The sequence below is a fragment of the Lichenostomus cassidix genome, chromosome 5, assembly GCF_008360975.1.
Source record: "Lichenostomus cassidix isolate B80296 chromosome 5, HeHo_3.0, whole genome shotgun sequence".
NCBI lineage: Eukaryota > Metazoa > Chordata > Aves > Passeriformes > Meliphagidae > Lichenostomus > Lichenostomus cassidix.
Window position 1 is genome coordinate 50628403 of NC_139486.1, and position 109118 is coordinate 50737520.

The 109118-nt window shown below is 38.0% G+C and overlaps 1 long non-coding RNA gene across 5 annotated transcripts; it reads right to left on the reverse strand.

Moving 5' to 3' along the window:
- Positions 1-1214: 1214 nt before the first annotated feature.
- LOC146436615 (uncharacterized) lies at positions 1215-60967 on the reverse strand. Of its 5 annotated transcripts, none has more exons than XR_014852921.1 (10): positions 60833-60967; positions 60555-60703; positions 45822-45904; positions 43855-43984; positions 42085-42170; positions 38680-38770; positions 36892-36976; positions 4806-4909; positions 3776-3925; positions 1215-1481 (listed from the first exon to the last, which is right to left on the reverse strand). It is a non-coding gene; the product is annotated as an uncharacterized LOC146436615 (long non-coding RNA). The 5 variants fall into 5 exon arrangements; XR_014852919.1 differs by having other exon boundaries at positions 60555-60746; XR_014852923.1 differs by lacking the exon at positions 60555-60703.
- Positions 60968-109118: the final 48151 nt, after the last annotated feature.

The window sequence follows — 109118 nt, forward strand, 5'->3', positions numbered from 1 at the left end:
TCCCCTAATAACATTTCAAATTACTGAACAGTGTTTGGAAAAAAATCATACCTACTATTCAGAAACCTGTGCTGCAATCAGCTACACGAGATATACAGCATTCTGTAATTAGTGCACACCTTTCAGACTTGGCTAATTACCTCTTATGAATTAAAAATGTTCCTCCCTCCCCCGCCACTATACTTGAGAGGGGAAAAAAAAAGGGAAGAAAAGATAAGATAAGCTATATACTTCTAAGGTAACTGAAAATTCAGTAAGATAATGTCACTGATGTGGTTATTTCCAGGTGAACATCAGGTTATTCAACCCAGGTGAATTTAATGACTCTGGACAGGTCGTGCAATGAATTTTCCTATAAATCACTTATAATTGCAAACATAAAAATTAAAAACCAGTCTGAAGAGAGAGATAACACAGTATAAATGATGGAAAGCAGTAACCTACAGATAGTGGTGCTGCTGTTTTAATTGAGGCCATTCTGATGTGAAGCTTTCGAACCTCATGGGGACAGCACTAGGATGAGGAGTCCAGGTTCTCTAACCTGCAAGAGCTTTTAAATGACTACACATGGTTAACAAATATGTTTTTAATATGGTGACATAAAAACTTCAGAGTTTAACCTCTCTTATAGAATGTTCTATGTCTCAGAATGACCAAGCTCACCTTGTCTTTCCACACTTTCTCCCCAGTATCCAATATCAGCTGGCTGTTACTGCCGTGCTGAGCCATGGATTAGAAGATTTGCTTGCACTAGGTACCCAAATCAGTATTTTGAATGACACAGAGCACTTCAGATTCCAAATTCCCTGGGTGGCATCCACCATTTTTTACATCTCTGAGTGTTGCTCATATCAACACCACCATGACCTAGTCATAAACAACCTGGATCAGTGGGAGACTTGTTCCCCAGCTTATAGCAGTGCTGAAGTCTCCAGTTCAGTGATGGAGAGAGCGAGCCCACCAGCTCTGCCTGCCCATGCCATGCTTTGGAGCACAAGAGCTTACCTCATTTGTAGGTGTTAAAACACAAAAGCTGGCACAACACCTCCAGCCCTGCCCTGCAGCTCCACAGTGCTCCTGGAAGCTGTCACTGCACAACCCACACAGGGCCGGGATGACAAACAGGAAAAAGACAAAGGGCACTGCTATTACTTGGAATAACAATTGAAAAATACAGCTGTTCTCAAAATACAGCTGCTCTCACTGGAAAAGGTAGGGTGATAGGGTCTGTTCTCGTCCCTTTACCTGCGAAGGGCCTGAAGCAAAGAGCTGCACATGCAGCAAAAGGAGTCCAAATATCCTCTGACCTAGTGTAAATATGTTTCATCACCTTCTAGCAGGGAACCCAGTCTTATTCATGGATGTCATCTAATGAATCAATCCTGCCCTTTTAAAAATGTCTGCTTTAATTTATCACCTCTTTAGAGTTTTAAAAGATTTTCATGCCTTTTATTTTAGACCAAAGCTTTAAGGAAGGTTACCTGCAGCAGAAAAGAGACATTGAAAACCATATGACAGATTTTCAGAATTTGAGATGACTTGAACTTAAATCTAGGAGCCAAACTCATCTGCTTTGTCCTGTGTAAAGTTTTGAGCCAAGATTAAATCCAGGCTTTTACTGGTCATAATTTAGATAACACTGAAAATTTCAAACATTATCCATTTTTATCAGATTTTGGCTCCAGATGAAAGAAACCTTGCAGGTACAATCATACAGCCAAATGACTAACTGCCACCCTTTGTGCCTGTTAATTATTTCTGGCCACAGTATTCTGTGGATAATGGAGCATGGACACATGATGGCTTTTCTTTTTCTTTTTTTTTCCCCTTCCCCCTCTTCCCCCCGCCCCCTTTATTTTTTTTCAAATTTGGCTTCTGGATCAACATTTTGAGAAATCAACATTTGTTTTGTTAGAAGTAAAGGGATAATCAGTCTGGAAGACCTTGGGTTGTTTTGTATAGGTATTCAATATTTGCTGCTCCCAAAGACTTTTAGTTAGAAATGGGAGAGCAACCACAATTATGAAATCAGGCCCAAACTGCTTCAAAATTAATCACTTCAAAAATCCAGAAACCATTAAACAAATATAGACATGATGTTGGGGGGAGGGAGGGTGAGGGAAGGAGTTTCATCCCTGGGAAAAAACCCCACAAACTCCTTGTCCCAAGCCATTATATTTTATGTTATTTTTAACTTCTTCCTACTTGCCATGGGACAGAGGTATTGAAATCTCTCCATGGTATCACATTAATATAAAATCATTCTGCTTTTTTTCTCATGTGATAGTGAAGTGTAGTCACGTTAGCACATTTCATTGTAAGTTAGTAAAAACAAACGTTAATATGACCTGATACTAATCCACCATGACAGAAAATTCCTAATACGATAAAACTTTCATATCATATTAGTAGAAAAAAGTCAGTTCCTGCCTGTTCCAGGTCACTTTCAATGTTGCCTTTGAGCATAAAGTAATGACAAGCATTTGTCTATCTGCAAAAAGGGTCCCTAGCTCTGTTCAATGGAAAATAAAATTATATTCAAATGTGCCTTCTTTTCTTTTTCTCTGTGTGACTTAGCCCATTGCAGCAGAGCCCTCAAATACATGATCTGAATTAGCCTTCATTTCTAGGCTTGAATTCTGAGATGCTCAGAGCAATCTCTCTTTAAAAGGCTGTTTCCTGATATTGAAATTACAACAGCTGCAAAGGTAAATATTCACTCCAGCTTGGCTCCTCTACTTGTTTTCATGACCAGTCTATGGCAGGAAATAATCAACAATGGGCAGCATGGTCAGTGAGTCCCTCAGAGCCAGGCAGACAAATACATTTTTTTCTCTGCAAGAACTCGGTAGAGGTCTGGATGAAGCAGAGCCAAGTCACAGCTGGCTCCAGAGCAGCTTTCCATGGGGCAGATCCTGGAGGCTTTGTAGGCCAACCTCCATACCTGTTACCCCAGCTGGTTTGAATGCTGCCATCAGGTCTTCAACTTGCCTGTAATTTATTACAAAAGCTTAAACTCTGATCGCCCATGTTTGTCATCTCTGGGATACCTTTGCTTGTTTGAACCAGGATTTAATGACCAATCATCCTTTCTGTAGTACCAGAGTTGTAAATCCAATCTGTCTAAGTAAGATGATAGGTACCAACTAAATAAGATTTCACACATAAAGCAGAAAGTGCTTCTCAGGACTTGGGCATTTCCCAGAAACTGATGCATGACTTGAAAGAAACACCACCAAGTTATTACAAAGCTTTGCAAAATCTCTGATTGAGCTGAGTCTAAGTCATAATTAAATCCATTTTCTTTGTCCCTGGTGAGCCAAGTGAGTAGCACTTGGGTCATTCTGTCACCTAATGTAAACGCAGGAGGATCTCAATTTAAATCCAGATCTCTATAGCAATTTCCAAAAACCTAAGGTCTGTTTTTCTTGCTGTAGTCACTTTTCCAGTGCACTCTGATTACCCTGGACTGTAAAAACAACTGTATCACCAGGTAATCTCTAGAGCTGCAAATTCTGAGATTCCTTGCATAGGTTTCACAATTCACACGTTAAAGTTAGCATTACAGAGATTTAAATTTTTCAACACAAAGGTTAATTTTATCAACTGAAACACACTCAAACAACAACAAAATCATCTACTCAGTTTTCTTCCAGAAAATGAGAGGAACAATGGGTTCAATTTAAGCTGCAGTGGAACAGTACTGAAGACAGGTCACACAAGGGATCAGGATGTTCTACAGAACATCTCGCAAGTCAAACAGTGTAATACTTACTTCAGTTTGTTCTTCAGCTCTGATTATTAGATACAATTCTGTGTTGAAGATGCTAAAAAAAGCTCCAAAACCTTTGAGTAACTTGACTGTTCAGCTTTAGAAGGAAAAAAGAGAAGAAAACTGTTGTTCTGGTGGGGAATGGCCAGGTCACTATAACTAAAAAAAAAAAAAAAGTAATTTTCAGTTATATTGTTGCCTGTGAAACATTACAAGTGCAAAATGTAATTATCTTAATGCTATTTTTGATATCATATCATCAAATTACGCTGAGTCCCTACTGTGACACTTATATCAGGGTAAGAATTATCCTGTTGTGAGTGTCGATCCCAGGGGAAAATGAGGCAGCACAAATGGCTGTGATTCTTGAGCAATTAGCTGCTCCAAGGCTGCAGATACTCTTATTTAAAAGATACTCATGGAATGTTTAACCTGTAAACATCTTGAACATTTACCTCCTATTTGTTTTTTCAGTAATTAAGCCTCCAGGGGATCATCCTATGTAAAAAGCATTTCTTGCTTATTTTGCCACCCATTTTTCTTTTTAATCATGAGAAAATCCCTTTCTGCTATTAAGATACACACCGTGAAATTTGGAATTGTTTGTAATAACGACGTCTTTCCATTAGTACTAATACCCTAATGCCACAGGAGAACCATGTAATGTGCTGAAGGATTATATAACTTCACGTTGAGCAAAACTAAATTACAAGTTTCAATCACCTTTGGGAGTAATTTTTTCAGTTTTCAAAGTTCTGTAAGAATTACTGAGGGAAGAAAGAAATATTGATCATTGCAACTAATTTCAGATCTTAAGCATTCACTCTGAAGCCAGAGGCACTGGCCTGAAAGAGCCAGAAGTACAGAGCACTGCGTTAGGCAAAGGCTCCCTTAACACATTCTGCTGTGGCCATCGAAAGTATGCCCAGCTCTTCAAGGAAACTTGATACACACAGCAAGAGGAAAAGGATGTAATATTAGTGCAATAGTACCATTTCAGCATCAAATTATTCAGTAATCTCTATAGCCTCACTTCAAATTTTGAAGTTCATGAGGTTATATTCTGCAATCAAAATTCTGGAGGAATGTAAGCCTGGAAGTGTTCTGTTAATCAGCACAAGCAAAAGCCAGCCAGACCTGTAACAAAAAGTAAAACCACATAAAAATACAATTTACAATCAAAAGCATTTTCACCTCTAAGCACAAAAGGAAAAATTAACACATTCTCAAAAGAATCCAAAAATCTCTCTTTTAGGCATAGGCAATAACTTTTTTGTTACATTAATTTACAAACAAAATACAACTCCATAAAAACATCAACTTATAATTAGGTGCTTTAAAAAAAAAAACAAATCAGCCCTTCTCCTTGTAAAAAAAAAAAAAAATCAGGTTAATGACTTTTAAAATATCAGCTCAACATCTTCAAACTTCTGATACAATTCTGCAAACAGCCATACTTTCAAATTAAACAAAATAACAAGTATTATAATACTTCCATCATTTTAATGTACCACTGAAACAAACTGAAAGTATATGCTTTGGGATGTGTGGAAATTAATGATTTGTTAAATGCTTTATGTGCTACATGCAAGACTCACAATATTACCCTTATACATGCCAGGTTATTCTACCATCTTTTATTGTGATTTCCTTCCTTCACTTACAGTTGCCACACAACTAGACTTTTTCCTGTTTAATAAGCACTGATTTTTCTTATATAATTAACTCCTTAGCAAATGTTATGTTCTGTTTGAAAATAGCAACCAAAAGATTTTCTTTACAGTAGTTTAAAAGCATTGAAATACGTTGGCAAATGTAATAAGCTCTGTTCCACCTGTTGAGAATTTTAAATCCAGGCTTTGGGCTGCTGTTTTTAACTACTTTTGTGTCACTACAGCTGCCACAGAGCTCCGTGCTGCTCGTGTGAAGCACACCATGGAAGGACAAGGCTGCCTTGTAACATATAGATGAATACTGTACATACATACAAAACCCACTTGTTTTTTTCTCCTGGCAGGAAAAGGCTGTTGTTAAATAAAAAATACTTGAAAACAGCAGATATACAAAACAATGCACAATTCTGACATCTGTTGAAACATTTGTGCATTCATTCCTACACTTGCTAATGGCATCAAACTCTCATGGGTCCTATATAATACAACAAAGAGTTATGAAGAAGAACAGATTTTTCTTGATACCAAGACCACCATATAAACAGGTAGCTTTCACTGCACTATATTTTTCCACTCAGTGTATTAAAGGCTTCATATTAATTCTTTCATATGAATTCTGGCATCACTGGCAATAAAAATATAGGTTCAAATGCTCATTTAGCGATCAGTGGAGTTAACTTAGCCTACACTGGCAGAGGAAACAGGATGATTAAGTGAAAAATTACTCATTATAATGCAAGCCTTTGAAACAGTGCATACCTGCAAATATCAATAATACTGCCAGTTGCATTTAGCATACCAAGATTTGTGCAAGGCCATGTTTAAACTGCACTCAAAGTGAAAAGATAATAGTGTTTGAGAATTATCCAAACATTAACAAAAAATATGGAAAACTATCACAAATAGGCATGAGATACCTACATCTTGCAGTTTAAATTGTCTGAAAAGATCTGCAGTGAAGACACACATCTCAACTTTCTCGAATTAGAAAGAAAACAGATCTGTTGCTCATGCATTTTCTATATTGCCCAGATTGACAATGACTTCCTTGTATGGAACAAGGAGCAGTCAAGAAATATAAAGCAGTCAGCCTATTCTGGTCACTAAGACAATGTTGCTCACACTTAATCTCTGTTAATGAGATTGGTGACAGGCAAATTCACAATTCTGAAAATAAATTACCTAAACATCCATTAAATTAAGATTCCATTATTCCAGAAACCTATAAAGCAAAAATGTTTAGGATGCAGCGACAAACAACTGGATTTTAACTGTCAAGATTTTAGAGGGCAATGTCTTAATTTCCTCAAAATTAGTACTAAGTGCTACATGGATTTTTTTTTCCTGGTCTTTCTCTTGCTGCTTGATATTTCTTTTCTAGGTATCATCTCATTATCTTCCATTACACTCTTCTGATATAGAATCTCTATTTTTAGATGAGACCAAAATTAAAACGAGAAAGTGCATTTCATGTGAATTGTCTGCCTAACAATCACCAATATAAATGCAACTAAGCAGTAGAAGGAAAAAATGCTCACACCAGAACTGGTCTCATCTTTAATATTTGCTGGGAAAGACGATAGAGTTTAAAAAGCAAGGACATACAGGAGAGACCCACACACATTACTCTGGCACTCAGATCTCTTATTCTCATTTTCTAACCCCTGAAAATGATGAAGACATTATTATTTACAGGAAGTATTTTGGTGCAGTCACTCCCCCAGATCAGCCAAACTTTCTCTTTGAAGAAATCAGTATGATCAAATAGAGGGGTTTTTTTTTCCCTTTTGGGAACTACCCCATAAATCCAAGTGTAACCACAATAATTAGTTGTAATGAACCTTGTGTGCTAGGGGGACATTCAAATAAAAATGGGACAAATCTTGTAAGAAACAGAATCCTTTCGAATATCTCATGATACCCTTTTTATGATACAGTCTACTTCAAAATGAGATAAGTAAGTAATGCTTCTAAAAGTATCATTACAATTTCATCACTAAGATACAGATTAAAAGAAAACAAAATGCTTTGCAGCAGGCTGCAAAAGAACTAAAATAAAACTTAAAGCCTCCCTGACTAAATAATGCTTCCTTTGTACTTAACATGCATTCCTAACAAACACAGAGAAGAAAAAGCACTCATGCAAAATACTGAAATGACCTTAAAAACAGCTTTATGATAGATAAAAAGAGAAAAAGATGTCATATAAAGCAACTGCAGTTGAGGGTAATTTAGAAAGGAGGAATATATTTCTATACAAAGTTGAGTATAAATATTTATCAGATGCATAGATGGTCTAAAGATATTAAGAAAAATAATGAAAAATTACCATTTCATTGTCATATAGTTCTTGCAAATACATGCTGGGATAATGCTTCAACTATAATAAAACTGCTCATTATCTGGAGATGCAGTAACAGGAGAACAAACATCATTTATATCACTGAGAACAATTCTGTGGAGGCAGCGAAGGACTACAGGAACAGATTCCTTTTTGATATTTGATGTTTATGTAGTTTGATTGAATTGGAATGATTAAAATCATTTCATTAGAAGCTGTACATGGAACTTCTTTGCAAAAGAATTGTTTATCTATTTGTTCAAATTCACAATACCCAGACTGGTAGTAGTACAGAATCATTTTTGGGGCAGAGGAAAAGAAAATCAGGAGAGGATAGTTGTGTTTCTCTGCAGCTGACCACAACATATTTGATTTAGTATTTGTCACATGAGCAGAATATTGGATGTACTGCTCAGGATGCAGTGCTCTCCAGCTCTCACCACTAATCCTAAAGGGATTCCTCTATTTCCACTACTCCATAGGTACACACTGTGTGCTGTAGCTCCCATCTATAAGCCACACTCCAGGTTACTAATGGCAGTCTAATGCTAAAACAATACAAGTCTAATTTTTCCAAAAGACAATGAGTGTAATTTCTTAAGTAACGTGGATTTTTTTCCCCTGCAAATAAGACTTAAAATAAAGATGTGCATGATAGTAAAAAACCTGCTTAATAACAGTTTCTTCTCTTTAAAGGCTTATAGAGATTCTCTATTCTCCATAGTCATCTTACATTATCCTGGGAAAGCATTCTTTTCTCTAAGTAATAAGGATAAGAGCAGCAATGTGAAGCAATTTACTCGAGAAGGGCTGGTAGCTGGTCTGAATCAAAAGCTCAGAATTCCTGGATGCCATTGCTGCACTTCTCTCCATAATCTGGTGCTGCCTTTGCTGTAATAATCTCCCAGCAGCGTTTGTATTAATTATTTGGAAGCTGAAGCATCCAAAGAGCTCAGCCAGGCCTGCTACAGCAGTTAATATGCACACACAGAAAGAGAGTATCAATATCAAGAATATCTTACACAACAAAAGAGCCCTTTTAAAATTAAAAATAAACAAAAAACAACAAAGGGAAGGAAAAGGCAATAATCTAAAGTGCAAAATGAACAGTGCATGAAAAGGCTAACTGTTATTTCCACCCTGTGATAAAATTCACAGCACTTAAATGCTGGGTTTACTACAGTAATACAAAATTACTTTAGGAAACTTTGCTAATTTAAGTTCTTCCTATTTTTTTTGTGCAATACAAAGTAATTTTAACTTTTTTATATACAAAGCTATAGGATTAAAAATAGTTGTATATTCTGTTTTGTATCAAATATTTTTCTGGTTTTGTAAAAATAGAATTTCTCTTGTTTCCTGGCAGTGCCTTTCTTTTTATTTTGTTTTCAAGAGATACCAGTAGAAGAACTTAACTTTTATAATATTTATTTTTATATATATATCCATATTAATTTGCAAGATTACTGTTTATAGTCTTCACATTTTTTTCAGATCTATCAGCATTATTTTCATTTAGGACCATCAAAATAGTTTGCTTTTGGACTCCCACAGATTCACACTGTCAATTAAAGATTGATCAACACTATGTAATACAGGTCGTGCTGGTTTTGGTTGGGGTAGGGTTAATTTTCTTCAGAGTAACTACTGTGGGCTACATTTTGGATTTGTGCTGAAAACAGGGATGTTTTCAGCGCTGCTTACACAGAGTCAAGGCTTTTTCTGCTCTTCACCCCACCAGCATGGAGGCTGGGGGTGCACAAGGACATGGGAGGGGACAGAGCCAGGACAGCTGACCCCAACTGACCTCAGGGATATCCCAGACCATCTGGTGTCATGCTCAGCATATAAAGCTGGGGGAAGGAAAAGGTGGGATGGTTAGAGTGATGGAGTCTTCCCAAGTTACACTATGTGTGATGGAGCCCTGCGCTCCTGGCGATGGCTGGGCACCTGCCTGCCTATGGGAAGTGAAAAAATAATTCCTTGTTCCTCTTGATTTTGCTTATTAAATGGGCTTTATCACAATCCCTGAATTTTCTCTTCTGTTGCTCTTCTGGTTTTGTCCTGCATTTTACCTTGAGGGAATGAGTGAGTGGTTGGCATGAGCTTGGTTGCTTGCTGTGCTTCACATATAAACATTTTTTATATCTGTATATAAAAATATATTTTTAGATACTATACAAAAATACAAATATATAAAAAGTATATATAATTTTTTATAGATAACATAGTAACATTATCTACTATCAGCAGAACTGCAGGTAGCATCTGTAAGCATTCACATGAAGGGAATGAAGAAACATGAAGATCCTCCATTACAGGATTGTACACAGGGAAAATTGCTAACTGACTTTGTTCACTGAACCCAAAATTAGACATGGAAAGCTAACAGGAGTATAGCGTATAACAGGTTGATTTTTAAGATTTTTGTATTTTTCTGTCAGACAAAAAAAACCCAAAAAACAAACCCAACAAACGAAACAAAAACATTCCTACCTGGAAAAATCCCATACTTCTGCCTCAACAACTATGGAGAGTTGCCCAAAAATAAAGTCTGGTATTTCGGGGTGTTGTAGATTTGCATATGCAACAAAACAAGCTTGTGAGTGAGAAGAAAAATACTTCATCTAAGAGGTCTTGCTGTCATCAGTTGCATGGATCTGAAAGAATTCACATATAATATTAAGGCCTCAGCCAGATCCAAGCATTCAAATCTAATTCAAGATTCATCTCTTGGTGTCTTCATATCACACACCTTGCTTGGCCAGAACTGGGGGAGGAAAGGGGCACACAAAAATCTCCAAGTCTGCCTCTGACACACACTCAGGACCAACTTTCTCAGCCATGTAGCTCAGCCCAGAACTGACAGATACTCTGACCCGAGTTGAGCAGAGTTCACTGAGCACGATTCTGCCTGGCACTGTCCGTTGTCAGGCTTCATTCTGCTTTCACCCCTTTCTGGGACATTTAAGAGTTGCAGGGAATTCCCCTCGGCAACAGCTGGGGAGAAGCTCTTCCTCCCAACACCCTGAGGAATGAGGGCCAAATTGGCTGCGTTTCACAGCTGAAAAAAGAAACAGCCCTTGGAGCAGATGGCAGGCAGCAAAGAGTGGTGTTGGAAACAATCTTTTAAGGCAATTTAATCCAAAAATCACAATTCCATACAGCTTTTAAGTGAGATCCTAGCTACCTGAAAAACCCTTAATGTCCTAGCAAAGAATTTTCTGATCCTTAAGCAAAATAGTGGCAAATAAGTATGTGACATCTAGAATTATTAAAAGCAAAGGTGTATCAATACAGATTAATGCCACCAGCAAAGACACAACAGAGACAGCCCCACACCACCAATGCATTTGTGCCCTCTATATGGGTATTGAAGGCAGCACCAGACTGATCTTTAGCAGAAATATAAAACTTGCAGCAAACAGTGTTCATTGAGATTGCTCTGAGAGAATATATTTTGCTGTAGGACTGAAAAGATCACATCCTCCTTGCTGGCCATAGCCCACTAGACTACAACATTCTGTGCCAAACAGCATATATCATGATATAACTATAAAAATAGATACTAAACTGATTAGTTTTGCACCATGATAAACTGGTTTATTCTGAGATTAAAATTTAAGAGTATAAACAAATGGTATTCAAAGACTGTATTGCCCAGTTTTACTCAACTTTGCTCATGCTGCTATCTGCTAGATATCATCATCATCAGGGTGCCCCTCTGCCCATTCTGCCACTTAAAATCACCCAAAAAGTACAACATCAAAAAGATTATGTTTCCTTTAAGCTGACCTTTAAAACTGAAGTTTACAATGCCCTGGTAAGAACTTAACATCTTAATTTACATAATTTCCTTCTAAATTACAAGTCATGTTTTATCAGAACAGAATGAGCCAGAGGACATGAGCAAGCTATGAGCCAGGAGCAAAACACTCAAACCTCAATGGGCCTAAAAGTTCTCACAGACAGGTTATACAATACAGGAAAACAAGAAAAAAAATTAAAAAATCATCTGCTATTGAGTTACACATGCCCTCTTACCCTTGGGGGTTACCAATCATCTTCCGCTCTTTCTCAACACTTTAAATGATTACCCTGATAAGGTGGAAAATAAAATTAACAAGTGTTGAATTGCTAGGATTGTTCATAACGTCTGGAATGATATGGCAGAACAACTTCTTGAATTAAGAAAGGTTGTTTCCTTCACTTGCTGTGTGGAAGAACAAATGAACTGAAAGTTGTTGAGTCCACTTCTAGCCCCAGCAGCATCACAGAAAATTAACATCAATCCAGAAGGAACAGAATGATGACAACTGGATTCAAAGTGCTCTGGCTGGAGGAAAGTTTCCCTCAGCATGTGTTAACACCCAGCATCCATCAAATATATTATTGTTCCTTGACAAATGTGTGAAAAGACAGAGTGGGGCCCCAGAATAGTCCAAATCTGGAAAGCACCTCATGAATTAAAACAAGGTTGTAGACTTGGTTGAAATAGTAGTAGTTAAAGACCTGTATGTGAGCATTAGGATGTATTTTCAAGGCCAGATGCTAGATTTCAGTGACTTAAAAGTATATCTCTGAGAGAAAGCCCTTTCAAAATTCTCAGGCAGAAAATACATGGCTACTGTCATATCCTCCGTGGGGCTGATTATTCTCATTTAGAACACCTTTGTACAGAAACAAAATAGAAATGAGAATATGCTTCGCACCCTTCCCAAAACACATTACATGTTGTGCTAGGAAAAAAGATTTTTTTCTCAGTATGAACTAGCCCATGATTAAAATAGACACAGCTATTACATTTTTTACATGTTTGATTCCTGAAGCAGACAAGGTCCTGCTATCACATCATGCATGCTTGATGAAACATATATACATGTCTTCTTAGCAAAGAAAGAGGCAGATTTGCTGGGCAAATCCAAGCCAGCTGCTCTAGAGCAAGCTCTGCAAATCAGGTTTCTACATTATATCTTAACTAAATCTGCATGTGATACTCCAGCTCTCTTTTGGACAGCCCTTTATCCACTTAGACACAAAAATTCAAAGAAGGAGATAAAAAAATGAAAAATGTTTAGACTTAATCCTCCATTTCCTTTTAAACACCATGATTCAATAAAAGAATTTAATACCAAAAAATCCCCCAAACTTTTATACTATCTCCACAGGCTAGAGTGCTCATCAGGGTATTATTAGGTAATTTTTCTCTGAAACCACCTCACCCCTATAAAGTGTTAGGCTCTCACACCCTGAGTAACTGCAGGCAGGAAGCAGCATGTGACACCTCATGTCCATGCTGAGCCATGTTGGCTGCTGTCAGCCAAAGGCACCACAGCAGCCACAGATAGCCCTGCAAGAACTGTCCTTCAGCATGGGAAAACAGCAAAGGCACAGCTCTGCAGCCACTGAGCCTTCCAAGGATTATTTAGGTGGCATCTCCAAAATCCTCAAGCTCTTCTGGCAAATGGCTATCAGTTGCAATCAAACTCATTTACATTACAAAGCTGCTCTCAAGGGATTACTGAAATCCCCCTGATTTCACTTATTTAATTTGGTAAGCAGATTGTGTTGCTGCAAAGTAGATTTGCAGATATGTGGATGAACTGTCACTGTGTGCAAAACACAATACTGAATATAGGCTCACAGAACAAGTGAATTTTTGTAGCTGGGCTGGTGCTGTCAAAGAGATTCACAAAGGACAAAAGTGCTGCAAATTTTGATCTCATGGTTTGGTTATGGTGGGCAGAGTTGCAGAGCACCAAACCCTTAAGCACATAAATAAAGTATCTGTGTAGTTCATCTGTGCCAGTGCCATAGTCCTGATTTCAAGGGACACTACAGTAAGGGGAAAAAAGAAAATCATATTGTATATTAATATTCATGCTTACTTATTAGGTACTTGCATCATTTGCACAGCTCCCCTGTTGGATAACATCCCTACTGCAGATACAATCCCATCTGAAGATATTTAAGAAATAAAAACACTTAGCTGGTCCACTGTGTTAGATCTTTCCTGCAGTCAGTCTAACCTCATCCAGAATTGCAAAGCACGTTTATCAGCCCTCTGAGCGCTCCTGTGAAAGCTTTCCATGTAAAAATGTCATTTGCCTTTTGTGGCGACAGCTATAAATGTGAACTATGAGTCTGAACAGGAAGTAGCATTTGATAGCACAGCTAGACCTCCTCCTCTCCTGTCACCAGCCAGCACAAATGTGAGCTGCATTAGCGGAGAGGACTGTTCTGCAGAAGGGTTCACAAGGCAAGAAGTCATCTCTCAGCTTTCACCACAGAGGATGCAATTGTAGTAGCCCTGCCTCTGACTCATCTGCCCAGCAGTAGATCCAACAGACCCGGCTGGCACAGATGGAGAAACACAAAATACATTTAAAACACACTAGGAAGCAGTTTACTGCAGAAAGGTAGAAATATGCCACAACAGAGACAGTACTTGTCAGCTGTGGCCTTGCAAAGGCAGGCTTTGACATCCTCTCAAACACAGTGCTCCTTCACAGCTCTACACAGAAAATGAGAGAATTGAGGAAATCACATATTTAACCTGTAACTCAGACAAGAATAACTCACTCTGCTCATCTTATGAAATCCAAAATTAGAAAATTTCACTTACATACACCAAGGTGCACAGAATGTACAATATCAACTCTGTTTTAGAAAGGTAAGCAGAAGAACATGACAAATTAATCATTAATTACTACAAAGGCATGTAATAGGATTTCATGCCCTTTTTAATGTTTATAAAATACAGATATATATGGGTTCTTATTATACAGCCAAGATGAATTTTGAAAGCAAGTATACCTCACCAACACAAGCAACAAGGCTCTCCACCTTCAGGACAATCTCCTGGTAACATTATTTTATTTAGTCTGATACTTCTTTGAGCCTCTTACCATCATTCCTCTTCCCTCATGCAGCATTTCTAGTTTCTGAAGAATGTAGAAACATTTTCTAGGTAAGGAAGGCCAGTACGAAGACAATAATTTTTATCCTTTGTTCTGGCAATGGGCATCTGACAGTGTGGCAACTTTTTACTAGCCTCCCTGTAATAATAACAGGGCAACGTGTAGTTCTCTGTTGTTTAAACACAATGTGCAAGCAGTTAAGCCAGGCACAGAGAAGGTTTTCAGCTTGAACTTTTCACATGTATTATAGAAAATGAGATCCCAGCAGTGGCAAACTCAGCGGGAAGGGCTGCATGGCCTCACCGCACCCATCAGTGCCACCCAGGAGTGGGGTCACTCGGCTGTCCTGTGCCACCCCTGCCACACCTGCAGCCACTGGCTAGGATGTCCAGGGCTTCACCCACCACCAGCACAACCACATTAAACCTTTCCACATTCCAATGCCTTCTTTCTCCTGCATAGATTATTCATGAAAAGCACATTACCAAAGCTTGACTTTTTCCAAGGCTGTGAAGTACCTGCAATCATAACTCGAGTTACAAGCTGTGCTGGTCATGCCAGGGCACCACATAGCCCTCACTTTCAAGGCTGAAGTAAACAGCTTGAGGAAGAAGAAAGAGCTTTGAGGATTGTGTCATACGAGCATTAATATAATGCTCACATCAGCAGCACTGTGGCTTTTTAATTTAAAGCATGTATTCCTTTGAGAATTACCATTATCTCATTTTTTTGCACTCTACCTATTATACAATTCTTTTCGGAGATCTTAACGTGACTGCCATGGCTTCTGAAAAGCAGCAATCGCAACCCCCAGCCACCACCAGCCCTTTAAAAGGGCCCAGAGGGGAAAGCCAGCGCATCAATTGTTACAGCTTTCAACGCTTTTTTTTTTTTTTTTTAAGGAAGAGTTAAGTGTTATTTTATATATTTTTTTCATGCATAATTTCAGTTATTTCTCAGTAAACATATATCCCTGGGCTCTGGCATTTCATCGCGGAAGTTTAATTGGAAGGGGGTAGGGGGGAGTGGTGCAAAAATCGGGGAGGGCAGTGTGGGAAGGTGTGGGGGCGTGGGGAGGTGGGAAAGGCTGGGAAAGGGGTGGGAAAGGTGTGGGAAATGCGTGGGAATCGGGGGGTCGCACTGACCGCGTTCCCTCCCCGCGCCCTCAGGGCCGCTCGAGCGCAGCGCCACGGCGCCCCCTGGCGGCGTCCCCGGCCGCGCGGTGCGGTGCGGTGCGGTGCGGTGCGGTGCGGTGCGGTGCGGTGCGGTGCGGTGCGGTGCGGTGCGGTGCGGTGCGGTGCGGTGCGGAGGAGGCGCAGGGAAGGAGGGATTGCGGAGGGGGGGAAGCTCCGGCCTCGCTTGATGACTACACAATGAGTAGTGATATATTTTAATTTAAACACCATAAACCTATTGAGTGCTTAATTAACTTTAACCGTCTTCAGTGGAATGAAGCCAATTTGAGGGGGTCAAAAGGAGTTGTTTCAATATCAAACACTTTTACATAGTCAATCCATTCATTCGGCCTACAGCTACTGATTAACACACAAAATTAACATGTTAGTAAAAATTCATATTCAGGTCTCTGGGGAAATTAAGATGCACATGCACAGAGCATGATTAGCACAACTATTGTTTTCCCCCAACAATATAATTTAATGGGTTTTCAGAATTACAGAAAGAGAGACTGGGTGCTGGTTTGAATTGATTATTTACCACAAAGCTTTGAAATATAGAGAAGACGGAAAACATCCTGAGCCAAGAGGGCAGTGACAGAGAAAAACAGGAGCAGAGCAAGCCCCTGCTGCAGAAGGGTAAGGTTGGAGCAAGGGAGCAGGCAAGAGTCAGGCTCTCCCACATCCCACAGAACCCCATCAGCCTCTCCAAAGACACTTCCCTCTGCCCTCGCTTACTGACGCCTTCCTCTCCTCCTTCCCTCCTTCCCTTTCATGTCCCGATGTTATTTTTCCATTGTGTCATTTGTTTTAGTAAGAGAACAAACAGCTCAAAGCTTCTTCCTATGCCTCAAAATATTGTACTTGCCAATTACTTCACAGAAATAAGAGGATTAGGAAGGCTGCCAAACAGGCAAAGCAAAAGTGAATAAAAGAAACAATATTAAAAAATTTACAACTGGCAATCCAAATAAAAGTGGCTGCCTGGAGGACCTGGCTTAAGTAATAATTAAGAAAGTGAGAAACCCTCAGTGACTTCAGTAGTTTTTGGATCAGGCTCTCACACATGCGTGTTCCCCCCACATGTTGTCCCACACATCCTACAGGGCAAATCACAGAGAGGCACTAGAAGAGTTACCAGTCACACAGGTACACACAGAGGTGCATGACAGGAAGCCTGAAAGTCAACAGCAAAGCAGGAAGGAAGAGAGAAGCAAATGTCTGATTTCTTGCATCACTAAACTATCCATAGACTTCTTGTGCTCACCAGGTTAAAAAAAACTCCACGTAATATCTTATGGGATTCAGATCAACCATTTAGTGTAAAAACAGACTCCTTCTACCTCTTATCTGAATAGTGTGACCAAGGTCTACACAAAAATAAATTAACCGTCAAACTAAAAAAGATCTTGTGAGTGGCAAATAGTCCCATGTCTTCCTAGATTTAATGTATTGTTTTATGAAGGAAAGACAGAGAGACAGGGAATTCTCTCATCCTAAATGAAAGTGACCATACCTGCAACTGGTTAGAGATCTCACTACTACACTACATCTACTGTGTTTGAGCTATCAGACCTCAACTCCCACAGCAGAGTCTGTACAGTCTAGGGTGCAAGAGAAGCTACAGTGCCTGTGGATACCAGCAACATCCACAGTCGTGGGAAGAGTCTGGAGCTGGAATTAGTGAGCTGTCATGACATAACCAGGACAGAACAGGTGCCCAAAAAAACTGTGCAATCTCCATACACATCCATTTTTCTCAAAACTCAACTGCACAGAGCCAGGTGGAACCTGATGCAACTTTTACATTAGTTGAGCCTTCAGCAAGAGATTGGATTACGTGACTGCCATAGATCCCTTCCCATCTGCAGTACTGTACTGCAGTGTTGTATTTCATACATCAAGCATCCAGTAGGGTGGTTCCTGACGTGCAGAACTCAGGAGCCATACTTCATACAGCACTAGGATATTATGGAGCAATGGCACCTAAATGTGGTACAACCAGCAGCACTTCAATCCCAGCTTGTGGTGAGCCTGGAGTTCAGGAAAAGCCAAGAGTACTGTTCTATACAAGCTAGGAACATGTCCCTAAACACAACATAATTAAATACTGTCCCACTGCCACGGTCCACAAAGATGACAAATTCAGGACTACGAGGAACCTGGAATCTCTAAATCCTTATGCAACGTCTGTTGGAATTAGAATCCTAAATGCCAGAGCAAGAACACAGGTGTCTGCTTGACTGGTATTGCAAAGGTGTTTTGCAGAGGCAAAACAAAACCTAATACAAATAAGCATACAATTACTTGTGTCAGAATTTTCAACTTAACAAGACTTACATCTCTGCTTCCACCATTTCAGCATCTGGGCACAAAATCTTGTGAGCCTTGGTGTCTTTGTAAAGGTCAGATTTAAACACCTGGCAGAACTGAATTAATGGGATTATTAACACTACATTTGAATCTATATTTAAATGATTGTTTCTGGGACAAGGACTAATGAGAACAATGGCATAACCCCACTCATATTTTCATGTGATTTCCATCCTGCATCTGACATTGGAGAAATTGTATATGTAGAAAATTTTAAAGACCAAATAAATTGAAAAGCATCTGGAGTCTGTAGATCAGAAAACAGCATTAAAGCAAAATGCTGTGGGATAGTAGAGAAGGAGAAGATGGGGACAACTGGCTGAATGTCTCATGAGAACACAGGTTAGGAAACTAATGTCTGGCTCATCACCAGCTGATTTTTCCAAGAACTACAGCAAAGTGCCTAAAGTGGAAAGTTGGTAGTGATCTTGGACTCAGCCCTTAGTAAAACACTGAAAGAACTGCGAGAGAATAAGCACAGTTCAAAGGTGATCACAGTTAAGGTTCGCCTCCCTTCAGAATGTGAAATGTAATATTAATCCACGTAATGCTTCAAGGAAGGGAAATTATTCCTTTGTTGCAAAGATGGAAGTCAGAAATAGCTCAAAATGGGAAACTCCAAAGAAGTAAAAACGTAATTAAAGTGGTGGTAATAAAAACAAATGTGAAGAATGAGAAAGCAAGATATAAACTTAGGATTGCAATGTTTCGGAAAAAATAAGAGGAATCTGCAGGATAGCCAAAGCAAGAGAAGCAAGGAGGATGACTAAGTTTCAAGAGACTTCTCACTGCTTAAGCTGTTTAACCAGCAATACATATATAGAAAAGGACAATCAAGAAGAGACTATGGAGACACAAAAATATTTCTCTTAAATGGCTTTAGCCCAAAAAGAATCTTGTTATTTCACAGATAGCGGGGGCATGGTTTGCCCAAAAACCTATTCACATACAGTAAAATTCACTCCAGAATCATAGATCTCTAAGAAAAGAATTCATTATTTTCAGTGAATTTTCATTAAAAATTAGGATTAGACCAGGCTGACAAAGATTTCCAAGAGAAGCAGAAAATGTAGTCATTAAAGGAAATTTTGACTGAATATGGGTATACTTTTAAAAGGAATGGGAAAGGCCAAAGGATGATCATACTTAAAACCAGCTTAACAGACAGGTGTTATGGATTGGCCTGGAAATTGTGCATCACAGTCCATTTCACTGGATCTGTCTAAGTCTACAAGACAGACATCTAGATGTGTTCTGTCGATTGAGCAGGGCAAAGCAGCAGAGAGAAGAAGCTGAAAGTCTGACTCTGGCTGAGTCTTTACACCACTATCAAGCCAAATAGTTAGAAACACATCAGCTGTTCTCCCAGTGCAGTGTGAAGCTAAACAAGTACATCATCTGGAAAGAGGAGTGAAAGCCTCCTGTTCTACTCATAGGAATTGTCAAAATTGCCAAACTAAGCACACATGGTTATCATTTAGGCAGTATTGGAAAGTCTTTTGATCAAAGTGCCATCAAAGATTTGCTGATGAAATAATCTAAATTGACTCTCAACATGTCAAGGATGGGTGTTGAGAGCAGGGAGTACTAAGTTACAGTCAAAACTAAAGCACTTGTCAGGCCATGCCCGGAACTCTGTGTTGAGTTTTGGTCCGCACTATATAAAAAGGTTGTGGATGGCCTGGAAAAGGCCATAAAGACAGGGAAGCCTGCCATACGAGGAAAGGCTAGGAGAACTGGGTTTGTTCAGCCTTGAAAAAAAAAAAAAAGGCATAGAGGAGACCTTATCACCATATTTGGTATTGAAGGGTGTCTACTAAGAAGGTGGAGACTCTGTTCCTACAAAGACTTGAGGGGTAAGTGGCACAAGTAATCCTAGGGAATTCCAATTCGACACAAGAGGAAAATTTTTCACAATCAGAATATTCAGCCATTGGAAAAATCTCCCCAGGGAAGTGATGGATTCCACAACTGTGGGCACTTCTAAAGTTCAGCTGAACAGAGTTCTGTGCCATCTTGTCTAGACTGTACTTTTGCCAAGAAAGGTTGGACCAAATGATCCCTGAGGTCACCTTCCAACCTGAAGGCCTCATTAAGGCTCAGTAAACAGTCCAGGAAAAGGTCCCATGGGAAGAAGCAAAGTACTTGCTCCAAAATGATTTGTATATTTAGTTTCAAGTAGTTGGAAAAAATGTGGGCACATAATGTTTCATAGATGATAGAGGTCTGTATGTTCAAAATGGTATAACTCTGGAAAACCTCAGAGTTTCTCTGTGTATTTTCACAAAGGGCAGTTCAAAACAAAATGGCATTCAAATTTCAGGAAAAACAGGGCCAGAACATCCAGTAAATAAACTGCTTAGCATTGTAACAGTAGATACCAAAAAGTCTGAAAACTAATTTCCATGGCTCATTTTCCATGGCTAAATGTATGGATAACATCTTCCCTCTGTAGAAGCACTGTAAATAAAAAGCAACCATATGACCAAGAAGTACCAGTGCACACAGCCTTCCAGGAAAGAAAGAAATAAACCACTGCTGTTACATCAATTACCCTTTTTACTCTCTAGCTTTCACTGCTTCAAATCAAAGGATCCCACGAAATTTTAAGGATGGAGATACCTCTTTCATGGACAGAAATTAGGAAAAATAGGATAATTATCAGCAAAATTCTATCAATAGCGGGAGATAGCACACATGCCACAAGAGAGTTTTCCACTGGCCTTTCTCATAACTAATGAGACAAAAGTCTAAGGAGAAATCACAGTGTAACAGCAAAACACACTGGAGTCTAACACATAAGATGTAACAGAACTTCCTGTACGTAAAATTTGCATTTAAAAAATGAAAAATTGATTCAAAAATCTGCCTAGAAAACATTAACACATAGCAGAAAAACAAAAAATACTTTGTATCAAGTACATAGAAGCAAAAAACCCATTTTTCAATAATGATAGAGCAACAGACCCATTCTGAGAAGCATCTCAGAAAGAAATTCAGAAAAAATATATTTCTTTCATTTACATAAGACTACTTCCTAGCAAAAAATTAAATTATAAATAATGCTGAAGTAGCCTTATCAAATATTTAGTTAAAGCACATAATTATATTTCATCCCTATAATTTGCTTTTGTCACAACAGAATAAACCGTAAGTAGGTGATTCACAGATAAATTCCATGCAAAGGCCAAAATGTATAGTTCCCATCTAAGAATATGTGAGCAGATATGCTTTCAATAGTATAAATTATTTAGTCTAGCACAGTCTGAGTAACACAAGTAGTAGACAAAGTTTGTAAACTCTGTGGGCAGATCTTCAAGCTCATACGATACTCTTTACTGGATATTCACCAATACATGAAATACATGTGAATTTAGGCAATATAACTCTCCACAAGTATGCAAGAAATTCTGAAGCATTTTTTGCTAACCGGTAAAAAATATGTTATAAAAACCCCACCAAATTTATTTCGGATTTATGCTGTCTGGCAGTTGCTTAACTTTAAATAAATAAATGGTGAGAGAAAAAAAAACCCCAAACAACCCCAGAGAAACTAAGTGCATTAACGACTTGCATCAGTAATTCAACTTGAAATGCACAAACTCACTTGACATCTTCAACTGCTGTATATGTTTTCCATCAAAACTACAGGTAGTGACCAGGGGCCTCTGACAGGACATAAGGATACACACATTTTACATGGATTTACAGCAATATCTTCTAGAAAACTACATTGCTTTGGAGGGTCAACAAAAGCACTCTTTTATTTTATGTATGTGATGAAAATAGCACTTGATACACCTGACATTTTCCATGAACTTTTTGTATTATACAAGTGATGGTCCCAGCTCCACATAAAAGTAGAAGAGCAAAAGCATTTCCTATTATGATCTTTTCAAGCAGAATAAGTGAAGAGTTATGGCAAGTTCATACCACTTCTAAGATGTTTAACACAAGTATCATAATTGTTACTTAATGGGTCAGGAAACAAAGACAGACTTGTCTCAGTGGTGTTGTCTGTTCTCTATAGATCACACTTATTTTCTTTTCATATTTAGGAAATGTAATTATGTCTAATTCAAATTACAAGAGACAATAATTACACAAAGCCATTTTTTTCTGTATAGTTAATCCTCTGAATATTTTATTTGCCAAGGCATACAATTTTCCAAAAAGAAAACATTAACTTATGTCGCCCATATGGAATTTATTTAATTATATGATAATCCAACATGGTTCCCTGCAATTTATTATGTTAATTAGTTAGATTATGTGTGAAACATTTTGTAATGAGCCCATTCCTTTTCTTTATATGTATTTAAAAAAAAAAAAATCTTTCTAATGAACCATTTTTCTGCATTTATAAAAGATAACTGGGCTTCACAATTTAAACGATGTGTTACAATTTTTATCAGCATAGACTTACTACAGATTTTGAGAACCACAAACCATATTTTGTTAGACTGCAATTTCCTTACCATATCTAAGCACAATAATTGGAGAATATTGTGTATTTGATATTATAACTGAATCCTATACTACTTCGGCAGTAAGTGCAGTATTATTGATTGCAAATTGATGAGGGAAAAAAAGAAAAAGAAAAAAAGGAAAAGACCTCCAATAATTCTTCAACCAGGAGGGCAGAAGAGGATTAAAAGAAAGCCTTTAATAGTTAGCATGTGCAAATCTCTTTTGGAAATGAGCCAACAAACTAGATCAACATGGATTTTTGCAAGAAAGCAAGTTACTGTTTGTTTCGTACAAGTTAACTACAAGTTACTACTACTATGTGAGCAGAGAAACAGATCATTAAATATAAAAGCTCTCCCATGACAACTTCTTGAGAAAATGTTTTCTAACAGTCCTGAGGTACTGTCTCACTTGAAATTTCATTTTATACATGCAGTTTCCCTTTGTTTCCAAAAATGAGGAATGCACTCCACTTCCTTGCCTGAGTTTTCAGTAGCTAAAGGTAACACCTTTAGGTTTGTGCCTGCACAGTCTTATGTGTCAAGACTGCAAACATTTCCAGAACCATGCTAGAACTTCTCATACATTCTGCATTTAGATGGGAATTTGTGTCTGATTCTTTAACCTCCAAATATACTCTGCAGGTAGTGTACCTGACAGAGTACTGTGAGATAAAACCCTGAAGAGAAGAGAAGAAAGCTGGTTGATCTTCAAGGATCACCTCTTCCAAGCTCAGGAGCAATGCATCCCAACAAGGTGGATAAAATTAAATGGGGCCAAGTACAAGGTCCTGCACCTGGGTTAGGGCAAACCCAAGCAGAAACACAGGCTGGGTCTTGGGGCTATTTCTTGACTGAAGAAAAATCCTGACCTGGAGGTCATGATAGGATTCACCTTTTACAGTACAGCTGTCATTAGTCTATAGGTGGTAGAGGACAGAAATAAAGTTTAAAAAGCCATCTGCTCAATGGCGATGCTCAACACAAAAAAAAAAAAAATCAAGACGAATCAGCCTCTCTCTTTAAATCCTTAATGGTTTTTCCTATGTGCCATCTGAAAATGTATTAATGCTGTGGAATCACTGATGTTGGCCCAAATGTCACATTTAAGTCAGTTTTCAATTATTATCTTACCATTTATATTCATTTTCTCTAAATGGCGCACTGGTAGAGCACAATAAATAATTCTGCTGTGGTCACATACATTTCAAAGACTTGACAGGTCAGACAGCTGCAGAAGCCCTGTATGTTTTTCAGATGACCTAAATTTTTTTGATCAACATATACTGATGTAATAATAATCAATGGAGGCAGAGGAGAAGGGTGTATTCCACGCGAACGATGCTTGTGTGGATTTCCTTCAACTGTTATTTCAAGTCACATTTGTTTCCATGTATCCATATTCTTAAAATGCTTTTATACTTTGTGTTACATCTGTTGAGTTGATTGTTGTTAGCAAACAAAGAAAGTTCAGAACTCCAGTATTTATCTCTAGAAGAATAGTGGAAATATGCTATATGTCAAAGTAAACGCTGTGCAGCTGGTAACAGACATAGCATCTCAAGCAAATGCCATGAATTTTGGCAGCACTTGACAATTTGCTGGCAGTAGGATCACCACACCTAACAGCAAATCATTAAAAATTACCAATAAAACCCTCAGAACCAAAAAACATCCAGGAGAAATTGCAGTATTTCATAATATATATGCAAAATCCAATATAATTTCTCTCCAGGCCTGCAAGCAACTGATTCCTTAATATTGCATTTTGTATGTCTCCATACTGAGACAGTACAAACCCAGAAAGGTATTCTTTCCAAGGCTGGTTATTTAGATGTGTTCTTGGGTTATGAACTATTGGAAACATTTAAAAAAAAACAAAAACAACACAGATGATTTAAAATACTTACAATCTTTCACTTTAAAATTACTCACATGCTGGCTTCTGAAAGACTGCTCTGTGAAGGAACTCTCCAGTATATGTTCATTTAGCATATGTCCTTTAAGAAAATTGTCACAATAAATTTCCTAGACTAAGAAGGTATGTAGTAGTCCAACCATATTTTTTTCCAAACAATTTTCAGGAAATTTTACAGAATAAACATCCTAAATGTTCCTGTATCACAAGAAGTTTGTATTTCATTATCCCTTGGATCTCACTGGGGCACTCACCAGCAAGAGGAAGGATGAGTGTTCAAATTGTCACCATCACTTTCTCAGAGGTCTCCCACAAGGATGCTCCCTAGCAGCTGAGGTCACACCTGAGAGCACCATGGACTAAGAGTTTAGTTCTCAGTACACATTCTTAGAATATATTTAAAGGCTCTCTGACAGCGAGCCTTTAAAGCACCTTATCTTACTTTAATGCCCATTAGGGAAGAATTAAGTAGGACTAATACACTCACTATGAAGTTTACATGAATAGTTCAAGAATGCCTACACTATTTTCCAATTATTTTTTCAGACAGCAAAGTAGTGACCAAATATAGATAATATAAAACATATTCAGTTCCCACCACTAAATATCACAACTTGTACCTCACAACTTCCTTCAACATTTTCTCATGACCTAGCAATCAACACTTCTCTGTGACATATACTTTAGTTCCTATTCCCCCCATCAACACAGTGTGCACAATCAGAGCAGGGAATTAATCTGTATCACACTATGACTGGCAGGAGTTGAAACATTCCAGATCAGTTCTGTATAATCCTTGACAAATCTTTCCTGAAAAAAACCCAAATTCTCTGTGCACAAAGTCATGGGGCTCCTCAATTCTTTGCTCCAGGCCTTTCAATACTGCAATAGTTTTAATTTAAATGATTGGGGATGAACAAATATTCTTTCCACGTGTATTGTACACTTCAACACACAACTGACAGTTTTAAAAACTCACGCATTAAAATAATTGTCTAGCTATGTATTTAAACAATTAAGTAATTATTAATTCAGTAAATGCCATAATAGGCTTTTGGAAAGTACAAAAGAATCCTTTCCCACGACATACATCGATATGATATTTGTCTAACTAGGTGATCTGCTTATTATTCACCAATTTAATTCTTTCTTGAATTATGTAGCAACAAAATGCACAAAGGAAAAAAGTTACCCTCTGTAATTATTTGACAGGATAAGTTTCAAAATCCTGACATGCCAAACTAACTAAAAGCACCTTAGTGCCACCAGAGGACCTCCCAACTCACTTGGCACCATAGGGTTAATCTCACTCATTTAATATTCTACCTCAAACAAGAATAATTGTAGCAAGAACCAAGGTCTTAGGGTAGCTTTAGTATGACCATGCTACTTCTTCAGAACAACAGTAAAAAAGCCATGCAAATGGAGATGAATGGAGCACAAGCCACCGAGGTAATTAAAAATGTATTTTCCATCTCCTAGTAATTGAATTGTGTACAAGCTGCAAGTTAATGAGGTCATCTACCCTCGAGCACTGACAGGAAAGCAGGAATAATTATCTTTCAATTTTTTCTTATGTAGCAATTAATTTTAACCATTCGCCTACACCCCACTCCCACTTCCCTCATTCCAGTCAGTCAAAGTCACGGCTAAGCCGAATTGACAAGCAATTGATATGGTGGCGGCACGGAGCTGCCGAGGCGGGCAAGGTAATCAAGGGGCTGCAGCTGTTGAGGGCTAAGCGCTTCCAGGTGAATGTCACCTGAGATTTTGCATTCTGCCACTCGGAGGATTTGGGACACACAGTAGTGCCTGACAGCGCATCTGGTGCCAGGTGGGCAGGGAGGGGACATCGCTGATTCGGGAAAGGAACAGAAGGATGGACAAGGATTGATGAATGGACAAGACTAGAAACAAAACTGTCTTTTTTGGTGTTGGTTTTGTTTCTGGGTTGTTTTTTTTTTTTTTTAGGGCTCATCTACTTTCATTGAGTATTGCAAACTACGGCTGTATTAAAAAAAAAAAAAAGTGTAATAATGCCTTGGCTTTTAATTCATAAACTCAACCAATTAGACTCAAACCCTTATGATGCCTCCTGTAACTATCTGACATGGACTTTCAGCAACTCCACACTTAAAAGGAACAAAATCTGTGCCAAATGAAATCTGAGAGAGCAGGTCATGAAGAGGAGTTTGGCACTTTGACCTGTGGACCAAGGCCCTGCAAGTTCTGTGCAGATGTCCACATTTATAATTAGGCTGGCAGTCTCTGTGATCCTCCCTTTGACCTGAACCATCTTTCAACAGCTACGAGCAGTTCTGTTCACAAAAAAAAGCAGGCAACACCACCTATGTAATAAATGGATTTAATTTCACTGAAATTATCAAGATCAAAGGAAGGAGGCCTAAGTGTTTGTTTATTAATACAACTCCTACCTTTCCTCCTTCAGTAAAGACTACAAATGTTTTTAGCACATTGCATGCTAGATGGAGTGTACAAGGATGGCAATCTGAGCCCATACCGCAATGACAACTTGTCCCTGTATGTCAGTGCACATCACCTTATCCCAGCTGCACTCAAGTTAAATTTCTTCTGCAATTACTAATTTTTGGCTAGCAGTTTCAGAAAGAAACCCTTTCTCACTAATTCTAACTCAGATATCTGATGTTTGTGAATTATGACAATGATTGAGTCTTACTCACCTGGCTGAGCAGAGCAGCAAACCTTCCTGACAAGTGAAAGTTCTTTGCATTTGCAAGATGTATTAAAATGTCTTTCTTACATGCACTACTACAACTGGAGAGAAACCCCATAAAAATGGTAGAAATTATTCTGTGTCAGCAGTTGGTGTAAAGAGGGAAGAAATCTTGGACTTTTGCTGCAGACTCCAAGTCCAGAGTCCTTCTGCCTTCTCCTAATACACTTACGAGCCAATTCAAGGGGTTGTTCTGAAGTTGACTACTAATTTCAGAAGTTTCCAAGAAATGTATTTCCTTTTAGATATATTTCCTTTTAATGATAATTATCAAAGTAAAGGTCAGTAGAGAAGGTGCTAGAAGTCAGTCCCTAGTGTTTTACCTCATTAGAAATGCAAATAATGGTTATTGTTTGGGTGAAAGTAGGCAACACCTGGAAAAGCGGTACACATAAAGGTCACCTCAGCTTCAGTATAAAATTAGCATCAGGAATGAAATCAAAGGCAAGCAAATGCCAGCATGTACACACTGGAGGGAAAAGGAGTCGTCACTTTCTTTTGAGCACATAAAGAATATAACTACACATGACAGTGCAGTAATACAGTAATAGCAGTAATTTCTATACATTTATTTTATCATCTAACTTTATATGTACTTTGCAGCAGTCTTCTACTCTTCTTTCTATTGATGCTGCTTTTTGCAATCTGAAAGCTGTCGAGGTAAATATAAATAGATGGGTAAGTGAAAAATAAGTTTGTTTCTCCCAAAATGAACATAAATTTTTGCTTTTAGCAGAAGGATTCATGATCTCAATTTCTCATGTCATAGGAAGATGCCTGATGCAACTCTGTAGTATATGCACAGAGCAACCCTTTCACAAATGTCAACAAAAGGGTTCTTACCAGAAAAATTAATGCCTTTTGCATTTTCCTTCCCGAGCAGCACCCAAGAGACTAGAAATTAAATCGGTATCTACTCTGAGAAATCACAAATGAAAACAAGGGCACTGGTTCACATGTAGTCAACCAGAAATGAATATTCTTGCGTAATGGCAAAACAAAACCCAAAACTTTTGCTCACAATTTAAACAATCAAAAAAACAACCAAATTCAGGACAAAACAAAAATTCAACTTCCTCTCCAAAGCCCCAGTAGTTTAACTAAGAGAAGGTAAGTGCAAACCAGGGACAGTTGTGAATGCTGGTGACAAGTCCAAAAGAACAGCCATCAGTTACAGTGCTACAGAGGAAAGCACATCCGTAAAGCTACTGTCCATCACTCATAATTAAATTCATTTGAAAACACTACACACACAGACATGATGGAAAGACATGAATTGTACTACAAAGACAAAATCATTCTCAGTGGTTAGTTAAGTGTTGTCAGTCAATCCTAACCATTTCACAGCCAGATCTCTCTCTGTAATGGCATATTAAACTTGGCAGACTTGATGGGGCGTAATAAACTTCATGTAGTTACCACTCCTCCCATTTTTCCAAAGCTAGGGCATGTTCATCCCTTTAGGTTTACTCCAGAAAGCCCAGATAAAACAAGAAGATCAGTTTCCATGTCCTCTGGAGGTTCTGCTCTCATTAGAAGGGAAAGTTCAACTACATGTGCACAGAGTGAGGAAGTTGCTTGATCCTCTCTCCTGCCTCTGAAGCACAGAAGGAAAGAGGAATGAAGCACTTACTCAAGCAGTCCCAGGGATAGAAGAAAGACAAGGCTTCAACAGGTCAACATCACGTGGCTTCTCTTTTGAACACAGAAAATGTTTGCTGGGCTAGATAAGTGGTCCATCCTGGGAAGCATCCTGTCTCACACAAAGGAGCCACCATTTTCTGTGGTTTGTTTTCCTTGCATCTCCCAGCATCCAGAACTCTTGTCTTGGCATATTTCTAAGGCACAACCCTGTTTAATCCTCTCAGTATCTGTTTACAAACTTGTTGTCCATCAATTTGACTACTCCCTCTGAACCTGCAGATACTGTATCTCTGCAACTTTCTGTGGCAATTGATTTTAGAGTTTTACTACCCACTGTGTTAATACTTTCTCTGCATGCTTGTCTTCTGATTTAAAATTCTCATATTATGCCAACAAAGTGTCTCTTTCCCTCATCTGCTTCTGTCACAAACAGAGTAGAAACAAAAGGCAATTACTCCTGAAGCTCAGTATAAATCGCCGAAGGATTTCAAAAAGAGAGGGTGAAGAAAGAAAAAAAAAAAGAATAGTTCTTGTCATCAGAAGCAAACATCTTGCCCTAACAGTAAAAAAGTTTTAGCTGAAGCCTGGATGATACTATTTCCTTATATTCAGGGATTTTAAATATCCCAGATTTACCATAGACTTATTTACCACTGATGATAAACTAACTTGAGTTATATGACATGGAAATAAAATTGCATATTAAAAAAAAAAAAAGAAAGGTGGAAAAAAACCTGTTTAGAATAGGCTTTAATGAATAGAAGGTAAATTGTGATGATACAAAAATGGCCATTTTTCAGGGCTTTTTTAATACTTAGCATTGCCAAATTTTCTTCCGCTCATTAATACCAGATGTATTATTTGTGTTCCATATATATAAATGTTATATGCCCACATTAAGATGTTTTGGGAACATTTCCCTTTTCTGCTACAATGACATCTTGCAACACACTTCTACATGGATTTTATATGTCTAATTTCTGTAAATACAAGTCTTCAGATTTGGATTAATCCCCTTTTCTACCACTCCTGCAATGTAGATCTGGTGAAGATGGACATATGAAGAGCTAGCCACAGAATTGTCACCCTTTAACTACAAAAGCAAAAGCCTTCCTTGAATCAAACCATGATTAGCTGCTACTTGGGTTAACCTTGAAAAAGGGAAACAACCCTTCCTTAACATATATCAAAGTGCAAAACAGTGTTACCTGGCTGCCAATGATCGGGAGAATTCATGCAGCAAATGCAACTCAAAAAAGCAGGTTAAACATTTTCTCTTTAAAAATCAGAAGCCTAAAACTTAGATACCATTCTGAAATAAACCACAGCCAGAATACGAAGCAAGAAACTACATAAAACACTTTAGTCTAGAAAAGCATATGGAGTAATGTGATTGGTTTCTATACAATCAAAAGCTCACAGGACACTAATCGAAATCACTGCTTGGATGCTGAAGTATAAAGGATTTCATGTTCCCACCACACTGCAGCAAGAGACATTGCCACAGACACATGGGAATAATTACACCTTGATACAATTTTCCTTAAACACAATCTGTTATTTACAAAAATGATCTCCACACAAAAGCCAATACGATTTAATCCTATAGCAAGTCTAAAGGCATGAACGCAAGCCACTCTAAACACTAACATAAGACAAATCCAAATTTCAATTTTGCTTAAATTTGATAACTGAAGTGCCACTTTGAAAGGTGGAACTTCTCATACACCCATCCCAGGCTCTTTTTAAGTACGACTAATTCTGATCCAGCACAAGTTTTGCAGTCTGAACTGAGAAAATTGCTCACCATCCCTATTTGTCTACATCACATTCCTTACAAGATAGTCTTCCAATTTTGAGAACGCTAAAAGAAGCAACCTGAAAGAACCTTTCAATCCATTACCTTCTCTTAAGGGTATATTTAAGAGCCCCAGCCCTGCATAGAAATGTGCATCCCTAAACTGACAGTTTGCAAAAGAATATGGTCCCAAGCTAGAGGCATGTCCAACCTAAGCTTTAAAATTCAACTTTGAGTTTTCCATTTACAGTATTTAATTTCTGATAATTGTAGGTAAAAACTTTTAACTTGAGACAGTCAAATCACAGAATTGTCAGGGTTGGAAGCGACCTCTGGAGATCATCTGGTCCAACTCCCTGCCAAGGCAGGGTCACCTCAATTGGGTTACACAGGTAGGTTCTGAATGTCTCCAGAGAAGGAAACTCCATGAATTTATGGCCATTGCTCCTCATCCTGTCACTAAGCACCACTGAAAAGAGTCTGGCACCATTCTTTAGTATCACACCTTTGAGATATTTACATGTATTGATGAGATCCCCTCCGTTTTCTTTTTGAGATTAAACAGGCCCAGCTCCCACAGTTTGCTCATAAGAGAGATGCTCCAGACCCCTCATCGCCTTTATGGCCTCTGCTGCACCCTCTGCAGCAGCTCCTTGTCTTCCTTGAACTGTGGAGACCAGAACTGAGCACAACACTCCACATGTAGCCTCACCAGGGCTGGGCAGAGGGGGATGGATCACCCCTCTCACCTGCTGGACACGCTGTTCCCAATGCCCCCCAGGATCCCATTGCCCCTGCACACTGCAAGGATGCACTGCTGGCTCATGGTCAGCCTGTCATCCACCAAAACTCCCAGCTCCTTCTCAGCAGAGCTGCTCTCCAGCAGGTGAGCCCCCAGCCTGTCCTGCTGCTTGGAGCAATTCCTCCCCAGGCGCAGAACCCTACATCTGCCATTGCTGAACCTCATCAGGTTTCTCTCTGCCCAGCTCTTCAACCTATAAATAAATCCAGCACAAACATTTTCTTTTGAAGAGTTCCAGACATATCAACACAGTTGATAGATTAATACATCCCCTAGAAGTGCTTAGAGAACATAACTTCTTTTTTTTTAATGCTAAAATAGCTTATTACATAAACTTATGCACTCATGAAACATTTTAGGTTGCACCATTAAATACTTCTGTTTTTCTAAAAATCTCACCTACCCAACTGTTGCTTATCAATCATCCTTTTAATTACTGTACTCTGTTACTTGACCTGCCTTGACCACACTGTGATAAATTGTGCTCAGGTGTACTGCACACCCAGTTCCAGGCACTATTTTCCTCACCCTCTCCAAAGGGTCACATAAGGCATCTACATGAAATAGATTTCCACAGGAAACTTCACACAAATAGGGAAATAATTGATTACTCCTTTGGGAAAAAAAAAAGAAAAAAAAAGAAAAAAAAAAAAGAAAAAAAAGAAAAAAAAAAAAAGACAAAAAAAGGCTGAGATCTTAAAAGAACTTCGACCCTTCCAGTAAACAGGATATCAACTTACCACACAAGCTTGCCCGTATTAAGGGTCCATGGCAGTCCACACAGTGGCTCTGGGAGATCCAGGCATAAATAAAAATACATGAGGTATAAATCATAGCATTAACGCTGCCTCCAGGACAGGGGATCCATTTCAATGATCATAATGACATTTACTGAAGGTCCTTGGCAATCCTGGTGGTTCTCTCCAGCTGTTTAACTATCAAATCAAGGTTATTCCATGGGATCTTACCAAGCCTCACAGAAAAGGTTGCTGACTGTGCTAGCCCATGAAATTAATTTTTTAAGAAAACCCCAATTGATAGTCTTTGCTGTCAGTACTATTTTAATTTCAAAAGCGCCATCATTTGAAGGTATTTCCATTCACCAGCTGGCTCAATATTAATTTCTGATTCCCCCTCTCCTAATCACACAAGAAAATTAGAGGATAGGTAGAAGGAAATAAAGCAAAAATGAAATATTTCAATGGGTGTTCAGGGAGCAATCTACAAAAACAGCATGAATTTCTACTCAAAGCAATGGGGAAATTCTGCTACCTCCAGACACCATGATTAAAAGACTGCATATTAGTTCCAGCTAAGTCAATTTTCTTAAATTGAAACTCCAATGTAACAAAGTCTCATTAAAATTTTTTTGTGAAGTGCCATTGTTCCTACCTATCTAGAGTTTTAAATAGAACTCACAGAGGGTCAGTTACAGGAGGCTTAATATTCCCTCCAAGATTCTACACAAGTTACTGTCTCTTGGCATCAAGACTGATTTACTTGAAATTTTTTTTTTACTCTTTTCAATGAAAATGTTCTTCCTTCATTCCTACCTCATAACTGAAATACTTTATTCCTTAGGTATTGTCTGAGAGAAGAAAAGTGCTTTTAATTTTTAATGTGTAAGTGCAGATTACTGACTTTAAAAAACAGAACTTGTATCATCTGTTGAGATATATAGCTCATTATAAATTATTGCTTGCAATTCTGATCAGCAGAAATTATATATTTCATATTTTGATTCTGTTCACATTCAAATAAGGCATTTAACAATCAAATTTAATTGAACAAAATTCTAGGATGCTTTTTTCTTTTAAAGAAACATTTTTCTGTGATACTTGGAGTATTCAGATGGCTTGCTGCTTTTCCAAAGCATGACTCTATTGTATGACTGTTAAAAGGTAAACCCTGAACAACACATAATATACTTGAATTAGATGTTACAATTCTCTCCCAAAGAGAAATAAAAACCTCAGGGAAATGCTACTGGGCCAGTACTGTCTCACAGCACATTTTACACTATTGGCTGATAATATAAGAGAAGAAAATAGAACTTAAAATTATCATCTTCCTTCATAGAAAATTATATTTTTTATTTTAAATGTTTTATGTCAAATAACTTGAAGCCCTTTTCAGAAAAAATGTGTAATATTTTCAATGCCCAGTCTGCATTTGTGAAGGACTGTACTTGAGCAAAGTAGTGCTGCCTGTATCACAGCATAAAATAAGCCCAGTAGAGACAGACTGCAAGAAGATGAAAGTAGCAAGACATCCCTGCTTTTTCTCTGTTTCCTAGGACCTGTGTTTCTTTCATGCCAATGTTTTAAAATAGTCATTTAACATTTACACCTGAATTAATTCCTGCCATAAACACATCCCCCCCTTAATACATCTAGCTAGTTTTGGGATGTTAGCAACTCGCAGTATCTATGTCATTAAGAACATTAGGATATTAAGTGAGAAATTATTAATTATTCTTTCAAGTAGAGTTTCTGAAGTAAAATAATGAAAATATACAAATCTAGATTAAGCAGGTCTTGGCAGATCTTCTGTCCTTTCAAAACAGTTGTCTGTCTTTACACAGTAGCACCCCTTGGTTCTTTAAAATGGTTAGTCAGTAAACAGCTCTGAAATTCTGACTGAGAAAGTCAACCAGCAGAGACAAGCAGTTGGTTTGCTTTCTCTCTGCACTTTTTAATCCCTCTGAGGGAATTTCCACTGTCAGTGAAAATCACAACTCATCACAGTAGTGGCTTTTCTTACAGAAACACACACTCACAATGTGCTGGTCAACGACCCACTGAGTCTGCCAGGAGACTCCAACACAAGTTAAAACAGAATGTTTTTTTCAGTCCTAGACTAAGTAAAAATTAAACATGCAGCTTTTTCAGCTTACTTCTAACAACTGACCTTCTCGAGCCAGTGAAGCAACTCTGCAAGTTCAAGATCAGCTAAACCCTCACCTTCCTCCAGCAGTGATGACTGCAGGTGATTGCAAATGTATCTAGAAAAGAATGACCCTGTGACAAAGTTTGCTGGCTGAGGTGTTGGAGCAGCCTACCTGCATTCCTATGGCTCTCATCTTGCTCTCTACAACAACAAAATTCACTATGTGCTAAGAAAGATCCCAATCACCTCTCCATAATTCACGATCTCTGCTACACTGTGCCTTCTCTGACAGGCAACCTTACACTTTTTCACCTAGAAGGCTTGCACTGTGAATTAAAAGGTGACTTTCTTCCTCCCAGTAAAATAGAAAAGGAAATCAAAACTAATCTTCCCCTAGGTCCTTCCCTTCCCCCCCAGTTTATGTGGCACAGACCAGCCTGCAATAATCAAACCAGAGCCATTTAGTGTATAGTCTAGTCTTGCTGTGACTAATAGGATGATTGGTTGTATAGCTTCTTTATGGTTGTTCATTATATCACCCTTACATAAAGTAATTTAATTTCAGTGGGATAATTAGGGTATTTCTAATCTAACTGATAGTCTGAATGAAATGAGATTCTCAGAGGGAGATTTGTGTACCAGGAGATTGGTGACCTCCGGCCCCAATTTTCACACAATGTATTAAGCTGACAGCCTTACTTCCAAGCCCTGCTGCACTGGCTCCTCACCACTTGTGCAGATGTATGTGCTACAGACAGCAACCCTGAATGAGGCTCTTCCACTCAAAATCCCAATATTAAGGGAAACTAGAATTTTTAATTTGAATTGCAGAAAGATAATCCAGGCTATCATTCACTTGTTGAAAATACAGCACTGTTATTTATCTGTCATGCAAAGTATGCATCTAAATTCTTGATTTTAGACTCTGCCTCACAGGGCAACATCAAACAGTTAATGTTGCTTAGTGTCACTTGAGTCACTTGATCAACACCTATAATTTTCTAAAAAATCTTCCCCTGTATGTTTTCTGGAAACATATGCAAAAGTTGAAGAAAGTAGCTTCTAGCAAATTGAATCAATGGCATATTGTATTTATGAACCAAAACCCTAAGTTTCTCTTCCTTTTGCTGAGTCAGATAACCTGGCTACTTAACAGACAAGATGCTCCATTTCTTCACTGACACTTACACACCAGCTTGTTTCTTTCCATCTCTCTGTTCTCTGAAAACTGACATTCCTTTCCCACATCAGTACAGCACCATCCTGACTCAGACCAATCCAATTCTCTGAATGCAACAAAAGCCTTTTTCCTTCAGCTAAGTGTGGACTGAATCCTGCTGCTGTAACCAAACCCTTCCTCATCATACCTGCAGTGTTGTCCCTGCGGTTGCACATTCCTCTGTTGATCCTTGGCTTTGCAAAGGATGATACCCTTGAACACCAAAAGCCTTCACCCACAGACCTTTGAAATTATTTCCCTGTGATTAGTAAACCTCTTCAACCTCAACAGTTTAGCCGTTAATCCTAAGAGCTAATAGAAGTAGAGAAGGCCTTACAAACTGAGGAAAACAGCCTGCTCTGTCACGTAATTTGGTTGTAGTGTTCCAATATTTGATTTAAAGACAGCAAATAAGTTACATGAGCTTTCAGGATTCTTTGTTCCAGGCTGACATAAACAGTTCAAGTAAGAGACTGAAAACACCACTGAAAATCTCTTTTCCAGACACAGTAACATCCTGTATACAGTGAAGTCACAGTTCACAATACCTTCAAAAGCGTCACAATTTCACCTACAGCTCTATAGTTACACACAAATAATCAATACACACTGCCAAATATATATACTGATCTAATATATATTTTGTGTATATATGTACACCCATTTAGTATGTGTGTGCATGTATGCACAGAAATACATTCTTTTTTTTTCTATTTCAGCACAATAACGCATAATTTAATGAAAATGAAACCTCGACATTTATACTTGAGCACAGATGAAAATATATGATCTATAGAATTTATATCTCAACACTTAAATCAATGGAGTCCACACAGGGGTAATTATTTTCAAGGAATTATTCTGCAATTAGCACCTTTTAAAGAGACCTATGTAATTTTAAAATATCAAAACCCAATGAACTGCTACAAATTATAGCTACCTCTGTGTACATCCATATTTTAAACCCATTGGTGGTGGAGATAAATGTAGCATAAGATCCCACCTCAAGCTTTATTTCACTCAGTCTCTAACATTATCGTTTTTCAGTAATGGCAATTTGTATTTTGTATTTTTCACCAAGCCTTGCACTTGCAGCTTTGTCAGAGCATTTCCTTGGGAATTTGCAGTGGGAAAGTCACTGACCTGAAATATGGTACTGGCTCTCTTGCAGAAGTCTTGGTCTTGTCAGGGCCTGTTTAAGAGACTTCTGAGTTCATGGCTCCTTGACCTTATAAAATAAAAAAGCCATTATAATGTAATGAGCCAATATAGAGCTGTTATACTAGAAGTAAAGAATTATATACTAGAGATGATAAATGAAAGTTTTCTACTTTTTTGCATATCACCAGCTTAATTTTATATACATTTTCAAGAAAAGATAATGTCAGTCAAAAGTATGTCACTGTTGAGCAGCTAGCAGAGTAATGAAAGCACCAGTTCTCAGTGGTAAGAAGGAATGACCTTTATTGTTTTGATTTCATCACATATATAGAGTTCTCAAAAGTCACCCAGATTGGTCAGTCAGAAGCCTTCCCCCAGGCCTGATTGGCCAGGCCTGCACTGCCCAAGTTCTGGAACACTGTTCCAACAACATCTAAACTCTATCTTTATTTACAAAACACAAGAAGAGTTCCCGTGGGAAAAACCTGTGCTAGCCACAAAAGTAGTTTTAAAATAATATATTTTTTATAGCATCTTCCTCCAGTGACTGCCTTAAAACCTCCCAAATAATTATTCTTGGTCAAAAGAAATGAAAACAAATTAACTCCTTAAAACATTTGCAAATAATCTTACATCAAATGATTGCCCAAAATATAGAATACTTTCTAAAGTAAATCAATTTTACTGAAGGCATACTAAGCATAAAAGCTTAGAAGAGAAAAGTGAAAGCAATACATTATTATCATATTGTTGTATTTAAGAAAATTGACAGTGGATAGTACTGGATTCTGCTCCATTTCTACATCTGCCATCAAGTCAAGACAACTCTGTATTCATCTGTACTTTGGATGAGTCTTCACTAATAAAGTATCACTGACTCTCCTTTACAATGTACTCTGACATATCAGATGAAGTGTTATAGACACATTTCTACTTTAAGGATTTGATTTTCAAAAAACTCAACTGTTAAGGAGTATATTTAATTTAAACATTGAATGCTAATTTACACAACCTGGAAATCATATTTATAGTCAGCTGTGAACTTAATAATTTGCATGATTAAATGGGCTCACCATTCTACACAAACAGAAACAACTGCCCTGAAGTCCTAGCAACAAGTTCCTCTCCTCCAGCCAAGAGCCTTTCAGCACAACTCTGCTGCCTCAGTTTGCTTCTGTTCTGAACTCTTTCAACCCTGTCAGAACTTAATTTCTTATGCTTTTAAGAGAAAATCAAGACTAAGCAACTCTGTGGTAACCTGAAGATCAGTTATTTCTCTAGAAAGATAAGAGATAAGTAAGAGAGCACCTAGCTCCAGTTCATTTTTATTCACTTAGCCTCCTGCTGGACTGAACAATGTTTTATGTACAAATCAAGCTGGACCTACAAGGATAATCTGATTTAGAACAAGGAAAACACAGTTAAATCAAGAGTAGAAAATTATATATTTTTGTGGAACTACTAAATTGTGTCCCGATATCAAACTGAGAAAGAGCACACAAAAAATATCTCCCCTCCCCTTTAGAAAAAAATAATAATAAAATAATCTTTATTTTTAGAACAGTTAATAGAGTGACAAATTGCTATGGTATAGTACAGAAAGTGTCAAGGAAAGAGAAGACACATCTACTTTCACATATTTCAACAATATTCAAACCATGCCAACATTAACAATGATGCACTTCAATCACAAAAAGCCTTACTAAAGCTCCATTTTCAAAAGCTACAACTACTATGAAGACATTATTATAAAATTGCTTTATTTCTCACCTATAATATTTCTGCCACCAAATAAAATACTTCAGAAAAAAAAAATCCAGACTGTTTCAGGAAAAGTCTTGAAGAAGCATCACTATCCACACTGTTTGGAGGTGGGAGACAAACAGAAGGCAAAGGGGGGGAAAAAAAAAGCAACAAACTTTTAGGTAAAAATCACTCTTACTCAAGTTTTACTAATCAAGTAAACTACAGATTTTTTTAGTTTAACATTCTAGCCTTTTTTCCTCCCTGAATTTTATTTAGATGCAGGGTTTGTGTCTTGTCCTTAAACACTAAAAAATATTAAAATAGTCTTTAAAATTACTTCAGCATGGCCACAAATGAAGTCTCTAAAGAGAACTGCAAATCACACAATTCTGGGTGCAATTTGTTCAAGGTTTAAAATACTCAAGATTCTCTGGGAAGAGGTTATCAATATTGATATGTTATATAAAACCCATTAACTACCATAACAAACTTTGCCACCACATTTCAGCACAACCCGTGTAACTAAAGTAATTCTCCAACATTGCAATGAAAGTAAAAGTTTAGAAAAGACAAATATACAGTCCGCTAGGAAATTCATACATTGTTCACACTTTGTGCTTTATAGTAGTCTTGGTATTTTTTCCTGGGAACAGTAATTGTTTAGCTTGTTTCTTCCATTGTCTCCAGTGATTACTGGAATCACATTTCTAGGGTAAACAAGGTGAAAAAAACCCTCTTTCCCTTTGTCCCATTTTCTGTCAGGAAGGTTTGAAGCAAAGTAGGCCTCCCAATAAGTTTTCTAATCCAGATAAGCAGGGCTAAGATATCTGACAGCTGTTTCACGCTCTTCATCATCATCTGAAACAATCAGTACGCATTAGAGAGTACTTTTCCCTTTACAAAGGTGATAATTAGATAACAAGCTGAGATTAAAGTAATTACAGTTAGACAGCTGGCAAGGCAGCACAGTCATGTTGAAATATTGTTGATACTTCAGCATCTGGTTCTAATAACAGCACAGGCTAAAAGATTTTACATTAATTACAGAACATAATTTAATATAAACATATTTAATTACAATTGATGAGCGATAAACTGTTCAAGAATGACTTAACCCCTTACACATGTCAAAATGATTGGAACTTCATATATATCTCTCTACTTTAAGAGCAAGCTACAGTCAGTATGAAAGGTTAGGAATCTCCAATTTTAGGAAAGCTGTAACTGGAAAGGTGAATTATTGATACATTTTAAAAATCTAATTGAAAAATAAGTTAAAACTGACAGCATACTACAGAATTCAAGACTGGGTCCATTTAGGCAGAATTGCAGCTAAGCCCAAAATTGCCATTTCAAAAATTCCATAGCAATTGCCACCCAAGCCTGAGGCATCTACAGCTCCCTGCTGCCAGTATAGTTTTCCCAAGGATGCCCTCAATCTCTCTGATCTTATCAATGCTAGGCAGCACAGAGCCTCTGCTCCTTCCTAAAATGCTTTGGATCCAGCTGCAAGGGCCTTACATCTAAAAGTGTAAGGGTTGCCAGCACCCTCCCGTGTATTCTAAAAAGTCATTGGATGAGACACCAAACAGTTCTAGTAGTGTTGACCCTGGAAGGCAGTGACCCTAATCATTAACTTTCTCCATCACACTCACTCTTGTACTCCTCTCTGATCTGGTCAGCATTGAGGTTTCCTGCGTGTATCTTGACAAAACTCTTTGGGGCTGGCAAAGTCCCAAAAAGATCACTACAGCTTAAAAAATGACAGCAGTGGCAAAGGGTAGAAAGAAGACAAGATAATACCTCTGACTAATAGGAAGGAAGTGAAGACTATTTCTTAAGCTATTAGAGAGCATCAAAAGACCACCAGGATGATGAAGAGCCTCGAGAAAAAGCTGTATGAGGAATGGGTGAAGTCACTTGGTCTGTGCAGCCTGGAGCAGAAGAGACTGAACAGAGACCTCACTGCAGTTACAACTTCCTGGTGAGGGGAAGGGGAGGGGCAGTCACCAAACTGCCCTCTCGTGACCAGGGACAGGACCAGAGGAAATGGCATGAAGCTGAGGCAGGGGAGGTTTAGGTTGGATATCAGGAAAAAGTTTTTCACCCAGAGGGTGGTTGGGCACTGGAACAGCTCCCCAGGGCAGTGGGCACAGCACTAGCCTGACAGAGTTCAAGAAGCATTCGGACAAAGCTCTCAGGCACATGGTGTAACTCTTGGGGTGCCTTGTGCAGGGCCAGGAGTTGGACATGGTGATCCTGATGGGTCTCTTCTAACAGCATATTCTGTGATTCTACAATCATAGTCTGGCCATCAAGTTTATTAAAGCTTATTGCCTTTGGGCTCCTGCCTGACACTCCCCTGAGTCAGAGAACTCTTTGTGCCTTAGTTACGTCTCTTTTTGCGGGAATATTTTCATGTTTGCATCCAAAAAAGCCAAAGATTTGACCTAAATGACACCAACCTATTTAAAAATAAAAATCTTCTGATATCTGGGACTTACTCATTTAAAAGGATTAAAATAAAACCTTGCAGACAAGAGAGGCTGGGTGTGCTGTGATCCTGAAGATGGCACACAATATGAGTAATAAAAATGATAAATGTGCACTAACCATGTTGCATAACCCATTAAGGTGCTTATTAGGCCAAACATGTATCAGCATTGGTTTTCATGAAGAAATAAAACCATAAAGGTGAAATTAAAATGAACTTAAAAGACAAGGTATGTTCGTTCTCTAATATAATTTGGCACTTTTTTCTGAAAATTTTCCTTTTTTCCCTCCTCCATCTTCAAACAGGCAAGAAAGAAATCAGCCTGCTGCTTTAGGACGGAAATAGAAAAAGTAGACCTAGAGCAAAGCTAGCAAACATACATAATTCTCTTTCCCAGGCCAACCATCATTACAGTTATACACAGAACAAAGAATATTTTTACAGCACACGTTTACCTAGCACTGGCCCTGGACATGTGTAGTGCACAGCCCACAGAGTGATGAGGCAGTTCTAGTTAGCACAGACCTTGCAGAATGTTCAGCCAGCTGTAATATTCCTGTTGAGACTGTAAAATCACCTTTTTATGAGTCTGTGCCTCCAGTTACCACTCAAAATAAAACAGGCATCTAGTACATCACAAAATTATGTACAGCACTACTGAAATATGAACAAGCAAATAAAAGCAGCAGAGATCCTGTGAGGTGGTATATTATAAAAAACCCCAAACCTCAAAAAACCACATTGAAATATTACACTGGAGAGAATGCCAGGGAGTATTCTTGGAGGTTTTAGTCCCTTGATTAAAATAATTGTATGTCTCTTACAGATATTAGATCAGCAAAGGTAATTCACATCTTTTGGAAATTGATGAGCACCTTCCATTTTTATTTAAAAGCTGCTATACAAATCATGTTAAGCCCTTTATTTCAACTAACCTCAGATAATGATAATGGATTTCTTCAAAATAATGAATGTTGATCTCTTTGCTCCAAACTTTTTAAGCAACATATATTATACCTCCCTGAAGTAAAGATATATAGAAAAACTGTATCATTTATCTGTGCTGTAAAACAAACAGAAACCTTTGACGAGGTGCTGAAAATAACAAGCCCTTTGGAAAAATTAATCTAAGAACTCAGTAGGCTTTGATAGAATTAATTCAAAAGAAATCATGAAGAGCTAATTTTCTCCATACCTCTTCCCTTATTTTCTAATCACTGTTTTTACTCTTGTGGACAAATGAGTCATTCCACAGATATATCCAAATGAAGGACAGTGAGTGGTACCTGCTTGAATTTCCGTAGTCAAAAAATAGTTATTTGCTTATTTTCCATTTTCGTTATTCTCTTATGAATCTAACAGTCTTACAATTTTTAACAATTTTAATCAGTCCAACAGATTTTTCCTATCACAAACACTGTTTTCCTATGTTTCTTACAAAAAACCTCTTCATTTTTATCCTTGTCTGGGATTCAGCACCATCAGTGATGTCAACAGAACTGTGTCAGTAACTTGTTATCACATGAACACAGTGCATTAAATAATTTTCTTTGCAAGGCTTTCTTTCAGCCCTACAAAGAAAAGCTTTGAAAAATTTTAAACATTTTAAGCTTTCATGAGGTAAAATTAATCCCAAGTAAACTAGAGTCACATTTCCGTTGGTGGAAAGCAATTTAGTTGAGGACAAATATTTAAGTGATTACTTTATTGTCTCTTCAAGGCTTCAATTTTTAGAACTTTAAACCCAACGTGTCAAAAGTGATTTCTAGATAACACTTCTACAGAAAGATTAAATGTGTGGTCTGAACAAACTGACAACTTCGATTTGAATAAAGATCAAGATTTTGGATCAAGATTCAAGATTTGAACAAATCTTGATGAATTGATTTTGCTTACCCTCAGATTCTTGTCATGTGAATTTCAACATTGTGTTAAACCGGGAAGGTCAAAACTACCCAATGATGCTGTTGGAGTTACAGCTTCTCCAACTGTGTACTTATTCTTCTGAACTACAGACAGTCAAAAGCAAAACCAAATTCTACCTTAGACACAGAGGAAACAGAATGTATGTTGCTGGTACACAGCAAGGACTTGACTTCATTACTCTGTGCAAATGCATCAGCCATTCCCCAACAAGTGATAATTTGTTTGTAGCTTGGAGTTAGCTTCTCTCAGCAAGAACACAGAAGGAAAGGGTGTATCTTTAGCCTAAAGTGACTGATGCAGAATATGCAATAATTTACTGTAGGTTTTCTGATGAATTTTCACTCAGAAAATGATGTAACCTCACTTCATCTTGATCCTAAAGCAAGTACAAACTCTGTGCTCAAAAAGAGAAAGATTATCAGGACTGATGCATTTTTCCATTTCAGCATTGTCTGTCATCACTTAGAACCACTGTGGTCTTGCCCCTAACCTCAGGACAGACAAGCAAAGGTTCTGAAATACAGAGAAAAGTTATAGCAAAATTCAGCTTGTGAAGGGAGATAGATTTAACCAGGGCAGGAGGAGGAGGAAAAGGGGGTGGGGAGGGAAGGGAAAAAGACAGCTTCATCTCTTTCAGTCCTGGTCATTAGTCTCCTAAGGAAAAGCCACTGGTGGTCTCTTCAGAAGAGGTCTGGTTAGATTTGACAGTCTTTAACATAAAATAAAAATAAAAAAAATAAATAAAATAAAATATCCATTTACAAGTCAAGATCACTCACATTAGCTCATCCATGACCCTGATCTTCCCAGTGGTTTCAAGGCAGAGAGGCATCTGAGGATGAAAGATCCATACTGTACTATTAATTGTGCTGTGCAGAATCACTGAGGTTCTTCAGCAGGCTTGGCTTTCTGAATACAAAGATATACAAAGAAATTGGGTGCACAGTGGTGTTTCATGGCAGATGATCACATTTTGGTAAAGGATGGTGCATGAAAAAAGAATTTGCCATACTAGCTAGGTTTTACTTCTTACCAAATTTATTAATCATGTCTAATAAAACAGAGAAAATGTTAATCAGAATATTTAATTTTGCTATACCACATTACCTTATAAAATGAAACAAATTATCTTCTGTAGGCACAAAATTTGGTGTAATAGTTAAGGAAGCAAATTTTATCACTGTTAGTACCAACAGGCTATGTTTTTCTTTATGTCACCTCCTGGCAGTTAAAAGATGTTGATAAATCCTCTTGTGAGATAAGAAAAGGATAGGATAGGAAATCCTCTGGTTTTTAGTGTGGATCTTTGTAGGACATGAGACATAAGTAAATGCTAAGTATGGAAACCAGAATTGCTTCATGACCAAAGTCACTCATCTCAACCTTCATTCCTAAATCTCATGCAAACACTGGCTGGTCTGACTGCACTGAGTGCCATGTGTCATGGATATCCTTTCAACAACTCATAAATTACCCTGGGTGTTTCTGTAAGAGCTGGATGTTGTCAAGTTCCACACATAGGCTGTGATAATTCAAGTGCTTGTGGCCATACCTCAACAAGATCTACCACATGAAACAACATAACATACACAAAATATTTTGCCTTTCTGGGTTGCTTTTAAAACAAATAAGTTAATTGAACCTGCTTAAACAGTGAGTACAAACATCTGAGATTTAGCAACAGATTTATGTAACATGTAAGAGAGCAACCCCATGATCTTCTCATGCTTCAACCTATACTGGTGTCAGAACAACCTGAAACCACGAATATTCACCATCAGATGGTTTTAGGTTCATGCCTCTAACACATCTATCAGCTCACATGCAAAACATTTTTTACCCCTCTCTTCTCAGTCCTCCTTATATTAATTGACTTTACTCTGGCACTGTTCACCACTGCTCTCATTCTGGCAGAGGAGGTACAATATTTGTTTTGCCATCCATTTCCTCTCATGTCTCACGTGTCTGACACTCGTATACAATACCCAAAATACAGCCATATACACAGAAAAAAGGCAGCCAAAGATCAAAGATTCGACCCTGTATTTCCTCTTTCGTACTCAGTCTTTTTGTTTCCTGATCTGTTTGTGTCTTCTGATCATTGATTTTTACTTTGTATTCTTCACCTACTGCTATCTCCCACTCAACGTCTGATTCCAGAGAGTTTAAGCATATATTGCAAACCAGCTTCTCAACTTCCTTCTCCTCCTCCTCTCTTGCAAACAGAAAGCCTCATCCAAACAAACAAACAAACAAAACAACAAAAAAAAGAAACCTGAAAACCACATCTGCTCCACGAAGCACTCCAGATGCAATGCCTATTGGCCATGCTGCAATTGTTCTGTGCCACTGCTCATGCCTCTGTAGAGGCTGACATGCTTCAGGGCAGAAACTCCTTTGTCTGGCACATCTACCTTTTGTGAATCACAGTGTACCCTTGGAGGTGAGCACAGGGCACTTTAATGCAGGTTAAAAAACAAACAAAACCACACAAAAGCCACACAAACACAAACAAAACATCCCCAACTCATACAAACCAGGTCATCAGTATAGATGCTGGAGCCTGTGCTCCAGCAAATGAAATTGAAAGCTCTCTGGAAAGATTTCAGATAGGCAAAGGCTATTTATATTCGATAAATCCAACAAAATTGAGGGATAAGAAATAATATACAAGATTTGAGGGGAGAAGAGGTTGTGTTTAGATGCAAATATCCCCAAATTTTGAAGTTCAACTCCAGATCAGTACCTTGCATTCCATGGTTACTCCAGAACATGTGGTTTCCTCATTGCTTTTTTTTCTGTACAGAATGCACAAGCAATCAAGTCCATCTGTAAGAGAGAAGTTTCATTTCATTCTTTAGCATTTAAAATAGATTAGGACTCCAGGTGGGATTTTAAAAGAGGCAATATTTAAAAATTAGCATATTTACCATAACCATTTTAAAGCAATTTGCATCCATCAATTCTCCGTACAGGGTACACACACACTAATGTCCACCCATGTGGACGCATCACTGCACTAAAAAAAGAGAAACTGCATGTGTCTGAAGAGTAGTAGGCAGCTTTGACTGACAAGTGCTGCAAGGGCAATGGGGCTACTTAATAAAAAGTAGCTAAAAAGACAAGCTGGTAGAAGCAGTTGGACTGTGGCTCTGTATGCTAGCACAGTTTGATCTTTCTCATTCCATTAGAGTTAAAAACTGCAGCCCTCAAGAACCTAGAAATAGAGGCTGGAAAACAGATCCATGGCTTTGCTTTTTGTCTTCTTGAGAGAATTATCTTCTACTTTTAAAAACAGAAATCCAGCAAGAAAAAGGAAGGTGCAAATACACATTTGTTTTGATAAATTTATTCACAAGCTGAAATAGTACATTTAAAAAATGTTTTATTTAATTTAATGAAAAAGTATTCATCTTTTTGATAGGTGATAATTAACCATTATTCTGTCATAAACAGAAAAGAAAGATGTACTTATGTAGATTTAACTGAGAATTGTGTTAATCACACTGCAGTGACTCAAAACACAAAACCAAAGCAGAGAAGTTTCTTATATGAAGTATTCTTTTTGCCAAGGAAAATAGAGCCTTAATATTCCTGAAAGTCAACTCACGATCACATAAATAAACCTTCAATTCAGTGTTACCCAATCAATTTTGATTGAGTTTCACAGTCAGATAGAAGCTGATCAACTGTCATGATGACAGACTTAAAGGCATTTACACTTATGTTGAACATTAAGGCTTAAAAACTTCTCTGCATTCACAATTGCAGGAACTTGGGAGCAATCCTCCAAGTATCCCAGGCTTTAAGTTAGATAAAAATGTGTGGTGTTAAACATCTATGTCCAGGCATGGACCTTGAGCTCTACTCACTCAAAACATTGGAATCAAAACAGTAAGACACAGCAAAGAGGAGGGTTTCTCCAAAGCACTCGGGACATTGCCAAGGTGGGGAGTAGCTAACACACCTGTACACTTGCCCTCCCAGCAGGAAAAAGATGCAGTTTACCTTTTCAAAAGAGCAGTAGCTACACATTAACCACCACATACATTGCTTCCTTCAAAGTGGCAGCCAAGACTTCCCATGAAGCAGCTAAGACCAAGGGTAAGGATCGCCAATCAAATAAAACCTTTAACATATAACATTTCAATTTAAACATAGTTAACACAGAAAATGTATGGGCTCAGATATACTGCTGTAGGCAGTGTGAAGAAAAATAAAGTTTAGGCATAAAGATATCCCAGGTCCTCATTTGCATACGTTTTTTATTTTAAAAATTAAGATACATTTACCACTTTTCTCCAAGTGCATGAATACAAATGCTACATACTTCTCCTAATGGAAAAGAGGCTGTGAAGGACTTAAATACTGTACATAAATGCCATTGAGTGGGTACACTAGCATGGCTGATCCTATAGAAATCTGTAAATTAATTTACAGGCCTTCAAGAGCCCAATAATAGCTCCAATTCAGCAGTCATATGATTAATATCACCAATCCACTACTAGATTTTATTTCCATCCTATTTAGAGAAAATATACAAGCCAATCTGACCCAGTTCAGTCTTGCTTGAAACCTCTAGAGAATTATGCATAGATCTATGACATGAAAAAACTAATTTAAAAACAGATTAACATGCAAATCTGGTTTGAATTATTCACTTTATAGAATTTATATTTTTCAAAAAAAGTTGGGCAACACATAGACTGTGCCTACAGAAAAGGGCCTGCATGTCTGCATTGCTGGATCTCAGAAACAAGTACTATAACATTTTCCATTTTCTTAAACTGAATGATGTATGAAAAGCATACAAAAATTGTGGCAGATGGATTTTTCCCCAAAGGTAATGCCTCATTAAATAAAGGAAAGGAGAGAAAAAAGAATTTGTGTTGAAGACCTCATTCTAGAGGCAGAGCTTTGGAAGTTTGACCCACCTGGACACAACCCTAATGACTTCAGCAACTTCCCTGTGTTCACTGCTGTCCAGTCACTTGAAGGCAGTGGAAGAGCCCTGCACTCCCCCAATATCTAACGGCAGAATGTCAAATTGAAGCAAATAAATAAATAAATAAATAAATTTGGTGTGGAACTGTTCTTCACCAGTCTGTTGGTTTCCATCACTCTTCCTACATCTTCAGTCTTGAAGATGGTTTTGGACACCAAGACACCCAAATGAGATCTCTGCTTCCACCCAAGCCACACAGAAAATCAAGTCTGCATGTGTGTGTGTTTACATTTATCTTTGTAAATATATATATTTATACACATATCCACATACCCGCCACATCTATTTCTGTGTGTTTATGCATCTGTACACATGCATAGGTGGCATATATACATACATGTAAATGTCTGTACATATATACACACAGAGAGAAATTTTGTATGAGAATATATAGCAAACAGAATTACCTGACAGGCTGAGGATAACAAGGCTGTGTACATTCTAGACACTGAATACATGTATTAAAATACTAGAAATCAAAAGGGAGCTCACTGATATTTTGTCCACTATTTCATCACCATTGACACAAACACAGGAGAAACCAGCCCAGCCACCATCAAGCACAGTCCAGTTGTTGTTTTTTCTAGCTCTTTGCTCTCTGGCTACTCAAGAGAGTAGCAACTTAGTGACTGCCTGGAACAGAACCGGGCAGTGAGAACCAGATTTTTGCTGAGATGGCTTTAATTATTTGTGCAAATGCTGTGTGAGTGTTGGTTGTGGTGTTCTCACTCTATACCCAAAAACCAACAGCATCCTGAAAGCTCAATACAGTTGATTACTGAAACTGCAGGACTTGAGAAACATGACTCTGACATGAGGATCACTAAATTAATGCCTGTCTCAAACCTGAATATTTTTCAGAAAAAGACACCGCCTTTGCTTCCTCAAGGACACAGTTAATGAAATTACTATACATTATCTGAAACATAACCAAGTACTGCTCCCCCAAGTTGTGAAAACACGAGAATAGAGATTTTCTCATTGAAACTTAAAGCCTAGGCTCAACAGGAAAAAGCACCAGGAAAATAAAGATGACACATAGCCCAGTATAGGCCTTGCCATGTAGAAAGCCATTACTAGCACCCAGTAGAGCTTGCATGAGCAGCTCAGCTTAGCCACGTGAAGATGAACCAAGAGAAGGCTAAGGAAAATGTGCTGAGCAGTTCAGAGCTACTTTGGTCAACTGTTCTTTACCAAAGGTTCATCCACACCGTTGGTTAAACCAGTCCACAATTAAAGACTGAGCTGTGCAGTATTACTTTTGATTCAGAATGCCAACAGTCTTAGATATCATTCTCCATAGATGCCACTGCCGTCTCCAGTTGGCTAGAGGATAAAAAGCTAATAATAAGGCATCATGAGTAATTAGGATTGTGTTCATTGTACAGGAGCCAAACTTAGCACATCGAGGACAACCAGTGAAAGGTTTCTCTAGAACTGATCTGGTATCTTACAGAATATAAGGTGGCTACATGGAAACCAGATCAAACCCCATTCCTCATCTCCCTTCCAAGCTGTGCATCATACTGAGAGACTGAAGACTACGTGGCAGAAAATGGAAATAGTCAAACTTCAGATAGTCAAATTTCAAATTGTTTGTATGTTATTTTCTCTGTTGACTTCTAAATATAAGTGTCAACATCACTACAGTGAGCCTTGCTGAAGTGAAAGACAGTAAAGGTTTATTTAAAATCTATTTGTTGCAGAGATAAAAGTGGTAAATTTAGGGTGGAATGCTTTCATAGAGACGTTGGACTAGTGGAAAAGCAAGGAAGCTTTGGGAGTGACCTTATCCGTGAAGCTGTGCTTTGGGAGGCTCAGAGCCCCAGAGCACAGCCTGGGAGCCCACAGAGGACTTGAGAAGGGCTGCATTGCAAGCTGCTATGAAAAACAGGGAACTTGCAGCAGCCCACGGGAACTTCATCCCTGCTTCAGAGCACAAAGGGACTTGCTGTGCAGCTCTTAGAAATTCCCAAGGTATTAAATGTTTAGCTGTGAGCAGTCCCCCAGGTGTGTTAAATCCTTGTGTTGGGCAACTTCTCATGTTTCTGACCAAAGTGGTCTGAAATCAGAAACTGAGACTCCAAGAATGAACAGTGCCACACACAAAAAAAGGTTTAGAGCTCTGATAAATGCCACTGCAGGTATGCAAATCCAAATAGATATTAATTACTTATTTTAAGTGTATTTAGTCGAAACACAGTGTTGTGAAATTAAGAGCAATTAAGAATACAGGTGATTTACAAAGATGTCTGCCAATGGTCCACATATTTTTAAGTCCTTCTTTATTTATTAACTGCATACCTTTCCAAAATTATAATACCTACACTAAAATATTAATTACCTGAATAGACTTAAGCCACATACTCAGTAATTTATCTGCTAGGAAAATTATTCATCTAATATCTTTATTTGTCTAGTGAAATGAGTTCCAAGTTAAAGCCTGAAATTCTTTATCTTTTCTGAAATATACAAAGCCAAAATGGAATGTCCTATTAATATTAAAGGACAGCTACTAGTAAAAGTCAGATAGTTCAAAGTTAACTAGAATGATCTGTTGTCCCTAAGCACTGATACACATATTCCCAGTAACATCAAAGATCCTATCTGTTCTAACCTCCACTGAGCAGTATTGTTGCTAATTGAACATGGAGAGTGGGTTTGTTCCATCAGATGTGTTCGTTTCTTCTAAGAACACCCTATGGAATATCAAATGTACTAAATATAGCTGTCAACATTAAAAGCCTGCAACTGGAAAGTGCTATTAAAGAGCTAAGTGTACTTCACTTGGCATTATAAAGCCAAAGCCCTCTTTAAAGATACATCATGTTATTAGAGACTATTCACATTAATGCAAAAATCATCACTCTTAATATATTTTACAAGACACGTCCAGGCTACTTCCAGGCTCAAGAGTTCCTCAATTTCTCCTACATTTACTGGTAATTACATAAATGAATCAATACTGTTTCAAGTAGGACAAAGAGAGAACTGTAGCTAGCTTTCCACTGCAAACCAGCAGTGTCCAGGTAAGGCTTCAAAAACAGAAATGTTGCAACATCTATAAATGTTTGCCAACTTTTTGTGTTACTGCATTTACCATTGTAGTGTCTAAGTGCTATAAATTTTCAAATTATTACAGGTTTTTAGTAAGAAACTGAGCGACTGCTAGGAAAGCCTCTGCTCAGTAACTAGTAGAGGATATTTGTCTTCCTCAATGTAAATACACAGGATTCGTGATGGGAAGGAAATAACGCAGAAATGGAAACATGAGGAAACCAATAAATAACCAAGCCTGAGAAATATTTTGCTAAAATCACAAACATTGTCCCTATGGTATAAGCAAAACTCCTGTACATCTGATTACTTTCAGAGGATTTTGCTTCTATCCCTACAACTCCATCCAAATTAACAGCACCCCAGTGATACTGCTTGAGAGCAAAATTAAACGTGTAGCCAGTACTTTGGTCTCTGTCTGAGAAGTCTCAGAAACACAGCGGAGGCTTTACTCATTTAAGAATTCTCTAGTGAAACACCCCTAGTAAATGTAATAATATAGAATACTTCAAGCAAATTATATTCATTTACCATAACACCTACTGCATACCCCTCTCTTGGTCTACTTGCTCCTAAAAAATGAAAGATTCATTTCAAAGATGTGATTTCAAGCAACATGTTCTTAAGCACAGCAAACAATTTGTGCATCTCCCCTCACTGCCCACTTCCTTCTAGTTTGCAGAAATTCATATAATTTCAACCTTCTTTTTCTACCCTTCCTAATGTACTGAGATCACTATCTTATTCTGAAAGTAACTCCAATTAAACACAAGATGTGCTTCCAGAAAATTTAAAAATAACCCCCAACAACTATTTCACAGACAACAAGGAATCTTAAGTAAGAGGGTAGCTACTCAAATTAGAGAGTAAAATTAGCCCTGGGATAAAACAACTTGTAGATTGTGGTCAGCAGTCTAAATTCAAATACAGCTGCATAACCCTGAGGAGTCTCAATTCCAACAAGCCAGATAGATAAATACTCGATCACCTGTTACAAATCAGAAAAAAGAACCTCTCAGAAAATATTTTCCTCTCCATACAAATTGGGTCAGTTTAAAATACCATGAGCGCCACAGAACACTAATATATTTTCTAGAGTTCAGCATACTCTTTGGCAGAGTTCTAATAAAAAAATCAGCTAATTCTGGCTTATACCATAGTAATAGAAACATTCGTGTTAGTAATGTCAGCATGGTCTAAAAGTGAATATACCCACAGCAAAACACAGTAAACTGACAGAAGAAAACCTATTTTTTTTCTCTAGGTAAAACCTGTGTAATATTCGTGTCTGAAGTTAAACACCAGTATTTTTCTTCTAACCAAGACTGATCCAAGAAAATAGAAATAATAATAATATTAAAAGCAAATCAATTTGGAGTAAAGAGCAAACTCTGCAAAAGCATAAACTACCATCCAGAGATGATTTCTCCTTTGTTTACTCTGCAAAGCACACATTATTAGAGCCAAATCCCATAGGCCTTGTTTTTGTCAAAGTTCCCACCAAGTTCAGAAACCATTTTGCCTACTTTTTCCTCATCCAGGAAAAACAAATGCAGTCTTTTCGTGACACATAGCAGAGCCCTCTTATGTAGCTCATCATCTCTTTATTATTGCTAGCTGTCAGAGAGCAGTGACTTTTGTATGGCTGTGATTTTCCCATTGCAAGCACTCACTGAGGAATAGTCAAACTCTGATTAGATATTACAAAACCTTCTCAGAAGGCTTTCTGAACCACAGCCAGCGGGATTCCCTGCAGCATTAAGGCCAGTCTTGCTCCCACTGCCGTCTGTGGGACTTTTGCCAAGGATGTAAGTGTCATTATGACTGGTCTCCAACAGCAGATATTACCCATCACTCTCAAGGCTTGATTAAAGACCTACCCACCTGCAAATATATAATAAATAAAGAGCTTAATTGCATAATTAATTACAAGTGCTTTTAATCCACAAAAGACAACACCATAGGTTTTAGGTAGCCCACATAAAGCAAAGTATTAGATCAGTATTTGCTTGATATCATTTTACAGGAAGATTGCCGAGGGATTCATTTGAAAGATATATATTTTCAAGAACCAGAGAACACGACAGGAAGAAATAAAATGAAATCAAGAGAATACCACCACAGCCTAGACCTACAGGCAGAAATAATTTCAAACTGTGTATACAGCCTTCCAGCAAAGGTTTTCTTAACACTGTATGCATGATGGGCAGTGATTTTGAATAGTAACTGCAGTGCTGCTGCTAGACTTTTCTTTTTCCAAAGCACCAGGCAGAGATGTAGCAGTGCACACAAGTGGGGTGTAAAGTCAATGGGATTACATTTTCCTAATTATTTTCTGCTTGAGGTTTACATCATATACACAAAATGAGATCAGCCGGGACTTGCCTCTCTAACAAATCACTCAGACTTAAACATTGCTCAGATAAACAAAAGGGGGGGGCAAGGCTGAGAAAAGGCAGAGAAGTGCTTCTTCAGTCACAGTTGCAAGGAACAAAAACCTGGAGGGGGAAAAAAGCTGTTGGACCGCCACCAAATCTCCCCCCACTAGAGACAAGAGCCCATCTGCTGAGCTCTGCAACTTAGCTTTAACTACCATTCAACTCGCGTCTCTGCAGAGATCAATCTACAGAGCTGGCAGATGGACCCCTGCTTCCCTGAGTCGCTGTGTTATTTGTTTAATAAATTTAATTAATATCCATACTGCACTGGATTGCTCCCAGAAAGGGGGCTGCAGCTTTCTCTTTTCCCGATAGCAACATGATGAGTGATTTCCCAGAAAAGACCAGATAACAGTACCCCCAGGCCACTGAAAAATTAAAAGTGCCATGTGCTTACATTACTTCGCATGTATTAATTTTTGCACTGCACTAATTTGTTCTTGAAGCCTATTTTAACTTTATAAAAGTATGGGATTTTGAGAAAGTCATAATTCATTTTGGTTTATATCAGTTACAAAATTAATTGGAATAGAAAAAAGCATCAAATCTAATTGGATTTCCAAAAATTTTATCTATTTGCAAGAAAGGCACAAATTGTTAATGAGAGTGTCTCCTCAGGCAATATATATTGTCACAGTTTCTGCCAACAAGTTATAGGCATTCAGGGTCATGTTGGACATGCTTTCCTTTAATGCTTAGGAACACACTTATTTTAACCAATAAAGACATATTCAGCCCACATAAAATAATTTTTAAAAGTATGAAGGATGAAAGAAAATAAAACTACTAACAAATTTTTACAGCAGAGAGCATAACGAAACACATGTTATGATATTCCAACAGCAAGAGGAAGCATAAAATATGCGCGAGTGTTGAGAACAAAAATGTTATTTGTCTTCAATATTAGCATTTTGTATTTACTGCATTTAAAGTTTTAAATTTTTCATATGAAAAAATGAAATTGAGGCATAATTAAGAAAATTATTCCAGTCAAGCCTATTTAACTCCTAGACTAGTGTTAAATTGATACACTTCTCCTTGGACCCCATTCCTTATTAACTCCCCTTATGGCTGGAATATTCTACCCGGGTGCTGATGAGCTCAGCTCCAACAACAGGTATCCTAGTGGACAGTCCAGGCTTTCCAATGTTATCTCTAGCATCTAACCTTTCCTAACACCTTTTTCCAGGAGTAGCTGTGTCAGGAAAGGTTAAGCACACCTAAACACTTACCTCTGCCTCTGGGGAGGGGAGGATGAGAGGTACCCATTCCTCAGGTCAGCCAGCACACCTGCTCCTGGGATCAGCTCTCTGGCCCATTCAAGTTGAAGTCAGCCTTATTTATTCAAATAATGAGTGTAAGTATGAGGCCTTTGGTAGTTCAGGTGATTATGAGTGAAGCAGGTTAAGCAGTAATGAGACAAAATTCTGTACAAAAGTCCAGAGGCATTTAACAGCTTTAGTTAACCACTGCTCTCTCCATGCTTCCTGGTAGTCTATCCCTACACATTAACCTTTTCCACCACTGCTGCCATTTTTATAGTGAATATCTAACCTCACTTCAGAAAGCAACACAGTCAGAACAGCAATGACCATGGGTGCTCTGTCACCATCAAAGGGATCAAAATGAGAAAAATCAGGAAATAAGGGCTGGTACACTTCAGTGGTGTTCAAAAAGCAATTACCTTCTATCTCCAGAATGAAATTCACCTGTTGAGAGAGGATCCAGGAAGGCAGCCCTGCATGGAAAGGGGAACAAGTGGGAAGACCTACTAAACCCAGCTGAAGACCCCTCTGTGAACTCTGGCAATGCAGTTGCAGCTCCTAGAGAAGTGGAGGCAGGGCCAGCCACAGGACTCAGAGCTTGGCAGTGTCCCCATCCACAAAAGCAGGAGTCACAGCAAAACAAGAGGTGCTAGAGAATTAGAACTACTCCAAGGATAGCTTGGGGTATTTCTCTTCTTTACACACTTCACTGAGTGTTCCAAAGAGGTGTTTAATACAAAAATAGCCTGTGCAGCTCAAAAAAGTTTGGCATATATATCAATAGACTTATTTTGCAGTGCTGGGGAATCTGACTGAGTTCTGAAAGATTTTAAGAGTTTCCTCTTATGTATAACATTTAAACAATCTTTTCTCTCATACTTCTAACTTTTGTAAAAAGTTGTATATTGTAAAATAAAAAAAAATTTGTAAAAAATGCATAAAGTGAAATGACAAGCAAATGACTGGCTACTAAATATTTACACAGCAGCTTTTGTTAATTAACAATCTTGTAATTTTTATAAAACTATTACTTTTCAATCCTGTCCTGCAAGCAGAGAAGCTGAGACAGCAACTTGCCACTGTCTCTCCTTCCTCAAAATCAGTGGTACAGTGAGGAGCAGAGCCCTCATTCACCACTTCTGTTCTGGAACTCCTCCTTGCCCAGAAAAGATCATACTAAGTAGCTGGAGTCTTGAATTTAGTGAAAATCAAAAACAAGGCAGGCTTTTTAAACAGAGTCTACATTTCAGAGAGATGGAAAGCAGGACGTACTACAGCACAGGTCATCAACATGGTATATTCTTCTAATTTCCTGAACTTCAAAAACAGGTGCTTTGTATACGCAGCATTGCATCTCTCAAAGTATCTGTGCCATTGTTATACAGGGCAGGTTTGGTATCCCAAGAAATGGAAACCCTCCCTTACAGCCACAAAGCAGTCATTGCACACTTAGTCAAAATTTCATGCACCTCAGCCATGACTAGTGAGAGCCTGTGGAGTGAGGGCACAGGCTGTCCTTTGTACAGAAGACACCAGTGGCTTTTCTGCCAGGAAATGCTGGGAGGCTGCAGCCCCTGTCTAATAAGGGAGACATGCAATGGACTCCCCATTTCCCATAGGCTGTGAATGCTTTGCCACTTGTGACTTGACTTAGAAGAGAAGTTTCCAGCTCTGTTTTTCACTGCCTTGGCAACCTCATTTCCTTACTATGATTCAGTTTTGTTTGCCAAAGGGAGGCTGGTCGTTTGTTGTCTCATCATACTGAGCTGCCTTAATATGATTAACTTCTTTTTTTTAAGCCTCATTTCTCCCTCCATAACATTTTTTGTAAGTTGTTATTTATCATCCTCTAAAGCTGAAATGAAGAATGTATTGTATTATTTAAATATTTAATTTCCCAAAATAGAGTAAGTTTTAAAACACTGACAGGAAATCGGGAAGAAGAAAACTTTCTATTTAATGGGAAACTCTAATCGTGACCATATGAATTTTTTTTTTTGGGGGGGTAGGATCCTTATGGAGAGGGATTTACATTTTTTGGTTTTGTTAACATCTCCCTGAAAATTATCAACTAATCAGCAGTAAGGTTTGACTTGTAAAAAAAGAAAAAGTCAGAAGTTTTCACAACCTACCACATACTGATAATGCTATATGAGTTAATTGGACTACATCTGCCTAAATTTATTTTCACATTCTCAATGTCAATGATATGTTATTAATGAAAGACTAATTCATCTGACAGCCATTAAAGACACACAATAACATTATTCATATTCCCCTGTGAAGTTATATGCATGTAAAATACTGAAGTAGGCACAGAAAAGCAGTTACCTATATAACATATACTCTAAAACCCATATGAGCTGCTTATAAGACATTGAGGCATAAATCTCTAGAACAGATTTATATGTGACCTTAGGTTTTTTCCCCCAGCAAAAATTCAGTGTGCTGTTACATTCAGGAGTGCACAGTCTTTTCAAGTTGCTTTCCTTTGCACTTTCAAAACACTAAAATGACAGGAAAAGTAGAGTTACTGTTAAAAAGACAGAGCAAATGCCGGAAAATTAAAGAAAATTTAGCTAATGTGATTCTTCCATATAAAGTAAGCAGGCAAGTCTAAACCCTACTGGATAACTTACATTAATATGCACTGCATTTTTCCGGTGAAAATTTGCTTTACATGAGCTATGCAGAGTAACAAGGAGGTATTATCCTCTTGGATTGCAATACACAAGCAAAAAGTTATTTTTAGAAGTAAATGGATAACACTCTTAACCTCCTGTCTGTCTTTTTCCAAATCAATTGCAAGTTGAATTGATAATGCAGCTTCCACAACAATGAAAAAACCCTTTTCTTTCAGTATGCCCATGATGTTATGGTTTTTATGTTTTGTTGCTTAGTTGGGCTTTGTGTGTGTTTGTTGTCTTTTCAAGTATTTTGTTTTTTATTTTTATAATTTCTAAGTCAACAGAGAATTTCAAGTTAACTGTAATGTCATTCATGTGTTACTAAAACCTTATCCAAGTTTAATGATAAATTTCAGTCAAGTGAAGAAATGCTATCACTGTTTATCAGTTTACTGTATTAATGTATGCATTAGAAAAAAAACCAACAAAAACCAAACACAGCATAATATTCCCCCATGTCTGAATCCCTGGGCAAAATCAGTAAGAAAGATCATAAGAGGAGCAACTGCAAAGGCTTTAGGTCATTGTGCACTTAAATAAAGACAGCCAGAAATCTGTGGATCAGATTAGGGAGAAAACATGCAGCACTTCAGAACATAATGCAGCAACCCTCTTCTTTCTTTCGAACTCATTTTGAGCAGATCAATCACCTGATGCTACCAGATGCTAGAGGAAGAGAGGATGCCATCATCACTATCTCCAAGTACATATTTTCTTTAGTTATAATTTTGGACTGCACTGCTAAACCAAGGAATATTTTCCACAGGCTCACATAACACTGCTAATCTAAGGTCAATCACCAATTCAAACAAAACAGCTAATGGAAGAATTTGCCATGAAAAGGAAGCTCTGTCTGTCCTCAGGGCAGGGAGGTATCGCCAACATGAAAAGTTAGTAAAACATGAGTTCAAGAAAGCAACCAAAGCTTCAATCTGATCTCTCATCACACTATCAAAGATAAAGAATTAATTTCTTTCTCTACAAAAGAAAAATAAAGGAGACCTTCTAATACCCAGACATTACAATTATAATATAACTGACAAACACGATGGATATGCTCTGACAAGATGACAAATATATATTGACTGTTATTTAAAAGATCAGCTGGAAATCCCTTAGGTATATCTTCTAGTGATGAATGGACTTTTCAGAGATCTGAAATCATGGCAAAATGGATGAAATTCCTTTGTGTGAGGTTCTGGAGTCCAGCTGCTTAATTCTTACCAAAATCAAATTAAAACTAGCTAAAATTAAAAGCTTTAAAACGCTGAAGAGGGTCCTTTGAGGACATGCTCAAGCAACAAGGCATCTAAGGCTGACTTGGAACTCTGTCACTTGGAGATCTGCTAAGCAGCAGTGGACACTTAATTACATATTCAGAAGGGAATATATTACCTTAACCGCCCCAGTCACGTAACAAGTGTGAGGAAAGAGGCCAGTAAGAGCAATATTACTTTTCCTAGATGTTGTTGACCCCAGTTCTTTCTAGACTCAGATTCACCCCAGGTTAGACTTACCAACAAAAGGGAGGAAAGAAAAGTTGGGAAAGAGAAGAAAAATCAATCCCATGTTCCAAAAGCTCCACACAGAGGCTGTAACTAGAAGTGAATAACCCGGAGCTTCTGCAACAGTCATTGACAGTTGATTTCTAGAACAGATATCAAGGAAAACTTCTACTGAGGTCCAGTGAGTGGGCATTACACCACCTGGGAGATGAATGATCATTTGTAGAACTCAAGTGCACTTAATAAGGATGTACTCATTCTAATAATGCAATCTGACAGGCTGACATTCCCTATTATTAACTTTGAGGTCACTCAGTGTATTTTTACAGAACTGGGTTTTCTCTTCCATGGTCTATGAATATATTGAGTGCTAAACCTCTACCACAAACTGACTTCTACTTCTGGGATATCTGAATTACACCAATGGTGCTAAGTGAAAACAAACTGTAGGAAAAGCTTCAGAAAGCACATGTTCCAAGAAACAACTGTGTGGGAAAGCATCCTAATTCACAACTTTTATGAAGACAAGGAAGCATCAAAGCTCCCAATTAGAATACAAGATTTCCAAATTCTGTTGTGTCACAACCAGAAAAAAAACCAAACATGTAGCATAATTGACAGACAAGTATGATCCTCTGGTATTTTAATTCGTTCACCTACCTGCAGATCATTTAAGTAGTTAAACTTCCAGAAGGCCTTCAATTAAACCCATAAACGATGAAAAACTTGTCATCATGATGCCAAGAAAATTATGCCCCACATGCTGCCCCTGAACTTGACATCTGAATCTAACTCCAACAGTACAGCAATTCAAACAGTTGGAAATCCAACTGCACTTCAGCCAAGCCTAAATTTTACTGAAGTATCTAAATGAAAGTTAAAAATATTGAGGTGCAACTAACTGCAGCTAATTGTTGCATGCCACTGATGCTGAAAGAAAAAAGTACCTTCTCTACTTCAGGGAGTCGTGTGCAATGGAAGGAGGAAATATCCTTCACATGCGTATTGGATGTATATTATTTATGCAGGAGAGAATGTAAACAGAAGGTCTAAAGGCCACCAGAGCAAAAGCTTTTGTTGAAGTTCTGTTGAGTAACTTGCCCCACAATGCTTGGTGTGAGTTACCACAATTCAAAAAATCTGAAGATAGTGCAAAAGAATTCCAGTCTGGAGCATTTCATGTTCCTACTGATCTTGCATAATTTTTGAAGTCAGTGACAACTCATAATATTCCTCATATACTTAAGAATTCAAAGAACACCATCACAACCCACTGTGTTAACTACAAAAAAAGGGTAATTTTATGTAAAGAAATTTATCTTAAAATGGGTTTATTACAAATACTTTTTATATGTCAAGGTTTCTTTGTTCACAGTTCGTGCTTACAAGGGCTCCTTCATCAGTTATTTAAGAGTACAGCTCAAACAGAAGAAATACTGCAGAAGTAGCAGAACTGCCAATGAATTTCTACCTGCCAACCAGGTAGTTATTACAGACTGCAAATCAATATTCCTCAACTTACACTCTGCTGTAGTAAGATGTGTTCAACTCTCTGTTTAGCCATGCTCCATTCTCTCTACTTATTTCTTGGTAAGAGGAAAACCTTGCTTTTTCTGCATCAGATCAAGACTTAGCAAACAGTGGCTGTTTTTATGATTCAGAAACATCCACCTGCTCAAAAGGAATCGAGACAGCTATGGTATTTTGTGTAAACCTGCAAAATATGAACATGTGATAGTGTTCAGTCACACAAGGAACTGAAATGAATATTTTTCTAAAGGAGGAAGACCCACCACCAACCTCTTCAGCAAATTCCTGCCTTTGTTATCTGAGTTTCTTTTCTTCTGGACGATGATGTTGTGAAGACTGAAGGACTCCACAGTTTTTCCAAGGGATTTCTGGCCAAGCAGCAATCTGAAACTCAATAAGACAACATAAATGTTGCTATTTTAAAAACATAATAATATGGGGATAAAAAGTTAAGCCATAAGAAAACAGAATAAACCTTTCTACAGCAAAGCAAATATCATCAGTCTCTCATTATTTGTAAGCGATACAGGATCAGGTAAACTGTTTCACATTGCTCAAAATTAGTTTCCTGCTAAAAAACCTGAATAAATGCTTCATGTGAAAAAATAATCTTTGCAAAAGATGCTATGTGATCTACATCACTTTGCTCAAATTTTCAATATAACAATATCATCATTCCATGACATGTAAGTTTTCCCATTTGCAATGTTTACATGTCATTTCAGGGTGACCATTAAATACTTCATTTGGCAAGAACCAAAAATAGAAGTTGGATATCTTCTAAACACTGCATGAAAACTAAACAGCAGATTCCACTAATCTGAACAGCGACTGGGACAGATGAGCAAAGATAGCTTAAAAAAAGTCACCCTCAATTCTCCAATTTTATTATTTGGCACTCACATCACCATCACCTGTAAACCCTCCATCATCCCACCTCCAGCTCAAAAAATTTTCATTCCAGAGAAAAAAAAACTTTTCTTGCAGCAAAACTATACAAAGCTTGAGTATATTTGATAATATGCTGGTATTATCAGGCAGTAAGTCCCCAAATTTGGACTACAGCAAACAGACCTGGAAAAAGTAACACGAACCTCATAAATTCAGCCTAGTTTTGTACACTCTCATGTCTTCTGAGGACTAAGCTTTTCTACTGGGGGAAGTGCCATAAACTATGAAGTGCATTTACTATTTATTTTAAGTTTCTACCTTCCCTTCAAACCAGAGCACTTTCCAGATATTACTGGTGGATACATCCACTTTCATTCAACTGCTGACTCCTTCCTTAAGGTCCCATCTTTCTGACCACACCAGGACACTGAATATAACTGTATAGGTATGAAAAAATATCACAATGCACGTCTCCAATAGAAAAAAAAAAAAAAAATAGGGATAGGCTAATATTTTCCCTTCGCAGACATGGCCATTCTTGACATTACATCTCTTTTAATGCATGTACAATGTTTTTCTCACTGGAACTACTCTTCATAGATTTAGGATAGAAGAATTCAGAAGTAACTTGAAGGAATCCTAATAATTTAATAATCAAACTCCACTTAAAGGTCAAGAAGCCTTCACTTTATTCTTAGGCCCTCATAAAACACAGAAAAGTTCCCATGCTTTCTCCAGCTTCCTCAGAAAACAGTAGTTCTCAACCAAAGCTTTTCTAGCAGTCTCACATAACTTTGGTTCCAAGCATAGGGTAAGATTTTCACTTTCAAAAGAAATGGCTTACAGGCTGACTCATGTTTTAACAAGAATTTTCAACATTGTAAACACTGTGTGTGACAAATGTTCTAGAATGTGCATGAATCACTTATTGGAAGAGTTTCTATATGAATTATAAATATCTATTAACTAAATCGAAGAAAAGCCTTTTCTCCTTGTGTTTAACTATTACTTCTACACTTAGTGGAGTGCACTTAAGAGTCATCCTTAAGAACTGGGGATGGCAAATATCTGTAAGACTCTGGTAATTTCAGACCAAGAGGATATGAAAGTTCTAAGAAGTAGAAACCCTTTAAAAATCAACCAGTTTGATAGGTTTCAAGGGCAATTTGAGACCCAATCAGCTTCTGCAGATTGTCTGCTGATAAATTACCACCTCTCTGAATAGCAAAGACTGCTGGCTTGTGAAGTTTATTTTTAACTGATAGTTAACTTTAACTTGCAGTTACATTTTAATTTATAGTTATTTAAGATTTAATTACCATCATGTCACTCAAAGCTTTGTACAGGCTTTCTTTTTTAAATGGTAGACATAAATCAGTAAAATAAATTAAGTGCCACTGACTGCTACATAGTTATACAGCAAATTAATGAAATCACTCAGGAGTACACAGGTAATATAGGCATAAATAATACTGAATCCAACAAGTGGGGCAAATGTGCTATCAAACCTGTCATGCAGCCATGAGAGCAGCTAGGGGGTACACCATGAAAGACAGCTATCTGCTTATTTTAAGTAGCAGCATCTACACCAACCTCAGTTATTAATCCACATCTTAGCAACCCTGCTGCACTTGCCGTGGCTGTTTTCTGCTAGTTTTTCAAGCAGGTCTTTTGATAGCTTGCCAGGCTTGTTCCATTTATCTCTCTTTATGGCCTATTTCAATAAATTAAAAATCACCTGTTTACCTCTTGGACAGGTGCAGCTCTTGTGCACTCATGAAAGTCATTATACTTCAAGGCTGAATTTTGGAAAGTGCACATTACTCTCCGAGGACTCCTGGAGGACTTTTCCTGGAGCTTACTCCCATTTGTGGCTGCCATTCTCAGTCCAAGCCTTTGTGAAACAACCTTTCATTACAGGCATTCCTTCACCTAACTCCACAGTGCCACTATTTACATGCCAAGGTAGCCAACTGCATCCTGAGAAGTCTCAAAGAAACCCTAAAAGACACAATACACTGAGACTGTGACCCTCTAAAACAAAATCCTTTCCTCCAAGTCTCTGCTGACCCAATTCACAAGCTATGTGAAAATATACTGAATTTCAATGGTATTAAAATTTCCAGCAGTCCTGGTTTCTGAATAAAATGTAATGCAGTCATTCTGTCCTCTTCTTGTGACCAAGGGTCTCTCTGCTGAAGCCCAGGAATATGACCCCTGATGTCCTAACGCAGTCCTGAAATGGATATTGCAGCTAATTCCTGGCTATGTAAATAGCCTGTCCATTTTCACGTTGATGGGCTATTTTTTCCCTCTCCTAAAAATGTTATGTAGTCCTACTGCTCACTGTTAAACAGCTTCTGAGTTTCACTACCGAGGTGCTACATGTCAGGGGTGGATGAAGTGATCCTTTTATATCAATTAGCAATTACTGTAAAGTGCTTTGGGGTGAAATGCCACAAAGGATTAGAACTTCAAGGGAAGAATAAGCAGCAGGAGCACATGAACTCATAAATGGCATAGATCCTATTTTATGTAAATTGCCCTAGTAATAAAGAATGAGCAAAAGGTCAGATAAATACAGAAAATGACATATAAGCAGAGTAGTCTCTAAATAGAATATTTTTCCAAGCTTTCTCAAATACCAGTGTGTCTCTAGGCCAATAGCTCCCTCATCTGAGCATCTGTAATATTCAGTAACACCATATTCCTCAGTTTTACCACCCTGTGAGTTAATTTCATTCCAGACTAACATAGTGTGAACTCATAAAATCCATCAGAGGAGAATGAAAATCTTCCTTAAATTTAGTAGCAAAACAAAAATCAAACCAAATAAACCTCGCTTCTCTTCCCAAGAGATGCACTCATACTCCCTACACTCACCTAATCCCAGGAATAGCCACCATTCCTGGAACAATTTTATATAGGAGTAATGAATATAGACAGAATAAAGACAAAATGTAAACTACATATAAAGGCTGGAATACATCAATAAAGTAACATAATAATATATATTTGAGCAGCCTTGCAATTGAAGATATTATAGTTTCTAAAGAAAACTCATATCCTATTTCTTCATTTTCTTATCATAACAATCTTTCATTAGGTTTTAAAGACAAATTACAATGCTTTGTCCAAAACATGTAAAAAGAAAACAAGAAAATTGATCATTGATAAAAATAGTTAATTTGTTCTACTACCAATACATCAGATCAACATTTCATTTAATAGCAGCAAAAAGCTGAAGTGAAAAAAACTTTTGCTCTTCACATCTGGAATTTAAAAGCCATGGACATAAAGAATCATCTGACTAAAACTTGAAGCAGAAAAGAAAAATATACCTAGCAAAGACACAGGTCACATTTTTATTTTAGTAATACATTCAATATTCTAAATAAAAGTAATTTATCATGTACAGTTAACAATATGACTTTTACAGCACCAACAGTTCATGTACCAGCTCTTCTAGTTTGTGTTTATCCTAATGAAACTTCTCACTTAACACCAAAAAATTACATTTGAAGAACAAATTATACAAAGTCCTTAGTGGAATACTTAGAAGTATTCCCAAGCATGTAACAAAATGCTTCATTCTTCTAATGAAAAAGACTTATTTTATTTAATTCTTTACTAATGCTTTCTGAAATGCAGTCACTACAGTTAATGAAACACCCACGAAATACCTCAAAATCTGTAAAATAAACTAATTTTCTTTCCATTTCTATGCAAAAAGTGACCTAATGCCATTTAGCTGGATTTTCAGGCAGTGCATATATACAATTTCTACATCATTAACTCGAATTCCTATGTATCCAAATGTCTTGCAGTTCTGCTGGGTAAGCATTAGTTCATTCATGGTGTTAAAAATGCTACCTTTTATACACCAGATATTTTACTTCTTCAGTTATTTAATGCACAGCTACTGCAGCTGAAAGAAAAAAGAATAACCAGCATACAAAAAAATCTTATAACTGTTTCTCCTGGGGATTCAGATTTACTCTTTTAAAATATGTAGGCTCAAATCAGTACCTAAAAGTGCAATGGTCTACTCATTTATATAATTTTATATATATATGGTATATGATATTTAATTCAACACAACTATGAAATTGCTACACAGTCTTGCAATGTCCTGTCTGCACATGAAAGAGGTGTGAAAGAAAAATCATAAAAAAAATCATAAATGAGAAAGAGCAATCTCTTACTAAAGCAGAAAACTGCAAGTCAGCAGATAAAAATTTCCCAATTCTTTCAGAGACAGACTATATTAGCACAAATTAGAAATAGTTCTCCTATGACTTTTCTTAACTCTAAATCAGGTAATACTTCTCCCTGACCTCAGAGATGCTTCATTTGGTAATATGTATAGGCAATCCTGTCTGCATATACCTGTGTAGATGGGGCAGCTACTAGACCTGATTATAATGAAGCAGTATTTCCCATTTCAAAACAAAAATCTCAACTAGAAATCTCAGACATCAACCAACTAATTTTTTTACTGAGAAGTTAACACCGACTTGAGCTGAAACTTGTTGAATGCCAAAGTAATGTGACCAAAAGCATTACTATTCCATGGGACATTGAAAAGCCTTTATGCTAAACTGGAAGTTAGGTGTGACACACCATTCCCTACCACCAGCATTGCTGCCCTGCTCTGTCCTCTACAGCATCACTATTCTTCAGACTCCTGCAAATCTACTCAAAACAGCAGGCAGTGTGCTTTCCTGGGACAGAAGCTCAGGGAAGCCCTTGTGACACATGGCCTGTGCAAAGGTTCAGCCACTGTGTCCTCTTTCTCCATGGATTCTTAAAGTTGGAAAGGGTCACGTGTTTTATGTGATCTCCAACAAAATGAGCAAGCCAATCCTCAGAATGACTCATTTCTTAAGATGCAAGGTGCACCAGCTGAAAGCAAATTTCTTTTAAAAAACATTTGTAATGTCTCCAGAATGCCTTCTCTGCTCAAAAATAACTGCCAAAATAACAAAACAAAAAACAAAACAAACAAACAAAAAACCAAAAACAGAACCACAAAAGAAAACCACAAGACATTTTTTGATGCACAAAGCTCACACAGAAGGGTTTTAATAGATCATCAGCATCAAATAATTTCTCCTTCGCTTCCCTCTAAGGATCTATGTTAAATTATTGTAAGTATTCAAATTTGTTAATGTCAGATCATGTCTGAACTAATAATTTATATTATTAAGTTATGAAGCCTTCAAATACACTTTTGAGTTTGGAAAAGCTTTTTTAGATTAAATTGCTTTTGCTCACTTCTTAAAGTTCTGCTTTTGATAAAAAGTTAAACTGCTGAAAGAGTAACAGTACATGAACAGTAACAGTAACACATGAAAGCAAATGCTGTCCAAAATATTATGGCATTTTATGAAAAAAATGTCGATTTATGATGTGGATGGATTTTATTAATTTTTGCAATTATTAATAAACAATCCAACCTTTTAAGTGCATATTCTCCATTAAATCTCTGGGAGCTCATTAGCTGCAGCTGATACCAACAGAACACCAGTAAAAATCCCAAATTCTGACTTGTTCCCTAACTGGCTGATTAAGAGTAATAGAAATGGTAAAACAAGCATAGAAAGAGTTATACATGATTTTTCCCTTAAGTTGTTAGTTTGTTTCAAGATATCACTATGCAGGGATACAATATAAAAACAAGGCAATAATTTACAGGAATTTTGCTCCATTATCTGACAAGCAAAGAGTCTCTAAGTTTTCACATCACAGTTAAATAATCGACCTTAGAATACCAAAACCATGCATCATGTACCACATAGTTGCTATAGCAATTCCTCATTTACAATGAACTAAACAAATGAAAAACCAACACAGCCTCTGTGTTAAGCAAACAGCACACCTATAGACTTGATAATTTGGGCTACCAAAACACACCAGGCCACCAAAACCAGAGCTTGGCATTTCTCAAGTCTTCAGATCCAGGTGCTCTTACCTCTTCTCCCAGACTCAGTTTAATGCTTGTAAATGATCCCTAACGACCTACTCCAGGTGTGATCCCACTACATGCAGCTTTTTGTAGAATTAACTCAAGCAATGCACTGAGATTTGTCTTTCCAGGTTTTGTAAACTTCGCTCAGCAATACAAGAAATCCCAAGTATTATCAAACTATTTCCAACACGAATCCAAAACACAGCCCCATACCAGGCACTATGAAGAAAATTAACTCTATTCTAGCCAAGACCAGCACAGGTAGTGTATAGATCATCAAGACTCATCTTTGAAACTTAGAAACACAAGAAAAGTCCACACAACAGCAAGTTAAATTCAAAGCACCAACAGAAAAAAGTGGGGACATTCATAATTTCAGATCAATGTAATGATTTTGTTTAAAAAATCAAAACTTAGGTTTTGAGTATTTTATCCATTCATCCCACACACATGTTCATGAAGCTGTCATAGGAAGGAGGATGGATCCTCTGGTGCAACTTAGCTCCAGCTTCACTTCTCCCACAGACTTCTTGCATAACCACCTAAAACTATCCACCACACTTCTTCCTGCATCAGCAATTACAACCCCAATTTGGTCAATGACAGCACTGGTACTAAACTCAACATGTTATGCACTGGGCACAAAAGCCTGTGTCAAGTAAGGGTGCAGATTTCATCTATTGAGTTATTTACACCAAGATCCCACTTAAATACTGCATATTGTATCCAATAGAATCTAGATGCTATTGGAGTAGCTATTCTGGCAGCAGTTTCTGAAGTTATTGCACATAGCAACAATGAAGAAGCAAAGTCCATGATGATGCTGCCTGAAACTCTTTCAGGGCTCAGATTTGGAGCCAGAGAAATCAGTAGGAGGTAGTAGTTCCCCAGCCACCTTGACTGAGAGACTGCTCACAGTGGATTAAGTAGGTACTCAAAACAAATCTGTGTGTGGTTACTGCTCTGATCGTGGCTTCAGCTCTGCAAGGATCACAGAGGTCCCTAGACTTTGCCCAAACTCTGTTTTCCATCTGTCCCAACTGGAAAATTGAGCTGGATTATGCCTTAGGGCATCACAGAAGATGAAACTCCAGAACATGGGGATTCTACTCTGCTTTAATAAGGAAAAATATTAGTAGTTCAATACCAGAATGAAAAACAGCACAGCTAAGAAACATCTCTTTGCAAACACCCCCTTTCTTCACTTATTCTCAGTTCAAAGGTCAGAAACTGAAGACGTCAAAAGTTCTTGGGAAATTGGTTGGTATGATACATTGATTGATAGTTGAATTTTGTCCCTTAAACAGGACCCAATACCTGTAATTATTTCTAAAATATTAGAAATTTCGGACAAATCAATCCTTATTTGTGCAGTCAGCAAAACTGCCTGTACTGCAACCATGTTAACAGTGCCTGGGGAAGAATCACACTTGGGTGTCTTCAAAGCAGTTCAGAAGCACAAGGATAAGAGAGAAAGATTAGAAAGGTGTTTCTATCTCCCACAGATCATCCTAGCAATAGCTTTTAATTACAACATTTATAAATTATTCAACTGAATCTTAGACTACATGCTTACATATAGAAATACATAACACCACACAAATGCACACACGACGGTCCTACAGATGTATTTTTTATAAACAGAAGTTTGGCCTCGAAAGCTATTTATTCCTCTAAATATTTTCCCTCAGGATCCCTTTTGTCAGCTCTTCCACTTACACTTATTTCCTTTACTGCATCCTGGACTGGTAAAGTTGGAAGGTGGGATAACAGGAAAAACATTAAAGATTCATTAGGAACATTCTATACATTTTAAAAATGCATCCTTATTTTAAAAAAAAAAAGGAAAACCATGAAAAAAGCACCCCAGTGTAGTTGATGCAGGAAAAGGGCAGTGCAGGAGTTTACTCTGCTTTGCTCTGTGGGCACCTGGAGGCATGGGAAGGTATAGACAGAGCCCTGGTTCCCAGCAGGACTCATCAGCGCTGTGAGCTCGGTGTTCATACGCGACTTCTCCGCCCGAGGGATCCAAACGGATTTCTTTTAAAGACAGTCAAACTGCATCTGTGTGGCACTGAGCACAGCCCCAGTCAGGATGACCTGGTTTCCTTTTTGCTTTGCTCAATCACTTTGTGACGTTCAGACAATGCCTGTCAGACATTCAGGTTCTCTCTCAACCTGCCATGACATTTTCCTCTCCACTCAGAATTTGGGGGAGCTCCAATACCTGCTGCATAGATTTCTCATGTTTGCAGCTGATGTTTTCTATCTTACAATTGAAAGTTATTATTATTTTAAAGCAGAAATTAATTTTTTATAACGTCTATTATCCCTCTTCCCCAATATATTACTTCAGATTTCAAAAGGAAGACTATTTGGAAACAATTCTTCATTTTTAAAGATTAAGACAAGAACAACCCAAACTTGTTTATTTCTGTTTGGTTTTTTTGGTTGGTTGGGTTTTTTGGGGGCAGGGTGGTTTTTGTTGTTTGTTTGGGGTTTTTAATTTAAATTCTTGGACATATGTGTCTAAGATTTGACCACCTAAGAGAAAAACAGGGCAAAGGAAAACAAACAAAGGAATACCTATTCCGATTTATAACTAAGTATTACAGTGCATTATATTTTCCTTTGTCCTTTTGCTGGTAAGTCACAGTGAAAAAAGTAAATTTTTTATTTATACTGCAAACATTAAAAATAAGCCAAAACACTATCTGCAAAAAATAATATTAAATTCAGAGAAGACAAGTTAACAACTCAGAAGTCTGGGAAATGAGAGACTAGACTGAATCAGTAACATAAGGAGGGGAAGAATCTCTTGGAAAATGGGAAAAAATTGATGGGAAGCCTGGGGTGGAAAGATGTAAGCAGAAACATTCTCTTCAAATTATCTATAATGTACATAAGGGGGAACTGAAATCTCCCACAGCAATTCTCATGGAGGCTGCAAAAATGCGTGGAGGACCTTGTTCATTACCTTCCATGGCTGTTGAAATGTTGCTACATTTTCTGCAGATACATTTTGATGAAGGGTAAAGCACTGCTATCACATACTAATTATTAATTGATCCCAAGAGACAGCCCTCTCCTCATTTATAAACTAAATTACCCATTCTTCCTCAGTGCTATCAAAATGTTACTTGTTCCAAAATCTTCCACTTAACAAATCAATCACACCAAAAACTGAGGCCATCAAGTTAGTGGCCATGTGCTTGTTATCACAATTCACAGCTACAAATTTTCTTTGCAGGATCACAGAATAATTTAGGTTGAAAGGGATCTCAAAAAGATGCTTGGCCTAGTCCTCTGGATTGTGCAATCTGGTTTTGAGTCCCTCTAGGGACAGAAACCTTACACATGGTCTGTTCCTACATTCCAGTGAAAAATCTTCTATCGTTTCAGGCATTTTATTCTGAGAAGGTTATTTCTAAAATTCTTTAGGATCCTCCAGAATTTAATAAACCCCTATACAGTAAAAATAAAAGATAGTTTTACACTACTCTTTCACTAGTTTAACTAAAAATGTAAGTTTTTTCTGAAAAAATATATATTTATGCATGTATGTATACCTATACACATTAATTACAGAACAGTAACATTACCTTGTGAATAGAATATATATATCAGTACTCAGAGCTTTTATTCCACCCTCTTTTCAAATTATTAAAATTAATCACATTAAGTGATGTCTCAAGTAGCATAATGATACCTTGTAAAAAAAATCATTGTTTGATCCAAGATTCAAGTGAAAAGAACAATAAACACCTAAAATTTACTCTTCACTTCATTTTCTCAAATTTATTTGGTTTCATTTCAGTGGAGAAGTTATTAAATCTGAATCACAAATATTTAGAATTTTATATATTAAAAATTCAATCATAAAGCTCCACCAAGTGGAAATCCTTAAAACTACACTAAGCAAATTCATGAACCAGAATTCATGTTATAATTACAACTAATACTCACAAATCCAGTTATTCTCGCTGAATAACAAAGCTGATTATCCATATCTATAACCCATCACTTTTACCAGTGTACACTGGCCACATTACTGATTGGGATTGGAGGGAAGAATAATTTTAACATCATTGATGTACTTAGTTTTTCCTATGGCTAGGTCTGGTCCTTTGAAAACATTCCTTTGGCTATCTCCAGTGTGGATTAAAATGATCTCTTAACACTGATTTGGTTCTTCAAAAAAGTCACCTTTCTGACTTGCTGAAATTGCTTTGAGAAACCTTCATTTCCCCTTCTTAATAAGCAGTTTTAGTTATTTACAGAAATTAACAGGCTTTGCCATTTTAGATAGCATAAACCAATGTAGTTTGTTAAATGGTTTGCTCTTTCTCACTATTGAAATATTCATCATCTGTGTAATTTTAACAACCTGATAAAAACTGTTAAAAGCATACTTGTGCTGCCCAGCAGGTAGTGCCATTTTTAATGAAACCATAACCATCATAAATAAATAATCAGCTCATGAAGTATTCAAGATGTACCTCAACTTCCATAAGAAAATTTGTTTTGGTATGGGACTGCAAAACATGCCACAACTATTCTCATCCAGTAAAAGAAATAACAGAGAGATATTTCAAGCTAAAATTTGTTCTCAGAATATTTGAACTCGACTGTAAAGCACAGAATAAGTAATTTTTTACAGACAGTATTCAGAGGGATCCACACCCACTTGGTGTATTTAGTAACACAATGCTTCTCACACAGTACAGCAGAAATGTGAGCTGCTACCTCACTTTTGAAGCAACTCTTTTCCTTCTGTATGGATGCACCATCCAAAAATATCTGTGAGGATATTTAATACTTGCCAGGAAAGAGTTCTCCCAATGCAATGTGGGTCACTGCCTGCATTCAGACACCACCACACAGCTATCAGCACAGTCACCCAACCTTATTTTATACAGCAGAGAATTCAAGACCCACAGCCAGTTTGTGAAGACCAAACACCATCAACCCAGAGTGTGTATTAACATTTAGATCACATGAGGGCTTTTGAAGGCAATTGCAGCCTTCCTTGCATTTCCCTATTCGTGTTTTGTTTTCCAGCCCTTAAGTTCCCACAATCATAGATGTAACAGGAAAAAATTAAATATTACTCCCTTACCATGGAGGTGAAATGCTTTCTACACTACCACTCACTAGGCAACATGGGAACCTTAAAATGGTGAGCAGTAGATTATCCAATTAACTACAGGTTAGTCAGATTAACAATCAAGGCAAAGCTAAATCATGACCAGATAGCCTATGCACAGAGGACTATGGGATAGCAGGATAATTAACAATAACTAACACAGTTATGTGAAAGTAGAGCTTCAGAAAAAATTTAAAATAAATGTTACAAACCCCACTGATAAAGTTATAGGGCTGACACCAACCATGTTCTGTAACAAATGTGACTGCATGACATTTTCTTTAAAGCATGGCATTTTTATAGTGATATCTGTCACTGTACACAAATTAATGAGGTTCACCACAACGGCTGACAACCAGTGAGGAGAGATCACAAAAAGTCTCTTAATGCGGAATCATTTATGAGGGATACTTTCAGTAGTCTCAGAGACTTTGGACCACTGCTGCTATTTTTATCAACGACTGGAAAGAAAATGGATAGATATGTTATCATTAGTACCAAACTCTCTGCAACAGAAGCCATTGACTTGGGCCCTAACAGCTAAACAAACCAGCCAATGCACTTGAATGTTAATATTATCAAATACAAGTTAATGCCCAAGAGCAAAAGATTCCTATAACTTTCAAGGTGGCAACCTCACCCACAGCCTAAAAAAACCACAAGTAATTGCATTATTTGGAGGTAATGATTACTAATAATCAGAGAATAAATTCTTAGAACAAAACTCATGAGGAGATAAGAGTGATGAGAGGGAATCAATGCAAAGCACTGAAACCACACCTTGTACAGATATTTAGCTGCTTTAACAGATATTTAACTGTCCAGAAGTTATAAAAGTCCAGAAGAAACTCTCAACAAGTTATTCATTGTGGGAAAGATGACTTCTGCCCATAAGCCTTGAAAGGCTAGAGCCTTTTAAAAATCAAAATGATTTTTCAAGTGGCAGTGAGGAAGAGAATTCACCAGAGATCAGCAGATATTTGCACAAGGAAAAGGCTTCTAATAAGCTGTGAATCTTTATATCCAGAAACAAAACACCTAATCAGGATGCAATCTCCAAAAGCCAAAGCTCTCAAACCTATGACTAAGAGAATAACAGCAGCAGTGATCAATTATTGGAGCCATATACTCAGGATTCTTCAGCACCAGAAATATTTCTTTCAGAAACACACTTTTTTTCCCCAAACAAAGCTGTTATAGCTCAAGCAGGCATTACAAGCTCCACAATGATTTATTAAACAAAAATGCCTGTTCCAAGTAGCACAGGTCAAGCCACTTGAACAGAAGGGTCCCACTGGTGTTTAAGAATCCAAACATCTTTGACAGCACCCTAGTCAAAACTGAAGTTCTCATTCTTTAAGTATACCATTGTACTATAAGCATTAACAATGCAGCACCTCTGATATGTTTCTCTAGGCTGATAATTGAAATTTCTGTTAAAATATGGTTTATTTATGTTCATCGATGCACTCAAAATAATTTGCAAAGAGCAAATATATCAGGCTGAGTGAACAGAATAATGGCTCTGCATTTGTAGTGTTTTTGTGCAGGTTCCTGTTATTCTTTTCACTCATTTGAATCAATCTGAATCATTTCTGCTTACCTGAAAGGAATATTTTTTCAAACATTATCCCCCTGTTCTGTGGGAACATCTCCTCTTGATTTTGTTTCATGGGAATACAGTGTTATGATCACAAATTAGCCCTACGATCAAACAATAGCCTTCAAAGAAACTGCAGTTGTTACATTCAAAACAAAAATTCCTTGTGGGGTGCAAGGTTTTAAAATAAGCCTTTGTGACTGCCCTGGCATTTGTTTTCAGCCTAGTAAAAGTAATTTCTGACCATTAACAGTTCATGCAGTTGACTTATGCCAGTAAATGAAAAAACAACTGCTTACAGGGAGCCTTACTAGTGAAGCACATTTCACCAGTGCTCCTTGAGATGCTTTCAGCTGTGCCAAAGTGAAACATTTGTGAAGGCCAAGCTGTTTGAAAGGCAGCATCACTTCTCTGGAATTCCTGAACTGCATTAATGTGCATAAGCCTTGTGTAATAAATAAATTACTATTCTTTCCAGCACTTAAAGCAGCTAAATGCAGAATTCCCAATGTATCCCTTCCTTAGCTGCACTTCTGTTTTGAATTGTTTATCCTACCAGCAATCAAGCTGTACTTCCAGCCCACATTGTATCAGACTGCCATTATTTTCTCTTTAGCTGCATTAAGTAAAGAAAACCACAATCTTTTCATGTAAGCAGTTATAATAAATGCAACAGAAAGTTATGCAATTGTCTCATCATACACACTACATCCTATTTCCTTTACCGTCTCAAATTATCACCTACATTATGCTTGTCCACCTGTTTTAGGACCATCAGAAGCATTTCAGGTGAGTGGGGTTGTGGGTTGAGCTCCAATTTGACAGCAGCTGGTTTGGTGTTTCATGTAAATTCACAGGTGATTTTTCCAAACAGACAGAATGAAGGCAATGCCCGGTTTATTATTGCTGTGCTCACACTGCAAAAGGCACTGTCAATACACTTGCCAGCCTCCTGTGGCTTTTTCATTGGCAGCTAACAAATGGCCAAGCATGACCAAACCTCCAGTACTGAGACATGCTGAGTACTTATTAGACATTTTGGAATTAAAATAACAATTTTAAAAAATCCCCAAACAGCATAACACTGTAAAACCTTTATACAAATGAAGAATTGGAGATAAAAAGAGAATAAAAATTAGTCTACAGCAAGAAAGGCAGTACATCACAAAACAATTCACCTTTTTTCAGTCAATTCAACTTCTGGAGAATGGAACTTCAGCAGAAAAAATATTTTTTTCCTACCCTACCACATAGAATTTAGATGTTTCAGAAAAAAAACTCTTTACAATCAAGAAATGTAAGACATCTGATAATCATGCTTAAAATCCAAGCCCAGTTTCCTAAGAAGGCCTGTTTTGCAGAGCTATTGTAAACAAAGCCTTTGAACCTATGAAAGAGAAGTGACTTTAGCAGTGCTCCAGTTGCACCTACTGCACTGTGTTTAGACTTCCTGGCTGACTGCAGGATTCCTGGCTGTTTGATTCCCTCCTCCCAGACAGCTAATCCCTGTCCTCTGACCTGTCCCTTGCCCCGTTATTCGGTGGGGTCTGTCAACGACCCCCCTGCCCTGGCAATCATCCCAGAGTGTTTACAAGAGGGCAAAGCCCCTTCCATTCTCTTCCACAGGAGACAGGCATAGGCAGCAGCTTCTTAATGTATTTCATTACATTCTTCATTAGACAAGGAAGTAATTCCACGGTTTTAAAATCAAATAATGTTTTTCATATATCTTTCATTTCCTCTCCCACTATCTCCCATACAGGCTCTCTATTTTTATAAATCTGTCACTAAACAAAAAAACCCATAGTATGTGAAGGCAAGATTCCTGAGTTCACCCCACGCAATAAGGCAAATATCTCAAGAAAAACTGAATTGAAGTTTGCTTTTGTCAGGTTAATGCAACGTGATAAATAAATTCCTTTATGTCATCTACCAGCAAGGGTTGGGAGTTTAGCTTATGGACGCAGATCTCAGAAGAAAAAAGAGGCAACAACAACAAATTGAAATATTCTTCAGGTGAATAACCTAGTAAATAACTTTAGTCCAAGCATGAGACTGTCCCTTTGAGTCTAGATTTTTGAAAGCTTTGTTTATTCCACTTTGGATGTTAGATCTTACCCACATTATTCCTGATTTAACCTGATGAAAACATAAACTGAGCCCAGGAAGTGAAACAGGCTAGCAATTCTCTCTGTGTTCCACTCTGTGAATTTTACAGATGTTGCCATTCAAAACTATTTCATATAAGAAAACCCAAATAAACCTTTGCTGTTTTTCCATGCACCAAAGGGTTTAAGGGGTTGTATACTCTGTACATACAAGGTGTGAATGCCATGTTACACACAGCTGTCCACCATGCAAGTAACCTACAAATAATGCTACAGACATTTGGCTAAATGCAAAACAAATTTTTCAGGTTTTCTTTATCTGTCCAAGTCAGCTCATATAACACAGATTTTCTCCATCAAAAAAGCTGCACCATTGCAACATTCTTGGTGAGCAGGCAAATAGGAAGTGTGCCTCAGGAGTAATCTTGGCTTTTAAATGCCCCCCCCTGCAAGGACACAATGAACTGCTGTCTTTCTAGACAAGCCATAATACAATCCTGTGTGCTTTATGTTTAAGTTTACCACAATATTAAAAGCATTTGGTTTCCCAGCAACTTTTTGAGGTATATTACCTGAATAAAGTGGCCCATCTGATTTTCAGACACACTATATCAAAGAAAAATGTGTGTATTAAGCCTTTCCATCTCTCGTGGTTTAACTCCAGCCTGCAGCCAAGCTCCAGGCAGCCACTCACTCACTCCCCCACCACTGGGATTGGGGAGAGAATGGGAAGGGTAAAAGGTAGAACACTCAATGGGTTGAGATGAGAATGGTTTAAATAGGAAAGAAAAAGCCACACACACAAGCAAAACAAAACAAGGAATTAATTCCCTGCTTCCTATGGGCAGGCAGGTGTTCAGCCATCTCCAGGAAAACAGGCCCCCATCATAGGTAAGGGTTACTTGGAAGGACAAACACCATCACTCCAAACATCCCCCCCTTCCTCATTCTTCCCCCCATTTTCTATACTGACCATGATGTCACATGGTCTGGAATGTCCCTTTGGTCAGTTGGGGTCACCTGTCCTGGCTGTGTCTCCTCCCACCCTCCCATGCACCCCAACTCCCTCACCAGCATGGCAGTGTGAAAAGCAGAGAAGGCCTTGGCTCTGTGTAAGCTCTGCTCAGCAATAACAAAAACATCCCTGTGTTATCAACCTGTGTTCAGCACAAATACAAAACACAGCCCCACACCAGCCATGGCAAAGAAAATTAATTCTACCCTAGCTGTAACCAGCACAGCATTCTTCCCCAGAATGCCACTAATCAGTTCAAACTTTTGAAAATTTGATGGAAACACACGAGTCCTACTTACAGGACATACAACATCCATAGCAAATTAGGGAAATGGATATCAGTTCAAGGAATTCCAGTTAAAAAAATACTGGTGTTCATAGTACTGGCTTTTAAAACAAAATGTCTGCCACTTCACCTTCAAAAGTCATCATTGTTATTTAAAAAAAATAAATACGAACAAACGACAAAAAGTTGATCTGTCTCTTTCTGAAGAAACAGAAACAGTATAAACACCATAAAGGATTGAATATCTCTTCTTTACTAAACTCTGTTTTTTTCTGAGGACTTTCAAGATCCAATCCAAATTCTCAAAATCTGAAATTCTTTGATTTACATGTAAATTGGATCAGGCTCTCAACTGTTTCTTTTATAATACTAGTATGACCAAAATTATTAGCTGCAATGGCAACCTAAAGTAACACTTACTTCTTGTACCAGGTTATACCAGTACAAAGCTTCATTTCACTTTCATTTTTTCTTAAATGTCACTCAACAGCATTCAGTTTCTAAACTGACCTTTATCTTTACACTAATAGCTTTTCTTATCAGCGGCAAAAATCACTACATCTTCCACACAGCTGATCTGTCACTGGAATAATCCTCTGTTTGGAATAATCCTTTACCCTAACATTTGGTGCTGACTATTAATAAATTAAGAACTAACAGCAAAAATAATTAGCCTTTCACCTAGGAAAACACTGGTGGCCACCACAGAATGCTCCCTCAGTGACACAGTGTTTTGCCCTGTGTAATTGATGCAAATGTGTAAGGGGATACTGGTATGTTCCCTGCACTGGCTGTCACTTCCACACACTCACTATTTGTCACCATAAGATGGCACAGGCAATAGCTAGGATTTTTTTGTTTTTTTATTAGAAACTACACTACTTCTAAGGGCAAACTATTTCTTTATTGTGACAAGAAAGATAAACCTTTTTTTTTTTTTCAAAAGGCTACAGATACTGGTGCTGCATAACATTACATTTCATTTTCAGATAAATTTGAACCTTTCCACAAAAGCCAAAAAATATTTATTTCCAGCTTGTATATATAATGTGTGCAACTGAAAATTGGCAAATCTTCCTTGTCTGTTAGCAGCAAATGCATCGTAAATTATGGTGCATAGAAAAATTCAGCATTTCACCTTGCATAAGCATATAATTCATAGAATACTGCAGATGAAGGAGCAGAGATCTCTTTTCTCCACTACCAATAAATTAACCTCCAACTTTGTTTTATACATCTGCCAGCACAGTGGTGAACTGAGGTGTTGCAGGCGCCATTGTGATGGACTAAGAAAATGCTAAGGTCTGGTGCTTTACCTCATCAATCTGGAACCCGAATGGAGCTTTCCCTGAAGGTTGCCTCCAAACACATTCCTGAGGAGCACTGACTGGTGACCAGAGCGTCTGGCTGGAAAAAAACAAGTTCTACAGTATAGAAACAGTGTTAACAGCTCTTCACCAAGATATGTTACCTCTTCAAGGATATCTTTTCACCAGTACTGAGTAAGGGGCTGACCTCTCCTCACAGCAGATAAAATGGTCTGAAAGCAAAGCTCGGGATTCTTTTTCTTTTTTGATTAACAATGTAGCATTTTCACCTGGTGTATTTTTACATTCCCCCACCACCAGCCTTGTTCAGATTCTTATCAGAGTTACAGACTATACACAGGGTAATCCAACCACTGACACTGCTTGCTCACTTTCTTAACATATGCCATGGAAAGTGCCATGAAAGGATATTCCTTCCACAGCATTCAAGGCACCATATGGAGCTAGCTAGCAGACATGGATTTTATTCTCAGCCTGTTCAGTGACCCTGGGGAATACCTTCCTGCTTCATTTTCCACAGCCTGGAAATGACAACACTTGCCTTTTTTTTTTTTTTTGTGTGTGTGTAAAACTAATATTTCTAGAAAGAAAAGAAAGATGTTAAAGAGGACAGCATAAATGTCACTGTAAGGAATTCTTTTACCAACCAAAAGATTTAGCTGAGTTCTATCTATGACGGAGGCTACTAATAACACACATTATTTACAAAGGATAAATTAAACTATATAAACTGTCACTGAATTGTCTAATTGGTATTTTCTCTCTCCCAAATGCACTCCAGATTAAGTATGTATTCACAATGTCTCTTAAGTCTTTAAACTATTTATAACTCTTCTAAACACTGAAATAATGTATTTACATCAGGATTAATCATCACTATAATTTAATTAGCATTTGACAAGAATTGATTTGGCAGAACTTTTTCCCTTCAAAATAGGAAATGGCCATAAACCAGGGGAATGGCCATAAACTAAATACACTGTTTTTTCTCTCCATCTGCTTCTGGTAAGATGCATTCTTCAACTGCTAATTCAGTCAAGATCTCAGCTTCATTTATCCAGTTAATTAGAGTCAGATGCTGACAACATCAAGACTATAAATCAAATCTGGGTATGCAGGCAAAAAGAAAGCTGCTGCTAACACCAATGTACATGTTTTGATTTCTTACAGACCTACATATGAAAAGAGGATAAACCAGTAGCACACGAGGAGCAGAATTACAATTATATCCCATAAAAGAAGCATCTAAAATTTAGGTACTAAAGCACTAACCTTGTAAAAACTTGGATTCAATGGCCAGATCTAGAACCTCACACTACCGCCAAGCTGCAGAAGAAACTGGTGTGCCCTACCTTTAGGGCACTGCCTCCAGCTACTGTGCTTGATATAAGAAGTTGTATTCTGTCTCCTTCAGTTATGTTTCAAAAAACAGTGGTGTTGACCTGTGTGTTTTGTGGAGAGCCTGGCCACCCAAACATCCACCAGGAGCTCCCAGAGCATACCAGGCAGATCCTTCCCCTGGGACCCAGTCGCACAGAAATGCCCCACACTAGTGAAGAGAGGACAGCTTGTGCATGCAGAATTATGCAATTCTAGCACCTGCAGAATTTAAGACATCAAAAGGTGAATGCAGTTTGGACTATAACTGGACTAAAGTAGCACATGCGCTCGGGTTTGCAGTTTTATTCCTGAGAACCCACAGGCATTTACGCCTTTTCAGAAAGCAACAAAGAAATGTAAATGATCCCATATAATCTCCTTTTTGCACCTTTTTCTTTTACTCTAAGGGTTCACATCTGTGTCACTGACAAAGAAAGCCAATCATAATTAATGCTGACTTAGAAACTACAGAGGGAGAATATGCCACTAGAGTAGCTCCTTCTACATTCTGTGTTCATGCTTAGGTGGACCAAGAACTCTGCACAGGTTAAGAACATGCCACAATACTGAGAAAACCTCAAAATTAAAAGAAAAATGCTGTAGTATATAATTTTCTCCCAACAAAACATAAAGCAAACAAACCAACCCTTAGCTCTAAAGCACCGAACAAGTTATCTCAGAGCATAAAGATTAAGAGGACCCTTGGGGCTTCTATTGAAACCATATAACAATGTTGAGTACCAGTTCTACAATGATCTATATGCACAAAGCATACACATTGTTAAAGGATATATAGACTCCTGGGTCACTCAGTTCAGCCCCAAACTACCAAAGTGTTTTCCCATGTCTTTGGTAATATTCCATAAGTAAGCCCATATTTCTTTTTCCTCTGCTTTAGAAATAGTTCTACTCAACTAAACTAACCAATTACAACCCACAGACAATCAAAAGTTCTTTTTGAAAACTCTTTTCCAGGTAGCAAAGCATTCATTTCAATCCCTGAACTTGACAAAAACTCCTCTGCCCATGAAAATCTGCACAATACAAAGGCATTCCTCAATTCCCATTCCCAATGTATCCTTTCTCAAGGTCTTGCAATGTTGCTACATTTCAAGTCATGGAGTATGGCCTCGATGTTATTATCTGACCACAGTGCCAGTGATTTTTATTTTACAGACTAACAGTCCTCCATCAGAAGCACAGGAGCTGAATGTTTGTTTTGGTGCTCAGAATCGGCATTTTTGGGTTTTGAGCATCTAATGTAGAAGTATTAGCTAATCAACCAACTGCAGAGCAATTCAAAATGCTAGAATGCACAGGATGAGGAAGTTCACAGCAAAAGTTATAAGATCATTTTAACTACATGTGGGTAACTTAAAGAGATAATGTTGGATACCTGAAGAAAAATAATAAGCTTATCCAAAGCTAACATGCCTTGAAACAACTGGAGAGGCAAAAGGCAGACTTACACAGGAAATTGCTGTTTCTCTTCTAAATGCCCCAATTCCACACTGATACCATGTGGCACTCCTCTCCCATCTTTCTCTGGATTCTTGTTGACAGCAATTCATTGCCTTTACTTAAAGAAACTTTAACAATCTCAGACAGAAACATCTTGGCAATAACAATAAAAAACTTACCATTCATTCTGGCAGGTACCACAGACATCTGTTGTTCAGGTGCAGGACTTGAACAGCTCAAGCAAGAGAGTCAAAGCAGCAGCTGAGGTGAGGAATATGAGAACAGGACAGGCAGGCATTGTTGTCCTGGGATGTGGCAACACTGGATCTGGGCAGGAAGACAGTTTTTTCCTTCAGGCAAATTGATTTTCTTTTCTCTTCCTCTCCTGGAAAACTTGTCTCGGAAAATTGCAGAAGCTGGGTGCTCTCCCACACTGTGAGCTAGTGGGATGTTCTGAATTCTCAGGTGAGACACAGCTTATGGACAGGTCCCTTATAAATAACTGCAATTTATCCTGAGGCCTGTCATCACCCCAGTTTTCAAGGCCATATGTCACAAAACAATAATATGAGCTGGTGCTATAAACAGACAGCCCAGACTGGTCCTTTGCATATTGCTCAGTTTCACTCTGTTGGTTATGCACAGAGCTTAACCAGTGTCAAGCTTACACTGAACTTAAATGGAGCCCTTGTTTCCAAAACCTTAATGTTTACAGGCTTTGGTAGGAAATAAACACCTCAAACTAGCTTTTTCTTTCAATTTCAGCAAATCTCACATATTATTTATCCTCGGCATATCCTTAGCATTAAATAGCAGTGACTGTTTTCACCAATGACTCAAGTTTGCTTGGGTTTTTAGGTGTTTTTGTTACAGCATGTGTGATCTAGGAGTATCATCTCAAAGGATTTGACCTGCACACACTAAACACAGTGAGTTTCTCAGACATGGGCTCTCATTTTCTTAAGATACAGCAAAACAATTAAAGCCAATAAACGTGAAGCAAACTTGACCTGACTACACGTTAAACCAGCCAACATAAGAGAAAAGGAGTAACCTTATTGAAAACTCTCCTTGCTGAAGCCGCTTCACTTGTCTTGGGTAACACTGGTAATGTAAATTAACAGTTTGATGCCATCTGGGTTTCTATTCTTATTCTTTCATAAGGATTTTTTCACATTGATACATCCATTATTCTCCAAATGGGAAAGTTTTTTCATATAAACACTGCTCAAATATACACATTCTCAATCTGAACCTCTCAATTTTATAAAAATACTTTATGTTTTATAAAAGCATCCAAAATTTCTAGATGTTTACTTCAAAATTCTCACTCTTCCTTAAAGTAAAATCTTATTTTCCATAGTATTTGACAGTTCACTCAGATTTCAAAATTTATACAACCTATATCTCAGTTTTTACCAGAGTACCAATATAAGCTCTGAAACAACATTCATCCCAAGCCAGCAAATGATCTCATTTCACACGCACATTCTCTATCTGAGTCCAAGTCCCTACAAGGCGAGCACACAATGCAATTTCCTGCAAAAGAAAACCACTGAAATTAGTCAGAGTGACAAGAAACTCAGATTAGACTCAGCGAAAGTTTCACAGAGACTTAGCCAAATTGGCTGTTTCTGACTTTTAACGACACCTAAAATCATGTTTGAGCCATTCCAGTTGAAGCAAACTCCTGTGTCTGCTCCAGACTAATTCTCTGCCACAGTACCATGAACCAGCAAGCAGCAACTGACCTGTGATAGCAAGTCCTTACTGAGGCGTTAGGCATAAAAAGACAGTTTAGTAGATAATTAGCAATGTCCACAGAAAAACCTCTGTTGTAATCATAATTCTCAAAAAAAAAAAATCACAAGTTAAAAACTTCATGCACACAAAACATAATTATACTGTTTCAAAAACGATGATACAAGTGATTCATCAAAGGATGAAATGCAAGCATAAATGACAAAATGATCCCTGCAAACCAGAATATATTCTCCATAAGAAAGAAGAAGTCAAGCTAAGCCATGGCTTGCATATATTGTAGTTCTCTACAGGAAATAAACCTAAAATCCATGAAAGAAGGGGCACAGAAGACACATCAATATAAAGTTAGTATTTAAATATGCATTGGAAAATCCATATATACATGTATTTCACTGCAGCTGTGATTAAACAAAACCAGAATTTCAACAAACGTGAAAACAATCTACTTATAGCTATTATATTGTAGATTTCAACCTAATGGAGACAAGTTAGAATCACTTACAACCTCACAGAAAACAAGCTGAACTCCCTAATCACTGCATTTTGGTTTTATGTCCATATTTGTCAGCTCACAATACAATAAGGATTTAATTAACAGAATGCTTTCACATCATCAAATAGTTTCATTAGGCAAGCATAAAGCATACCAAAACAGCTTCTAAGAGACTGACAGAATATGATTAGGAAGGTTTAGCTTGCAAAAGCTCTATTACTGCATGTTAATTTTCTGGGGGCAGGGCAGTGAGGCAATTATGAATTTAAAGATATTTTTTCTTTTTATTTATTATTGTACTCTAGTCTTTTCTGCTCTTACACTTTGCCTTCTTTTCATTTAAAATTACATGAAAGTGATCTAACTTGTACTGCCCAGCACTGGGAACTGGAGAAATCATCACATTCTAGAATCCTTGAATGCAGTGTTCCTACAGATTCAGACTTTTGCAGGCATCTGAGGCAGAGGATGTGTGATGTATCCGCTCCAACCAATTTAATTTCAGGAGCCTTTGCTTTGTTTTCTTATACTTTGGTTGCTTTTCCAAGTGAACACAAGAGGGCACAGCTCATGTGCAAACTCAGGCTGTGTTTGTATCCAGTGTATGCCAAATTAAAATCAGTTCTTCCTACATGAAAAGCGGCCCCCGGTGGAAAGCCCACGTGCAAAAATAAGGCAAAGACAAGAAATCTTCCACACAAATAATTTCAGGTACTATATTAAAACTGAAATGTTGTAAGTGAAATAACATAAGATTTCCATATGATAAAGGTAAATCAGGACCTCAAAAGCAATGTGTAGCATGTAAAAGTTAAAGTATCTATTTCAGGAAATTTGACACTGATTCAACTAACATCTGAAGATTCTGAATATAAAACATCCTGGAAAAGGAAATGCAGAATGACTCAGGAAAAGGATCAGTCTGATAAGAGTGGGGAACAAAATGAGAATATAGGATTCTTCCCTGCACTGATCCCTCGAGACCAAGGTTATCAGTCTATTTTTGACACAATGATTATTAAAAAAAGTCAGAGGTTGGAAGACTTACTAGTTTCTGTTCTCTACAATAGTTAATCAGGTGTTCCTCTTAAATATAAGGTTTGTGCTCTAAGCTAATCCAAAGCAATTTAAAAAATTTAGTTATAAAATCTGTGTAATAGTAAACAACAGAACAAGCCTTTGTTAAGCTAAAAAAAAAAAGAATTGTGTTCTTACAACACAATAATGTTAATAATAAATCACAGAATCATTTATGTTGAAAAGGACCTCTAAGAACATAAAGTCTGACCACAACCCAGTGCTGCCAAGTCCATCGCTAAACCATGTCCCCAGGTGCCACATTTAAATCTCCAAGCAGCTCCTGCTTTTTGCACATATTGACAATTCATATATGCAGTGAACTGCTTTGTCTTCTTGGTGTAAAAACACCTGTCTTCATGGGGAAGGTAAAGCCTGAGGAAATTTACTGTGAAGTCTGTATGAGAAAGATGCAGTCTGAAAAGCAGCTCACAAGGAACATGCAAATGAAAATAAGGGCTGACAGCAACTGCGCAGTAGAAATCTGCTCTAAAAAAGACTATAATATACAGGCATGATTAGGGCATAAGTTCAATACACATGCAGTAGTTTCTAGGATACATCATCAATCAGAAAACAGCTTTGGCCATAGGATTTAAAACCTTTTTTACCCTGTTGATCTTAACATACTCTTTTCCTGAATAAATATTTTGCTTTTACTATTAAAATTTTTAAAAGTAGGAAGTGGACAGGGAAAGACACTTCTGTCATGACATTACTGCCAATGAGACATCAGAGAGCATGGTTCAACTCACAACAGGACTTTAACTGGCAATGATCAACATCAAAATGCTTTTCTGCAGGTGCAGGTCTGAAACTCCACCTTTCTCCTGGGTGAGACTTTACCTCAACATCCCAAAACCCCATCCTAGGCTTCAGACACCTAAGTTATCTTGTTGGATATAGATGAGTGGTTCACTTTGCCTTGAAAGTAAGCCCAGTGAAAACAATACACTTTATCTTACAGTAATCAGGGTGTCCAAAACACAAGAAACACAAGAATAAATACTTCTCAGTGAAAAAAATTCAAAACATCTTCCACCTTCCGTAAAAAACGCCCAAACCACTGGGTTGCAGACAGAAACACAGTGAAGGAATCTGCCACCTCTCCTAGGAGAGCACACCACTGGACACATACAGGTTCTGATCACCTGAAATAAAAACTGACATTTTCTCCTCCTTATTATTTTTATTAGCAAGTGCATTATGTCTGTTTGTCCTCAGTATAAAAACATAACTAGAAAAGTATATGGTTCTCCAACTCGGGTGAAAATTATGAGCAGCATTTTATTATGTCCAGAGTTGAGTAGAAAAAGTGAACAAGTTCAGGGAAAGAGGACAGGAAATAGAGATGAAGGAATAAACTCATGAAAGAACAGACTGCTTCTTCCTATTAAGTTATCAGTTCTAGTGTATCATTTTAAACAAAATTAAACCAATTTCAAAAATTGCAGCCCAAGAAAATATGAGGCACATTTATTTGCCTTTGCTTACTTCAATAGCATGGTATAAACTTGTCACAGAAGCAGAATTAAATCAGAAGTAACCATTTCAAAAGCAGTAACAGGCTTTAAAAGAAAGCAAAGATCACTTCAGTCGACACTAGTTTCTGGCTCCATTCTCTGAAATGCTATATGTTATCTTGCACATGTTTGTTTTTATCTGTCACTGTGGTTTATTGTTAAGGAAGTGTAGTATCAGCTGTCTCTTCCCTGCCATCAAAGCTACTTCGTTAAAGTTAATAGTGTTTGACTTCCAGAGGATCTTTTACCAAGGTAACACAAAAAAACTTCTGCTCATCATTATTTTTACAGCAGTAAAGACACCAAATGGATGCAATATCCTCTTCATCTTTTAGAAAAGAAATCCACTGCATTAATTTGTTGAAAGCATTTAAGAATTCTATTTGTCACTTGCCAAATTACTCGAGCTGTGAGGAATCAAAATGTTAGCCACACACCATCAGATTTCAGAACACCCTGTATGAATGAGTGTCTGCCTTGATTTTTGGGAAAGGACTGTATAAAGGATCCTCTGCACCTGTGGGCACTGCCTTCTGTCCAACATTACTCCTTAATGCTTTTAACTACTTGTGTCACTATCATGAAATGTTCAGCAGTGCCCTGCCTCCAGCCCAGAGGACCACAATGTGACAGTCTTAGCTAAAGAACATTGAGAGAATATTAATTAAATCAATTATTTTTGGCTTGATTTTAATTATAAACTGAGAAGTGTGTGATATGCTGTATAACTTTAAAAACTTTTCCTACACTTCCAAAAACATGTATCATAGAAAGAAACTGTCTCTGCTTTTTCGTTTCTTTGCATTTATATCTCTCCTCATCTCTACTTTCTGCAAGGTACTGTAATTACACCTGATTTCAAGATAAGGGTCACTCCAAATAGCTGGCAGGGGAGGAGTGGCAGGGCAGAACAGGTAATACATTTTATGAGTTTCAATCAGAAATCACCAATTCTGATCTCTATTATATTAATAAAAACATTATTTTTTACAACTGTAGGAACAATAGCAAACATCATCAAAAATTATGCTGAAAACTAGTGATATTTAAAAGCTACTTACATTTAAAAATGCTGCTGCTTTAAATAAAAACCTATTAATTTTCATACATCTATTCAGAGAATGAGCATATAGATCTCAATATAACACACATGCATCCCATCAACAGTAAAATGCAAATATATGACACAATAACCAGGAAATTGTTCCATTCTAAAAATAATAAACGCCAGTAATCTCTAAAAAGATCAACACCGTTTCAGATAGGGTCCATCATAGTCACAAATATTCTTTAATTCTAGCAACTATTTATCAGCTCAAATATAAGATGGCCCAAGCTCATATCAACTTTACACCAAGTATGTAAAATATGCTCTAAAAATCTTGTGTACCTCAATAACGTGCAGTGAAAGAAAAATAAAAGCAGTATTAAGATATTTCAAATCTCCTGGAAGACATAACAATAAAATATCTTAAAAAGAGAGAGAATTAATCTAATGCTTACAATAGTAGTGTAAGTGTATTATAACACTTAGCTTTCTCATGCACACATCCCCTTAAACATGAGGTGGAATTTTTTATCAGTTATTTTTACCTGAATAATCTCAGTATCACCTTTTCAAGTTTCTCAGGACTATTCCTGGTATCCAGGAATACATGAGGTCGTTTGGTCGTCTAACTGGGGAACAAGATGCTAAAGCAGGTATGCACGCCTTCAGAACATTTTACCCTGCTTTTAAAAATATGGGCTTTTTCAATATGTCTTTCATATTAATACTAATATGTATGTGTACATCAAACTCTCTTGTGTCTCAGAAAATCGTGCCAGCTGAAGTGTACAGAACCACAGTGCAGCAAACAGCATTCTGTTACAGAGAATATAAGATGCATTTACTTAATTATTCCCTTCGTGTGAAATTACTAACGGCAACAAAGCTGAGAATAAACTAACTATGTATATTGCATGAATCAACTATTAAAACGCCCAAACCCAAGTTCAAACGAGCTACCCCCCAGCCGGTGGCCGGAGAGGGGACGGTGTGAGCCGAGCCAGGGGCAGCCAGCACAAGAGGGAGCAGTCGGGTAGCGCTAACGCGGCTGGTGACCCTCCTTGCCAAGGTTCAGGAAAGGTTTACGCAACCTCAGCCTGCTGCGGGGACAGCTGCTTTTCAGAGCCCCCCGACATGCCCTCAAACGAGCACTTACCAAAAAGTGAGAGCTCCCTTCAGCCAAGCCACGCTCCCCACGCTCAGCCTCCGCAGCACAGCTCTGGTAATTTCACCCAGCTGCCCAACACCAGGTTTGCAGCTCTCTGCTAAAAGCAAAATGAGCAGTGACAGCTGCAGTCTGATTGCTGTTTTTCCCCTCAATTGCAATATCCAAATTTTTGTGGGAATGAGAGAACTTTTGTACAGTTATTTTGTTTTGGTAATACAGCAACACTGCAAATCAAGTGAATTACAAGATATCAGAGAGATATGTGCTCCTTGATTCATTTCAAAGGCTATAAGAAAATACTAAACTTCAGCTTTCTTTTACAGATTTTCTTCCATTCTGAGGAAATTAGTAGGTTGCAGCGCTCACTGAAATACACTGAGAGGAATTTATAAGTCTGGTGAACTGAGTTTTCTCACTGACAAAAATGATCCTTCTACAGAAATCTGGAAGATCCTCAACCCCAGTTCGTTGCCACAGTTTGCTGTGATGTTCTTCCAGACTAGCACAGCTGTAGCACTTCCTGTGTTTGCTGTCTGGAAACCACCTTCTCCAATACCCAGGACTAATCCTCCTTTAAGGACTCTGAAAACTTTTGGTTTCACAGTGGCAAAACACAAAGTTAAATACAACCTTCTTCTGTCTATGATTAACAATTCTTGCTGCTACAGCTAAACACTATTTCAAAAAAAGAGCTTGAAATATAATTATCACTATAAAAGAAGTAACCTTGTAGACCAAGGTGCCTAAAGAAAACTGATTTAAAAACCCAAAAAACCAAAAACCAAGCAAGCAAACAGATAAGGAAAATAGATAAGAAGCAGCAAAGCAGGCAGAGTTCATGTCTAATCCAGAGCTTCAGTCAAGAGCTACTTTCTATGTAACCTACATATTTCATGAATTAATTTATATTATTATAATATTTAAGTCTCCATAACAACTCAGAAAAAGAAAACTGTAAATTACCAGACAGAAAAATCCTCCACCCAGCAATTATTCCTACAAGTACTTATTCCACTTCTCAGATAACTTTATAAAATAAATTCACAAGCACAAAACCCCACCCAAATTCCACAGAAGCCAGTGTGACTCCCTCCACAGAAGCATGTGAGAGCTTCACTAACTTCACACTGCTCACTACACCACAGACCACAATCTGTCCATTAGCATTTTGAAAGTCATTAAAATACTAAAGGTAGAATACATTAAATAATTTTTTTAAAGCCACATCCTTTTAATTCTTGTAGTCAGTTTCATATAAGCTTTTTCAGAAATTGAAAGGATTATTACCCCTGCCAAACCTTAAAACAACTACTCTGCAACACCTGCAAGCAATTTTTATCTCCAAAGATTTTCTGGTTAAATTTCACCAGCTGAAAAGACCATGATCATTATTAAAAGAAATGCAACAAAATCCCCTAAGTGCAGCAGCATCTGAACTGCAGGTCCTATAAATCAACCGGTTAGTTTAATTATAAAGAGTGTATTTATAGTGGAATCACTCCAAAAACATTACAGATAGGCCAATTAATTACAGGCTTCCCTCAGAATAAAGTGAACGTAAGCTGTATTCCTACTTCTGTAGGTTGTATGAAGATTTTCATCTGCAAGAAAAAGTTTAGTTATTTAAATTCACATTCTCCTTGTTGTTTTTTACTTACTGCATGCTGTTGTTAAGAGAAGGAAAGATTTAAGGGTTTTTAACCAAAGTATCTGTTGGAAGTTCCAAGTAAAGCCTTGACAGGGCCCAGCTTGCCAAGAGCTCTGCTTCTACCAGTAAGCAAGGAAATCCATCCAGCTTTTTGTTTTGGCTTTTTTTTTAAGGAAAAAAAAAGACATCTCCCTTGGAATTAATTTTCTCTTCTAGGGATTCAGTGTGCGTAGTGCCCAAGGCAAACACACCTTTCCCCAGGACAGGAGATCCCTGGAGCTGTGGTGGCAGTGGTGCCTCAGCCAGGGCAGGGGACCGGCAGCTGTTCCCGCTCAGGACACAGCCCAGGCCGGCCAGTGCTGCCCACGTCACCCGCTGCTTGTTTTGTGACATTTTTAGTGAGGAAGACCCAAGGTTTGGTTCAGAAATACCATCCCTCCCATGGGTATGGGCCTGGTGGCAGAGGTGGAGGGGGAGCGCAGGCCGGGCTGCCAGAGAGGCCTGAGAAATGGCTGAGGGTAAGGAAAAGGTCCTGACCCGGGAGTGTGTGTTTAAGGAAAGGGCAGTCTCTCCAGGCCTTGCATTTGACCTCCGTACCTCAGGAAAGTGCTGTCATCTGAAGGACCGCTCCAGTATTTCAAGGATAATTGGTTCTAAATACATGTATCATCTATATGATAGAGAAATAAAATGAGCATGTTCCAAACCATCCACCATACTCTCAGTCCAACCCTGACCACTCGATGAATCCACATCACACCACAGTGCTTGTGTCCCTGATGTGCCCATGAAGGAAAAGGACACTTGTTCTGTCCAGATTGGATGGTCTGAAGGTGAATACCGTTCTGTCACCTCAGCCAAGACTAGTTTTAGCACAAAGCAGATCTGTGATCCATAGTCACCTGGGGTTTTCTTCTCTGTGGACTTCATTGTATCACACTGAAGGATCTGCACCATCTAATGAGAAAGCCATGGGTGTATAGCTTTCATGGAAGTATGAGCCCTGGACAGGTTATTAAAAGGGCCTCTGGAGCACAGTCATAAAAAGAGGCCTGAATTTCAAAGGTAACTCAGCACAAGAGAGCTGAGCAGGAACAGCTTCACGTTACTGCCAAGCCGAATATGGCTGACACTCAACAATTCAAAAAAAAGCAGAAACGCGATAAGAATAGAAAGGATGTTCATTTTCAAGCAGAAGATAAGATATGGAATAAAGTTCATTCTCAGAATAGTGCAGAGAAAGATTTTATGGCTACACTACCCTCAAGCCAGAAGATTCCTTACCGAGTTATTTACGTAATAGGGTAAACTGAGCCCCAGTGCTCACTGTACACAACGTGTGCTGCTATGGGGTGTAAATCCTGGCACTCTTACACCACTGGGGATTCTGGTAGCCTTTATTCTGGAGCTCTGATAGACTTAATGTTTTATATTCTTTACATGTCCATCTGATTTTACGTACATGGACATTACATTTATTCATTCCTTTATCTCTTTGCCTCAGACGTTCTGGTTTTAACTCTCCCTCAAGAAGAAGCAATAACTACAGAGAAGGCGGCAACTCTGCAATCTCTTACATGCAAATGATGTTAACTTTCTTTCTTTTTTTTCATTACATAGATATAATGTCTACACACATACATCTTGGCCTAATGATGATCATTAGTTAATACATTGAAGAGGGAGAGCTTGGGAAGAGAGAGGTGTTAAACAACACGGGTCAGCTTAAGAAAAGAATTCCTCACTGTCTGATCAGCATGGCGTACCCTGCAAAATTAAAATTAACTGGAGAAGCAGAAAAGAAATGGATTGCCTAGGCTTTTTTCACCTGCAAGACAAAGCAGGGAAAAATGACTAAGGAAGGTACAGGAAAAGCTGTACACGGTTTTTAAGCCAAGGAAAGAAAGCTGAACTAGAATAAAAGTCTACTAAAAAATTAGTAAAATTACATTATGTCTCCTCTAGACCTATCTTCACGTATACATTTAACCATCTGAAGTGATCTAGGACACTCCCAATGTATATAGTGAGAGTATATGGAGTCTGTTATCAAACCAGAAATGGTTTGAATGATCTTTAGCTGTTAGGAAGCTCCTGCTGCATTTATAACCTGATGGGAGCATTGCATGTTCGCATACTGAGTCTCAATTTCACCACCATTTCAGATTTTTTCATGTCCTTGGGCAAATCACCTGATCCTGGCAGGTCTCTTTGTTCTTCTGTAATACAAATCTGTGGTTAATATTTCCCTTTGCCCATTCTTTGTCCAACCAAACAATAAATTCTTCCAAGCAAGGACAGGCTCTTGCATAAAAGTGCAGTAAAATATAATGATTCCTGAGTTTTTTTTCAGATTGTAAATTCTTGTTTAATTAAGGAAAAATATCCAGGTTTGAAAGACTTGATGATATTTGCTGAAAAGTCATTAATTATTATCTAAGGAGATACACCAGAATTCACCAGATGTTCATTAGTCACCTTTGCAGGTCACGAAGATGTATTTGATTAGTTTTATATGTGAAAAGGAACAGCAGACTTTTCCAGTGCCCTTCTGTCCTACTGTTCCTTTCATATTTTTCTCCCACTCTCAGCTTCACTTCTTTTTCCATGTTGCCTCTTATAGTTTGAATAACTTCCCATCTGCCACATGCCAAATCTCCTTTAGATCCTTCCTTAAAACCACTTCCTTCTCATAGCCTACTTATGCTGATATTTTCACCAAGACATCTCCATTCATTCCCCATCTGAACTATTGTCCCATAAATCATATTTGTCTTGCTCAGTTTGTCAGCACTAAACATAAAGCATGTCCCGGACATTCTAGCAGTCATTCCTAGTCTGCTGCCACATGAATGATAGCGGAGTCTTGTATCAATTTCTGTACATTTCCCAGCAGGACAGAGGAGAAAAAATAAGTCAAAGAACTTCACAACAGCCCTCAAGGCTTGTCTGTATTACACAGCTGGGAACAAACATTTCTTCCTCCTGTGAACTACAACTCACAGCATTATTAGTTAACCAAAGGTTAAATGCAAGTAACAAATGTTTGTTGCTATTACATCCGACAGTTCCTTACACATAAACAAACATCTCAGCAGATACTTAAATGTGTCTTTCTTCTTGGTTCTGGAAGTCGATGTTTCAAATGACATGACAACTGAAACTGAATAGAAAAAAATAATTACTAGTCCTTAAAAGTCAATAACAAATAAGAACCATTTAAAATTTGATGAGAAAGATCCGTTAACGGTTTTCAAAATTAATTTTGTCAGGTCATATTTAGTCAACCAGCTCTGTATTTCAATGGTGAAGATTAATGCTTTTTCCATGAAACTAATGCCAAAACTTTGACTCACTGGAAATAAAACATTAGTTTAAAGAGCTACTCATTATCATTTGTTTTACAGTAAAAAATAAATTTCTTGCATTAAGATATAAACCATTTTGTCACATAACAGTATGCTGGAGAAGACATGGAAGGTGACCTGTGTACAAATAGCTCATCCACTGGTGCCAAGTTCCCAACTACTGTAACACTTGCACAGTTCACATGGAAAGAGAAGTTTCATTTGCTCAGACTGTTGATTTAGGTTAACTTTCCTGAGTAAAACAGAAATTACAGGGCATAGCTTACAGGAGTGTGGTCATGACTGACTGTCATTTTCCTTATCCTCCCTTAAGGGTGCAGGATGATCCCTTAATATCAGCAGATAAAATCCTGGCATAGGGCAAAGAGTTTGAACAGGTTGTAACTACAAAGTAATGAGCATCTCTTGGGAATACCTCTGCACCTTCATATTGCTGCTAAGAATAGATCCCAAGGTCACCTTCTTGTCTGTAAAGACTTTATTCCCACAAGAAAGCAGCAAAACTTGGGAAATGATGAATGGAAATGGATGGTGTCCAGCATACAGCAGGATAGATTCATGTTTGTTTTAAATCAAAACAAAAAACTTAATTGAGCATTGAAAATCTATAGCTAATATCTAAATGAGACAAGAACAAGGAAATATAGCAATGATTATTTGTTTAATAAAAAATTTTATTAACTGTCAGAGCTGGAGTATGGAAAAATCATACCAGGAATTCTTGCAAATTTTGCAAATACTTACCTTCAAATTCTCCTGTATTTCCCAGAACACACAGTGGACAGAAATTGTTATTCTGACATAAGTTTAGTTGGATATATTAAATTTTATACTGTATTTAAAGTTTTACTCTCTTTTCTTTTGTTTGTTTTTTGTTTTCTTTTGTTTTGTTGTTTTCTTTTGTTGGGTTTTTTTCTACAGGACGCAATATTTTTTGTCAATTTTGCTCTCAAACTGAATAGTTTTTTCAGATGTTCATCCTCTACAAAATATTTAGACTCATTCTTAACCTACTGAGGTCTGAAACTGGTATTTTTTGATTTAGGGATGCTCTAAAATTACAAAGCTGGGAAAGCACTGGCAGATAACACCTTTGCAAGTGGGTATGGATGTATTGCAAAGGCTGAGATGTGAAAGAATCTACAGAATTCCTGAATCCTAATGGGTTTAATGCTCCTTGCTTTCTCTAAAATACCAATGCCTTGATGTGTGTCACATTCTCTGGAATCACCATCCCTGTGAATTTTGGGATCTTTGCAGGCTATTGAAGTTTTTGCTTCTGAATATGCATACTAAATATTTGGAAACGCTGAATTATCTGAAGAAGCTCCTGGTGAAAACATTGCTAAAGGCAGTTCAGAGCAAATGCAAACAGTATGATCTGTATTCCCCGATGCTGATGTTGCCAAAGCTCCTAGTGCTGGTCATGATTCTGGTTCTACAACATGAAATAAAAGTTAGGATTTTTCAGGGGACAGATGAGTAGTTCCAGATAACTTTCTTTTAGAAAACAATATGTCTTTAGTGTCTCTCTACTTGGCTGCTTAAAAATGGAAGCATTCAAAGTTTCTAGCTACCATTAATAAGTTGGGCATGTCTAAAGCCACTGTGGATTCTTATGCTAACTGCTTCTTGTTCCACATCCAGAAGTGTTCAGTTAGGAAATAACAACCTCATCTTTCTCTACTGACAGCTTTCCAAGTTCATTTGGATGTTGGTAGTCAAAAAGGAGAGAGTTTTCATGCTTTTCACACTATTGCAGACAACAATTGCTCAGGTACATTTGTGAGAGCTCACCACCTTCATTTCAACCTCTCTGGTTCTAATTCAGGAGTGCACTTCAGCAAATCCATCATTTCTAAACAGTGTGTAGATTACAGACTTGTTCAACAATTTTGTCAATGGGAACGTTTTCTTACAGGCCATACAACTGGAACCTACTAAACACTTACTGCTGTGCAGCACAAGAGAGAATTACATCCAATCTTCCCAGGGTTAGCTGCTCTAGGAAGAGCACACATACATAAAACAAACAAAGCCACAAAGGAAATACATTTAGAAATGTATTTAGAAATAAAGTTGCTAGATACAACTGAAGGAACAGGTTCTCTGAATAAGACATTTTACATTGCCATTTTGAAAGTCAGACGGGACTTGAATAGTTGAGTGAAAAACAGTAGTTATCTGAATGCCAGACTTTACAAAATTGGGAGTTAAGAAGGAATTTTAAAGAGGCTGCTTCAAGGAGACAGTAAGATTCTCTTAAATTACAGTTGATGTTCTAATAGCCCGAGCAGTGAGTGACACCGGTGTTAGGAAACCAGCACTGCTGGACACAGGGCACACTTAAATCCCCTCTGTGCTCTGTGTGAGGGAGAGATCTAGTGCCTGGCTCTGAGAGAGGATGGTTACAGTCGAGGAAGATATTGTTTACATTTCAGAAGCCTGTATATTTTTACAAAAATAACTACTATCACCACAGTCTGGTGCCAACTCTGTTGCATATGCAGTGATTCACCTCCTGATTACAGCAAAGTCTTTTGAGAATCCATGCTGCCATTCCTTCAAGGAGTGCTAGTATTCAGAGTTTAGGAAAGTCTAAGTATTGTGTGTCCACAGGATATTGTACTGAGCATATTGTTCATTTCTTGATTCAATCAAATCTCTTTTTTGCGGTTGCTCAACATTGCCACAAGATTTCCAGTCTGCTGGGAAAGTTCAGAGCTGTTACCCCAGCAGTCTGTTCTGGCTTGCTACCTGACATAGAAAATATTTCTTGTAACTGATTAGCAATAGATTGTTTTTACAACGGTGTGTTTCTGTACACATGCCCTTCTCCAATATCCCTTCCCTATTCCCTGGATAGAGATACCAACTCAGTAGTCACAGACTACTATATTACATCAGAGAGCCTCATTAAATCACTGCAGACACAATTATCTTTTGTATCCATCAACCCATGAAAGGTTACCTGAGTTACTAAAAAATTCCAGGCGTGTCTTCCTAATAAACAACAGTATAGTGATTAATTGCTGAAAGAATCTGGTGCTTTAGGAGTAGCTTTTATTTGGAAAGTTTAACATACTCATTCACCAGACAACTGAACTCTCCACTTCTCACTTTCTCAGGTCACCTGCAAGTACTAAAGATTTATGTGAGCAAGAAATATTGTTACTTTTTAACATGGCGATGTTTTTTTAAGCAACATATTTCAGATAGAGATTTAGCCCCAGGATGCATACAAAGAAAGAGACTTTGCCTTGAGAGGATTTGGTATGAACTGGGTCACAAAGGCAATTAAAAGTCGTAAACCAGATGTATTATGTCTGTTCTATCCTTTTCCTTTGTGTCAACGGGTGAAATCGTAGCATGGTACGCCCTGGTTCATTTTGTCATTCTAAAGCTAGAAATGATGTAAATAAAAAAGCAGCTCTTTTTTTTTTTTTTTTTTTAGTATTGTGAAAGACAGTAATTTTATTCCACTTAATGAAAAACTCAAAGCTAAAAATGCATGTGTATTTTTAAAGATTCTGATTATATAAAGTACATTCCATAGTCTATATTAATTTTGTGATTAATTTGTTTTCTTCTGTATCCCATAGTATCTATGCACAGGATGAAACATATGTAAATAAATCACACTACTAATACTGTGTTTTCATTAACCTGTGGAATCCTTCAAAGGAATTACTGGCTCATTTAAAGTGCACACTTCAACTTTCATGAGACTGAGCTGCAATTCCAATGTGCTTTTGCTTCCATGGAGGATCAGTTAAACACAGGGAAATAAGTACATGATGTATGTTGTCGCTCAGCACAGAGTTTCTCAAGTTAATTACACTTCTGTTGGTTTTGGCTAAAAACTAATGCTACAATGTTTACTTTAATAATTTGAAGTAAGCACTGAGCCTCTTTAAAATCACACTCTGTAGAGTGCAAAAACTGTAAACACTGCAGAACGAGGCTTCCAGTTGAAAATAGATTCATTACTTATTTGCCCAACTTCCTGCAGCTGGGGGAGGACTGCAGTTCTCAGTCAGGTATCTTCATATGTCACTGGTGGGAGAACTGCTTGAATAACTTGGTGGCACTGAGCAGCTGTGCTGTGGCATCATTCCTGAACAAATGCCATCATTGAGAGCCCTTGGCCTCTTTGCTGCCTAACAGAATGGAGATCAGTAAGTTTATCAATCTGTTTTACATGTCCCTGTCTCTGCTCTAGTCCCAAAGAGCCACTGCGTCTGGCTGTCCAGGAGATTTCCAGAAGCTTAGGATGCTGTGGCATAGAGGTGTTGCCTTCATTCCTTCAGTTTTCCTATATTTTCTGTGACTCCAGACCCTGAGACAGGATCAGTCAAAATGGGCAGAGATTTCCATGGCTGCACATCAAAAAGTTCACCCTCACTAACCATCTGGTTCTTTCTCCAGCTTGCTTTGCTTGGGTCATCCTTGTGCTCTGATCTTCACCTGAGGGACTTTCAGACTCAGGCTTGACACTGTTATCTGCATTTGGTGGCGGATGGGGAGGAAATGCCATATGTTGTCCCTAAATAGCTGACTTTCCATGGCCAGACAGAAATGTGCCTGTAATTTGCTTTATGCTGCCAATACTTTTTGTAAGAGGAAATTGTTGGGGCACTGGAAGTTATTTATTTTCCACTATATTTTATTAGGTTATTTCCTGTTTTTCTTCCTGTTCCTTTGCTCTGTCTAATTTGGCAGATTGATTTTCTTCTTGCACTTTCCTTCCTTTTAGCTTCTCTGAGTCTACTCACCATCCAAATTTTCTGGTCATCAATCGAATCTTAGAAAGCAGAGCAGGCCAAGGATTTCAATATTTAAAACGTGGATAAAGCTTTTCAGCTAGATTAAACCTTCAGGCTTGCTATTAGACTGATGTCCAAAGCCACAAACAGTAATTTCCTCTGCGATTTTTTTTTTTTGCATAATAATTTCAACTTTTAATTTATTTCCCCCAAACTTGTGAGCCCCTGTTTTATCTTGTTCCTGTTCCCACTAAAGTAAGTTTCACTGAATTCTTCTAATTTCTATTTTAGGTATTAGCATGTTCCCAAAGACACAGGCACCTCAGTAGTTTTTGACATTTAAACTGGGCTGGTCGAGGGCAAAAGAATTGGGAAATAACACAGCATTCCCCACCTGATGAATATTGGGCCAAAAAGGACATTTTTGGGCTCAGGTAAGTAAGCTTACCTGGCCTAAGACTTTTATTGCTGAACACATTCACCTTTCTTCTGTATTAATATTCAAGTTTGGCCTCCAGCTCAATCTCTGTTCCATACTGCATATTTTATCATCATGTTAAGAAGTGAAAATTGCTCATTGCATGATAAAAATTAAGCACATTTCTGCGAAGGTGAATTTTCCAATCTACCAGCTCACAAATTTCTAGTGAAACACTTCAGGAAATGAGCCCCTCTAAACTTATGTGTCCCTCTAGACTGAGATAAGCTGAACATTAGATGCATCTATACTTTGGGAATAGAGATCACTAAGTTCAACTCACAGAGAAATAGCCCCAAGGGACCTTGGGCTTATTCAGGGTAGCCAAAGGCCACAGCCAGCACTGCAAAAATTCCAAAATTTGACATATTTAAGCTATTAATTTGAATTGCCAAATAGTCTTTAGGCATACTGTTACAGAGCCCTGAAGTGGAATTGCTCATCAGTTAATTTTACTCATCAGCTGCATCAACACATGTTCAAGGAAGTCAGGAATGTTGTGCTATTTCTGCAGCATTTTATTATTTCTTCCACCAGAAAAAAACAATTGACTTTGCATTTATTTTTAACCAAAGCATTACTTTTGTGATAGGTCTTGAAAATAAACAGAGCTAGCACAGCACTCTATTGATTCACGTGTCAATGGCACATAAAACAATTGGGCTTACCAAAATGTTATCATTACAAAACCCAAATGAGGGAAACTCGTGTATTTTAATTAGATATTTAGTAGTAACTATGCACAAGCCATCGAAACTGGAGAGGGAAACTCTTAACATTGCTCTCCTAATCCGTTTCTGAAATGTTATCTAAGTTTCAGCATTTGTTAACTAAGCACAAATTTGATAGCATTGAGGGGAAACAATACACTCAAAAGAGATTACAGAGACAAGAATATGCTGATACTGAAAGCAGCGAAAAAATATTTTTTATGCCAAGAAAGAAAAAACTTGGGGTATGACCTGGAAATTTGAACACTTGAAGCACAAGGGTTCAGCGTTTTTTTGTTTTTCATTTTTGGCACAACCCATTCACTCCAATTTACTGCTCATGTGTTTGGACACAGATTCAACTGTCTCCTGTATCCAAGGATAATGACCTAGGACTCCAGTGATTTAGCAAACCTCAACTCTGTGCAGCCACTCAATCAGTGATGGGCTAATCCCTTAATGGCCATTTGTGTCCTTCCAGTGCATCCTAAGGAGTTCTGCAACACTCCAATTCTGCTGCACAGAATTATGTGCACTTCTTCCACCCTCGCTATCTTATCAGGTAGCTAATTCCCACAAATGATCATGCAGTTTCAAGTTGAAGATGAAATTGCAGTTGAATCATAAATTTGTCACTCTCCAGACAGCTGCTAAGTCAGTAAAATCTTGATCAAGTGGGGATTAGTCACTGGATTGAACAATTAAGACCTGTGAGTGCATCTGGCCCTCTGTCAGAGACATGTTTATTGATAAAAAAAATAGTTTATGTAGAGGTTTAAAATGTTATTAATTCTTAAGTGGGTTATAATCCTTTATCTAGTATATTGTGACACATAGCTAACTATCCCACTAACATCTTGTTCTGCTCAATTGACTATTTAAACAGAATTAATCTTTTGAAATAATGATGGCTGTGAGCCTTAAATTACCAGAACAGAGTGCAATGAGAGATGTCATTTACAAAAATTGTTTGCTTACATGACTTTCTTTAAAAAAAATTTGTAAAGGGAAATAGCCTTTCAGATCATTACCTAGTTTTTGTTAAATTGTTGATATACACTAAGCAATATATTTCCTAAATAAGACAAAAATCTGTTGTAGGTGTACATCTCTGAGTACATCTCTTATTTTGGAAAAAAATAAGGCACAATGGCATACTGGAGTGCTATTTTGCACTGCTCATTACATAATGGAAACAAATAAAGGAGATAAGCACTTCCCTCAAGTTAGTGACCCCTACCCAAAGTTTTCTGTAGTAAATACTTCTCCCATTGTATCATGTATCCATGCTTAAACAGGATCTATTTTTGTTAGTTTGTTGTAGGAAACAGTAGGTCTCTGAAACATGAAACGTGACTTTTCCATGGCTGTACATTGCACACCTTTTATATTTTGAACATCAAGACAATTTCTTAACTACAGGTATCTGTGGATTGAGTCTCTGGTGACTTCTGGAGCTCAGTTATGGAGTTTTCACTGTGTTGTCAACCAGAGCTCAACCTGCAGAACAGAGCACAGACTAAAAGCCTCATTTCAGACATACAACAGAGAGCAGCAGTTTTTGGTCATCTTTGTTCTCACCGAGACCTCAACTAGTAAATCAAAAGTCAGTGATTTAAGGTATGATTCACTAATGATACCATGAGTGTCTGCAGCCTTATTACCTGACAGATTCAGTGCCTGCTAGGTCTGTAGTAGGTGGCCATTGACCAAGCTCTTCCAGCACCAGCAGTATCAGTTTTTCTGATTTATCTGGTGTAATGAAAAAAAAAAACAACCCAGCATTCCTGTATCTGTAGATAAAAATGTGATTTGCTTGCCTGGTGGAAATCTCCATGCTGTACTTGTTTGTTATGAAAATGATTCACTGGAATTGCACCAGAGGAAGGAGAAAATTGAACTTGCACTTTGTGCAGCCCAAATGCTCTCATTCCATATTTCTGAATACAAGACTTCTTTGTTAAGCAGATCTGTACCCTTCAATCCCTTTGCTTTTTTTTTTCTAGAGATACTGAAACAAAACATTCAGTTTGGGGTTTGAGAGAAACATTTTGTTCAACTTGACACAACAGTTTTCAGCATTTTATTTCTAAAAACTAAAAAGGATCCCAAAAAATTAAATGTAAATTTGGCCCAATTAATTTGAAATTTGGGATGGATACCAAGGATTGGCTGCCCATCTGAAAAAGTAATTCATGCCTCTAATTAACTTAGAAATGTGCTTCATACTGCAGTGTTTCAGAGTTCATAGCCACATCAATACCACAACAATGTATTTATTCCACATCTGAAGCCAAGAGGAATTAATGTTATGGAAGAAATTGGAATTTCCTTATGAAAACATTGAGGTGATATTTTTCCTTGCACAGTTACACTGAACAGCACTAAATGCAGCATCACAAATAGCAAACAATCACCATAATGTTTAGCTCAGTGCAGTGTTCACAGATCTGGAAATAAAGGTATATATCATTTTGTCAGTGCACAGTTCCATTCTGTGTGTTTAAAACACTTTTTACCCACCACTTCTTGCTTCATGACTGGTGCAGACCCTAAGTAAGGTGTAGAAATCCAACCTAGTGTGGTTGAAAAAGTTCTCAAGGAACAGTTTAGTCAGGCAGGCTTTTATACCTGCAGTGTAAATATTGGCTGGATTTAGCAGTGGGATATGGTGGAAAACTTGAATCAGACAGAACATGCCCTACACCAGCCCCTGCTTCTCCATGCTGCTCAGGAGCAGAATTTTGCAAATGCTCTAAAATCCTACACTCATGGGTCACAGTCATTTTATTTTGCCCTTGCCTGTGGCTAATTAAGGCAAATTAAATTTTGTGCCACTCAGCTCAAGCTATCTGTGCAGTGTACAGAAATTCTGAGTCTCCAGTAGAAGGCAAAATTGTTTTCACCAGTTATTAACATTTTCCAAAAAGTTCATCATTCTAAATGCATTGATATAAAAAAGATTAAAAAATTCAATCACAATAATCTTTGATTTAAAATATAATTGAAAAATACAGTTGGGTTACTTAGGGTTTTTTTAAATTTTGTTTTGTATGTATGTTAATAAAAACATTTAAAATCTAAAACAACAACTCTGCATCTAAAGATGGATCTCTACAAAAAGAGCCAGGAATGTACTAAGTTATTTCCAGCAAATGGCCAAGTAAAACAATACAAATTGACAAAATTTCCTCTGAGTAAAAATAATGTTATATTTTTCATGATTATTCACTACATTGTTTCTAAAGTGACTTCATGGTTTGGGACAGTATTTCAATAGGGTCGGAAGATTAGCTCACCCCTATCTTCTAAAATTTAATGCTCCTTCCAGGCTGAGAGGAGAGATCAAAAAAGCTCCAACAAATAAACCAACAACAAAAGAAACAAAAACCCTGCTCTAGCTTTCTCTGACACCTGAAATTTCATTCTATTTATATATCATTTACAAATCTTACCATGTTAAAGGCAGAAACACATACCAGAGGTACTGGAATACAGCTGAACTATAAAATATACAGAATATAATCCCAGTACACAGACATTCCTATAGTGTTATTGTCCATGTGACAGAACATCCACTAACTGTATATTCATGTGGAATAACTAGGACACTAAATTTGGAATAACCACTGAGTTTTGAATCTAACCCAGCAATGTTTTTCCTCAGGCAAAAGTCTTATGTGTATTAATTTCATGAACATGGGGCATTTCTAAGTAGGAGCCTAAGGTTTCAATTTCAGCAGAGACATACTATTGGAAGTGTATTACATTATATTACATTTATTAACGTTTATTAGAAGTGCATTACATTATATTACATTTATTAACAAGGGAGATTAGTGCTTTAACTGGCTGGTCTCAAAATCCATGGTTAATTCCCAGTCTTTAGCATGTTTTAGTTCCCTGTAGGACCCAGTTTCAATAAATACTCCAGTGCTATTAGTAATTACATTGCACTAGTGTCCATTAAGCAAAATGTTTCAAGATGTAAACCCTTAAAAAGAGCAGTGTATGTTTTATTGAGGCTATACCTCAGAAATTTATTTCAGTGACACAATTTTTTTATGATTTTGGTTATCTAGTCCATACAAAACTTTTTGTAACCCAATTAGATAGAGCAAAATAGCACACCAAAGGTAGAAAGGTGAAGTCTAGACACTCTTCACTCAGAAAAAATCACTTCCTTTATTTCTTTGACATTATTTCATTAAGAGTTTTAGTTCTCTCTGAAATGTACAAGAAAATATTTGTTCCCTGGGCAAAATTCACCTGTGTATCTGTGAGGTTTTAAATGTTGAGGCTCTACAGCAAGTATTGCTGAATAGCTGAATAGCATTGCCAAGGTATCAGCTGCTTCATGTTTGTCATTGTAGATCTGGAATCTCCTCCTGTTAGCTGACTGCCTTTAATTTAGACCAAGCTCATAATAAAATATTTGGCTGGAGGACAGTGCTTGATGTGAAGGGAGCCTGGGACTATGCTTCAGCTTCTAGTTGCTGTATCCTCCACGTGTGCAGCCATGAAGCACAAAAGCCAAACAGTGAGGGCAGGAAAAGCAATCTGTTACCTCCCCACAGGCTTCAAGTCTAGGACTTTCCAATGTGGATCTGAAGTACAGTGGTAAATGCCTGAAGTGAAAAAGACCTGACTATTGCCTGTTCTCTGCATTGTGTGGCTAAAAGCAAGGCTCTGTCACTTGGGGCAGGAATATTTATCAGTGCACTCTTTCATTTTTTGCCTTACATAGTTAATGGTTTGTTAAGGAGACAATGGAAATTTCTTCAGTGTTTGATTCAGCTTTAGAAAAAACAGGGAAGATATTAAAGACTTGAGTGTTATACCTGTGTGTGGTAGGTGAGGATTAAAGGGTTAAAAAACAGCCATCAAGCAGCAGAGAGTAGCAAACACACTGGACACAAACAGGTGATAAAAGGTGATAAGAGAGATGACAAAATTAAGAAAATAAAGAACACTGTTATAAAGATTTATAGATCAGCTAAAGCAGAGTAAAATAAATGATAACAAACACTGATAAAAAATAAATGGGGCATCAGCCATATAAACATGCAGGAAACTTCAATGCTTCTGTATAGCACTATGACACTGCTTTGTTTACACCAGCATTGACCTTTTGCTCCCAAAGAAGTTTATTAACCATCTTGGTCTTTCTTTGTGTTGCTTTACTCATCAAGAGAAAGTTGTACGGGGTTGATTCTGATGAATGGCTTTTTCAGAAAGTCAAGTTATCCTTGACTAGATGCAGATGGCCTAGTAAAAAATGAATGCTGCCAGCAGACATTGTCTTTATCAGTAGTAAAAGTTCAGCAGGGACTAGACTTCCTCATCTCTGGCCAGAGAAACCCAGCCTTCTGTTTCAGCACCATATCACATATTGTCCTAATGAATTCTTGTAACACACTGCAGCCCAGATAAATATGCTTATATTAATGTTTTTTGGCAGTCTGGGGCATGGTACAGAATTGACACAAGTGTTTGGATTCTGCCTGCAGCAGACACTAGGAATTTATACAGCTCAGAAATATTAGACTGTTGTTAGGTTGTTTGTCCCGTGCGATGACCTTCAGTGTTGCAAACTGCAGCTCACCCTCCCCAGGCTGGCTTCAGGGAAGGGGAGCCTGGATCCAGGCATGCTGAAATCCTGCACCTCAGAGCTGGGGAGGGAGCAGCTCACTCAGGGTTCATCCGCTCCACAACCAGAGCAACGCCATGTGACCTTTCCTTTCTTTGATTCTCCATATGCTTTCCTTCCAGTGCCAGAAGCACTCATCTCTACAGTTCTGAGGTGACCAGCAATAAGTGGTGTAGGGCACACCACCCTTCAGGGCATCAAGCATCTTCCTAGGCAGCCTCAGGACAGCAGAGGCTTTGGCCTTTGAAGAACACCCCAGGCAACCAGATTTTTGAAACCCTCTAATGCTCAATATCTACCCAGATTCACGGGGATAGTTGCTGTGACTGTAACAGCAGCACAGTAGCACGTGTGGGCTCTGAACTGCATTTGGAGCTGCACCACATGAGACTCTCCAGCTCTGACTGCTGCTTTGTAAGGGCTGTAACTTTCTGTTGCAAGTTCAGAAACTCCCCCAGCAGCAGCAAGGGCATGGTAGCCCCACATTCCCGGGAAGGCAGCTCTCCCAAGAGTGAGAAATCCCACTTGTGGCTGGGAGAGAAACCACCCTCCTGCTCTGAACAGGGCACTGCTGGGCTGTGGTGATGGCCATACAGCTGATAAAAACCCCTTTACTTGCCATTACAACGCACCTTTGCTGTGCAGCCACACCATAACTCAACCTCAAAACCTCAGTGATAGAGTTAAAAATGTCAGAGACCTTTCTGGGAGGAAACATTAGGCAGATGCAATTATTGAACAAACAGGGCATGTGAATGAGGACACACCATTTCCCAAGAAACTCTGGGCAGGATTTTTCCAGGCAGTGAGGTTAGTCTGTTTTTTCTTGGTTTGTTTTGTTGTTTTTTTTTTTACTTGTGGTTATGTTTTTTAACATTTCATGCAAATGAATGGGAGTTCTGGGGCATGACTCAGATGAGAATGAGCCATAAAAAGAAACAGCCTGAGAACAAATACAGTTGTATTTCTCTCCTGCACCTCCAAACTAAGATGTCTCAGTGCCCTGTGTTTTCTTACAACTCCTGTGCATTGAAAGGGATTTTTGATGCTGGGCAAAGACAAAGAGTTTTATACTAGATTTATTTAGCCATTCAAGCCAAGATGGTCAGCCAGGTCTTTCTGCTACTGCTCACCCTATTTCTGCAGATTAGGATCTTGGTTCTGCCAGAGTTCATCAGAACATAACAAGCCTATTTATCATTAAAAAAAACAATAATGCAATTAAATTATACTTATACCAATGGGATAGTTATTTAGTCATCAGGAACAGAAAAGTCCTGCCTGCAACTAGATTTCTCATTCAAAATTTTCCATGCCTTTCAACACATGTATTTAAAGCCTTATCTGTGGCTTGCAGCCTCTTTAGGGCAGAGTCTTCCTGTTACTCTGTTCCTACAGCACCTAGCACAAGATCTGTCCATGTCATGTGTGTCCTCTAGGAGAATACCATCTTTCAGACCATCCTCACTACTCAGAGCCCTTTGAGGTATCAGAGCTAGCTTTTTAAGCAGCAGAAGCTGGCATTCGTGTTTGGATTGCAATTTACATAGAAAACTGCACTTTATTTATTTGATTCTCTGGCTTACTTCCACTGACTGTGCTGGTCTTGGTTCTCCCGCCACCTTCATTTAACCCCTTTGCTGTGCTGGTGGAACCACACCTGCTTGGCAGGGCAGAGATGGCCAAGCCAAGCACTTAAAACCAGGCTTCATCCTGCTGCTATGTGAAAGCATGGAAGCTCTGCCAGCTTTTTTTATGGGAATCGACCCAAGCTGTGCTAACAACATGAAACTATGCAAAGCGTTGTACAAGCAGAGAACATAACCTCTGTATATTTTTTCTGTGCCTCCTTTGAATCATATTCTACTCAACCCTTTTCTTTTCTATGTTACAAGTAGACTTTCATGAAAAATTAAAAGAAAAAAAATCTGCTTTTCAACAAGTTTGTCAGGGAATCTCGCTAGTGAGACCAAGGGCAGCATTTAGGATCAGTGCATTGAGAGCACACCCATTGCTGTCTGCCAGGCTCACCTTCCTCTCAAACTGCTCTGGCAGTTTCCCTTCACCCTTCACAGGATGCTGCTGGAGCCCTGGTAAGTCTCCCTTGAACACCAAGAGCTGCTCTGAGCAACTGGGGCTCTGAGCACTCTCTGAGGCTATTGGCCCACCACTGTCCTCTGGGTTTATCTCAGCTCTACCCCCAGTTTTGTCACTGTATCCTTCAATCCCCTCTCTCCCCATAAAAGTGTCTAGCTGTCTCTTAAACTCACTTTACCATTTGCTTCTTTGACCTTGCTTGGCAACTTATCCTTGTGTTTATTATTTGAGGTGGAATAGTTCTGGCTGCATTCCTGGTTTTACTCTTAATTGTCTAATTTTTAGAATGGTGTCAGTGGGGTTGGGATTTGGGTTTGGACTTTTTTTAACTCATCATTTTCGTGACCAGGTCTTCTGTTTCATTAGGCTCCTTTGTGTCATCAGGACTTCCATTAACTCAAATAATCCCTAATGAATCTTTCACTGGATTTTCCCAAATATTGCAGCTGGGCTTGATTGTCCATTAGTGCCATTCTGAACTGCATGAACTGCCTTTAATTACTTTTTTGTTAATTGGAGGGCAGGGAGGGGAATGAGGATCTTCCCCAAGCAAGGCAAAGCTCAGTGATTCTCCCTTCCCTTACTTATCCCAGGGGGAATTTACAAACAGGGCTCAAGCAGGACTGAGCAGCAGAACTTTCTCATGTCCTCTGGCAGCTGGTGCTACCTGTGCCTGCTGGTGGCCTTTGGGTGCCACCTCATGCTAGGAGGAGGACCTTGGACCTTCCTCAACCCACTCGAGAGTTTTCTCTTGGGTTTTTAGACAAGATGCAGGGAGCAGCTTGCTTACCAAACTGGATTTGCTGTCAGGTCCCACTGATGACAAAAACAGTCTGCACATGACTAAGTTTTCTCAGAGCCTGTCTGGGGAAAGGAAAGGAGGAAGAAACACTGGTTTAAGGCACCTACCTGCATCTTCAGGAACTGTTCCCAGTTGCTGTGAGGTTGGTTGTTGAAGCAGTGAAATGAATCCTACTGACATCCTGAAACAGATAGGCCTGGTTGGAGTGGCTTCTGAAATGAACAACTTGCTTAGCCTACCATGGAAGGAGAAGGAACAAGACACTTTTTCACATGTCCCCCCCCTTCCCCTAGAGGAATCGTCACCTGTCTGAAGGATGGCTTGCCTTCAGGTGGGTTGGCTAACTGAAGCAAACTCCTGTTTGGTCAGTACAGTCCATGCCCATGAGGACAAGCACCAGAAGCAGATCATGCCTGGCTACAACCCAGGCATGCTAACCCTCGTGCTTTCCTAAAGCAGACACACACTTTGCTGGATTCACCTACCTTAAAAATATTGGTCCAAGTCAACTCTTGAATCCCAGTTAACACCACTGGAGAGGGAAGAGATCACATTCCCTTTCCTACTCAACTTATTGTACCTCGTGAAGTGGCAAGGAAAAAAGAGAAGTGTTATCTATATAATTAACAATCTCCATTCAGGGCGCTATGGAAGCCACAGGACAGGAATACTGTGCCAATCCCACAAAGACATTAACCATCAAACAAAATAGCATCAGTCACTATTTTCAGTTTAAGAACAGAGAGCAGAGACATAAAAGATTTGCTCAATTAATTGT